This window comes from Lepisma saccharinum, chromosome 13 (assembly GCF_977018435.1).
Source record: "Lepisma saccharinum chromosome 13, izLepSacc3.1, whole genome shotgun sequence".
In the NCBI taxonomy this organism is placed as follows: Eukaryota; Metazoa; Arthropoda; class Insecta; order Zygentoma; family Lepismatidae; genus Lepisma; species Lepisma saccharinum.
In genome coordinates this window covers 64012157-64137232 of record NC_139241.1, presented here as the reverse complement: position 1 = coordinate 64137232, position 125076 = coordinate 64012157, and the positions used below count along the sequence as shown (strand labels likewise).

Below are 125076 nucleotides of genomic sequence, written 5' to 3'. Positions count from 1 at the left end.
TCACGATAAGACAAAGACCGAGTCTGCTGCCACGCGCATCTTTTTTGAGGTTCCAGCAGAAAAAGAACGTGGCAGCAGACATTGCCCGTCCTCTGATCCCGACTTCGGGAAGTGTCTTCCCGACTTTTCGGGATCCCGAGCAGTCAGGAAATACCTAATGGTTATTTTAAAAAGTCGTTAATTCTAGACGTTTTCTGCATTGTAAATATCTGGAACTTATCGGAAATTGTTAGTTTTTGTACCAGAAATGCAAAAACAATCACTTAAGGTGAAAATTACGTGTAGAATTCGAGATTTCCAGAGCTTCGGGAAATTTCGAACATTTCCCGTCCGAAAATTTCCGAGTTTGTCGGGAATTTGTGAATTTCTCCCTTCCCGAATGTCGGGATTTAAAAGAAATCTCTTCCCGATCTCGTCCCGACCCCAAAAATTCTGTCCCGCACACCCCTAGCGGTCACATTTGCGTGCTCGCACAAGCGTGTTTCACCTACCACCAAATAGAACCAAATCATTTAGTTCTTTTCGGTTGTATTCACCAAAAGTAGAAGTGTAGTGCCGTGCACTGGTTTATATTTTACTTCTTCCGTTCTTTAGGTGGAGAAAAATGGACATTTTAAAGTGTATTAATTTGGTTTACTAACGTATACATTGAGGGCCGGTTTTTCAATGTGAGATCAAAGTTCGGGTTAGGCAAATAACTAGAGGTTACTGTAATTTTGGGTTTTTCATCAGCGGTCAACTGCTCAAGTGGAGGTTAAGTGGCACTGAACTTGATCCGTGCTTCATCTGGTGGTCAGCGAGATGACTGCTAGTTTCCGAACAAACATGGCTGCCTCATTGGAAGGTAGATCTTCACCAGACAGTTTCTCAGGCACATTGAACGAGAAATAATTCAATAAATAGCTACATTGGTGTAAAAATAAATTTGTTGCGCTTGGTAAAGTTCAAATGAAGTGCGCAGTAACAGGAAAACTAAACAAATGGTCGCCAAACTTTGATTTGTACATCTCTGACGGTATGACATGGGAAAGTAAGGAAATCGGGAGGTGGCAAGTTGGTGAAGTGGATGAGGGTGGTAGCTTGGAGCGCTTGTTCTGTTTTATGTCGTGAGTTCAAGTCCTGCTGCTGACATTCTTTTTGTCATCCTTCATTTACCACGATTTTGACATTGATTCTATATTTTATTTTGCGCAATTCTAAAATATGAATTAAAAATTGTTATTATATCGTCGGGTAGAGCTACGGTGCAAAAGTTGTCTATAAAGTATGAATGTTCAATAAAATTATTTAATTTTTGGCACGTTACTTTTTCCGGGGATAAAAAATATTTACAAAGCGGGGTATTAACTTCTAGTCAAAAGATACGTTCAAAATCTCAACACATAGGTATTCCTAATTACGTGGGCTAGATAGTAATTATTTCCATCTTTCGTCCTGTATGAAAGAATACTTTATTTGTACTACATTTTACTATTTTGTGTTTTGTGAAGTCCATCTGTTTTAGGGCAATAGCCAAATGTGTAGTAATTGTTTTCCCCTTATACGTATTTTTTGTAGTAGTGCATGCACGTTAGGTTCTGTATTTGCAATGTAAACAATGAATTTCAACAACAGCAAGTGCCCTATTGTAGTTCTACCTTTTCACACCAGGCGAAATTTGATTTGAATTTAGAAATCTAGATGGCAGTTGGATCGAATTCCTCGCATCAGCATTACCAACATACAGTACAGTTGTTCCGTGCCCAACCTAAGGTCTCCGAACCTCTGGTTATTTTCGCATTGAAAAAAACCGGTGTTGGTTAAGAGTGGAGATGAACTCCAACTGGTGGTTGGCTAACCAGAAAGTTGACCAGACTTTGAAAAACCGGCCCTTAGAAACACACCGAGCAAGAACTGTCATAATTTTAAAATATGCACAAATAATACAAATATTTCAAAATCGCATTAACCCACCCCTATCACCATCTCCAATAAAAATGTCCAGTAAAAGGTTAAACGAACCTTATGTTTTTCACAATATAACATTTCGTCGGCCATTTCAGTTCATACTGCACATCATACTCCACCAGCCCACTGACGATTTTCGTGATGCAATGTGACGACCAAATCGCCAGAACGTCCGTCAGTCGAACTCGGAGGGCACAGGACACTACCGAAATTGGGTTCAGACTGATACGTGTAGACTTCGAAATCCTGAATCAACCTACATTGGCGCGCCCTGGGTTAGGGGTTGGTGCTACTGGTTATTGTGAAATTACTGTTTTTCATTGGTAGCAATGACTCATATAATATTTCGAGAACTACGTGGTAGGGGCAAGGATTATCTATTCTTGGTAGGGGTTTGCGGGACAGAATTTTTTTGTCGGGACGGGAATTTCTTCAACATCGCACCCCCAAAATGTCATACCCATAGATGATTAATCTTGGCGCCGTCGCTGACAGAAGAGGATTGTAAGTTTAGTATTAAATCGTTGTTTTTATAAATCCTTGTGATAACTATTGTATTATGAAGTACCTACGTGTGTGCATAAATTAACCTCTGGGTTCATACACGACAGATATATATATGGCGACGAGGAATTAGTTATAAATCGAGGATAAGTATGTATTACTTCTAAGCTTCGAGTTGCTAGTTTAAATGTATAATAATGGCTTTAGTAGCTGGTTTTGATAAATATGATCCCCAAGTTGGATCGAGAGTAGCATATTTGGAGCGCTTTGATAATTATTGTCAAACCCTAGCTATTCCAGAGGATAAAAAAGTTCCTAGATTAATATATGTCATTTGAAATAAGCAATATGAAGTTCTGCGTGAATTAATTGCACCTACATTGCCTCATGAAAAATCATATCAGGATATTGCACAAACATTACAATTTTATTATACTCCATCGAGTAACTATAGAGTGCAAAGGTTGAAACTTAGAAAATGTGCACAAGAGGAAGACGAACAAATAGAAGATTTAGTGAGGAGATTAAGAAAGATCGGAGCAATGTGGTTATGGTTAGTTTCTTTCCGTAGCTTTATTTGACTCATTAATTAGTGGAATCAGATCTAACACTATTATCAAGAAACTCGTTGCTGATAATGTAATGGAATTTCACAAAGCTTTTGAAGTAGCAAAGCTGGAAAACTAGAAGCAGATATGAAGGAAAATATGGGTAAATATGCGATATAGCCCGAACGGATTTCTTCAAATTTACAGGAGAAACTACTTACTGAAATCAGTTTCTGTAGCATTGTCGAAGTTCCTCGAGGTATTTTCTTTCACGGAAACTGAAAACTTCACCATAGAATGCTGCAGAACAAAAAACAATCACTTTTTATGTAAGGAACTTGCATTTTCTGTAACATTTTGCCGTTGTTTCCATTACGTACCTGCAGATGGCGCGAGCGTCGAAAGTCACGCAGTCTCGCCAGTGTTTCCAAACGTGCCTTTTTTTTTTACGAGATTTTTTTTATAACTATGCTTACCTAACCTAACCTATCCTTGCCGAAAATGGTTCGTGGGGCTATCGTGAATGGTTTTTGGGATATCATGAATGATTTTTGGGGCTATCGTGAATGGTTTTTGGGGCTATCCGTCAATGGTTTGTGGGGCTATCGTGAATGTTTTTTTGGGGCTATCCGTCAATGGTTTGTGATGACATAATGAACACGAAAGTAGGTATTTTTCTGTTAAGAAGGTTGAAACACTGCATACCCACTCCAAATGGACAAAACACATGCACGACGCGCGATGATCCATGACGAGTGCACGCCATATTGTCTGTTACCCAAGCAGAACAAGGAAGACAAATAATGACTCGTAATATGAAAAGTTGACACTATTTTATGGAAAAAGGCATAATTTCACCTCAAAGAATCTTCCGCAATGCAGAAAAGGTAGCTATCAATGCTAAAATGAACGAAATAAACGAGTGAGAGGTGTTCGGGCTATGACGCATAATTACCAAAATATGTACAAGTGCAATACGCGTTTCAGTTCCAGTGTCCATTCTAACCCGAAACAGGATAGATGGAAGTACCATAATAGTAACATTAGGCAAAGTGAATCCAATCTAAAGTTTAAACAAAGTCGATCAGATAATGAGGGAAGTAAAAATGATCGGGAAAGAAAGCAACAATATTTCAAGCAGTGCAGATATTGTAAGAAATTAGGTTATCATGTTTCCCAGTGTTTCAAGTTATAGCGCAATAAAGAAACTAATAGTACTAAACCTTATAGTAAGTGCAAGGCTAATGTTGTGCAGGATATTTAACCTGTTACCACAGATGATGTAAACAGTACGGTGTCAGGTGTAGAGGAATTAAGGATTGGAATGATCACTATGGAATTAAATGAAGAAAATAGTTCTGTGGAAGATGGATCGGTTGCATATAGTTTGTATCACTGTAATGAAAGTTCGACTTTGTTGTAACCGTGTCTTACTGTTTACATCTGACCAACCTTCATTGCCTATGCAAATAGCTCATTGTGATAAAGCTACTAGTAAGTTTGTATCTTCGTCCGAATATGTCATTGGTTTCAATATTAATGATTCTATGTTGAACTTTGAAATAGATACAGGTTCGCAAGTTTCAATTGCAAGCAAAGCATTTTGTGACAGTAAACTGCATGGTTTGCAATATCTGGAAGCTGACTGTGTTGACGATGTGCGAGCAGTATGACTTCGCCGTTAGTTGGGAAGGTTGCTGTGAGAGTTCGTTATGAACATACAGATAAAATACTGGATTTATATGTAGTCGCATGTGATTTAAAATATCCGTTGATGGGAAGAGAATGGATTATGCATGTATTGCCTGATTTTCACATTAATTTATCTCAACTGATGTCATCGTTGAATATGTACTCATATTACATCTGTACTAACATCTGACAAATTGATACCCGGGCAGGCATATAGTGGTTCGGATCCCACTTTGAGCTGTAGGTCCAGTCCCGATCAGGCTTGCTGTACATAAAGTGGACTTAAAACACCAAATCAATCAATCAATCTAACAAATTGAAATGTGTGCAAGGGCAAACTTTGCTTAGGTCGAAATACACAAGTAATATTTCGTCTGTGTTAACAGCTGACAAGTTGAAAATTGTGCAAGGGCAAACCTTGATTAAATCGCAGATGTGAAAATCTGATCACTTCGTGTGATGTGCAAGAATTAATTAAATTTATTAAGAACGAGCATAAAGAGTTGTTCGATGATTAAGCAAAATATTTTAGAAATGATTGATTCAAGTGATTGGGCGAGTCCTACGGTCGTTGTGTGTAAGAATGATGGTAATTTGAGGCTTTGCTGCGATTTCAAGAACACTGTGAATAAGTATGTTGAAAATGTAACTTAGCCATTACCCAGGATAGATGAGGCATTTCCAAAAGTTAACGGATGCGATGTGTTTGTAACCTTGGATCTCAGAACTGCCTACATTAAAATAAAACTCAATCAACAAGCTAACCAGTTGCTCGTAATGAATATCCCATGGGAATTGGTACAACATACTAGATTGCCATTTGGTGTACGGATCGCATCACAAATCTGTCGACGAACGATAGAAGGCATGCTGCAGGGACTAGATTTTGTTATTCCATACCAAGATGATTTACTTATTGCTAGTAATGGTTTAGAGCAAGCAGTTACCAGAACACTTGAAGTTTTAAACCATTTGAAAAAATACAATGTTAAGGTTAAGGTTAATTGGAGCAAGTGCCCATGTTTTTAAAAAAGAACGATTATTTAGGATATATGGACGGGTTAAAATTACAGTGGTGTAAGTCACTTTGTTAAAAAGAAAAGAAACAGTCTGACTCAGAGCACCTTGCAGATCAACACAACAGTAGGGTTACCAGATCGCTGTAAGGGAATTGTAGGACATGCTGTCCCAAAATGTAGGACATTAAGTCAAAATGTAGGACACAAAACATTCTCAATAAATAATACATATTTCTATAGAACACTTTAGAAAGTAGTTGAAAAGTGACACTTTTCAGTTTTAAAAAAGGCAAAATTTCAAAACTTGCAATCACACTAATCAATGCACCTCTTACTACATGATTTATGTGGTACTTCTCAGAGAAGACAATTTTTATCAAAATTTCAGGTTTAGTCAAACTATATTTATACAAACCACAGAGTGGACAGTCAATTTGAAATTATGGACCAGTACCAAACGAACATTTTACAGACTTTATGAAAAAATAATTCTCTCGTGAGTCTGTTGTGCTGGTGGTAATGAACGTACTCTCTCAACGTTTGAATTATGACCTGTAATGGCAAACAAATATTTATCAATTACCGTAATTTAAAATGGTTTGTGAAGTTTCATCTTGGGTAGTTTTTAGTTCAATAACAGGGTGTCTACCAAAATAACACATCCAGAATTCTTGAATTTTTCTGGACTCTTGTAGACCCTTTTTCCGTTTTTCTTAACGTTTATTTATTCGACCCCTACTTAGGTAAAGCTGGAAATTAGTAATTAAGAAAATAAATATTTTTTTTATTGAAAACCCCTACCAAAGGACCAGTTAAGATAAGAACTGAAGCTGAATTTAAGAAGAGAATTAGATCTCCTTTTATTATTAATGCATCCTGAACTGTGTTTGGCAGACAAGCGAGGCTTTGGCGTCTGGACTCACAGCCGGTATAATCTTACGTGGGGCTTGTGTCGGTTGTGCCTATATGTTTGTGACTGTCCCTTCGTCCATCTTATGTTACCACCATTCATCTTCATCTTCGCGATTAGCCAAAAGGACAGAAAAAAGTGAAGTAAAATAAACTGAATCAACCAATCAGTCATTATGATAGCAAAAATTCTTGACCACAAGAATAATTTATTGCGTTTTTATTAACTTCTTGACCTACTTGTTGATTTCTTTACTTTTTCTTGACTTCCATGGCGTTTTTGACTGGCAGACATCCTATACCCCTGCTTTACAATTAAATTATATTGAATATTGAATAAGAATGGGTAACACCTTGTTCCATCAGTATAAACCGTAAGGCAAGAAATTCTGCTCAGGCATTGAACAGTGACGTTATCAGAAAGTGGTCCCAAAACTTGGTTCATTAAGTGCTTCCGTTTTCGCCATTTGTTTAATAGCAAGACAAACTTTTTTCTTTTTGTTCAATGACTGAATCAAAATAAATTTCACTATTGAGTTTGGAAGCTCAGTCCATAGACTTGTAACTTGCATGATTTTCTTCTGTTACCTAATTTCATAATTAATATTATGTGACGCTCAGAATGTAGGACATTTATGAAATTTTTCAAATTCCTTCCGGACGCCGGACATAAGTCTAAAATGTAGGACATGTCCGGGAAAATCCGGACGTCTGGTAACCCTACACAACAGCTGTTTCCTTTATTACAAGACCTTAAACTGTCATCTGTTGACAGTTGAATGAATCTCTGATTTAGTTCACGTTCTCTGTTAACAGATTAACTTATCTCGATCTGGTTTCTGTGTCAAGTGTTTTTTTTTAAAAAAATAAAAAAAGTGGCTTACACCACTGTAACTTTAACCCGACCATATGTTAAGTAAAGAAGGAATCCATCCTTCTGAGAAGAAACAAGATACAATGTCTAAGTCCTTGCAACACCAAACATTTAAATACTTTTCTTGGAGATGTTAATTTTTACACAAGATGTTAGCCTAATCTGTCAGTTATCATGTCAGCTCTTTACAACTTATTGAAGAAAAATGTACGATGGCAATGGACAAATGATTGTCAGCGGCAATTTGAAGCAGCTAAACTGGTTTGCAAAAAAATACATACAAGGTAGATCTTTTGAAATATGGACGGATTCAATGCCGGCTAACCAATTGTTAGCTATGGAGAAGCCAATCCCTATTGTGGCGTCGCCACGCATTCAAAGGTAGTGTCAATTTTTCCTTCATGCACATATAAACTGATTTGTACTAAAAAGGTTGAATTTGCAGACATGTTATCAAGATTGCCACTTCCTGACATACATTATGACAATCCCAGGCAAGAGGAATTTGTGTACCAGGTTTCACTTACGCCGAATGCAAAGCAGCCCATTTTGACGTATTGTCAGCGAGATGATATTCTTAAGTTAACGAAATCTTATTGCCAGAATGGATGGCCACAAGAAGTGAAAGGGCTCAAAGGATATGAATTGAAGGAACTGTTGGCGTACAAGAGAAGACAGGCAGAATTGAGCATTACGGATGACTTACTGTTTTGGGGTCGGATACTGGTTGTTCCCAAAGGAGTGCGAAATTACATTATTCAGAGAGCCCATGAAGATCATTGCGGTATTGTAAAAATTAAAGTAATGCTCCGGGAAAGATATTGGTGGCGAGGAATGGATAAGGCTGTTGAAGAGTATGTAATTAAAGGTGAAGTTTATTCGGCTGTCAAGCCAAATACAAGCGCTAAGAAGTACACAGTGCATGGACTGAATGCAGACATCCGTGGGAAAAGATGCATATCGATTTTTTTGTGTACGGAAGCATCACTTACATTATAATAGTGGATGCCTATAGCAAATGGGTAGATTGTAGTAGAGTGTCATCTACTTGATTTAAAGAAGTAAAGCGTTTTCTAATCAAACTATCTTGCTATTTTCGGACTACCAAAGTGTATTGGGGCGGATAATGGTCCCCCATTCTCATCTACGGAATCCTAAACATTCTGTGATGAACGTCACGTCAATTTGTATCATTCTACAGTGTACCTTCCTGAAAGCAATGGTCAGGTCAAGCGCTACGTGTGGACTGTGAAAACAAAGCTAGACTGCGCGGTACGAGAGCAATTGAATAAGAATTCCCATGTCAAGGTTAAAGAATTATTATAGAGAATATTGGTGGCTATGAGAAGCGAATATAACGCATCAGGTGACAAAATGCCATAGCAAATGATCTTTTGCTACATCCCCAGGAATAAATTGGATGCCCAAATGGAAGAAATAATAAATCCAAAGAAATGTTCAACCAAAGAGGCGATTTTGTATGGGTTATGCTACCATTTAAGGACTAGAAGAATGCCATAAGGTATGTCAAGGGAAAAATTATATATTTATCAAAACCAGCTACTAAAGCCATTATTATACATTTAAACTATAACTCGAAGCTTAGGAGTAATACATACTTATCCTAGATTTCTAATTCCTCGTCGTCACATAAAACCATTATTCAGTGGCGTATAGTGGGTTAAGAACCTGGGCTATCGCACCATATCAGTGTTGGAATGGACAAAAATTTGCTAGTGGGGGTGTTTTTTTTTTTAACCCATTTGGGGTGGCGGGTTGAAGTGATGTGACTCTGTGATTAAAAATATATACCTCATAAATAAAACATGGAAATATACACTGTCAGTAAGGAAAGGATTTCAAGAATTTCATTCTTATTTGCATAAATGAGAGGCCCATATTGTGAAATATTAGTAGGCCTATATACGAGAATAAAAATAAAATTTCAACCTACCTATTTTCACGATTTTAAGTTCGGGTACTCCTTGTTGGCGCAGTAATAACGTCATTGTCTTGAAACTAAGGGGTTACGGGTTCGATGCATGGTGGTTTAGATACCACTTTAACTGTAGGTCCGATCCCCATTAGCTTATCTGTTCATAAAGTGGACATACAAGAAAAATCCACAACGATTTGGAGCTTATCGTCATTCGTAAGCCGAAAAGACAGCTTGTTAATTATGTCACTCATTTCAGTTCACTACACAACACACAGCACATATCATTCACAAAAATACAATCCACTCACTACTGTATTCACACGCTGCCTCTAAATAAATTCCACGCACCAAGACCACTCGACGCGATCTAGACTAGAACTGGTCCTTGAATTTCGGTAAACCATTCCCTCTCAGCCAACAATTTTCTACTCCCCACTGTATCTAGTTGTTTGAAGGTCAACGACCTCTTTTTCAACTCCTCTGCAAGAGTTCAATGATGTTCTTGTCCCTGCCACATGATTCTTTCCCCTTTGGTCGCGATAATTTGGCTTCAAAATTCCCCATTCCTGGGAAGTTTACATGCTGGGAAAAATTGGTTTGCAACATTGACCCAGACTGTTGAGGAAGTTCAGAGGGTTTTCCCCGCCATATGCAACCCTGTTCTCTCTCCTGTAACAGTTTGACTCCACAATTCCCAGATCCTGGGGAAATTACATGGTAGGAAAAATTGGTTTGCAACATCGATCGGAGCCCTGTCAAGCTTACCCGTCACCCCCGTGGAGTTGCCCGCCAGCTGGGCCTGCCGTCTCGCGAATTCAAAGAAAGAAGTCAATGTTTCCAACTTCTAAGAAATCAGGTTCATCTTCTTATTGAAATGAACAATTTTATGCACATTTTCTGATGGATATTTTTTTCTGTATTTTATTCCCCGAGTCTGGGCTTCGCAGATAGCCTAGATAGCCCCGAATATACGCCTCTGCCATTATTATACATTTAAAGTACAGCAAGCCCCTCCCCCTCCCAGAGTTGTACAACAAATTAACTCTTCCCCAGATACGATCTACACAACATTCCCCAAAATAATGGTGACATTTAACACATATACACTTTATACCCTGCTTCACTAAATAGGCCCTGGCCCTCATGGCAAGGGAATAATTGCCCCCTGGGCCTTACCTTCTGCTAACTTTATTGTCCCTTATACTTCTAGTAACCTTGCTTTGAAGTGTTTGACAATTAGAAGAAAAATCAACTACCTTGTCACAGTATAGTTAAAAATGGAAAATAGCTTGTAATATGTAACAGGCGAAAATTTGGGAAAATTGAATGTTTCGGACAATGAACAATCTCATTAATAACATTTCCAGTGAAACTCGCTACAAGTAAGATAAATAATGTTTTTTCCACTTTCACAAATCATTAGCTTGTGATGATGGTGTTTATTTCTGATGTAGATATATGTGGTAAGCTAGGTAAAGAAACAGATTTCTTGTTTTAATTACAAAACCAAGATCAAACTTGAAGATGAGACTAGGAATATCTATTTTTAAAATCGGAACTAACAGTTAATACTACACCCGTTCAAACAATATCAATAGCGATAGATTAACAATCTTCACTTGTGAGGTGGAGATTTATCTTTTTTTCTATTTTTCGCCTGGTACGTTCATTGAATGTCTTATTTAGAAAAAGATTCTAATTGTAACTTTCTATGTGATGACTTCATTGTGACTACCTTGTCCTTTGAAAAAGATGCTCTCTCGCGTATCTCTTTCCTCAGTTCTAAATTTATGGGAGAATATCAGTCTAAAACTTCGATGTGCAGCAGGCCCGTAGCCAGAATTTTATTTCGGGGCGGGAGCTCATCCCTTATGTACGTAACAATTATAAATAGCGGAAGGTTTATAAATCAACGAAACATTTATAGAATTTCTGTAGAACCGAGCTCTCCCTTGGCTACGTGACTGATATAATGTCTTCATCCTCTGCCAGTGACACTGTCTCACATTGCTCATACTTCAGTCCTAAGTTTCTACATGGCAGAATACCAGCCTGAATCTCAAATATCATTACGTTGATCTAATCTTCTGAGGAATTCAGCCTCCTATTACCTTTGCTTCAAATCATTAATTTAAAAATAAATATGACATCGAAACTTGTTTGCAACTGTTCCTGTGTTGTCTTTAATTCAATGATTATTTCAGAATGGTATGCCACACCTCAAGTTTCAGCATGGTTTTCATTGTTAGTGTAAACAATCATGTCGAATTACTTTTTAAAAAATACCATGGGTATCGTTAACACAGTAAATTAAGATACAATTGGGATGGCAGTCTTAATTAAAGGCCTGCACAAGACCTGGAGCAGACCCGTTCGCGAGACATCGCTCCTGAAATGCCATGCAACCTGCGCAACACCCTCGCTTGAGCAGCTTGTATGTCCACCTGCACAGATCGTTCCTGGCAGGCATTGTAGACCCGCCGGGTACCCGCAGTCTTACGATACCTAGTAGGTCTCAGTTCGTTCTTTCCATCAACTGCAGACCCCTCCCTCTACATGACGTAGTTGCTTCGAGTAGAAACTGCACCGGGCCCACACCGTTCTGCAGTGTTGCCAACTGCAATAGATTTTCACTACTTAAAAAAGGGAACTCGAAGCTTCGTAAGCCACATCACCAATGAAATGAGATTTACGAATGTTGCTACCCCCCCCCCACACACACACATTGAAATAGGTTTTCCGTGGCACAGGATCCATAAGTATATGTCGTAAACAACCAATATACGTATATATAGTGATATAGGACAGGACTGAAACATGTCACGTTCGACGCTGAGGTCGCGAGTCGAACAACACACTGTTCTACTGCGAACACCAGGGCCGTAGCCAGCCAGGGCCATTGCCGTTACCCTCGTTTGGGGGGTAGGGCCAAGTACTTGGATAAACGTGCCAACAAGAACAATCACAATAATAGTAATAAAGTAGCATGAAAGGCATTATAATCCTCATAAATCACGCAAAAAGGGGATGTCACGCGCATTTGTGTTGAAACAGAGGATTAGAAATATTTTTTTTCAACACGTCAATTTCACATTAGCTAATAATGGAAAACAAGCACACAAACTGTTTTTGAAAGAAAGTGCATGATAAATGCATTCCGAATGTACAGACATATGGCATGTAAAATTTCCATCTACAATATTTTCTTTTCACATGGAGCGACGTATTACATAATCAATTCATCCAACTCGTAACAAACCAACATTAATAGCAAATAATATCACGGGCCGCCATAGCATTCTCTGTTTTAAAACTTTTCTCACTTAGATCGTTCGGCGCTCAGGGCCGACTCCCGCTACCCCTTTGCTACGGCATTGAACTTGATGAGACTGGATAATATTTTATAATATATTTCTACTTTCATAAAATTTGAAATCAAGGGGTTGCAATTACCCCTCCATTCCCCCTCTGCAGGTGCCCTTGGCCGTCTGGAAGGAAAATGCAAGAAAAATATGAAAATGAATTCCATCTTGAGTACCCTTTAGCCCTGCTACTCTTAAATTCTGCTAGTCTGTTTTTTCTTGTACTTTAATGTTTGACCCCCACCCTGACCCTTCCGCTAGACTTAATTTCCGTCCAAGGTTGTGAGCAATGCACCCTACCCCCTCTGGTTGCGCCACTGCGTGCCTGGTTAAGGCACCATGCAATGAAAAGCAATTAGTTTTCAGTGAGGAGATTTTTGTTTGCTCGATCATTCATTTAAATAAATGAAGCTGTAATACTGCGTGCATTTCCTGGCAATAAGATAAAAACTGCTTAAGCTGAACTGAAATCGCTAAGTATATAAATTCTCCTTGGAGGAGAGAGCTCCTCCTAGGACCTCGTAGGATTTACGAGCTACGTAAGTAGGCAACACTGGCTGAAGCTGTCCACGTGGTGATGAAACACCTGGAGCGACACGCTGCCGGAGGGCTGTTTCCTTCCAGCAGGTTTTGCAGGCGCCCGGGTCTTGTTGAATGCCCAGTTACCTTGTAAGCGCAGAGCGCCTGGAAGACGAAGAACCCGGGTAAAGACGCAAGTCGACTCGTTGCCGTGGGCAGGCTAGCAGGTATACCTGTCCTCACGGGCAAGCGGGCAGTGGGTAGGTAAAATACAGACTATGCTGGCCTCTAGTCTTAATGATATCATTCAGAATTTTTCAACACTTGTTTATCGGTTAGTTTCAATTAATGATACTCTCATATCGTAAAACAAATACAATAAACATGGCGAAGATGTGGCCACATCGACGAGGAGTTTCATTGTATTCTACCTTTCCTTGCCTTAAATTATATTTTGAACTTTTCAATGTATCTCTGAATCCTTTACCTCCCTTATGAAGAAAGACGGCAGGTCTGAACTAAGATTAAGATATGTGTTATGACATGGTACGTACAACCCAATCTACAGTAATCACAACCCAATGCAGGCTCGTAGTGTTTAGCTGGTAACTAATGCATATACAGCCATGCTATTCCAACTATATGCTTTATCATATTACAGAAAATTTGCAAAATCGACCGAATAAACGACTGTTAGCCTTGTGCCTCAATAAAATCAAGATTTTTACTAGGTGAAAACTCCAATATCTCTCTATCCATTACATTTCATGTTTCAGGGGTTATATCTAAACCGAGAATTTCTTTGATGGAGTATTTACTACTATGACAAAATGGGAGACATTCTGAAGAGCTGGCTGGCTCAAACGACAGGCCTAAATGTTAGTCTAAAGCCAGAAATGCTGGGCGACCAAATCAGAGATGGGAGATTGATTAGTCAGATTCTCTTCAAGAAAGGAATCATTGCATCTCGGGAACTGGATTCGATCACTCCAAGCAAGAACTTCAAAGTTTGTCTTTCAAATATGAACAAGATTCGAGTATGGTTGAATTTAATTGGTATAGAATGTGCAACAGAATTTGTCAGGAAAGTTGTTGAAGGAAGTGGCACAGCTTGCCTTCAGCTTTTGTATGTACTGTTCCTATCCTTTGAAGGCCATGACAGAGTTAGACTTGTAACGAAGGAAAGTGGAAGGTTACGAGAGACAATGTTTCTTGAAGTTCCAGAACCTGCTATGAAGAGATCGAAAGTTCAAACTCACTCTGTCAACTGGTACTTAGAGAAGCGACAAATGTTTGCAAACAAATGCAGTGTTGCAAGACATAAGATAGAAACAAGACTAATGCTGGGTGATCCTAGAGCTCGCAGAGTATTTAAAGAGGCTGAGACGCTGGCAACACAGGCAGCGATAAAGGATTATGAAAAGAAACACAACATAAAGGCTGTCAGCACCGAAACTGCTTTAGCACAATTATTGGAAAAACAATTGAATATTCCTGATTTACCATATTGTGATAGCCACGAGGAAATTGACACGAAGATATTCATGAAAAACATTAAAAAGAGGGAGAAAGATAAGCTACTATGCAGCAAATTAAAGCAACATGTCGAGAAAATGTCTCTACAGGAAATGTGGGATAAAGTAATTGAGAAAAGGCAGCAAGAAATTGACTATTCTGCAGCGAAGAAGCTACTGCAGCAGTCACAATTTGAAAAACAGCTTGCACAGAAATTATTCAAAAACAGACAGCTCAAGCTTGACTTGATAGAGAAAAGAATATCTGAGCAACGGCTGCTAGACGAACAACGAAATGAGGATTTTGTAACAGAGCTGTTGCTCGAAGAGAAATATGGTGAATCGATTGAAGAGCTGAACGAGGAAGAAAGGAGGGAACAAAGACTACATGAATTGCTTCGAGAGAAGAGAAGAAAGCTTACGCACGAGGAGAATTATGCATTTTGCAGGGATGTAGCTTCTGAATTAATAGATTTTGCGGTTCATGTATCTCAATTCAAGGCGACAACGTCTGACAATAAAATTCCACCTGAGAAACGGGAGCAATGGGTGCGACTATTTCTACACGGAGAACCTGTCTATCACGAACTAGAACCAAAGAGAGTTGATTCTGCTGAAATGTTTTCTAGCCTACTAGAATCACTTAAGATGACTGATAAAGAACGAGATATAGCTGTGAAATATAGTATAGACGAATATCTTGCACATTTAGGTCCTTGGCAAATTCCAGGCAAGAATCACGTAAGTGAAAACACAGTTTTTGCTCACATAGTTTATCGTTTGCTAGACATAAAATATCCTCCTCCACCAGCACCAGTTTCAGCAGATATCCCTCAGGTTTCTCTGAAGGGATTCTTATTAGGTGTCGATGACGAAAGATCCATAAAGGCGTTACAAGAAATTTTACTAACAAAGAAAGTGCACTTGATCACTTTGTCAAAGTTTGTTGCCAAGAGTTTTCATGCATTCAAGTATGAATTCGGTAAGCATCTAGAAGTAGATAGTAAACCTTTCCAAGACAATAGGTTCCCAATTGATGACTTTGTAGAGAAGACTGGCAAAAAGGGAACAGGCACTCCTAACACTGCCAAAGCCCCAAAGACGGCCAACGAGAGTAAGAAAGACGGAAGGGCAAGAATGGATGACAAGATGGTACAAGTGCCATCCGATGCACTTCTGGTGGAATTAACCCCTTTAGCTAAACTTGGAAGGGCGGCTTTCAATAGATTGAGAACTGGAGAAATCTTGGATGACCAGTTTCTCGTGGATATTTTGATCGAATATCTCAAAACAATCCACCACGCAAAGGGTTGGGTATTGCTGAATTTTCCTCTCCATTGGAATCAAGCTAAGTTACTGGAAGAAGCATTTACAGGACAGATATTAGTTGCTCCGACCTTTCAGCAAGTGGTTAACGAAGATGATACAATTACCCGCTCATCTTCATATGCTGTTCCCATATTCATAAACGAAAGCGGAGATGAATTTGTTAATCCGACTGAATCACAAGCCAAGGCAGCTCTAGGAGAAACCAGCGAGCAAGAAGTGGATATCAAAGTTTCACGACTTTTACAAAATCCTCATCCGGTTCCTTCAGAAGAGCATTATGTAAGCTTCTTCACAAAGTGCATAGAGGTTACGAAAAATGAGACAGACCTGGAGAGGAGAAATAAGCGAAAAGTTTATAATATAATGGTCTCGGAAGAAACACCTGGAGTTCTAGAAAAGAGCACGGGCGACACAAAAAATTCTGAACACGTGATCAGAGAACATTCAGCAACCAAGTCTTTTCCATCTCACGAGATTCCATCCAAAGAAAGCATGACATCGCATGAGTTTCTTCAGGATTTTTATGATGAGCAGAATACATATCAACTTCTGTGCTACAACCCATACGATTTTCAATTTATTAAGAAACTTTTAAAAATCTTGCTTGTAGATGTGGTATCAGATGTAGCACATTTAGACAACATAGAAGATCCAACAGCACCAACCGCTAAGAAAGGTAAGGGCACAGCAGATAAAAAGGGAGCAGAGAAACCTACAAAAGAAACACGAGGAAAGGATATGGATATAGCGATGGCAACACTGCCAGTGTTTGCAGAACTGGAAGTGCAAAAATCTTATCCAGAAATTGAAGTTTCAGCTAAAAGAGTTCCCATGCCTGGAGATCCAAACTGGGAATATGTAGATTTCCCTTTGTCTTATGAGTTGGGAAGCATGCTTGCAACGTCATGGCAAATGGCAGAAAGTTTGTACCTTCAGGAACTAACTCAATTCTTCTCTAAGAAACAACCACAATTTCTTAAAGTTGAAACGTGGATCAGACACATCAGAATAAGATTTACTCAGTTCCTGCATCGTCCAGACAAAAACCAAAGTATACTGGAAAAATTTCAAGCAGAATTCAGAGATCATATTAGTGAATGCACCGCTCAGAAGGATTGCTTGTGGAAACGTGCTAACAACTTGCAAAATGTCCTTTGGGAAGAGTGTGATATGAAAAAGCTAGAATCAGAAGATAAAGTGAAGTCAATAATTAATGAAGGGTGGATCATAGATGAAATGGCAACTTTCACGAACATGCACATTCGTTTGATGCAAATGGAAATATATCTGTGCACAGAAATACTGCAAACATTGTATGACTATTATTCTCTAATGCTGGGAAAATTTCTTCATCCGCGGAAGCTCGAGAAGGTGATCATTCCAAAAATTGACTTCTGTGAAGATAAGCAACAAAATTTAGTGGACCCTTATTTAGATGAAGTGAAGAAAAGATGTAAGATAGTCGATTATGAAACAGAAATAGTTGAAAACATCGACGTTGACCATGTAAGAGCTGATATGAGGAAAATATTAACTGGCCAATATGACGTATCTGTGTCTTCGTGCCACAAGGCCATCTTGAAAGCATATGAGATCGCAATGGCAGCTAAGGAAAAACTGCAAAAGCAGTTTGATGATCTAATAGATGATGCTGAAAATGAAATAGTAGAAAATAAAAAGAAGAAGATAAAGATTAGGAGATGTTACTCGAACTTATTTAAAAGTGGTATACTTAAAGATCTTGATCAGCCACTGACAGAGGATACAATTAGAAAAAATTGTAGAGAGTGGAGAGTAAGTGGTGAAAATGAATTTTCTCGCATCACTTACACCCTGGAGGCTATACAGCATAGAGCGACTGAGGATCTGTCCACAATGATGCATCAAATACAATTCTTATTCCTCACCCTCTTTGACGACACAAACAAAATGTACCTTAAAGAAATTTCAAGCGTGGATTTGCTTTGTGATGTTGTCTTCAGCTTCATTGAACAAAAATGTCCTCTAGAGGGTGATCTAGTACTCGAGGGAGGTGACTTCTATATCCGCAGCAGTGATATTACGTATCCAACACTAGGGTTCCACCTAGGAACAGGAGATCGTAAACAGGGAACTGAATTTGGAGTAGAACAGATCTTGCTTCTCCACAACATGCTATTTCACATAGCTCCATTTGGTTATATTAGCTTCAAGGGTCTCCAGTACGTAATAGAAGATATTATCTTATTCTGGGATGATGAGGAACTCCAGCTACTGCCTGGAACTTGGAAAAACCTCAATCCCCGACAACTGACATCGGTCCTTACGGAAATATTTGGCTCCAGCGAGCACTTGTTCTGGAACGATTTACTCATATACGCCATCAATATTTCATACCCAACTCAGCGAGAACTGTTGAAAATGCTGAAAAGGTTTTGGATGATCGATGAAGAAAGAACAGGTTTGGTGAGTTGTGACGATTATAAGCAAGTACAATTTTGGTTTGAGAAAAATAAACTAAACGAGTGTGAGAATGTGGCTTGGGACATAATACGAAAGGAACTATTGTGCGAGATCTTCCAAGATCATGGTGGCAGAGTCAATTACATGAATCTGCTCCTGGCGTTTTGCAAAAGTCACGACCCAGTGCAAGGTTTCGCAAATGCTCTTGCTACTAAGTTAGGGCAATCTGTGGATCTGTATCCCTCTGGTAGTGAAGAGGATGGCATTGAAGTAACATCAGAAGTTCCTGTAACAACGGCTCTCTATCCTGTTGTGGAAGATAGTGACGAAGAGATATGTGATGAGGTGAAGCGAGAACGCCATGTAAGAGAATCCGTATCAATTCTGCTGGCTCCAAAATCTTCATTTAAAACAGATGAAACCGGAAACCTCACGCCACTGCCTGCAGAATCCCGAAGTTTCACCATCACATCTGGCGGGTTTGCTTCACAAATTATGGAACATCAAATTATCGAAGGACCTGCAAATGTTGAAGAATTGTTCGAAGCAAAAACCGAAGAAATACTTGTCAAGGATATCGCATTTGAGGAACTGGAAACAATGAGTGTGTTAAAACAAGAAAATGAGGCAGAGGAGGAGGAATATGGCGAAGAAGAAGAAGAGATCGGTGAAGAAGAGGAGGAGCTAGGTGAAGAAGAAGAAATTTTAGAAGCAGTGAAGAGCAGTAAGTCATGGCTTTTCAAAGCATCCGAAATACCAAAAGAAATTCTGATTGATTTACTACCTTCATGTTTCCCATGGATTGACAGAAACATCATCCAGCATGAATTACAGTTGGTGTATGACGAACAAGAGATTCTACCTGTCAATACAATTCTTGATTTCAGCTTCTTTAATGACCTCATCGCGAACACAAACAAGTTCAAGATACTCAATATTGAAGATGTATTAAATAAGGTGAAGAAGTCATCATGTTGTTATTGTAACTGTGAAAATTTGTAGTGCGTACCTTATGTGAGTCCTTATAACTGAAAAAAATATCACTTTAAAACACAATATTTAAATCAAATCTTATATTAGCTTGTGAACTCGAGATACTTTCTGAAGGAATCTACGTGTATATCGGTGTTTTAACTCATATATATTATGTTTCTACTGGACACAACTGAATAGTTTACTATTATTAATAATTACCATAACATAATTTCTTCTTGATTTAGAGTGGTGTCTTATCAGTGTATTGTAATCCTTCAGTAATTTTTGTATTGCCAAATACTGCAAGACAAATTGTAAAAAAAAAAAAAAAAATCTGTAAATTAGAGTTGCCAATATGTTTTGTGTTTAATAAATCACTTCCATAAATTATAAAGTGAATAATATTTGTATCTAATTACTTCACATGCTGTCATTGTGATGATCAGGAGCATAAAGGAATTAAGCCTGTTGGTGTGTGTATATATATTACTTAGGACCTTCCGGATGGCGCAGTGGTAGCGTCTTTGTCTTATAATCAAGGCGTCCCGAGTTCAATACCCGGTGGAGGCACATAGTGGTTCGGATCCCACTTTAAACTGTAGGTCCAGTTCCGATTAGTCTTACTGTACATAAAGTGGACTTAAAACATCAACTCAACCAACCAAGCTTACATCATTTATGTATTTTCTGTGCTGGAAAGTGACAAAAATCTGGAGTGTAAATACATTTGAATAAAACTTACAATGCCTTTCTTTAACAAATTATATTAACAAGATGTGACCATGGAACCTATACAAAAAAAACAACAAAAAAACAACAACAACCTTGTAAAGGGTTTAAAATCAAGATAATATCATAAATACTATAGTTGGTGTGGACGTCATATTTATGGATCACATATATACGAACCTATATGCCGGCTTGGTGGCAGAGTGCGTTAATGGGTCCCGCCCTGAGCATGAATGTTCTCATCTTTGCGATTAGTCAAAAGTTACAGAAATACGACATTAAAAAGCAAAACGCGTGCACACACACACACGCGCACATTTTTATTGCGAATAGAGAGACCAAGAACCTTTTTAGATATATTTCTTGGCTTCTTCCTCTTATCCCCGCCCTAAGCTATTCTTCTGTACTAGAATGTACATTTAAAGAACCCCTGTCTTGTAACTAACAGATATTTACATTTACACATTTGTCCATGGATGCCACATTGTTGCTCCAAACCCTTCAAATGTAGCTTTGAAAAAAATATGAAATTATAAGTCAACAAGTGAAGTTGGTTCGAGAAATTTCAGAGGGTAGACTCAATCCACATACGCCTCTTTAAAGGAAACTACTGTGAATTGAAAAGTGACTCCTCCAAAGGAATGCAATCATGTCAGGGATCCGCCCTGCTAGTTTTCTATGTAATCAGGGCGCACCTTGCCCCACAAATCGATAGTAAATATTAGTTTTTTATTTGTTTTATTTCATTTCTTGTGTGCCTATCTAAACAAGACCCAATGTAACATAATGACTTCTTTGTTGAACAAGATTATAATTATTTTATTGGTAGGGTATGGAGGCACTGTAGACGAACCTATGAGTTTGGAAGTTCTTCAGATAAGGTGAGCGTTTTTTGTACGACTGATTCAAATAGTTTTTCTTAAATATCATCTTTCTGGAGATTTATAATCAGCGAAATAATAATAAACAACTATGACATCATATTGCGTAACTTACTAGCTATTAGAATGATTTCGTCAAAATTGAATAAAAACTTTTTGATTAAATAGAATAGTCAGAAGTAACATCCACGATTCAGTCATTGAATTCTGTAGCCTATCCTTCCGATTTCATTACTACTGTAGTGTTGCTCTGTAAGAAAATATTCCCCATTTCTTTCAGTGTTGGTTGCATGAAAAACTGGTAAAGGTTTAGAAGAGTTTACGTGCATTACTGTACATATATGATTTACATTATGTGCTTACTATATGATAAGAACAAAAGGATTTATTGAATTGTGAGAACAAAATAGTTGGTTTTGGAAAATAATTCTTCGATCCCGGTAATAAATAACAGGTGAATGTATTGATTTAGTCATGTTTGACTGTCGTTGTTAATAGTATTTTATGCCACTCTGCTGCACTTTGTAAATCGCCCCGATACTGTGTATTTTACTATTCCTTTGTCCATTCTCCTCGTCAGTGACGTTACTGACAAACATACGACTTTGATTTCAGAAGTACGAAAAAGAATAAAGCCAGAGACCGTTGTTTACGTAGAAAAATCTCGACACCACATTAAACGATAGGTGCGTGAGGTGCTTCTGGAAAGTTCCACCCGGCAAACAACTGCTGGCTAATCGCCTTGATCTGTTCGCGTGCTTTTCTATGATTAGCCTCCAAGAGGCCTGCAATCAATGCTCCCCTTTACTTCGCAGGAGCTTAAAAAGCGAGCGATGACAAAGTTGATAGGGACGATACTCTAAGGTGGCGGAGGTCAAGGGACACCATTAACCTCCTGAACAAATAATAAAAAAAAATGTTTGACTCAGATTAATGTGTGAGATTTAATGTGCATATGTTTGCATAGGAACGAACTTATACACTTTATTCAGTTATTGGGCTATAATTGGACGACATAAGCCTTTTCATCTATTCAACCATTTTTAGCCTACATTTTGAATTTACAATTGTTAGGGAAGAAAGAGTATATAGATCTTGCTCAAGATAGGGAAAGATGGAGGGCCTGTGTTGCTGCAGCCATGAACCTTCGGGTTTAAGAAGGCTAGAGAGTTAGTTAATTAGGGAAGAGAGCGAAAAAGAGAGAGAGAGAATGAGGGAGAGTAAAAGAGAGACAGAGAGAGAGAAAGAAAGAGAAAAAGAGAAAAGAGAGAAAGAGACAGAGACAGGGAAAGAGAGAGACACAGAGAAAGAAAGAAAGAAAGAAAGAGAGAGACAAAGAGATAAAGAAAGAGAGAGAGACAGAGAGAAGGAAAGAAAGAGAGAAAAGAGAGACTGAGAGAAAGAAAAAGAAAGAAATAGAACAAGAGGGAGAGAGAGAGAGAGAGAGAGAGAGAGAGACAGAGACAGAGAGAAAGAAAGAAAGAGAGAAAAGAGAGACAGAGAAAGAAAGAAATAGAACAAGAGGGAGAGAGAGAAGGGAAAGAGCTATCAAGAGAGAGAGAGAGAGGGAAAGATAGACAAAGAGAGAAAGAAAGAAAGAGAGAGAGAAAGAGAGACAGAACGAAAGAAAATGAAAGAAAGAAAACTAGAGAGAGAGAGAGACAGGTAGAGAAAGAAAGAGAACAAGAGAGAGAATGAAAGGTAGAGAGAGAGGTGGGAAGACAGAAAGACAGGCCGAGAGAGACAGAGAGAAAGACAAAGAAAAATGTGTGTGTATGTGTGTATGAGAGAGAGAGAGAGAGAGAGAGAGAGAGAGAGAGAGAGAGAGAGAGAGAGAGAGCGCACGTGGGCCAAGAAAGTGTTTCACGCTCTCGTATAAACATTGCTGTTTCGAAGACATTTCAGGAAGGGGTGGTTGGTTCCAAAAACCCACTCTCGGTACGTCCCCAAGTAAATCGTAAATACGAAATACGCCACTGTGTCCTTCCTATTAAAACTATCGTTATAGTTGGGAAAGGGGGGAGGGGATGGGGATAATTACACAGAATGAAGTGCGTGGAGACAGGGAATGTATGGAGGAAACCAACGCTCTAGATCATTAGGACGTTGACAATGGACATGCACAAAAAGTCACATATGTAATTTCGTGCCAGGGCAACCCAGATTCATACAAACTTTTCTTCCTGCGCGAGATTCTCAAGTAGATTAAAAAAATATCAATATTCCAGGAGTCGTGTTGCTCATCCCACCTGAAGTATTGTTGCCGCTCTGGAATCAACACGTCGTTTGTTTTCAGGTGAGCGCGGCTTTATTTCACGCATTCTGTGCGTAATTCTCGTTTAGTGTTCCTTGGTAGCAGTAATACCTAGACGCAGAGACGTATCTAAGATATGTTTTGGGTGGACAAATTTCTGTAAATTATATATTGTTAGGCCAAATATTTACGGTGAATAAATGTCAAGGCTCTGGTACAAAAACTGGGCACATTTCGGGATCGACAGCGGTATATAAAATGGCATTTAGTTGTGAAAATGATGAATATAATCCTATATTTGATTTCAAAACTGTACTGTAATCACAAAATAATAGTACATATATGTAGTTGTCATAGTATTAGACGCCGGCCCTCGTGGCGGAATTGTTAGCACAAGGTTAGTACGACGCCAGGGGTCCTGGGTTCGAATCCTGGCCTGGGCATGGATGTTTGTGAGTGTCAATTCATCAATTTGATCATATCATCACTCATCCCGATCTTCGCAAATTTGCCAAAAGTGGCAGAAGAAGCGAAGTAATATCAATGAATCAATCATTGTATTATGTTTATTCCTGTATACACTTTACACTGTAGGTCCAGTCCCAATTAGCCAATTTGTGCATAAAGTGGACTTAACACCACACTTATGTTTTGAATTTCATTGTTACCAAGATACAGTAGTGCACCAATGGGAAAGACAGTGATTATTTCATGTGGACCGTCACCAGTGGCGTGCCCAAGGGGGAGTTGGTGGGGTTAGATCCCCCTTTTGACCCAGTATTCCTAGAAAAAAAGAACGTCAAACGTAGGAAAATATGGCGAAATGAGGGATGACTACCAGAAAAAGTGTACATAACCTCTCCCTTTCTAAAATCCTGGGTACGCCACTGACCGTCACAGCTGTGAAAATTGTAGCAGCACTCTTCACAAATTGTGTTTACAAAAGTCCCCCTTTTTTCTCTGTGATAAATTTAACTTTTCGCTACACAGAAACGACCTTACAGCTCCCCTGATGGAAAAGTTTTGATAAATTCCTGCCAGTCGGTACAGCTAAAAAAAAACGTGCTTCATTTCGACACAAATGAGCTAGCTATAAATTCACTCAAAGAGAAACTGGAGTTTCCGGCAAAAGGTTTATCTGCTTCTCTCCCTAGGTCTGTTCACATCCAACCCGAACATGGCTACACGGGCCTCCACCATCCTCTTGCTGTGCTGCGTGGCGATGAAGATCCACCTGACACTCTCAATGTCTCAGGAAGAAGCGATGGTCTATGAGTTCATGAGGAACGAACTGGCGGACTTCCTGATCACCATTCGGTACCAGTGGGTGAGCAAGAACTTCATCATTGCACACGAGCCGTCCATAGAAGGAAGTGAGTGATGCTACCAGCTCCTGTTCGTTAACCCTTGACTTAAAGTTTGTTTCCTTTTCACTGCCAGGTGAAGACTACCCTCTCCTGCTGCATACCCCCTGTGTATCTGTTGTCACCTTGTCCTCTGTAATGTCCACCGCTCAGTATTACCTGCTTCATTCCATAAACTGTCTGCAGAATTTTTTCTCAAGGGGGTAGAGTGATTTCATATATTATCCTTTAGTCTTAGAAATTTATATTTTACGTTAATTATTACTATTACATGAAAGAAATATGCTTCCTTTTCATAAACAACTATCTCTTTGTTGATGAACAGTTGCACATTTTTCGCCGACCCACACACTCCTAGTTACGACAGTGAACATGGTGGGAACATTCTCTCGTTATTTTGTTGGACATGGCAGTTAATTCCTGTAAGTTACAGCATGTAAATCACAGTAAACAATATTATTTGTGATAAAATATCGCTACAATTTCATTACATGGAACGAGATGTCCCCTCTACGGGCTTCGTTGACTGTCTGGTAGATTTTTTTTTTTGTAACTGAACAGTTGGTGGTGAAACCTGTAAGGTTAATTTCAAACACTTCAAACAGCACTTAACTGTGTTGTGATTGAGCATTATTATTATTATTCATGACCCTTACCGTAGGGTACATGGCAGTTTTGGTCAAAGATCTGGGATGCAGAACACTGGTGAGTAGAGGTACCATTGAATCGAAGTCATAGTAATAGTTGTGGTCGTAAAGATGTCGTAATATTACACTTCACTGTACTTTAACACTGATCAGAAGCTTGCACATACACACAAATTTCAAAATTGATGACCACTCTGTCGGGCAAAACTATATAATATCCACATGGTACGAGGGGAAGGAGACGATAATAGGGAGGGTATGGATACAGGAAATGGTACCTTGGCTCTTTGTAATCTGATAAAAGGAGCGTGTCTGTGTTTGCTCCTTAACGGGCAATGGAAGAAGAGATGAACTGGCGTTTGTTTGTTTTCTCCGCAATCACAAGCAGGGGAGGGATTTTGATGCAGTCTTGCTAGGTGTTCGTTTGTGCAAACGTGTCCAGTTCGTAGGCGAAGTGTGAAAGTTATCACTTCACAAGGAAGTATCAGTTTATGAAACCAGGGTCGACTGACTACTTTTTCTGCGTACCATTTATAAGTGGTCATATTTGCAATTTGATTAAGTGCCCGAGCTTCCCATTGGGAATTAAGTTTCATTTTAACTCGGGGTAGAAGATCAGTATAGGATAAACGAAGGGAGTAGGAAAAAGGGTGTTCTTCCCCTTTTTTGCATATTGGTTCACTAAATCCTGATATATATATTAAGATTGCTATGACCTTTTACGTACGTAAATTGCACTCGTTGATCATTTTGGCGGAGATTTAATGTAGTTTGTAAGATCAGGGACGGGAGAATGGGCATGCGGTATGCATCTTTCCCACAACGATCGAGTGTAAATAAAACACTCAATGCGTCAGTTAGAATTAGAGTTTTTAAAAATCCTGCTCCACGGGCATAGAGCAATGCCTGGTGTATGGTATAACATTCTGCCGAAAATGTGGACATGTCTTGCGGTAAGGGGAATTGTCTGACTATGTTTAGGCAGGGTGCGTAGAATGCGCAGCCGACATTCGTCATCTTTTGATCCGTCAGTGTATATGAAGTCATAGTCTGGTCAAATTTCTTTATAATATTCATGTTGACCGAAATCAACATAATTGACATTGACAGGTGACTTGGTAGGAATCCTCATAGTGTAAATCAAGGAATTTTGTATAGTGTAATTTAACTGATATGCTTCTCTATCTATGTTGTAACAATAAAAAAAGTAATATCTAGAACATGATCTATCCAAGGGTAAAGTTTCACCCAGTTGTCGTTGTATTGCAAAGCTTTATTGAAAGGATGGGTGCGTCTTTCCCATATTTTAAATAGAAATTTCGTAGTAGAATATTGGCGTCTAAATGAAAGGGCCTGTTCAACGCTCTCGCTGTAGACACTAATATTTGGACTAGATTTCATTAATCATAGACAAACAGGGAGTGCCTGTCTCTGTAAAATGTATATTTTATCGGCCCAAGTATCAATCGTCCCACCATAAACGGGTGCCGAATACTCGAATAAAGAGCGAAAGCAATTTTTGTAGAACAAAGTCATAATGGAGGGGTGTCCACCCCATTTCGTGTTCGCCAAGCCAAGAAGATTGATTATTTGTTTTCCTTTTGCTAGCAGTTTGTTAATATGGACTTTCCAATCTAATTTTCTATCAAAGGAAACCCCCAGGTAAGTACAGGAAGATACCACCGGAATCTGTAGTATATGTGTCAGATTGTTAGGGTGTCGGTTTGGTGTATAAGGGTTAAAGATTATAATTTTTGATTTCTCGGCAGAAAAAGATAAACCGCGAGATAATAATTGAACACGTAGAGTATGAATCAGGTTGCGCAATTCTAAAATTCCTTGTGTGGTGTCTGATGTACTTTGATAAAAACAAAAATCGTCAGCATATTGAATGATGTTGTGAGTGGCCCTTGATATTTGATGTAAATGTTAAAGAGGAGGGGACTCAGAGGGGAGCCCTGTGGTATTCCGCACCGAACCAGTCTCGGGCCTTTAACATCATTATAAAACCAGAAGACCATAATACGTTCATCATATAGATTCCAAGCTATTTTAGCCACAATCGGGTGAATGTTTATTGAATCAAGAAGATTGCATAATATTGAAATGTCAACGGATGCTTTTGGCGATGTTAACAAATAAGCTGTAGCAAAATTGTCTCAGGAGTTGGCTATTTTGGATAGCAACAGTGAGTGTAGCAATAGCACCCTGACTACCAAGACCGATGTGAAATCCTAATTGTGTGGATGGGAAAAATTGGCGTTTTTCTAGTGTCCAAACGATTCTATGTTGGAGGGTACGTTCGAATAGTTTAGCCATAACTGGTATCAAAACTATAGGTCGATATGAAGAGGCTTGCATGGTTGGTTTTAAAATTGGGATCACAATATGTTGGGTCCAGCCACGTGGTATTTTTCCTCTGCGATATACATAATTATAAATCGCAGCAAAAATTTCGAACCCTTGAACTGGTAAGTGCTTTAGAATTTCATAGGTAATACCATCGTAGCCAGGTGCCGTGCATTTGATTTTATGAAGGATATTATTTTGTTCTTTAACTAAAATAGCTGGGAAGTCATGAAATTCGGTATGTTCACGTTCATGAAAGGGAGAAGGCATAGGAACGGATAGGGGGGGGAGGGGGGGTGGGGGGTGAGAAGGTTCATAAAATCTGATTCCCAGGAAGTATCAATTGGACGTGGATGGGAGACATGGGGATGTCGGAGAAAATTGAATTGCCGCCAAATTATACTAATTGGCACGTTAAGGTCAAGGGTCTGACAATATGATTTCCATGCCTGACGTTTAGCTTTGATATGTTTTTTTCGCTATCGCCTGGGCATTCTTTAGTTCTCGCCAGGTATCCGGCATAGGATATCTGGCGTATAATTTTGCTACTATTTTCTTTCTTCTTTTAATTGCGGCACAGGTTGGGTTCCACCAATAGAGTTTTAGAAAACGGTCAAAAGAGTAAAATTTTTGTCTCGTTCCGCTGTCATCGAGTGCGATTGTTAGCATTTGCAAGAATTGGGTATATGTAATGGTCCGTACTGAAGCCGAATCATCACTATAATATAAACGGAGAAAAGAGGTGCGGAAATTTTCCCAGTTTATGGAGTCGCGTTTCCAGCGACGAACCGGAGGTACAGTTGTGCTTGTAGTCGATAAATTAGCCGGTAAAGAAAGGAAAATTGGGGTATGATCACTCCCTCGTAAATCTATGTCATTAAACCAATTGATGTTATTGAATATATGTGGTGATACTAAAGTGAGGTCTATACTCGTCGGGCTGGATCCGTTATGAGGATTATGTGTGGGGGAATCATCATTCAGAATAATAAGGTTATTTTCAGTGACCCAATTTTCTATTGTGGTTCCCAGCATATCCGTCCGAGAGTTAACCCCTTTTGTGATTATGTGAATTAAAATCTCCTGTTATCAAATATGGGCCCAGAATGATTGTAAAAAGTTCGTTCAAAGCTGAGAGTGGGATATTCTATGAAAGAGGGTGTGGTGGAAGGTACATAGATATAAGCGTATTAAATAATGAGCATATTTAATTCGGGTGGTAGCTATTTCACCATGGTAATTTTTTTTATTATTGGGAGGGAATGTGGAATGTTAATTACGGAATGGGGTATATTTTCATGGATATATACAGCAACTCCCCGTTTATTTTGGTCAAAGGGAGACCGTACATTATGTAGTGGGGTAACCGATAGTTCTCATGATGAGTACCTTTCACCTCCTGTACGTAACTTGTGGACGGTAATCCGCCAGCAGATCTTGAATTTTGCATTTACGTGCCGATAGACTGCGCATGTTCCATTGTAGAGTAACAGGCAAGGACATGTTTTTTAGGATAGGGGATGGGGGGTGATAGGGATAAATGTGAAAGACATCGGGGCGTATTAACGACCCGATATAATAGACAAGAGGTGGGACGTAAGTTCTTGTATTCTTCTAATTATTTTCTCCTGTTCGTGTATTTCTGATATATTAACTACAGAGTCCCATAGATCCGGGACAAGATTAAGTAGAGAACGATATATTAATCGCTGTTCGGGAGATAATGTGTCTCTGGCACCATATGTCCGCATAGTGGGTAAAGTGTTATCGGAACGAGTCTCTGTTAGAACTTGTGGACCTTGAACCTTCTCGTCCGTACGAATGGTGATACTTTCTGGGGTACTCTTGGGTGGCATTCTCCAAAGTGCACCAGCTTCTGTGCTACGAGGCGGAGGAAAGGCTCGGGATCCTATTAGGGGTGAGGGATGGAAAATATCATCATCTGAGGCACTGGTAGAAGAGTCCGAGGTGTCAGACGTTTTCTTATTGTTTTTCTTCTTACGTCTTCTTCCATGTGAAGGGCGCGCCAGAGGTGTACAGTCCTGGGTAGAGTTAGCTTTACTGTTTGTAGGAGGTTCTTGTCTCATGATGTTGCAATAAGTTTTTCTTCTTGTAGAGGCCGGTGGTCCCCCAAAAGAGGTACCTGCTGCCAGGGTAGATAAGGTTGGGTATGTATGTGGATCGTGTAGTGATCGTAATACCTCCGCCTTTGTGAGAAGGGCTACATACGCACCCCGTATTTTGTGGCTAGCCTCAAAGTAAGAAATATGTTCTACTGCCATACGAGTATGTATGACATTAGCTTCCCTCATAGCTGGACAATTCTTATCTAGAGCATTGTGTTGTTCTTTGCAATTTATGCATTGGGGTGGTTTGTTGCAAGATTCCCCATGCTTTGGAGATCCACATTGTGGGCAATTTGTTTTCGATTTGCACTGATTTGCACCATGAAACAGTCTGTAACAGCATTTGCACTGCAAGACAGGTCTAATACGAGGTTGTACTTCCTTGATTTCGTGATTTATTATAAACTTTTCTGGAAGTCTGTTTCCGCGAAAAGTGATACACACTACAGTTAAATCTCTGAGTGTGAAATTTGCATCAGAATTCCAAATTTTCTTTTGTTGTCGTATGGCACTTATTGCCTGTATGGGGCCAGCATCAATTCCTTCCAGAATATCTGTTTCTGTTAAGTCTAGGCCACGCCAAAAATCAAACCCTCTCTTTGAATTAGCGATTGGGGTGCGCGGGCCAGTACGGCCAGTTGTGTGTGTAGTGTTCGGTCTTAAACGAAAGTGTTGGCTGCTTTTGCACTAGCAAATGTGACTCTCACACGGTTTCGTCCACATTGGTCTACTAGATCGACTGGGATTTCGTTTTTACAAAAGAAATTGCCCAAACTTCCCCATTTAGTTTGCCAATATTCTTATCCACTCCTTCCAATAAAACAATATATGGACCCGAATGATCCCTAGAATTAGTAAAGTTAAGTATAGCAGATGTAGGTGATTTAACTACTTTTTCCTGGCCTACTTCATTATTTTCCTCTCTTTGCCTTTTAGGAACACGTTTGCTTTTGTGATACATCATCTCAACTTCTTCTCGAGCATTTTTATCTGGCCAGTCATTCTGGTTTTCCGCTACGTCAGCCAAAGCCAACATAGCATTTGCTGCGTTAATTTCATTACTACTTTCTTCCATGTTGGGACGATCTAATTGCTTCCAGGTATCGTTTTGAAACAACTAGAATTATGTCTGTCACAACACAATCGGAGCACTCGATAGTCACACTTTTTTTTACGCTTTTTCTCGTTCAGAACCTGTCACGTATGTATTTATCGAATCCTGAACCTTTCACTTCTAATAACAACTAACTTTCAAGTCCACAATTAATAAAAATCTTCACATTACTGATTGAGCATTATAGTATGTATATGAATATTCAGAACTGAACTTGTTTACATAGAGATTGTACATCTCTCATTCTACCAGAATGTGTACATTTGGTCGGAACAACCGTACGTAAGTACATAGGTTCTGTAGATTTCTTGGTCACAAGTTTGATGGACAGCATTCGGGGGCTGAACATTTACTTCGATACTTGGATCCATGACCGTGCCATTAGTAATTTACACAATGGCACTTAATATTCCTTTTAGTGAGTTTCACGAGGAAACTGAAGACGTTGACAGTTATGTCTTAAGGTTCGAGCAACTGTGCGCAGTTCAAAATGTTTCTGAAGAGAGGAGGGTTCCTGGTCTTCTTGCAGTTATGGGTAGAGAAGCTTTTGAAGTTTTACGTAATGTTACTGCGCCCGAAGATATTTTTCAGTTGTCGTACAAGACAATTAAAGATAAAATACTACGGCATTACAGGCCTAAAGTGAACAACTTCACAGAGAGGTTTAAATTCAGAAAATGCATTCAAGTACAAGGAGAATCGGTTTCTCAGTTCATAGTTAGGTAGAAACAGCAAGCTTCAAAATGCATGTATAATCAATACCTTGAGGAAGCCCTTGTAGAAACAGTTATCGTAGTATTGCAGTCTTATACGACGCGCAAAAGATTATTATTGGAAAGTGATTTAACTTTTGCGAAATGCCAGGAATTAGCTTTACAGCTTGAAATGCTAGAACGTCAGGTGAGATTATTCTCAAATGCAATAAAGCACAAGTAGCCGATATGTTGAGCTGATTACCTATGCAAGGTGAAACGTCGGTGTCACTAGATGAAGAATACCATTCCTTCTATGGCACAATCGCCGATTCTGCTACTCCAGTATCTGTGGATATGATATCTAAAAACACTAAACAAGATGCGTTAATATCTACTGTAATTGTGTTTGTTACTACTGGATGGTCAGAGAGATTGAACGCAGAACAGACGCAGAGTAGTCTGTCTCCTTATTTGGGAAGAGGAAACAAATCACATTTGAACAGGGATGTTTATTATGAATGGGCAGATTCATTATCCCATATGAGCTTCAGAATAAGGTACTCCATTGCCTACATGATTGTCATATAGGGATCAACCGGATGAAAGAATTGTGTGACTCTAGATTTTGGTGGCCGAAGATTTCAGCACATACAGGGTCTGTATTTTAAGTAATGAGAATATTTTTTTCTGGCGCGACTAGACGTCAGAGCATGCTTGGACCGGTTGGAGTCGGTAGTGGGGGGTATGACCTTGAAAGCGCTCCAAGCGACAGTTGCCTGCTGGCGTCCATTGTGGCATGATCACGCGTGGCGTGGACGTCTGCAAAGTAGTGTGTGCAAGACCAAAATGCATCAAAGCATGGAACAGCGGTACGCGATCAAATTTTGTGTGCAGCTTGGAAAATCTGGTGCAGCAATGATGGAAATGATTCGGCAAGCGTACGGCAGTGACAGTTTATCACAAGCGCAAGTGTTTCGGTGGCACAAAATGTTCAAAGAAGGCCGGGAGAGCGTGGAGGTCGAACCCCACGCAGGGCGCCCGTCAACCTCAAGAACCAGAGACAAAGAACAACGTGTGCGAAATTTGCTGAACGTGGACAGGCGTGTCAGGACTCGATAAAATGGTTGTTCACAAAATCATCACCGAGGATCTTGGGATGAGAAAAATTTGCGCCAAGCTCGTCCCGAAAGTTTTGACGAACGGCCAATTGCACAACCGCGCGGTCGTGTCGCAAGATCTTTTGGAACGCATTGAAGACAACCCGTAGTTTTTTGACAATGTCATTACCGGAGATGAAAGTTGGATCTTCGAGTACGATCCCGACACAAAACGGCAGAGCACCGCATGGCATACTCCGCAGTCTCCTCGACCAAGTCCAGAATCAAAGCATTGCTGATTGTGTTTTTTGACAAGAAAGGTGTGGTCCACGCGGAATTTGTGCCTGCAGGACAGACAGTCAATGGCTCCTTCTACGTAGGGGCGCTAAAAAGGTTGAAGAGACGGGTCAACCGAGTGCGACCAGAAATTGCCGCCGATTGGAAGCTCCATCATGACAATGTGCCATGTCACTCGTGCTTCGTGGTTAGAGAGTTCCTGATGAAATCTGGCATCACAACGATTCCTCAGCCTCCCTACAGCCCAGACCTTGCCCCTGCAGATTTTTCCTCTTTCCCAGAGTGAAAACAGCCCTCAAAGCACACCACCAGGGAACCCTGGATGCGGTCAAAGCAGCTTGCACGCGTGCTGTGAAGGCTGTCCCAGTTGCTGACTTTCAGGGAGCGTACGACGCGTGGAAAACTCGCCTGCAGAAGTGTGTTGACGCTCAAGGGGCATACTTTGAAGACTACTAATGGTTTGTAGCGATATCTGTAATAAATTTTGTTTTCTGGATTTATTCTCATTACTTAAAATACAGACCCTGTATTTCGGAATTCATTGCACGTTGTTCCACGTGCGGAGCAAATGCACCGAAGGTTCGAAGTGGACCGTCATCTACGTGGCCTCCTGCTTCTCCAGTCTCGAAAAGATGGCACTTTGATCATTTCTTTCTCGCAGGAGGCAAGTTCCTTATCGTTGTTGATACATACAGCAAGTGGACAGACGTGTGGTCAGTCCACACCCTAGATACAAAGGAGACTGTGCGTTGGATTTTACAGTCATGTGCGCACCTAGCCGTACCTAAAACTATAGTCTCCGATAACGATCCGACTTTCACGTCACTAGAATCCCAACAGTTCTGCCAGAAGTACGGCATTTCTCATGTCACATCTCCACCATACTATAGTCCCAGTAATGGTCTTGCAGAGAGATACGTGCGGACAGTGAAGACTAGTTTAAGTAAACTCCTACACGACAAACCAAACATGAGTGCTTTGGAATTAGATACAGGAATAGCCAACCTTCTTGCTATGCTGCACAACACGTGTCTTGGTGACACCCTCTGTCTCTGTGTTGCGGTACAGACCACGTTTCTGGTAAGAAGATGACACCTTAGCCAAGTCCCAAAGGGATGTAAACTCATATCCTTTCAAGAATCGTGAGAGACAACGAGAAGATAAACAATCCTTTTCAGAGAAGAGGTATCAAAAGAATGACGCAGTGTGGGTACAGTCACCAAGGCACGGAACTCCAAATCATGTTCCAGGTGTAATAATACGTCCGGTAGCAGGAAGTATCCTATTCAAGGTCCTATTAGAGGAAGGTACTACGAGGGTAGTACACCCTAGATGGCTTCGGCGGCGTATGGTACCAAGAACAGACACATTAGCCGACGGATAGATGACAACACCCCAGATGGAAGATGAAAGCGAGACTCAAGCCACCCGAACTAGTTCTCTTCCAGCCGGATCATCAAGGATTTCAACCCCTCAACCAAGGAGATCGACAAGAATTCGACATCCACCTGAAAGATATGGTTACAGGGTTACCTAATGATTCCTGGTTTAGGAGTATTTTGTATGTCTTTCTTGTTCAGGTCACTAATGTTATAGTGCCCTTAATTTTTCTTATTCAGGTCACGAATGTTATTCTCACCTTCATTGATCTTTTTTGAGCTGCTTGGAGGAATGTTGTGATTGAACATTATAGTATGCATAATCATGTAACTACGAAGAAGAAGAACAAATATGTTCGATAGTCTGTTGTTGATTATGATAGAATTTCAGGCCGCGTCCGAATCGGCAGCAGATGCCACCGAGAGCACCGTTCCATCCGGGGACTCAGCCAACCTCCGTTGTCCGAATTCGCGGCAGACGTGGAGTCGGAGGGGAGAGCAGGGAGGCGCGACAGATGCACGCTTGAACTCGCTGTGACTCTGCGCTTGGCAGCCATATTCTAACTTTCACTATGGACAGACAACATTTACTGATTAGAAGATGTAAAACTCAGTTATACTTTAACATTTTATCGATAATACTGAATGTAGAAAAATTGTAAATGATGAAATAGTGTGTTACATTTTTAAAATGAGTAGTATATAGGTGGAAATCATTGTCATCTTTGTTTGGCGTCTGCCTTCTGCTTCCGTGCGATGCGCCTGCGCCCCAGAGTGTGGTGGGTGAAGTTCGGGCTGACACCTGACGGGAAAAGTGACAACCGTACTACAAGGGGACATGTAGATTCGGACGACTTGGACGTGACTTCGACGGCACGTTAGAGCAACGGGAGAGAACGGGACGGAGCGCTTGCCAATCCGGACACGGCCTCAGTTTCCTCGGGCGCCATGTTGTACCAAGGTAACTTAATATATAAGGTAGCGCCATCCGAAAATTGCCGATCATGCACGAACGTGTGACGTCTTATGGGAGGATCGGTTATGCTCGGTGCCCCTTCGGTTATGTTCGTTCGGGGCTTGGTCGAAGCAAACGGCCGCTATAATTTCTATGCGAGGTTCAGAGAGGGAAAGTGTTTTATTACATATGTACTTTGAGGAGGGGGAATTATTAATTATCGAAACTTCTGGATAGTATTGAGGCATTCCTTTAAAGATTAGTAACATGACTGATTGATTGAGTTGGTGTTTCAACAAGTCCACTTTATGCACAGAAAGGCTAATCGGGACTGGATCTACAGTTTAAAGTGGGATCCGAACTACTATGTCCCTCCACTCGGTATGGAACCCGGGATTCCTTGATTACAAGGCAACGACGATACCATTGCGCCATCGGGGAGGCACTAGTAGTAACATAATTGAAAACTCGCAAACGTATTGTGAAAATCCATACTTTTCAAACTTTCTGATCGATGTGTTACAAAGATAGTTGCGCATGTTCTTATTTACCATGTCTTCATTCTGTAATCATAGTATACTATAATTTTAACATGCTAAAGAAGAATTCCATGAATGAAAGAGTTAAAAAGGAAATGATCGTTTCATAGATGTAGGGGAAGGTGGGGGACTTTGCAACACTTTTCAGTTTAATTTTTTTAATTCAAAAACTGTTATAGTTGGAACAAGTTACAAATATGCTATGAAATGGTACATCTTTTGGCTACTTAAGAAACAAATATGAAATTTTAATTTTGAACCTCAAGTGAGAAAAGTCTGTTAATTTAAAGCAGGTCCGAGTGTTGCTATGTGACCCATGCATGGGGTAAGTTGCAACAGTGTTTGGGGTACGTTGCAACAGGGATTATGCGTTGTCTGAATGACACTATTTGCAATCAATGCACACATAATAAGGATTTCTCTCAGCGCACAGCCAATGGGACCACATTTTGCATTGCTTGCACTGCACCCAGTCTTCTTCTTCTTTGTAGGATTCTCCACACACTAAACAGTGATATTCTTTGCAAGAACTTTGGAATAATGTTTTCTTGCACATAATTTTCTTCTTGCCCTTTTCCTTTGCACTACTCTTTTTTGCATCTTCCAAAGCCTTTTTTTCAGGTGTGTCTGTTAGAATGGCACTTCGTTTACGTTTACGATTCGTTGTTTTCCTGGGTTCAGCCTTTGGGTATGGACGAACATTTTCAGGAGAGAAGGAAACTTTAGGTCTACTCACTACTGAAGACATTTGTGTGCCACTTGGACCCGGCATTTCAATTTGCGAAAGCAAATGTTCATTTTGAACATCACCTGAAGATGATTTAGTTGGCAGTGCATCGCACCTGGCAGTTTGGACTATGTCATCACTATCAGATAAGGGAGGCCTACTATCTACCTGTCCTGCTGGATTTGGTCGATCTGAAACGAAACACGACGCAAAGTCGCTTTCTTGGAATACCTCAGAATCGAAGGGAAATATTCCTGTTTGAACAAAACCTGATGTTATGTTGGTAGGGGTTACTGTATTCAAAAATGATGTTTTAACTATCTATGGTATGTCGTAGATTGTAAGAGTTTTTCCTGGATGATTCTTATGCCAAGAAGCAATTGCTCGGGCACACACGTTCTTAAATGGACCAAAAACACTGACATCTAACGGTTGTAGTCGATGCGAACAGTGTGGAGGAAATGACAAAAGGGTAATATTATTATTTTTGCATTCATCTAAAGCTTCACAGCTGAGATGGGAAGAGTGATTATCGATGAAAAGAAGCACAGGGGAGTTTTCGTTAGGATTCACCTGAGAAATGAAGTGTCGAATGAATTGGACAAACGTTTCCTCAATCATCCAACCTGAACCAGTAGCTGCTCCAATGCAGTCTGTTGGGCCATCTCGAATGAAATGGTCCCGAAAGTTCTTACGTGGAAATATTAGCATTGGAGGTATAAAAGTCCCTTGAGCACTAACTGCCACTGCAACTGTCACAAGTTCACCTCTTTCTGCACTGCTCACTATGCCAACCTGTTTTGTTCCTTTTCGAGCTACAACCTTATTTGGTTTCATGACAGTTGTGACACCAGTTTCATCCATGTTCCAAATTCTTGAGGATGAATAAATGTTTCTGGACAGAACTTCGGAAACTTTGTCAAAAAACATGCGCACATTTTCTTTGTTGAAACTGGACATTCGTGCTAAAGAAGTTGATCCAGGAAAGCGCACCGAAAGATCTTTGTTTCTCTGTAGGAATCCCCTGAACCATTCAATACCAGCCATTCCGTTTACAAACCACGATGAAGGAGCACTTATATCAAACTTAACTGCACAGAGATGAGCCAATTTTCGCACTTCCTGTGGTGTTAGTCCAAACATAATCTCACTGGAACGCTGCAAGTACATTTTGAAGATATTCTCTTCTTCCTCTGAAAACACTTTCCACGGTTTCGCATAACCACAACTTATGTTCTGTCCCTCACGAGGACCACTTTCTTGTAATTTCTTCTTTTGTATGTATCTTGAGAGGGTTGAATAATGAATGTTGAACTCTGCAGCCACTTGTCTTAAGCTGACATTTTTGTCATCTTCGTGTTCCAGGAATAAATTTGCTGCTCTATCCATCACATCAGGCGGTGTAGTCCCCTTTTGGGTCTTCCTCTTGTAGTTCCTCATCTTGCAGGCTACCTGAAACAATATAAATAATAATAATAATAATACGGCAACAATTATACAGCAATTCGACAACAATAGTTTCGGCGGGAACATAAGAAGGAACAATCTTTTAAAAATAAATCTGCAAGACGAAAGATACCATATCAGAAAGCATAACAATATTAATGTTTCGTGCTGCTAGTAGAAATTACAGGCACATGATTATAAACAAAAATTCATTCACAATTTATCTAGCACTACTTAGTGAAATATAGTGTTTTCTTGCCGTACTGACGTGCGTGTAATTTTGTATAAGAATAAATAAGTGAAAATTGAAAATGTATGTTGGTTACTGAATATAGGACTAAATATATGCGATCACATTTTTCTTTTACTAGAAAAGATTGTAAAATTAGTAAACAATAAACCGTATTTCGATTTATCACATTCGGGACAGTGAACAATTACATTCAATATCTTATTCAAGCGCTGGTCTGTCATGGGGCAGTTTGCAACATTGTGGGGTTAGTTGCAACATCTGTTGCAACTTGCCTCACCGACATGTTTGATTACGAAAGCTATTCTTGCCTCCACAAAAATTGCATAACATAAAAAGCAATATCACTTTCCACACCTTCAATAAACATGCTTTCAATTGACAACATGTCGCATGCTGTGGTCATTTATAGGAATTGCGTATTAAAAATTGTAAGAGATTCTTAAAAATTACTCACCGTCCTCAAAATTCTTCTTTCTTCCTCCACTCTGACAACATCTGAAAAACTGGTGTAACGAACGGTTCATCACAGACAACTACCAACGTCTGTTGGAACGACAGTAAGCGCAACGCAGTAGAGCCATCCTACATAACAGAAAAAAGCACTGTTGCAACGTGCCCATGTTGCAAAGTGCCCCACTTTCCCTATTTTGTTTATTTGTTTCACTCCGCTCTTCTACCACTTTGGGCTAATCGCGAAGACAAGATAGTAAAATGTCACGTAATTGCCTTCTAACGACAGTAAAGGAAATTACACTTCTTGAATAAAATGTATATTCCGGTTTTATAACATTATGTACACAATATTGAGCATTGTATGAAATAAATATAATGCCCATTAATGAAGTTTTACTACTTCGTTCAATTTAATATTTCACAAATATAATATGGATGATTTTGTACCTTTCTACTCATTGTAAACAATGGATGTCATACTCTCCTTTCGTGGAAAATTTTCTTTAAAACAGTAAGCTCTTTGTGGTGTAGTTGACGAACTATATACTTGTGCCACGAGCTCGGCATATAGAATAGTTTTTCCTGGTTATAGACGACTAAAATGTATTTGGAAATGTAATAGGAAAATCCAAGACAAAGTCCAAAAATGAAATTTTACTATTTAACGATTCATACCCTTGTACAGTCCTTCATTGTGATTTCTTGTAACTTATTTGCTATATTTTCATTTATGCTTCAGATATATTATCTTAACCTGTTCTAAATGTCACATGTACAAGGGAGAAATATAATTATCAACATTATTAACCTAATGTCAGTGAACATCAAGTTAAATCTAATTAATGATTATCAATTAAATGGACAGAGTTAATAGAAAAACTATTCTCTGAAGAATTAATTATGTCCTTTGAATTTGTATTTTGGCCCAAGTTTAGATTGCAGGGTGATAACCTCTTCATTACACACAAAATCGCATGACAAGATTTCATTTCATGAAATGTCTACATCTCACGCCCTATCCTCAAAGGCATTATTACTGTTTGATTTTTACCATTACCTGGCTTGTCCACCGCAAAGGAATATAAATTATATGGAATTGAAAAAAAAAATGCAATAATAGTGGCAACATTCTGCTGACTATACGTGAGCTTACCGTGTTGTCCTTTGCATCTTGCTTTGGCTTTGCTTAATATTATCAATGAGCTAAATTTTCTGTGTGTTCGTAAATCCCTTCCTGTACGCTTGAATTAGTAGGTTAGGTGAATTAGGTTTGGTATTCTTAGCATCCAGTTTCGAGTAGGTTCGGCTAGTTAAGGGCGTTGCATTCGTATTTGTACACTTTCGCTCTTCGCTTGCACGTACACGTATTATAGCTTTTAATACGAAAAACGATTTCACACAACTGTAACTTATCAGCACGGTAACTTGTACAACCTCACTTCGATATCGAAAATTAACATTTTATGGAAATTACAAACTGGACTTGCGTTTTCAAGGTTTGGGGTTTTATTTACAACACAAATTTTGTAGCACGAAATGCCAATCTTCCACTCTACTTCCTCATCCTCCTGTACGTAAAATTTCCGAAAATATGGAACTCAGAGACCCGAACATTATTAGTGTAATGTGATTTATAATTAGAGAGGGTTCACACATATTTCATCACTTGCAAAACATCACCTAATATACCTGGCCGGCAACGAAATGAATTCGACACCCATCTTCTTAACGTAGAAAGTCCAGGTAAAGGTATACCAACTGTATTTCTCAAATAAACGTAACATTTTTTTGAAACGGCTCGAAGAGTCAACGCTTTGCTTATATCATCTTTTACCGTGTACTAAGTATTGTACTTGAGTGTCACTGAACACTTTCCCCAAGATATTCGTGAGTTTTCTTGTTACATTGTCGGTTAAGTTATGTTGAAGATTTTGAACTTGTTTAGTTTTTTGATTAAAGCAAGTTGCAAGAGCTTGTTCTTAATCTTTAACTTATTAATTTCTTTATGTAAACGTGTGTTGTTCTTCTGTAAGCGATGAATAGTGTTTTCCAACAACGAAACATTGCTGGCAGTTTCTGTACCTACGTCTATTTTTCTTTTTTTCGGCGACATAGTATTTAGCTTATTTAAGGAACGTTTCCTTATTTCACACCTTTCGTAGCGTACATCTCCACAGTCTTTATCAGCACATCCTAAAAATGATTCATGTTTTGAAGAGGAAGGTTCAGGAGAATTTGCTACACCACATTCTCTACTATTTTGCACTGAAGTAATATGGTGTAATTTTAGTGATGGCACTGCACTTGGCTTCAGTACTTTCTTTGTTGGCAAACACAGAAGTTCTGCTCTTAGATCTCGCACATAGTCTTCTTTACAAAAATGGGCACTGCACACTCTCGCATTTTTAATATTAATATTATGTTCTCGATCACAAGCACGAATCCACTGTTTACTTACACGATTATCAGCTGGAAATCTATGATATTTTATATCACTTCCTTTAGTTTTTTTGTTATAATTCTCACAGCTTGTTACTGCACAATTAGGCATGATTATAGGTGGAATGAACAAAACAATCTAATTTCAAGAGAAATAATACAATAAAAATATATCGAATGCGACAAAATCAATAACCTCCTTGTTCCGATTTTTGCGACGTGTTAGTAGCTAAATGTACCCCGCACCAAACTTACTGCACATAGCAACGAGCACCGTCAAACCCGATCCTCCCAGATGACGTAATGCACAGGGGGTGCTCGTTGCTATGTGAAGTACGTATGCATTACGTCATCTGGGAGGATCGGGTTTGACGGTGCTCGTTGCTATGTGCAGTAAGTTTGGTGCGGGGTACATTTAGCTACTAACACGTCGCAAAAATCGGAACAAGGAGGTTATTGATTTTGTCGCATTCGATATATTTTTATTGTATTATTTCTCTTGAAATTAGATTGTTTTGTTCATTCCACCTATAATCATGCCTAATTGTGCAGTAACAAGCTGTGAGAATTATAACAAAAAAACTAAAGGAAGTGATATAAAATATCATAGATTTCCAGCTGATAATCGTGTAAGTAAACAGTGGATTCGTGCTTGTGATCGAGAACATAATATTAATATTAAAAATGCGAGAGTGTGCAGTGCCCATTTTTGTAAAGAAGACTATGTGCGAGATCTAAGAGCAGAACTTCTGTGTTTGCCAACAAAGAAAGTACTGAAGCCAAGTGCAGTGCCATCACTAAAATTACACCATATTACTTCAGTGCAAAATAGTAGAGAATGTGGTGTAGCAAATTCTCCTGAACCTTCCTCTTCAAAACATGAATCATTTTTAGGATGTGCTGATAAAGACTGTGGAGATGTACGCTACGAAAGGTGTGAAATAAGGAAACGTTCCTTAAATAAGCTAAATACTATGTCGCCGAAAAAAAGAAAAATAGACGTAGGTACAGAAACTGCTAGCAATGTTTCGTTGTTGGAAAACACTATTCATTGCTTACAGAAGAACAACACACGTTTACATAAAGAAATTAATAAGTTAAAGATTAAAGGAACAAGCTCTTGCACTTGCTTGAAGCAAAAAAACTAAACAAGTTCAAAATCTTCAACATAACCTAACCGACAATGTAACAAGAAAACTCACGAATATCTTGGGGAAAGTGTTCAGTGACACTCAAATACAATACTTAGTACACGGTAAAATGAAATTTCTATGAACTAAAGATGATATAAGCAAAGCGTTGACTCTTCGAGCCTTTTCAAAAAAATGTTACGTTTATTTGAGAAATACAGTTGGTATACCTTTACCTGGACTTCTACGTTAAGAAATAGGTGTGAACTCTCTAATTGTAAATCACATTACACTAATAATGTGTTTAAAAGTTTGTTTTATTTAATTTCGTATTAATTATGTTCGGGTCTCTGAGATCCATATTTTCGGAAATTTTAGAGTGTAAGAACGGCATTTCGTGCTACAAAATTTGTGTTGTAAATAAAACCCCAAACCTTGAAAACGCAAGTCCAGTTTGTAATTTCCATAAAATGTTAATTTTCGATATCGAAGTGAGGTTGTACAAGTTACCGTGCTGATAAGTTACAGTTGTGTGAAATCGTTTTTCGTATTAAAAGCTATAATACGTGTACGTGCAAGCGAAGAGCGAAAGTGTACAAATACGAATGCAACACCCTTTACTAGCCGAACCTACTCGAAACTGGATGCTAAGAACACCAAACCTAATTCACCTAACCTACTAATTCAAGCGTACAGGAAGGATTTACGAATACACAGAAAATTTAGTTCATTGATAATATTAAGCAAAGCCAAAGCAAGATGCAAAGGACAACACGGTAAGCTCACGTATAGTCAGCAGAATGCTGCCACTATTACTGCATTTTTTTGTTTTCAATTCCATATAATTTATATTCCTTTGCGGTGGACAAGCCAGGTAATGGTAAAAATCAAACAGTAATAATGCCTTTGAGGATAGGGCGTGAGATGTAGACATTTCATGAAGTCCCTAACATGACAACGGCAATCTACGGTACTTCTGGCATACATACAGTCATATAGTACACATGTACCGAAATCTTGTCATGCGATTTTGTGTGTAATGAAGAGATTATCACCCTGCAATCTAAACTTGGGCCAAATTACAAATTCAAAGGACATAATTAATTCTTCAGAGAATAGTTTTTCTATTAACTCTGTCCATTTAATTGATAATCATTAATTAGATTTAACTTGATGTTTACTGACATTAGGTTAATAATGTTGATAATTATATTTCTCCCTTGTACATGTGACATTTAGAACAGGTTAAGATAATATATCTGAAGCATAAATGAAAATATAGCAAATAAGTTACAAGAAATCACAATGAAGGACTGTACAAGGGTATGAATCGTTAAATAGTAAAATTTCATTTTTGGTCTTTGTCTTGGATTTTCCTATTACATTTCCAAATACATTTTAGTCGTCTATAACCAGGAAAAACTATTCTATATGCCGAGCTCGTGGCACAAGTATATAGTTCGTCAACTACACCACAAAGAGCTTACTGTTTTGAAGAAAATTTTCCACGAAAGGAGAGTATGTTATCCATTGTTTACAATAAGTAGAAAGGTACAAAATCATCCACATTATATTTGTGAAATATTAAATTGAACGCAGTAGTAAAACTTCATTAATGGGCATTATATTTATTTCATACAATGCTCAATATCGTGTACATAATGTTATAAAACCGGAATATACATTTTATTCAAGAAGTGTAATTTCCTTTACTGTCGTTAGAAGGCAATTACGTGACATTTTACTATCTTGTCTTCGCGATTAGCCCAAAGTGGCAGAAAAGCGGAGTGAAACAAATAAAGAAAATAAATGCTTTTTAACTCTTTCATTCATGGAATTCTTCTTTAGCATGTTAAAATTATAGTATACTATGATTATATAATAAAGACATGGTAAATGAGAACATGCGCAAATATCTTTGTAACACTTTGCAACGGTCAGTCAAGTGTACAACAACAAAACCCGACCCACCGACATGGACGCCATAATAACTGGTAACCAACAAACAGTTATGTTAGCACACGTTATGGATATTCACTGGCTGCGCAGAGTCGTTTACATCACTCTAACACTTTCACAAAGTGGGCGGTATTGCAAAGTTTACCCATGATTACTAGCTTAATCAGCCGGAGAACACAAGATTCTAAAATAACGCAGGGCTTGCGGTATGTGTGTATAGGACCAACTAGGTGACCAGGATGAGGGTGACCCGTTACAAAGTGAGAAAAGGAAATTATAAGAGATAAGAGATATTTATTACTTATTTAACACAAATTCTTCGAAATTTAACAAAATAATACAAAAGGGATTTTCTACCTTTCAGTGATATCCGGGCTCTTCACTAACCCGGTGACAACAATATACATCTTTCTATAACAATTTTTAATGGGTTAGATCCTAAATAAACCTTTTTATCTCAGTTAGCCACCTAGATGAGCCAATCTCATATTAAATTTTAACATATTTATTTCAGTTAGGTTTCCAGACTTGCTTGAAACGTTTGCCGGTTAATAGAATGTCAAAACTTCCTTCTCTCTTTCATGTGCATATGCTTAAAAGCTAAAAAGGGAAAGGAAAGAAACCGACCGGGGACTTCCCGGGGTTTGAACCTGGGAGTCGGTTCCTGAACTAATAAATAAAACTAGGTTAAATTAAAAATGAACCTTTTCCCCCTCTCTTACCTTCCGAACATATGCTTATTTAAGGAAAGGAAAAACGGAGGGGAAAGGAAACCGACCAGGGGACTTCCCGGGGATTGAACCTGGGAGTCGGTTCCATCACAAAATACAAAGCAAAAAGAGGGGAGGAAAGAAAAGAACCGGCCGGGGACTACCCTGGTATTGAACCTGGGAACCGGAACTTTACTGGGCCACATCTATTACAGGTCTCTGGTCGGGGACCACCCGGGGTTTGAACCTGGGCAGGCACGTATCCAGAGGGGGGGCTCAGGAGGCTCGAGCCCCCCCCCCGAAAGCTTTAGGTTTACACTAGATAAAATGAGGTTTTTGGTTTGTTGTGGTATGAAATAAAATAATGTGACAATAATTTAAGGAAATAAATAATTATCGAGGCAAGACCGAGAATGTTCCGTAACCATGTTATTTATAATAGCACGTATCCAAGATGGGGCACAGGGGGCTCGACCCTCTCCCCAGGAAATTTTTCAGTTTACGTTAGATAAAATTAGGTTTTTGGCTTCTTGAATAATGTGAAAATAATGTAAGGAGAGAAATAATTATCGAGGCAAGACGAAGCATGTTTATACCCCTGTTATAGTTAATAGCACGTATCCAAGGTGGGGATGAAGTGGCTCGAGCCCCCTCTCAGGAATTTTTTTCAATTTACACTAGATAAAATTAGATTTTTGGCGTCTTGAATAATGTAAAGATAATAAATTTATAAAACTGAGAGAAATAATTATCGAGACAAGACGGAGAGTGTTCTATAACCTTATTATTGTCAATAGCACGTATCCAAGGTGGGAATCAGGAGGCTCGAGCCCCCTTCAGGATTTTTTTCTGTTTACACTAGATAAAATTAGGTTTTTGGCTTTTTTAATAATGTGACGATGATTTAAGGAGATAGAAAATTATCGAGGCAAGACGGAGAATGTTCTATAACCCTGTTGTTGAATATTGCACGTAAACTTTTCTTACGCTTTCGGTGTTGTCTCAGCGCACTTGAGCACTATGCAGAGACTTGTCAGCATTTAGAAGCTGCACAACAAAGGTAGCGCCACACGTAGGGCGATTCGTTGTAATTTCTAATCTCTGGAAGGCGTGAGAGGGTACGTTCTTGAATGAGAGAAAGAATCAACTACTGGCAATATTAACGAATCGTTTTATCTGTGGAACGTTCTAGAATATAACAAGGATATAAATACGCGGATTCAATTTTTCGGTTGATCTGTACAAAGAATCGGTTAATGAGATTTCAGAGGTAAGACAATTCATACAATCGACTGGTGATCAGATCAGTCAGCGTCCTCTGGTTGCTTTATAAGATATATAGTGATTCGAAAATGAAGACATTGACGACAGCAGAACTTCCGGGGCCTCAGAGTAGTGCTAGCTCGGTTCGAGGGCCGAAGAGATCAAGGCCTCTCTCTCTCTAAAGTGAATATTTCAGCAGTACCGGATATTGGAGTGCTTTATTAAAACAGAAATAAGCTGCATAGATCAACTGAAAATCAAAGTTTTGAGTGATGATTTAGTTTTGCCAGAACTAAATTTCGTATATGCAGTCCGAGAATTTCATGGTAAAAAAAAAACAACTTTTGTTTAAGACTACTGGGTTCGAAACACATTCAAACACTTAACTACCATAAAGAGACAGCCGAAAATTTTATGAATGTCGAGAAGAGAAAGGAAGGTGTTGCATATGTAGACATTTTAGGCGGAAATTGCAGGCTCTACCAGGACTGAGCCACCTAGCAATCCTTGACTTCAACCGATTTTTCGTTAAAATGTCTACATAGTACATGTCCTGTGTATATCAAATCGTAAGGTGTTGCCTGTATAGTGAACAAGCACAGACAATATAGGAGAGAGAAGAAAACTGAGGAGCATTCCCACCAGTTGAGGAGAATTTTTTTCTGTGGTCAACAAGAGCTACTACTTCGAGATGACAATGACAGTGGCCTAATAAGGGAGATTTCACACCGTGTCGCCTGAGGATTCCACAAGTCGAAATTAGGTTTATAAGGCCTTTTGTGTCGCTACGGTGTGAAACGTTGCTGTTGATTGGCCCATTCCAATTGACATGTATTGCGTGTCCCTTCAGTCTGAAACCTTCCTAAGTCTTGAAAATCCAAGTCACAAGAATGGAAAATTAGGGCCTTGTTAAGGTTAGGCGTGAAGGCAGGCAGACGACAGCACCCTAAAGGATCATATCCAAACCTGCAGGAAGAACGCATCTTACTTCAATCTCCAATACGGATTGATAAAAACTTCTGGTGAGTTGTGTCCGAGATAAAGAGAGGCGTGCCCAGGATTTTCGGAAAGGAGAGGGGTTACGCATACTAATTTTGGTGGTCAGTCCTGATTTTGCCATTTTTTTCCTATCTTTGACGTTCCTCTTTTTTTTTTTTTTTTTAAAAAAAGGAATACTGGGTCAAATGGGGTTATGACCTCAACAACCCTCCCTTGGGCACGTCACTGGAGATAAATGAGTAAGCATTTGATCATACTGGGAGACGAAACATTAGATGTGTTGGGAACGGAAGGGTTTTCACTGTGCATTAATTGTCTCGTGATCCACCTGTATTCGAGTAGACTTCCTTTGTTTCGTGCCGATATATGACAAGACAGCGGAAGCTGTGACAGGCATTTTTGAACACTTGTGAGTGCTAAGGCCTGAATCTGAACAATTTGGTGGATTTTGGCTTTTATACGAGCTGCAAACATAGGAGGACAAGACAAGTTAGTGGTGTTCAGGCTCGAATCAGAGAGAAATACTCGAGAACTGTCTGCGTCCAGTTCGCAACCCACAGTTTGAATCTCGCGTTGTCGAGTGTATTGTCCATCCCGTGCATGTGTAACAACTTCGTAAAATCTCTCAAAGACACCATAGATGTTTTTATGCCAGATGAGAAGAAATGGACAAACACACATACCGAGATGGTTCCGGCACATAATGTTAATGCATGGAAACAGAGGAGTCGAGTGGTAAAAAATGTTCCGATTTCACGTTCTGATTAAAATTACAGCATTAGAGTGGCGACGATTTAAGGGATAGTTGCTCCCCATATTTTATTTTCTTGCCTCAACATTATGGCCTCTTAATGTTAAGCCTTGTCTGCCAAGAGAAAGTAAACTTTCCTTGCACCGCCCTCCGCACCCCCCGCCCTTTTGGAACCCAATTGCCACCACTGGTCTTGAACATACAATTGTGAGGTTCTTACTATACCCCTTAAAAAATGATGTTGAGCCCCCCCGAAAGGAATTCCTGGATACGTGCCTGAACCTGGGAACCAGAAACCTTGGGGGACCCAGCCGGGGGCTTCCCGAGGATTGCTCCTGGGAACCGGGTCATTAAGGGCTTCATCTTTTGAGGAGGGACCTGGCCGGGGGCTTCCCGGGTTTTGAACCTGGGAACCAAGTCCTCCGTTGCTGCTACTGGGCTTCTCTGGCAAGTAGGCCGTTTCCTGGATGTCTGCCAGTTGACATCAGGGAGCCATAAAGAGACTGATTTTTCGGCCCGTGTGAGCTACTTATATAGGTAAAGCAAGTGGCGCTGATGTACCTAACTACGTCACAAATTTACACGTAGCAAACCTCATATATTTACATATTGCAAAAAAAAAAAAGGTAAAGTGTTCCCCTGTGCATAGCACCACGCCATGAAGGCGTATAGGGGGTGTGGCGGTAACACCCCACACTTTCTTGATCCGGTCGTGAGTGGGGGTGATGTGATCAGCATCACGCCCCTGACCGCCTTTACCCCCCAGGGTTTCCCCCAGGTACCCATGTTATTCGACGCTGGGTAGGCGCCGGGGCCGCTTCCACCGTTAGAAAAGTTCCCGGATTTGAACCGGCCGGGGATCGAACCCGGGACCTTGAGCATGGTAGTCAGACGCGTTACCGACTGAGCCACCGCGGCCAACCATTTACATATTGCATACTGTGATAAACTAGATTACCCAAATCCTTACTGTTAAAAACCCTAAATGCCAGAAAATATACATGTCAAAGAACACAGCTGATATAAAGCATTTACTAAGCTTTTTAGACAACAATGAGCCTCGGCGGAGCGCAGAGCAGATAAGATAACACGACAATGAACGATTATGCAGCATTTCAACAATCAGAAAAAAAGGAGTTATCAAATTTTCGCTGACAAAACCAAAACAGTGCGTTTAATGAAAAACATATTGTAACTGCGGGCACGTTACAACATCGATCAGAAAGTTTGAAAAGTATGGATTTTCACAATACGTTTGCAAGTTTTCAATTATGTTACTACTAGTGCCTCCCCGATAGCGATAGCAATGGTAGCGTCGTTGCCTTGTAATCAAGGAATCCCGGGTTCCATACCGAGTGGAGGGACATAGTAGTTCGGATCCCACTTTAAACTGTAGATCCAGTCCCGATTAGTCTTTCTGTGCATAAAGTGGACTTGTTGAAACACCAACTCAATCAATCAGTCATGTTACTAATCATTAAAGGAATGCCTCAATACTATCCAGAAGTTTCGATAATTAATAATTCCCCCTCCTCAAAGTACATATGTAATAAAACACTTTCCCTCTCTGAACCTCGCATAGAAATTATAGCGGCCGTTTGCTTCGACCAAGCCCCGAACGAACATAACCGAAGGGGCACCGAGCATAACCGATCCTCCCATAAGACGTCACACGTTCGTGCATGATCGGCAATTTTCGGATGGCGCTACCTTATATATTAAGTTACCTTGGTAATGCATACGTACTTCACATAGCAACGAGCACCCCCTGATATTGTACGCATGCTGAAAGTTATTAAACCTCGTTTGTGTTTTTATGTACAGGATGTATTTTATTTCGTCTATCCGTGTTTTCACATGTACCTAAGCATTCTACAATCACTCGGGAACGTTGCGCCTGCTTCATAGGCTGCAAAATACCGTCATCAGGATAATTTTGTTCCAAACAGTTTATATGTATAATACACATTACACATCCAAATTGTCAAGTCTTGGCGCATACTCTAGAAGGAGAGAACAGGAAATGGGTATCGCCAGAAATCTTTGTTGTGGTTCAATAAAATTGAATAGTACAGGTTATAATAATCCTTGGAGAAACGCCACTACTCGATATACCAGACGAGTCATATCCGATACATTATGTTTAATTTTCATTTTTAATACCGTTAATATACCGAAATGTGTAGTTTTACATTTACAAAACTTGTTTTACAACATAATTTTCACTCTGTAATAATATTATAGTAATTGTGGTTTTAGATGTTACTCTGTGTAATCAGTACATTAACAATTTATATTTCTAAGTATACTCATATGTCTATCATTTTTCTATATTTTAACTTTTCTACTATGAAACTGATTTTCAGAAAGTGTTGTGTAAAATATCAATTGTAGTACGTATTTGACAAGGATTTGTTGTAAGAGCGGCCCGTGAGGCCAAAGTACGTTTACTCAATAAAGGCGATTCTATTCTATTCTCAAGAAAAATAAAGTCTACATTGTGTAATCTCTCTCTCAGTCTGAATTATAAGAACTCATTATTACTTGCGTTACATTGTCACATACAAGAAATTCTGACATGGTTCTTGCATTCTAAACTGAATTTTTTGCTAACTTATTTGCTACTTATTTATTATTCTCAGTTACTAATGAATTGAACTATATTTCATTTACTGACTATCAAAATATTTTTTTTGGGGGGTGGTTGAGATAAACAAGACCACTTTTGTGAGCTACGTCACCCTAACGGCTGGCTTGGGGGATTGAAACCCAAGCTGACCCTCACCACAGACAAGGTATAATAATACCTTGTCTGTGCCCTTACACCTTCCAGAGGGGAGATCGACTACTCCTCTCGACTTTCCTCTCGGAGCCCATGACTTCTGGGTGCCACGCTAACATTCCCTTTTGTCCGCAGGTTGGGAGTACCCGAAGATCCTGAAGCAGCTGGAGGCGAAGACGAGTTCCCACGATGTGCAGATGTGGTACATCTCCTCCATGAAGGTCTCCGTCGGAACTTTCATCAAGCGGATGGTCTTCCGCTACAAGATGTTCATCGTCTGCTTCCCCTGGGACAAGAACGCCAACAGCTTCATCAAGAAGGTAAGACATGCAGGAAGAAGCGCATTATGAATGCTCGGCAATGACTGATCCGACACATCTCTCACAACTGAGTTGGGTGTTAGGTAGGGCAGTGGCGTACGCAAGGGGGGGGTTACCGGGTTTAACCCCCCCCCCTTGAGCTCTTGAAATATTATGGAAAATGCTGTAGAAAAAATTAAAAATGGCTAATTTATCACAGTCAAAGATCTGCGACAGTAATAATAATAATAATAATAATAATAATAATAATAATAATAATAATAATAATAATAATAATAATAATAATAATAATTTGGATTATTATTCCCATGCAGCATGAAGAAAAACACAACATTCCAAACACAATCTAAGCGGCCGCAAAGTTCAATTTTGCAATTTCCTTTTGCAAAAAGTCGCGCAGTGACTCTTGCGAGAATTGTGAAAATTCCTTGCTTCGTCCTTATTGCAAACGTTCTTCCCGGTACTGATTTCACATCCCCTTGTGAACTCTCAAGTGATGCTGAGTCTACATCCACATCATTAAATAATGTCGAAGAAGTCTTTTGTGAATCACCTAGAAGGGATAAATGTGTTGGAATGTCTATAAACTTACTTTACAACGAAAACATAGACTCAGTGGAATTTAGCAACATGTATTCTCGCGCTTCATCATCACCCTGGGTGAGTTCCATAGGTAAAGGTAATGTAAATTCCCCCGTGTATATAGCACCGTGCCATGAAGTCACACATAGTGGTGTGGTGGGCCCCAAAGATTCTTGATCTCGAACTATTTTGCAGGTGATGTGATCAGCACCATGCTCCGGCAGCCTTCATCCCCCAAGGTTGCTCTCAGATACCCATAGGCTGGGTGCGGAGACAAGGCTGGATAAATTCCAACCAATTCCGGGAATCGAACCCGGATATCCCACGAAGTTGTCAGACTAGACCAGCGCGGCTCCTTGAATGAGTTTCATATTTCGATTATTTCAATAAATTTAATATATTTGCTTGTTTTTATGGATTTTCTTCACACTTAAAATGTCTCACTTATCATATACAAATAACCGTTGACTAGACAATTATTTTGAAACAAAAGAATTGTAATTTTGTTCTATTTCTTTCATAAATAGCAGCTGCATTAGTAGTAATTAAACTAATTAATTAATTATAAGAATTATTAATTAATTTATTATTATTATTAATTAATTAAAGTATAATAAAACAATGGTAATGTGAATTTGTAGAAAGTTTTCGAGATAACACCCCCCTTGATGAAATCCTGCGTACGCTACTGAGGTAGGGAATCTTCTCACACTCTGTCCGAAAGGTGCAAAATGCCGGCTTGAAGCACGGTCTAGTGGGAAGTGACGTCACCTAGTGCAGTTCAAAAGCGCCAAGTAAATGATCATTCGAGTTCGCACACGCAGGAATCGACAAATGAAGTCTTCTTTACTAGACTTCTGCATTCGTTGTTCACTTGTTTGAAATCGTGGAAGTCGAAAGTCAGTCTGATGTTTGCTGAAGTTATTCTAATGTGTGAAATTGTAAGTATAAGAACTTTTTAAAACGCTGTGATTTCTATGGTGAAAAAGCGAGTGTTTAAAACGCAGGAAAAACAACGTGCTCTTAATTTTATCTACTGATTGTATTTGTCACTGCAACTTTCGGACACAGCTACTGAGTCGCGTTGGATGAAGAGTTGGGTAGTGGCATATTCGTCTGCTGTAGGGACTGAAACATTTAAATGGAGGGTCGCCAAGCGAAGTGTTGCCAATCTGAATTTTTTATTGCCACATTGACATAGACGTGGATTTTCTGGTGGTGGAGAGGTCTGTGTTTGCAATCCCAAATGACCTGCCGCCACGTTTGCTTGCTTGCGATGAAATCGGTGCAGACGATAAAGAAGTTTTTGGATTTTATACTGTTATTTGTCGATGGTTATATAGACGATGAAATGAATAATACACATTACACATACCTTCTCCCACACGACGATGAATTTCATCTTTGGCGTGAACTTTATATGTTAATCCAGTTCAATAGTCGAAGACATATGCAGTTGAGACTGCCTCATACGTAACTCACTTCTGCGTAATTCCTTCATATACGTAATAGGTCCAGCAAAATATAATTTTAAAACCTCTAAATTATAAACCTTAATTGTACATAATGAATTTTTACGCAATTCTGTGTTATACGTACTAATTTTCATAAAATATACGAGTAGTTGATTTATACGTAACCAAGTTACAGTTTTCAGTTGATACTGGTCGGCCATGGAGAACAGAAAGAGGGAAAGTTAAACGCTGGACCAGAAAGTAAAATTTGTACGGGAAGTGATCGCTAATCCACATGAAACTAAAATTGAAATACCTGCAGATTTAGTCATCGCTTATACCACACTTTGCATTGTCATTAGTAAAAGAAATGTTATTTTAGACGATTTTTTTTTTAAATTGGATACTAAAACTATAAGACTGTAGTGTCTACTGTAGTATTTCAGTAGCAAGGTGTTCACTAATAATGTGGAGAATGTAATGCATTTAAGAATCAAACCTTTAGGTTCGTTAATTTACTACTCTATGACAGAAACAACTTGTATCACGCATATTTTGTTCCTCTAAATAGATACAATTTGTATTTTAATAATGATATGACATGGTATCTAAATCTGTCATGTTGAAACAACAAAGTTGTGGAAAAGTAGCGCAGGGAAAATTCGTTGGGTCGCACGTGCATCCAAAATGGAAGCGTCCCAACATTAAAGCTACTATTGTGCCGATTAGATACAGCCCGGCACGACACGGCACGACACGGCACGGCACGACACGGCACGGCTCGGCACGGCTCGGCACCAGACCAGTTAACAGTTGCAATAGAGTTGAGGCTGAATCACATGGAGCTGGATTTCCTACTGGAGTGCTCTTGTTGGCGCTGGACCGACTACCAGGCTAGAAATGACGGCTTCCAGACTGATTTTTGGCGACCAAACCGTGTTTTAATTGCAACTTGCTTCTCTGTCCGATGTTGTAGTAACAACTAATCAGAGCACACGTTTGGTCATGTGATGATAACCTGTGACTTTGACAAGGTTTTTCTGTGTTTTTTCTTTTAGTGTTGGCTGGCTTTCCTTCATCATTTTCTCACACAACAACACACTGTCCACAGAACAGAAAACAGTTGCACCAGCGTAATCTAGGTGGTGCTGACCGTTCGGGTCGAACGCTTAGGACCGGTTTCAATTCTCGGGGAGGCATTCCGACGATGCGTAGTATACCGAACCGAACTGCGCGCTCACAATGTGATACTTCTCAATTGATTTCTTTAAACAATTTTGTTGCTGATGCAATTTTTTGTCGGTGTGTGCTGTGCGGCGTCAAGTTGTCTTGACCATTCATGTCTGTCTGTATGTAATATGTGTGGGTGGATGTACTGCTTATATGCTAAAAACTAGTTTTCTTTTGGCATTTCAGGCGACAGCGCTGCCGTACAAGGACTCTAGCATTTTGATAATAGCTCCGTGGGCCACGGACGTCCCGAAAGATGTTACCGCCTACACGAGCAGGATGGTGGCCGACAGGGACGCCTACATCATCCTAAAGGGGAACGGGGGGCTCGTCATGGAGGAGTTGTACGTGTGGAACAGAAAGGGGGCGCTGCACAGGCACCAGGTGGGGAGGAAGCCGGAGGGGCAAGGGTGGGAGCTCACCAGGGAGAACATCTGGGACAGGAGGGCGGACATGAACGGGACGCTGATGAGGGTAGCCACGCCAGCCGTAAGTTACTTCCTTTTTGTCTATTTCTGCTTTTTAGGTTGATTTTGTACCTCTTGGACTAACCGCGGAGATAAGAACGAATGACGAAATGCGTTATTGGATAAATGTAATGATACATCCACGGCTTAACCAGGGTTCGAATGTTGGACTTCTACTTGGTATTGCGTCATGCTGACAGGTACGCCAGGAGGAACGGTGTAAACAATTTCCACTTTGATGCAAATATGTATACTAGTATATACTGGTGTTCAAATATACTGCATCATCTAGGCATTTTACTATTTTAACCCGTTTGGGTTCATTCAACTTAAGATATAATCATATCCTAGTTGTAAATGAAGGGTGTTTATAAATTCCAAGTCCATTTTTGTGAAACAGTAGAACGAAACCTTTACCACCCTATCGTATGTTTTTTCGGAATGGTTTATATCACTTCGATGCACTGACATGCCAATAGAGGAGCGGAGGTTCAATCTCCACTGAAATAGTAGTAATAAAAGTAAAGCACAATACACGGAATTTAGCTTTCGTCGTCCACCTCTTTTATAACGCAATATTTAAATCGGAAGCTGACTTTACATTGAGCAATCTAAAACTTCATTAAATTTTAAGCAACGATGTTCACCACCTATCCTAGTAGATAAGAAGCGAGACCTGATTCCGATTTTCCTCGGCAAAACACGATGGATGTGCGGATCCTGGAATTTCTCGGAGGGGATACTGCTCCGACCCCTATTTCGGTCAATTTCGGAGTCTGAGCTGTAAAAAGGGTGTTTCTATGGAAAGTATTTCATTCTCGAAGTTTATAACACTATAAGTGCTGGAAATTTATTGGAAATGTGTAATTTTCATGTCAGAAATTCGATGAATTACTTAAGGGAGAAATAGTGTGTGAAGTTCGAGATATTTTTATAAATGCGCGCGTAGTTCTGCACTGAAATACTGTACCGAAATAATATAATAATAAACCCTCGTATATATCGCCTACGAAAATTGTGTCTGACAAAAACCCTTCCAAAATCCTTTTCTTGGCAGGTGTCAGCTCTGGTAAACGTGAGGCTCATAGTCGTTACGAAGTTCTACAAATCCATCTAACACCCAAGGGTTCTTTCGCTTAGGGGTTTATTACATCCAAGGTACACGCAACAAAGTTAATAACGTTCAGAACCTTAAGAAACTCGTTATGGATGTTGTTGCAATGATTACTCCAGAAACAAAATACTGGGAGCTGTGTGGGGTGGTCACTTGATGAGAATATTCAACAGGATGGTAAAGTTTTCGTTCTATTGTTGAAAAAAACAATAAACACATGGTATTTTTGGTATTTTGAGAAATGAGTTTTTTCACCACATGTGATAATTTATAGATTTGTAATGGTTTTCAAGCTATGGCAGATATATATCAGTATGCTAGGAATTTACAAACTAAACTCGACTGTTAACTATTGACTGTATCTCTGAAGAGATACTACGTTGGGGAACAAAAATTTCTATTGATGAAAAATATAATGGTTTCATCACTATTACATTGTGTTAACACGTGTAAGTAGTGTGAATTAGTTGTTTCAAAATAATACTTGGTACGAGCCCTTTTTTAGCCTCTTTTTTTATCAATTGAATATCAGTTTTTGACATATTTTGACAATTTTTTGTCGATGTTTTAGCGTTTAGCGATGTTTTAGTAAAATTTCCCTTTTTTCCCACTCATACTTGGTACGAATGCCACGATCTTACGTGATATAACTCAACCTATCCTTTTTTTCTTACGATTTTTTTACGATCTTCAGTGATATAACTTAACCTATCATTTTTTTTTATTAGCGCACCGAACTAACTTACTCCGTTTGTTTTAATATTTCAGTATTTTAAAGTTTTCACATATTTTATATAACCTTGTTGATTTTTTTTTTAGTATGTGGCAATTATTTTTTTTACGAATTATTTTTTAAAACTGCTCCGTGACCCTCTCGTTCTTCACGTCGTGGACGAAGGACTTCTCTGCGACCAGGATGACGCTGCATAGAGTATCCTCGGGCAACGGACTGTTGAACTCGCAGACGACCTTGATGTTGGTGCGATCATTGACCACGACCTGCTTTCTCTTAGATGTGTTGATGACGGTCATGGGCCTGCGTGCTTTGAATTCGCTGGGCGCGTAGTACATGTCCACGTTTCCCTCGGTCACGCGTTTGTAAGCCGTGTAAGCTTCGTAAAGTTTGAGGTAATCGTCTTTGGTCATGTCGAGGTTGTAATTCTCGCGCGGGAACACTTCGTTGCGTCCATTCTTGAGATAAACGTTCTTGATCTTGCAGTCGTCGAATTTGCTGGAATCTTTTTCCTGATTGTTATCGCGTCCGGTCTGAAAAAGTACAATGACGAAATCTGGCATGTCGAACTGTATGTTGTTGAACTGCGTCGTCACGTCGAATTCCATGTGACTTCCCGACGCTAACTTCTGCACGCACTGGTAACCGTGAAAGTGAATGGGCACCTGCGGACTTTTTCAAGATCTCATTTTGGATTTTCGAACATAGGTTCTATTCACATTTTACTCACGTATAGGCGTACGTGATGAATCCGCAAACAGATTTTTCCTAAGTATTACCGTTTCCAAGATAATCCCACTTCCGGTCGCCATTTTGGATTTCCGAACATGGGTTCTATTCACATTTTACTCACGTATAGGCGTACGTGATGAATCCGCAAACAGATTTTTCCTAAGTCTTACCGTTTCCAAGATAACCCCACTTCCGGCCGCCATTTTGGATTCCGAACATGGGTTCTATTCACATTTTACTCATGTATAGGCGTACGTGATGAATCCGCAAACAGATTTTTCCTAAGTCTTACCGTTTCCAAGATAACCCCACTTCCGGCCGCCATTTTGGATTTCCGAACATAGGTTCTATTCACATTTTACTCACGTATAGGCGTACGTGATGAATCCGCAAACAGATTTTTCCTAAGTCTTACCGTTTCCAAGATAACCCCACTTCCGGCCGCCATTTTGGATTTCCGAACATAGGTTCTATTCATATTTTACTTACATATAGGCGTACGTGATGAATCCGCAAACAGATTTCTCCTAAGTCCTACCGTTTCCAAGATAACCCCACTTCCGGTCGCCATTTTGGATTTCCGAGCATAGGTTCTATTCATACTTTTTCTCACGTATAGGCGTACGTGATGAATCCGCAAACAGATTTCTCCTAAGTCTTACCGTTTCCAAGATAACTCCACTTCGGGTCGCCATTTTGGATTTCCGAGCATAGGTTCTATTCATATTTTACTTACATATAGGCGTACGTGATGAATCCGCAAACAGATTTCTCCTAAGTCTTACCGTTTCCAAGATAACCCCACTTCCGGTCGCCATTTTGGATTTCCGAGCATAGGTTCTATTCATACTTTTTCTCACGTATAGGCGTACGTGACGAATCCGCAAACAGATTTTTCCTAAGTCTTACCGTTTCCAAGATAACCCCACTTCCGGTCGCCATTTTGGATTTCCGAGCATAGCTTCTATTCATACTTTTACTCACGTATAGGTGTACATGATGAATCACCAAACAGATTTTTCCTAAGTCATGAATTGGAGGATTCTATGACAACCAATATTAATTCTCGTAAGAGAACAGAAAACACACACACACACACACACACACACACAAAAAAACAATACTGTGGTCACTACAACAAATAGTCTTCTTCAACCCCAATCCAACAAACCAAAAAAAATCATCATCCTAACTAGAACCATGTAACTATCTGCCATCTGTTAGAGGTTTTGTGAACTAAGTGGTGCTTTGTTTGTGTGTACAATGCTTTTTGCACTTGGTTATCATCACCTAACATGTTATTAATTGTTTTTTAAAATTAATTACAACTGAAAACTAATAATTAATATTATCTAAAGTTACTAATTAATAGTATACAAGTAATTGATATATTTTTTTTGTTCTTGTTGCTAGTGTTGGGTAATTATAGTTGTTGCAAAAATATAGCTCTCGCGTATGACAGTTTCTGAGTTTTGTTGGGTATATATAGACGAATCGAAATTTTACTTGTTATGTTAAATTGTATGTTAGGGTACATTGTAGGGGAAATCATTGTATATTAGAGCGCTCTTTTGATGATTTGCCTATAACTGCATACAGGCAGCCGTAAATTTAGCATAAAATATCCTGATCCTGTTTCTTCTAGCATGTGCGACGTTTGTTGTGGTGGGCTCATTGGAGGAAATGTGATTCTCCCATGATGTCATCTGACTTACTAGCATATGCGATACGAAGAACAGGTGTGTATGTGGCTTACTAGGATTAGGCTCATGGTAATGAGGTCCTAGTAGCTGAAACGTTGTCGGGGTATTTTGCAAAAATTTTCCTTAAACAGTTAACAAATATAATATATATATATATTTCATTCAGACAGATGGATTTTACGAATATATTTAAAAAAAATAGGTTAGGTAATTGTGTCTTCTACAGCTCGCCAAGCAGGGTGCTCTTGCATAAGCTCTTATCAGTCTGTAAGTCAGCAACAAGCAACCTGCGCTAGAGGTAGATGCTCTTGACATTGTGTGTTCATGAAAAATAAAAGCTTGAGTAAATTTAGCTAGTTTTCGAGTATTTTTTTTTTGTGTTTTCTGATTAGTTAAAAAATACGTAATGTGATGACTCATATCTTCTGATTGCGCGACAAGTTATTACGTAATATTGTGATGACTCATATCTAATGCCCTTCGTTGTATTAACTATAAGGGAGTAAACTATTACAAACAGTGGCGGAGCGTGACCTTTCCAACAGTGTAAGCCTATCATGATGAAGGTTATTTCCCGTTGTGCTTATTTTTGGACTGACATGGTTAATGATTTATCCACACACATCGACCCCCCACCCCCCATTTTTTCAGAACACTTCCCTAGAATTTTTCACCAAATTAAAAATTCTGGATAAATCTCTGGGATTGGTGTTTTCTTTGCTAGGCTGTGTATCTCCTACATTTCAACTGATAAATAAGTCAGTCTTTTTCCTATCACAATGAGTAACGTAACGATAAAAAATATGCAAAGTTAGATAAAATGAACAATAATAATAATAATAATAATAATAATAAAGAAACGGAAACAGAAAAGTGCAGAATACTTTTTACAACCGCATAACCAAGTATCAGCTTCGTACCCTGAATCACAAAATCGGCGCACTTTATTTTTCGTTTCTGTTACTATGCCTGCTAGAGAAGGAAGGGGTGGGCCTACCTACATCCACAAGTTTCTTCTTGGCAGCAAAATCCTTGCTGGATAACGGCGTCTGCACCAAGTTCTCCACCCCACCGCACAATCACACTCGTTTTAATCCATAATGCACTTCACTAACACACAACAGCACAGGACCGACAGTCCACTTTGAATAGATGGAATTCGCAAAAGCAATACCTCGACAACAAGAACGCGGAAACAAAAAGAAACCAGATCCAAAATTGGTCATTGCTCAAAGCAGTGATCTTTCGGACTGTGAGGGGAATATCCCTTTCGGATATAAATAAATTCCCTCCCTTGCCTTAAAATTCCCTATATTTAGTAAAAAAAACAAAAAAAAAACAATATTAATTGTAAAAGAAATGCTCACTAATTGTAGGGACATATTCAGAAATTTCTATCAAAGGACATGTAAGTGCTTTCTTAGGATAATGTAAAAGCAAATCTAGCACCTAAAAGAACATAAACAGGCTTTTCGAACGCTGTTCGAAGAGTGTTTGAAGCACGGACTACGTAATTAATAATATTTGATTCACATTTGACATGAGATTTGTAAAATTGGTTCAATCTTCAGCTTTCATTAACATTTATTTATTTATTTATTAATTTTTGCACTTTTTAGCTCAATTATTACCAGCTGAGTTCATACATAAACGGAAAACAGAGATCTTAATACTTCTGATGTGTATGCTCTCCTACAAGCTAAAAACAGAAACAAGAATTAGGACATCAATGTGTATCTAGTTTTCCCGTATCCCGCTCATTTTTAGGTTTCTCCTTTTTTCCCTTCCTGTTAGATTTTTGCTTCAGAATTCCCTGTTCCTGGAAAAAAACCTCCTTGAAGCACCACCGGCTCAAATTTCCTTTGCCGTCAACCATTCATACCCGACAACGCTGGAGCCCCTCCTCTTGCAGGACCTGTCTCTCGCTGACGCGTATTCAGTGAAGCCAACCTAAGCATAATGGTGCTAAATCTCGCACAAGTTTAAAAAGTCGTTTGTAAGTTTGGGATATAAATAAAACAAGAGGGCCAATTTTCGTTCTGGTTGAATTTTCTCAAACTTTTCACATAGAACGCCGAACCTGGTCGAACCCATGCCGTTGCTTGAACCATTCGAATTTGTATTTATGTTTTTGTTATAAATTAATATTAATAATATGAAAATCACAGAACAATTTAGTAGTATGTAGCACAATTTCGGAGTTTAAAAGACACCATCGATGTCCAGAAGGGACAAGGCAAGGAGACTTCCTGAAAAATGAATGTCAACCATTTTCACACATACAATTTCATTTCAGTCACATCAAATTGTTAATTATTGTAAGGGCGTTGCAGAAAAATGTTAACTTCAAATTGAATTAGTATATTTTAATATACCTAGTTTACCCCAACCCCTAAAAAAAAAAAAAAACTGCTTAATCCTCCCTGGTGGAAATACTGCGGACGTCCATGAACAACACTTTTTCTAAACATGAGGTTTGCAACGCTGCTGTAAGCCTGTGGCCGTAGGTTTACAAACGTAGGGTTTGGCCCGCTCTTCTCCCTATATTCCTTTACTCCTCTTCATCCAGATACGGTAGGCACCGCTCCTTCGCGGTCAGAAATTTGTAAGGCAACGTTCAGAGGGCTTACAGCTTTCCACAAGCAGAAGGCGGGAGATCCCATGTGCCGCCTGGTGCTGAAGTGTTGCAATCTAACAAACAGGATCTCGAAGACTGGTATCGGACCGAGTTGAACTTTGAAGTTTTTACTAATTTTGCCATATAATTTCATACATTTTACTAGAACTAATAAAGTGTAAGCCCGGCTTACACGGCTTACATGGACGCTCCGCGCCTGATTACACAACATGTTGCAACAAGTTATGACGTAATGTGATGAGTCATATCTAACGTGACGTCTTCTGATTGGTTAATTATTACAGGTGTTTTCAATACGGTCCGCGCTTTTATTATAAAAGACGGCATGCACGGCAGATCAGTCAGTCTCGTGAGAGCAGCCGAAGAGTACGGACGTCCTGTCGCAGCGCTCCTCGTTTTTGTAAAAAAATAGGTATTTAACTTTCTTTGAAGCTACATACCATCTATTATTTCAAGTTCAAAGGTGTTTCACGTGGTTTTTCATAGTAATTTCGACCAGATTGAATTTTGACGTGATCCTGCGTTTTCTATTTCACCCCGTAAAATTCTATATACATAAAACATAGCTCAAAATTCTATCGTAATTACAACTATTGTCCTTTAACATATTTTTAAGCTATATTCTATCAATTATCTTAAGTTTGAAAGTATTTTAAGTACTTTTCCTAGAAAATAGAATCTCATTGAATTTTGGGTTGATCGTGCGTTTTTGCATTCCATCCCTCTATAAGAAACATACCTTAAAAAATTTCCATCGTTATATTTATTTTACTTTTTTTTTTGGTTTGTGTGATCTGAGAAAGCATAATGGAATCCACCAGTTTGATCGAATGTGTTACTTGCGAAAAATTAATATCTAAAACTAATATTAGCAAGCACAGGGCAAGATGTAGCGAAACAGGTTCGAGAATTAATCGTTCGTTACCTTCTAAGTCTTGTGCTCGATGCGGAAAAATGATCAGCATTGCAAATTTAAGTAAACACCTCAAAATTTGCAAACCATCGACCGGACAAGCATCGAAAAGGAAAATCGATAATTCAGAAACGGAAGCTTCCACCTCCAAGCAAATTAAATTATCTGCATTTTCTGCATTCAACGACCAACTCCAGGATTTTTCAATTAAGTCAGAACCAGGTCGTGACATCCTTAGTTTCTTGGATGAAACGAAAACATCTGTACTAAATATTTTAAAAGATAAACTTGAAAACAACTCTATAAAAGTATACGTTGTTCTGTTTTCCGAATACGAAAAAGTCGGTGGCACAACGAGTATTTTTTATCATCGTACAAAAAACCAGACTCTTTATTTTGCTGACGTCGAAAATTTGGACAACTTCTATTATAAAGTTACCAACGAGCTGGTTAAGAAACATGACGATTTCGAGGCTAAAGGGTCGGGATGGTCTCTGTGTGGAAGTCCTCACACGTTAACCGTTTACGTGAACCAATTCTCGCCTCTTCGCGCTTCCAGCTACGTTCCTCTTCCACCGAACATTCAACACAAGAGGGCTGTGTTAAATATACAGAACAGCGATAACAAGTGTTTCCTTTGGTGTATATTGGCAGCACTGCATCCTGTTTATTGCAAAAATAATCCACAGTGGGTTGGACATTACAAACAATACGAGTCCGAGTTTGAAAGTGTAATGTCTGGCATCGAATTCCCGGTGACATTGTCGGATATAACAAAGTTTGAAAATCGTGCAGGAAAACTCATCGCTATTAATGTATATTCCTTCACGTCAGATAAATATCTCGTGCATCCCGCCAGGATAAGCGATGTCGACGATGATGATGCTCGTGTGATTAATCTTCTTCTAATTTCAAACGACAGTGTTCACCATTACTGTCTGATTCGTTCACTATCACGTTTGGTCAGAAGTCAAACTACCAAGCATGCAAACCACATCGAAGTTTGCCCAAGGTGTTTGACCACGTTCGACGATCAAAAACAACCCAATTATCGAAAATACACCGGACGTCAGATTGCTATCGAGAAACTTGCCGAACATAAAATTTATTGCGGTGACAACAGACCGACTCGCATGTTGATGCCGAAATCAAAAGAGGTCGAAGAATTTAGGATTCATAAGGCATTGTTGGAACATCCCGCAATCATCATTGCTGATTTTGAGTCTTTTCTCAAACCGTTGTCGTACTGCGAACCAGACCCCGAACTTTCTTCCACAACACCGTATCAGTTGCACGAAGCCTCGAGTTTCGGATATGTTGTCGTGCGACAGGATAGGATAGATGAACCGTATGTTTAAAGAGGACCAGACGCAATCAAACATTTCTTTGAAAAGATGGTTGAAGAGGTTGAGACCATTGGCAGCCTCTTACGCGAATCGAAACCAATGCTTCCATTATCCAGGGATGAACTTCAATCTCACAATAACATTGAAACGTGTCCGGTGTGCGACCAACGTTTCACCGACGAGAACCGGAAAGTATTTCACCATAATCACTTCACCGGAAACTACATCGGTGGAATCTGTAACACGTGTAATCTAAAGATCCAAAAACCTACCTTTGTCCCCATATACCTTCATAATGGCAGCGGTTACGACTTCCATCTCTTAATTCGGAATCTTGGATATGATAGACAAAAAATAAATATTCTAGCAGAGAATGAAGAAAGGTACATCAGTGTCAGCAAGCGAGTATTGATTCCGGGAACAAACGAAACTGTGGAGATGAGATTTTTAGATTCTTACATATTTTTATCTGCGAGCTTGGACGCTCTTGCCAGCAAACTTTCGGCTGAACAATTTAGAATAACGAGAGCTAATTTTCCCACCGTAGACATAGAAATGATTAGACGTAAAGGTATTTATCCTTACGAATATGTTAGTGATAATTCTAAATTTAACGACGACACTCTTCCACCTCAAAAAGAATTTTACAGTCGACTCAGAGAGAAAGGAATCACGGACGATGAATACGAACACGCGCAACGGATGTGGGACAAATTAGGATGTAGGACACTCGGCGATTATCACGATGCCTACTTAAAACTGGACGTGACGATACTCGCGGATGTTTTTCAAGCATTCAGGAAAACGTCGGCGAATATTTACAAATTAGATCCTGCATATTTTTACGGTCTCTCGGGCTTAGCGTGGTCTGCCATGTTATTACAGACAAAAATAAAACTCGAATTGATACCGGACGTGGACATGTTATATTTTATCGAGAGGGGGATACGAGGTGGAATGGTGCAATGCGTACAGAGACATGCAAAAGCAAATAACGTTCACATGACAGAAGAATACGATCCTAACGAACAATCGAAATACATATTTTATGTGGATGCAAATAATTTATACGGACATGCTATGATACAAAAACTTCCTTACGGCGGGTTCGAATGGGTGGATACCACTTCCATTAACATTAATAATTTCAACGACTGTGAATTTGGCTTGTTTATAGAGGTGGACCTCGAATTCCCCGACCATCTACACGATTACTTCAAAGATCTACCTCCTGCACCCGAACTAAAATGTTCGCCTGATTCAAATCAACGTAAGCTTCTGTTAACATTGGATAGGAAAGAGAGATACGTTCTCCATTACAAAAATCTTCAATTCTTAATTGAGAAGGGAGTTCAAGTAATAAATGTGAGAAGAATAATGAAATTCAAACATTCCGAGTGGTTAAAACCTTACATTGAAAAAAATACGTATCATAGAACACGCGCCACGTCAGATTTAGATAAAGATTTTTTTAAACTCATGAATAATGCTGTCTACGGAAAAACAATGGAGAATGTCAGGAAGCACGTGGACGTGAGATTAGTTCCCGATTCAAATAAATGTAGAAAATTGATAGCATCGCCGACATTCAAATCACGAAATATATATGATGAAAACCTGGCCCTGTTTGTGATGGATAAAAAAATAATCAAGTTCAACAAACCAATCTACGTGGGGGCGACGGTTTTGGATTTATCTAAACTGCATATGTTTGAATTTCATTATAATGTCATGAATCCCTTCTATAATGAAAATATAACACTTTTGTACACGGACACGGACAGTTTTATTTATTCCGTACAGACATCTGACCTCTACAACAATTTGAAACAACCGAAAATGATTGATCATTTCGACACATCTTCCTTCCCTCAACCAAACAGATTTGATCTCCCTTCTCGCAATAAAAAAGTGCTTGGTAAAATGAAGGATGAATGCAACGGAGAAATCATTCTGGAGTTCGCCGGCTTACGTTCCAAAATGTATGTGGTGAAAACAGAAACCAGCATCACCAAAAAAGCCAAAGGTGTTGGTAAAAATACCGTGAAAAACAAGCTTGTGTTCGAGGATTACATCAATTGCCTCTATTCACAGTCGAGGATTCTACGTTTGGAGACAAGGATACAAAGCGTAGACCACGTGCTTACCACAAACAAAGTTAGGAAAGTAGCATTAGATCCGCATGACGATAAAAGATGTATTTTGTCTTGTGGAATCCACACGTTGCCTTGGGGACACTATCGTTTAGAAATTAGTAAAAATTGTAGGCAATGCAAATGAAAAAAAATAAACTTAAATAACTATAACTTAAATAAAAAAACAACTTTAACTGTCTCACATACACAATAAATAACTAGCAAGGACAATGAATCTCTTTGGTTTCCGAAAGCAAATAATGGAAACTGTACACCGCACGACAGATCATGAATTTCTACCTTCCGTGTTAACTAAACTCAACGGTCTGTTGATCATTCACCTCAACAGCATTTGGACAAAATTGGATGAGGACGTGGGTAAAACCTTTTACGTCTTCAATAACAATTTACATTTTTACGAAATTCCGATCGACGGGAAACTTCGGATCACCGTGAATCCGGAGAACGCAGGGCGAAAAATCAAAATTTCTACCGGCAAGAACATTTTTCGAATGAAGCACGACAAAATTCTTTCTAACATGGCGTACGATGTTTCTGCAGGCGATTATCTTTACGTTCAACTCCTCGGAGATTACGACAAACTCATTCCTCTCTTCGTAGAATTACGAATCACCTATCCTATTATAAATAACCGTTAACAAAAAAAAAATGCCTAACGACATTTTCGGCCACACCAAGCGTGTAGACCACGCAGAAGAGATTCTCATGTTGGACGTTCGAATTAAAAAGTTGAGGAGCGATTTGATCGCTTTGCAGGACACCTTAAACAAAAGTTTAGAGTCGGAGATCGCTACGCTCCAAACGCAATGTCTCGACCCCATTCTGAAAATCGATTCCGAACTGAAGACGCTCATAAAAAATTATGTTGACGTACCTTCTTACGACAACGTTCAAAATATACAGTTGAGCGTTGATTCGCTTCAAAATGATTTGCTAAAATTGCAGCAATTTCAATCGAAAAATGAAGATTTGGAAAAATTGAAACTCGAAATCGAAGAACGAACTTCCGCAATCGAAAAGAATTTCTCTGAACTTCAAACCGTCGTGAACAATATCGACGTGGAACGCTTGCTTGTCGTCGTTTCCAAATTACAAGAAGAATTCACCGGCACGTTGGAAGAAATTAAATCCAAGTTACAGACTTTGGAAGATACAATGACGAACCTACCATCGTCGGACGAACTGCAGGTCATCGGCAAGAGCGTCGCGAACATAAAAATTCAATTGGAGGCCTATCAAGATTTCGAACACATTCAAACCACCATCGCTACGCTTCAGGCGTCTCTGGAGTTGATCAACGAAGAAATTAAAAATATTCACGCTGAAGCGAGCGCGTTGACGAGCATTCAAGACACGTTGAGCACGGTTCGGCAGAAGATTGAATATTTGGAAAATTTGAACGTCGAATCCAATCTTGCTCATTTTCATCACGTGCTGGACAACATACAGGGTGACCTGGAATCGTTACGGACGAGCGTGCCTTCGAGCGAAGATTTGGAAAAATTGAAAACGGCGGTGACGGCACTATCCGAATCGAGCGACGTCAAAAGTTCGTTGAGCGATCTCGAGAGTAGGGTGGCCAATCTCCCCACCTCAAAAGAATTGCACGCTTTGAAAAGGAACATATCACGTATGCTGAAACGACTAGAAACGGAAACGGCAAACGTGGAACAGATTCGAGACGAAATCAGTTCGCTGGTGTCGACGCTGCCCACTTCGCAGAGCGTCGCCGACCTTCACACGCAGTTTACCGAGATGCGAAGCATCGTGAACGATCTTACCGAGAAGAGCTCGAAATTGAATCAAGTCGAGAACCTTCAGAACATTGTCGTCAACATCAGAGATCAAGTTGGAGTGCTGGAATCCACGCAGGAATCGACGCTGGCCTCTTTCGGTGCCAAGTTGCAAGAACTGAACGAAAACTACAAGCAGTTGAACGTGGAAGTGAAAATCAAACCGTCGTTTTCTGCCGTAACGGATACCATAGTCGAGCATTTGCTGCCCATCGAAAATAAACTCGGACACGTTCACAGTAATCTGCTCGGCGTCGACACTAAATTCGCCAAATTGTTCACCTTGCAAGCCATCGAAATCAACAGCGTACCCAATCAACGGAGAATCTCCACGTTCGTCGAAGGTAACAAACTGTACATGTTACATCCTTATCATCCGTACTACAAGTTTCTCCTCGATGGCACGATTCAGATAAACGAATTTTCGTACTGGTCTCACGGCAGAAAAGCTAGCGTCCCCACCATGACCTTAATATCGAATCGTGGTGTCCAGAAAGCAGGAAACATTCCTCTGGCACGTTGGAACGAAACGCACAACATATATGAAATACACGAAGACGAAGATCTTACCGTTTTCGACGTGAGTGCCGGCGATAAGCTGATCATTCAAAACACAGGTGAGGTGCCACCCTCTTTGAATCCCATCACGCTGGTGCTTCTCTTCAAACGTAATCTCTAAAAAAAATGTCTAGGCAAGCCATCGTCGAAGAATTGCATAAACCTGCACGCCGCAACTACGAACGTTTGGCGGTGGTAACCAAGGGCATCGACGATCTTTGGCAAAGTGACCTCGTGGAGATGAGCAGCGGCAACTTAAAAAATGTACATATATCGAACAAGGGCAACAAGTACCTCCTCACCGTCATAGACACATTTTCGAAATTCGCATGGGCTCTACCTTTGAAAGCCAAAACGGGAACGTGCGTCACGGAAGCATTCAAATTAATTTTTCGCGAAAGCGGCAGACGACCTCGGTTTTTGCAAACGGACAACGGTAAAGAATTTTACAACGCCGTATTCCAAAAGTTTATTCAAAAACATGACATTCGACATTATTCGACCTTCAGTCACATCAAAGCCAGCATCGTGGAAAGATTTAATCGAACCTTGAAAACACACATGTGGAAACGATTCACGCTTAGGGGAAATTACAAGTGGGTCGACATCCTGCCGGAATTCATCGACACCTATAATGATACGGTACACAGAACGATAGGCATGAAGCCAGCTGACGTTACGAAATCTGACGAGCAGCGTTTAATTTCTACCGTTTACTGTCCAAAGTACACTCCCACGACTACCAAGAAATCAAAATTCAAAATTGGAGACCAGGTGAGGATCAGCAAATTCAAACGCACCTTCGAGAAGGGATTCACAAAAAATTGGAGCACGGAAATTTTTACGGTGGTTCGAGTTTTACCCGGAAACCGACACACGTATATAATAAAAGATAGTAGCGGCGAGATTTTGAAAGGAAGATTTTACGAAGAGGAACTCTCTAAAACGAAACACCCCGACACGTACCTCATCGAAAAGGTTTTGCGTAGGAAAGGTGACAAATTGTTTGTCAAATGGCTGGGACTTCCGGAAAAGAGTTGGATCGACGCGAACGAGGTGATTTTGTGAGTACGTGGAACGTGGTGAAGCGTCTACCGGATTCGGAAAGTCAAACGAAAAAAAAGAACGGCGAGTTGCTTCCCGACAGCATCCGCTGTCTAATCGTAGGTCCTTCAGGGTGTGGGAAAACGACACTGCTCGTGGACAATTTTCTCCTCGCACCGAATTGGTTAGATTGGAAGAACAGGTACCTGTACGTGTTCTCGAAAAGTTTGGAGCAATCCAAATACCAGCAACTGACGAAACTGTACGATGGTCTGGACATTGCAAAGTTCGCATCTGAAATCATTCCACTGGACGATTGTCTCGAGAATTCAGTCGTTGTGTTCGACGACATGATCCTGGAAAATCAAAATGAAATTCGCAACTTTTTCACGCAAGGTCGTCACAAAGGAATGGATTGCTTTTACCTAGCTCAAACGTTTTCCAAAATTCCAAAACAGTTACTACGCGACAACGCTAATTTCATATGTTTGTTTCGTCAAGATCACACCAACCTCAAGCACGCGTACGATGACTACGTAGGCGGAGACATGAACTACAATCAATTTTCGGAACGCTGCTCTTCTTGCTGGAACAGTGACGATTTCGGATTCGCGACGATCCACATGACGAGGAAACCCAACGACGGAAAATACAGAAACAAAATCAACGACTTTCTAAACGTTTAAACGTTGTGAGAAACGACGTGTATAAATAACGTTATGACGAAACGAAAAATCGAAGACGAAAATCTTAAGCTTCGCGATTACCTCGCGAAACGCTTCAAAGGTTGGAAAAACGGGTCGCCGCACTGGGCACCACCATCGCCATGAACACGAAACAAAAACTTGGGTGGGGTATATAAATAACATAGAGTAAAAAAAAAATAACAACATGTCTCGTATAACTTATTTGCCGCCCGAGCTACTATGTAAAATATTTAAACACGCAGTAAACGGAGATTGTGAGGATGTACATAAACTTGTAATCATAGCAAGAACGACGCCGGAATTTCACATCCCATGTGAAATGGTTCTCAAGGACCATCTTCGGGAGATCAGCGGCCTGAGGTGCGATGATCTCGACACTCTTCTTTCGGCCGCAGGGAAAAAATTAAACGATAGGATGGACACGGATGATTGGTGCAAATCTGAACAGAAGGCGGCAGATATTATAACGCACATCATCTCGTTTTCCGAAGCACAAGCTTTCTTCCTCTTACACACACTGTAAAAAAATAATAATATACGTGTCAAAAAAAATATACGTGTCAAATAAAATATGAGACAAAAAAATATACGTCAAAAAAATGTACATGTCCAAAAAAAAATTGCCATGGAAAAAATTTTTATCGTCAAAAAAAATTTGTCTCGTCAAAAAAAAAAAGTTGACGTGGACATCGTCAGAAAAAAAAGTTGCCTTATCGTAAAAATTTTTTATCGTCAAAAAAATGTCTCTTCAAAAAAAGTTGACGTGGAAAAATTATTACCGTCAGAAAAAAAGTTGCCTTATCATAAAAATTTTTTATCGTAAAAAAAAATTTGTCTCGTCAAAAAAAGTTGACGTGGAAAAATTATTACCGTCAGAAAAAAAGTTGCCTTATCGTAAAAATTTTTTATCGTCAAAAAAAATTTGTCTCGTCAAAAAAAAAAGTTGACGTGGAAAAATTATTACCGTCAGAAAAAAAAAGTTGTCAAAAAAAATGTACAAGTAAAAAAAAACTTGATATATAAATAACACACATCGTGAAAAAAAATCTACGAGATCAAAAAAAATAAATTCTTCGGTATATATAAATAACACACATTGTGAAAAATTAAAATTCTGTAACACACACACACCCTGAAATTTCTCTTCGATATGACCACTGAAAAAATGAGTGATCTCCAAGCATTAAAACAAATGCTAAATTTGTCAGTCGAGTATGTAAAAATTCAGGAATTGGAAGTCGACAAACCTTACACGATAACTTCCGGTTCAATTGTTTCTACCCAGTACGGTCCCAAGGTGCGTCTGTTGCTCAACGCACAATACAGTCTATTTTTACCAGATCGATACGCTAACATGTTATCCAACGAGAAGCTATCTATTTTAATTGAGAACAAAACTCGAATCGTGTACAAGGGAACAAAGGAACTTCTTGGTAAGAAAACAAAGCACGTAATAGAATTTGTTTAATCACAGACACCCCAACCCCCGGAATATATATATATAAATAACATACCATGAAAAATATGACAACTTGTCTAACTCAACTTCCTCCCGAAGTGTTGCACAAAATATTTACGTTCACGTTCGACGGGGATGTAACTAAACTCATAGACTTGTGTAAAGTAACGCCAGAATTTCGTTCACCGTGCAATATGATTTTAATGGATCACCTCCGAGAAATAAGCGGAATGAAAAAAATGTTCCGATCCCCAGAGACTCTCTTTCGAGCCGCAAACAAAAAAATTGACGATAGGTTAGACGAGCTGCACGAGTGGAGGCAGGGGGAGAAGAAAATTTACCGAAGACTTGTAGGCGTCGAACATTGAAACTGTCGATCTTGTAAACCACATGATAGCATTAGGCGAAGCAAAAACTTTTTTTCTTTCCCAGAATACATATATATAAATAACACATCGCCACCTATTCTGAGTGAGACGATATAAATAACACACATCGTAAACCTAACGGAAAGTTGTTCTCTTTCCCAGATAACATATAGCATCAAAAAAAAATGAAGCCCAAGGGTGTCGTGTACCAGATACCATATTCGAATCTGAAAAATCTAGGTGCCCTCGATGGGTTACTCACCAAGAAACAACGCGAGAAGAAACGTTCTTGCTTGACGAAAGGACACGGAATGAAATTGCTGCTCAGCACACCTCAATTGAGACGCTTGCAGCGTTCGCGGAAACAGCAAAAGATCGGAGGTTTCATATTCAGCATCCCGGCCATCCTGGCAGCATTGGGGGCCGTTGGAAGTTTGGCCGGGGGTAGCGCCGCCATCGCGAAAACCGTCATCGACTCGAAGAAGAACAAGGCCGAGTTGGAAGAACAGAAACGTCACAATCTGGCCATGGAGAAGAAAGGGGGGAAGGGCGTGATGAAAAAGTTTAAAAAAAGAAACAGCAGCACTCACCAACCGAGACATTGAATCTCTGATCGAACCGTTACAAATCAAAAACTTCAGAGGCGTTTTCATGTCCGACTCGTTACCTTCAACCGTTAAGAATAGAGAATGCGGAGTAGTCAACTTGGACAGTCAAGAAAATCCAGGCACGCATTGGATATGTTACCACAAAACGACAATAACAAAGCATTCGTTTTCGATTCTTTCGGAGGTGTTCCACCTACAAATTTAGTTCATTATCTGAAAACAAACAAAACCTCTATATACTACAACGACGAACGCATTCAAGATTTCGGAGACGTGAACTGCGGTCATCTCTGCCTCTCCATGCTCGCGTTTCTCTCTAAAATAAATAAGCCACAGGTGGAAGATTTCCAGAAAGCATTGTGGAACCTGAAACAGCATCACGATGGGCGTGTTCCATCTCACGAGCGAATCTTCGATCTTGAAACTCACGCTGCACGACGACATCGTCTATCCTAAATCCGTAGCTCTGCGTGCATTCTACAGCATGTACCTCATACCTAACGTCACGCAGCACAACAACAAAATTAGCGTCGGAAGCGAACACATCGTCGTCACGCCAGGCCAATACAATCTTTCTACTTTGCAAGCTCAATTACCCAAAGGCACGTACCTTTCTCAAAATTCGGTCACGCACAGAGTGGAAATCGTGTCGGCGACGGAGACCGTGGACCTGGGCACCATGGGAGAACTTTTAGGTTTCGAGAACGACACAAAACTCGAAGCTGGCATCAAGCACACGGCAGCAAACATTCCTAAATTCTTAGCCATCGAGACTCTGAACGTACACTGCAACGTGGCGGAAGGCATGATCACGAAATCCTCGGACGGGGGGTTGCAGGGAAGTCACAAGCAGACGGGAATCATAGTCACGTTCAAACCCAGTTCCGAATTCATGGAACCGATCATCTAAACACCCTCTTCGCCGATCTATTTTCCAGTATGTCGCAACCGCATAGACGACATAGAGTTGGTGGTGACGAACGAGAAAGGAGAGGTGGTGGATTTCGCAGGTGCCACGACCACTGCCATCGTGGAGATCAACGTATAATAAATAACACACATAGTGAAAAAATAATGGAGCAAATCGAAAGTTACGAATTGCAATCTTTCCCTCCGAACCGTCGCACGTTCGCCAATTTGAACGAAGCGAACCGGGAGATCGAATACGACGTGGACGTAGGCGACGGGTTCGTTCATCCTCACAGAGCGGACCTCTACCTTCAATTCGACGTGGTGAAGAAGGAAAGCGGAGAAGCCTTTCCGCCCAATGCCAATTTGAAACTCGTGGACAACTTCGTGCCTCACCTGTTCTCGCAGGTGGAGGTGAGGAAACACAACACCGTCATCGACAGAATAGATTATCCAGGCATCACGTCGATGGCAGTGGGAACATTGAAATTATCCAAAACGGACGCGGCGTACTATCAAGCGGGAGGATTCGAAGCGGGGACCAAAATATCGACGAGAAGTCACTCTTTCCCATGCGTCTGCTGCCCAGTTTCTTCTCGGACTACAAGGAGATCATGTGGAAGGGAGGATTGCGCGTCACCTTTCGAAGAGCGGCCAACGACAACGACGCACTGATGCGATACACCAACTTGAACGCAGACGGCACGCCGATAGCCAACACTTTACCCGAAGCGGCGAAATGCGTCATCCGGAGCATGGAGTTGAGAATGCCGATCGTGGAATACGAAACCAACTACGCCCTCAAGTACAAAGCGGAGATCTTGAAAAGTCCGCAGGTGCCCATTCACTTTCACGGTTACCAGTGCGTGCAGAAGTTAGCGTCGGGAAGTCACATGGAATTCGACGTGACGACGCAGTTCAACAACATACAGTTCGACATGCCAGGTTTCGTCATTGTACTTTTTCAGACCGGACGCGATAACAATCAGGAAAAAGATTCCAGCAAATTCGACGACTGCAAGATCAAGAACGTTTATCTCAAGAATGGACGCAACGAAGTGTTCCCGCGCGAGAATTACAACCTCGACATGACCAAAGACGATTACCTCAAACTTTACGAAGCTTACACGGCTTACAAACGCGTGACCGAGGGAAACGTGGACATGTACTACGCGCCCAGCGAATTCAAAGCACGCAGGCCCATGACCGTCATCAACACATCTAAGAGAAAGCAGGTCGTGGTCAATGATCGCACCAACATCAAGGTCGTCTGCGAGTTCAACAGTCCGTTGCCCGAGGATACTCTATGCAGCGTCATCCTGGTCGCAGAGAAGTCCTTCGTCCACGACGTGAAGAACGAGAGGGTCACGGAGCAGTTTTAAAAAATAATTCGTAAAAAAAATAATTGCCACATACTAAAAAAAAAATCAACAAGGTTATATAAAATATGTGAAAACTTTAAAATACTGAAATATTAAAACAAACGGAGTAAGTTAGTTCGGTGCGCTAATAAAAAAAAATGATAGGTTAAGTTATATCACTGAAGATCGTAAAAAAATCGTAAGAAAAAAAGGATAGGTTGAGTTATATCACGTAAGATCGTGGCATTCGTACCAAGTATGAGTGGGAAAAAAGGGAAATTTTACTAAAACATCGCTAAACGCTAAAACATCGACAAAAAATTGTCAAAATATGTCAAAAACTGATATTCAATTGATAAAAAAAGAGGCTAAAAAAGGGCTCGTACCAAGTATTATTTTGAAACAACTAATTCACACTACTCGTGTACTTCAATTTCCAGTGGGAGAATGGCGTGTCGGACATAGGGGTCGACCTAAGCACGGGTGTCTGGAAGGTCATAGAAGAAAGTATAAACGTCAAGTAAGCATTTTCTCACTTTACTCTTTCCTAACCCAATAATGTCTTTAGAGGCTAGATTTCAAACCATGATTGTTATATTTTGATCTAACTCTTATTCACATCAATCTATTAATAGTATAAACTTTTAAACCCAAATTTACGTTTATAATAGAACATGAAATTACCAGGTTATGATTTAGACTCTGCATTTTACACTCTACTTCTCGAGCTACACATTTCTTTGGCTCTGTCCGAAAGGTACAAAGTGCAGACTTGAAGTATCGTCTTGGCGGAAGTGACGTCACCTAGTGCAGTTCGAAAGCACCAAGAACAGAAGTACGCAAGTACACACCCTGCAGTACAGATGCTTGGTGACTATGTCACGTGGTTTCCGCACTCGTTGTTCATTTGTTTAAAATCACGGAGGTAGAAAGCCAGCAGCACAGGTAGATAGATATACGTTATGGGCCAGCAAGTTATTGGTTATAGTTCTTCTAATGTGTGGAATTGTATGTGTACGAGCATTTGAAAATGCTATGTGATTTCTATGGTGAAAAACAATGTTTAAATGGCGAGGAAAACAACGTGTCCTTAGTTTTATCTACTGATCGTATTTGGCGCTGCAGTCGAAGTGCAATTCCAAGGACTTTCACTTCTAGTTCACGACATGAAGACCGCACTCCAAGACCATACTCGGAGGATGCTCGCTTCAAGCACGGTCTTGGCTCGGCACGGCACGACACTACACCGGACAAGCCAACAGTTGCAATCTAATCCGTGGTTGCAATGAAGAGTTCATCAGAAGAGTAGTTTGCAGAGGATAAGAGCAAAAGCAAGTCGAAAACAGAAACATGGATACTGGATGGAGAGTGCACAGTATTTGTGAACAGAAAAGAATGTGGTGAACTCGGATCGGGAGCGTCATGCAGGAATGAGAACTCTCTCATGGTAACTATAAAAACTTCCTGTTTCTAATTTTCTCACACAACACACGAATGTGCATAGTACACAAAACAGTCTAGTTGGAACTGGCCGTTCGGGACGAAAGCCCAAGAATGGTTTTAATTCTCGGGCAGGCTTTCCGATTTTTCCGCTCATATGCGTGCTGAAGCGAAGTGTACTGAATATTTGATGCAATCAGGAAAGCCAATATGCGAGTTGGATTTTTTTAAAAAATAAATTTACCTACTCAGAAACCATAGTTTTGGGACATCTTCTTTCAGCGAAAGGGATGAAGTCCTCATAAAAAAATAATCGAGAATTTTCCAGCGTCTAATAAGAGAAACATGTTGAAGGTTTCTTAGCTCTATGTCCATACATCCGAAAATATGTTCCAGGATTCTCCGTTTTAGCAGACAATATATGTAAACTTTTGACAAAGTATGTTCCGTTCACGTGGACTGAACAGCACTAGAAAGAGTTCGATGAAGTCAAGAAAAAAATCTCTAGTTTTAAAACGGTAGTCCCAAAATAAGAGGACCAGTCTCATCACGGAGGGACATGCAGTCAGCAATTTGTAGGATTGCTAAAGGAAGGAGTAAGTCCACGCCACTCTGTTGTCTTCAAGAGCCGCTGCCGCTGGTTAAAGGACACGGAGCAAAGAATTTTTAAAAAATTAGAATTTCTAGCAGTAGTGTATGGAAAAGAAGCTTCGAAATACAATTTGCTTAATAAGCATTTTGCGTGTTTAACCATTAAGTATTCCATATCATATTTAATGCAAGCACATGACCGTTCAAGCGCTCGTCTTGAACTTCAACCATTTTCCTACGATATGAAACACTTAAGAATTACAGACTAATTACACGAAATATGAAACAAAACTCTTCTTAAAAACATCTAATGATGTTGGTCTAACTGAACCAGGGTGTCTACTAAAATAACAAATCCAAAATTGTTGACTTTTTCTTGGCCTTCCTTTCCTTTTCCCCCTTTCTCTTAACATTTATTAGATAGGTATAGTGGGAAACTAAGAAAATATATATATTTTTTGAATGAAAAACCCTTACCACAAGGCCGGCTAAGAAAACTGAAGCTGTACTTTAACAAGAGATTTAGACTTGCTGTAATTACACAAGTATGCATTTTGAAACTTTTTATCTGCTTCACTGCAAGTAAGAACTGATTTACATAAACTTATGTGTGCTGAATTCAGATCTGCTTTCAGTTTTCTTCTATCACGTCATTTTCTTTTGTAATATCGTTTTAAAATTAATGTACATTAATCAAGTTTGGAGTATTTTCAATGAAACTGAAGTATTACAACAAGTCATAGGAATTAATATTTTATACAAGTTTTGTCACTGATGTCAGTGCACCATCATAAAGAGAAGTCCATAGAGTGTGAGTGAACCCTAACAGATCAAACAGAAGATATTTTGTGCCATTTCACTGAGCTTCTACTGTAATTGACAAAAGTATCTCTCTTGAGGCACCAGCAGTAATCAGCCATCATGGCCTCATTCCACCGCCCTTGATATCTTGTTTCCATGGTTCTGATATCTTTGTGGAATCTTATACCTTGCTCATCACTCTTTGCACCAAGATTCTCAGGGAAGTAATCAATATGGCTATTCAAGAAATGCAACTTAACACTCATTCTGCACCCTAACAATTTCAAGTTTTGTAGCATTTCGTCAACAATCTGTTCGTAGTTTTCTGATTTCTTGTTGCCCAGAAAGTTTTCACATACACTTTTGAATGACATCCATGCTGATTTTTCCACTTCATTCATGCAGTTAGGGAAATGTTGGTCTTTCATAAGAATGCGTATCTGTGGGCCATCAAATACACCTGCCTGAATTTTGGCTTCAGATTTATTTTGATACTTTGACCTCAGATATTGAATGACATTGCTTTCCTGGCTTAGACTTGTTACGAATTGCTTCATGAGGCCTAACTTAATATGGAGTGGAGGAAGGACAGCTTGATCTCTAGGAATCAAAGATTCACACACAACATTTTTCTGTCCTGGTATAATAACAGTTCGTTTTGGCCAGTGTCTTCCTGTCCAGTGTTCATTTCGTGCTCTGCTATCCCAGAAACACATAAAGCAGGGATACTTAGTAAAACCAGTTTGTTGACCAAGAACAATTGTTAAGAGTTTTAAATCAGAGCAAACAATCCAGTTATGCTCGTTGTACTTTATCTTTTCCAACATGAACCTCAGGTTTATGTACGTTTCCTTCAAAACTTCTGAATATGCTAGAGGTATTGAGGGCAGCAAGTTGCCGTTATGAAGCAGTACTGCGTTCATGCTCCTCACCGAACTGTCAACAAATAACCTCCAATCAGCAGCATTATACTCGACTCCAGGGGCTTCAATCAAACCTACCACGTTATTGCAGTACACCAGTTTATCCACCTTTGAAAAAAAAACGTACAAGTTCATTTTCTCTATGTCTGTACCAAGCAAACATAGTTCCCGGAGCAAGTAAATTCTTTTCTTTGAGTCGCGATCCAAGAAGTTCAGCACTAATTTTGGGTAAATACAGGTCTCTAACTCAATCGTTTAACTCACCTTGTGTGAACAGACGAGGAGAAGAAGGTCCACTTGTTTGAAATGAAGGACCGTGTTCGTGTTCAGAGGTCTCTTCTGATTCACCACTGTTATCCTCCAGCTGCGTAGGTGCAGTGATTGGCAGTTCATCACTGTGTGGAAGGGGGGGGGGGGGGGATGGCAGATTAAGATTGGGATATTTCACGGATTTCTTGTTCTTCTTGTTTATGCCTTGCACGTTACATAAACAGAAGTAACAATCACTTGTGTGATCTAGGGGTTCCAACCACACTATTGGACAACCAAACTGCAAACCAAAGCACGTTTTCCTTTCACCCACTGATTCATGTTCACTGATCACGTACTACATATGTAATGAGGTGCCCAGGTTCACCTAGACGAACACCAAAATATGCCAAGTAGGTCTTTTTGTAGAAAGAAGTAATATTTCTCCACTGTGTTGGCAACATATAACTTCCACAAGTGTAACAGAAACTATCGGGATGATTTCTACACGCCCGGTGAGACATTTTTCAGCACCACTTCACACTACAATCTCAAAACTAGGTTTCCTCGATAAGCTCACACACAAACACATATAGACCACCTGAAAGCAGTTTCTCAAATGAATCTAACAAACGCCAATGAAGAAATGAGTATTTTCTTCGCGTGCATTTTGAAACAATAGGTAGACATTGTTGTATCAGCAATACTCGGGCATTGTTGGAAGCCAATATCAGGGCATTATTGAAAGTCAATATCAGGCCATTGTTGGATGCCAAGTTTCTTAAAACAAAATTGAAATTAACTGCAAATTACTTAAGTAGATATATCCTAACTAATTGTCTTATACTAGCAAAAAGGCTGCTTCGTTAGAAATTGAAAAAGCGTAAAAAAAAATTCCTGACGTGATGAGAAGGAACGAAATGTCATTTCTGTCATCACTGATGGTAAGCTTTCTGAAAATGTAATTACTTTCGCTGAAGCAAATTGGTTGCATACTTGTGTTATTAATGCATGTAACAATTAATGCTTCAGACTTAATCCTGGATGGAGAATGGCCATATTACTTTAATATTTTTACAAAACCTCATGAATACAAAATGTAATTCTTAAGAAGCAAAGTGAAAAATCTTAACCACAACCCAATACAATTTTAGATTTTCAAATATTCAATGTAATCAAATCCCAGTATAGGTGACAATGTAAATTCAGTATACTGTAAAAAAAAAAAAAAAATTGTGACCATAAGCAGAAGTTTTTGACTTTTTTGACATTCTTTACTGGTAGACATCCTGCACACCTTGGGCAAAACTGTTGTATACATTTTATTGTATAAAATTTATAAGTATGTTTAAACAATTACTTTCTTTTCACATGACATATCTCCGAAGTCTAAAGTGCAAATTGCAAAATTGCACTATTGTTTACAAATACCATCTATTTTTTACCATTTACGGTACTGAATTTGCACAGGTTGCCCTGAGGACTGGGACTTCGAGCCTTGGGGGACCCACTATGTTTCATTGCGCTCACTCTTTCATCCATATAATCGGGATTAGGTTGTAGAGAACCGACGTTAAGCTAAAATATAAACAGAAAAACTTCATTTTCTCGAACAGGACTGAGGTACTGGACATGGGTTACACCAAGCTGGCAGATCCGGTAAATAAGATCGTCAACCACGTCACAGAGTCGAAAGTCGACATCGCTCTCTTCCTGGTGTCGGAGAGCTACGGCCTCTGGATGGTACTCGCGACTTACCCCGTGACCAAGACTACGTAAGTATTTCTCTATTTTTGTGTTAGTATTTTTGTGTTATTGCTATCACCCTCGAAAACTATACTTTAATGAGCACAATACATATACTATTAAAAGATCCACTCGTCTCCTTGGTTTTCTGTACAGGTTCACTATCTTCTTCTGTTTCTCTCTATCTTTCTTTCTTTTCCTATTATTCTCTATGGCTTTCTTTGTTTATTTCTTTCTTCCTATTCTCCAAATTTTCTTTCATCTTCCCCACTTTCTCGATATTTCTTGTTCTCTCCCTTTTTTTTATACTTCTTTCTTTATCCTGCTTCCACTCTCTTTTCATGTCTTCCTTTCTTCCCCTAGTATTCTCTATTTCTTTCTGTCTTTGTTTATTTCTCTCTTCCCATGCTCCTCTATCTTTCAACTTCTTTTCCCCTCTCTATTTATCTCCCCCGTTTCTATTTCTTATTTTCACTTCTATTTATCTGTATCCTATTTCCGCACTCTGCTTCTTCTTCTCTACCTCTCTCCTCCTATTTATGTCTTGTTCTTTCCTCTGTCTATCCATCTAATTCTTCTTCTTTCTGTATCTTTATCCCTTTCTCCTATTCTTGTGCCATTCTTGCTCTACTATTCTGAAGATATCTCATGTAGTCTCTTTGAGTGGACAGGAGGGCAGATCAAGACTTCTTCTCTCTGGCCTAGAGCTCACCTCCTCGCCCTTGTTTTGTATGAGGTAATCATTGTTTATTGAGTGAATCCTTGTTGCAGCTACAAGATCTTCATCAAGAGGCCGGACTTCTCGTACTCTTACGAGGCGTACTTCAGTGGGCTCGGCAACAACCTGTGGGCCGCCATCATCGCCACCTTCATCATCATGCCCATCTGCTCCTTCCTCATCCACAACGGCTGCCACAAGGTCGGCATCGAGAAAGAGGCGATGGACATCAGCGAGTCCTACCTGCTCATGATCGGGAAGGTGTGTAACCAGGGTGAGTGGCTCTCGTAAATACTCTTTGGGATTGCACTGTTAAACTGATTTATGGTCACCACTGTGTTATTTACGTGAAAAGCAGAACATCATCCTCATATCCTCTACGCCCGACCCTGTGGCCGAGTGGTTAGCACATCGCGCTGCGACGCTAAGGGTCCCGGGTTCGAATCCCGGTCGGGCTTGGTTGTTTGTGAATGTCCATTCATCAATTTCATCATTTCATCACTCATCCCCATCTTCGCAAATTAGCCAAGAGGCACAAAACGCGAAATAAAATAAACTAAATCAATCAATCAATCAATCAATCAATCATATCCTCTACGCTCCGTGAAGATTTGTTTTCAGGTTAAAACCACTCCGAACCGTCTTCTGAGGTTCTTTTAGAGGTTGTGATATCTCATGATTGAAAAGTGTATTGATTGAAACGCATCTTCTGTAGAGGAATGCAAGGATGTATTTTTCTTGAAGGTGACCAAATAACTTCTCATCCACGTAGTACACCCCGGATTGCACAGACTAACGAGGCTCTGTCGTATGGAATCACAGCCAGCGTAATCCTTTGTGTGACTTATGTGCTGTCCGTATATGTTCGTGATAATCCCTTATTAGCAGGGCTTGTTTTTCTTGTTATTAGCGATAAACGCGAAATGTAACGGAGAGATGCAGCAAGTAGTATATGCAGGATTTATCACAAATGTGACTGATTTACGGCTGTAATTTTGTCGCGAATTTGGACCGGTTCTGCGATCATTTTACGATAAAAACGAAAAAATTGCATTTTTTTTCACAAATTTCCAATAAATTTCCAGCACTTATAGTGTTAAATTGCTTTCCAAGGTAGGGGTGAATGCTTTTGATAGACTTATTAAACCAATGTTCAGTAAATTACCAGAGTTTTCAAATATTGGTGAACAATGTGATTTCCTTTTAGGTTATGTAGAATTATGCAAATTAGCGAAGTGTGTATTCAATGATAAATCTGAGCTCAATGTAACTGACATACTGGAAGCATTAAAAGCAACAGATGATGCGTTTAAATAATTTGTTGATAAATGTATGAAGTAATTGTGGGTACCTCTTTCAAACGCAGATAGTGAACTGTTTTTTTCACAGTACAATCTTGTAGTGTCAGATATGAGAAGAAGTATGAAGGAGCGAAATGTTGTCATTTGTTGTATGTTGATGTTTCATGAATGAAGATAAATGAGAGACAGATTGTTTTGTACACTCCATTTTTTCTAAAATATAAATATAACTGACTAAGGCTGATTTTCAGAAGGTGAAATTTATTATTTACTCTTTTTAAGCTTATTTTCCCATAAATGTTGTAAATATTATGCCTTGTACAAAATCATTCATTGATTTAGTAACATTATGTATACACAGTAAGTGCATGGCATTAAAAATTACCACGAAATTTTCACGAAATTACTGCCATATTTTTATCTATAAACACGATATTTTATATATTTTTGACGAAATTTTTGAAAAATTAACACCAAAAAAAACCCGGCCCTGCTTATTAGCGAAAGATGGCAGAAAAACGAAGTAAAATAAACTAGGGATGGCCAGAAAATCCGGATATCAAATTATCCGCTATCCGTTTCAGATGTAACGGATAATCCGGGATCCGAATTTCCGGATAGTACGGATATCCGGATAGCAGAGATTTGATGAAGGATTTGTAGAAAATATGTACAGTGAAATACGAATATGACGAACAAAAGAATATGCGGATATCCCTTAAAATGGAATAACAATAAAACTTACCGAATAATGCGCCGCAACCGAATTGCGCACACTTTAGATCCAGAATTGCGCACAAATCTCACTTACCTGTTTTGCGCACAGATTTTGATCCACTTTGATAGCTTTAAAGTCTGTGCGCAAAACTGTTTTCTTCTTTAGACAAGAAGAGAGAGAGAGAAATTAGAAATAAAATAGTAAATATCTTAAGGATTAAATAAAAAAAAAAATCATTTGACCAGTAAATGTAGGAAGTCAAGATACAATTTTCATCCCAATTTACATAATACAGTAAGTCACTATTGACACCATCAAGCTTTTCACGTTTCCTTGGTTAGGTTAGGTTAGATTAGGTTGTAATGATGCGATCATTACTGGATCCTTTTTTATGTTATAAATTGTGTATATGGATAAAAAAGGATCCAGTAATGATCCAAGTACAAATGTAACAAGGTACAAAACTGGACGATATATATACACAAACAGAGTCTGAAGAAGACCTTGCTAGAAGGTTGAAACGTTACGTTTACTTTGTTTTATAATAAAATAAATTTCTGTCTTCGTCAGCATATTGAGTTTTTCATATCATGGAAACGAGGTATTTCGAAGTATTCTCCTTTATGGTCAATACACTTTTGCATTCGTTCGAACCATTTGTGAAAGCAGTTTTTCCAATCTTCTTGAGACACCTCCATAATATGGTTTTTGAACGCATCAACGGCGTCTTCCGCCGACGAAAATCGTTGTCCACGCAATTTATTCTTGACATTCGGGAACAAGAAGAAGTCATTGGGTGCCAAATCAGGACTGTGCGGCGGATGACCCATCAATTCGATTTTTTGACTGTTCATAAAGTCGGTTGTTAGACGAGATGTGTGACAGCTGGCATTGTCTTGATGAAGAATGATCCGACGGCGTTTGTTTGTTTTCCGTATTTGACCGAAGACCTCCGGCAAACAAATTGTTGTGTACCATTCAGAGTTGACCGTTCTACGTTCCTCTAAAGGCACAGTTGCCACATGACCAGTTTTCCCGAAAAAAACAGGCGACCATTTGTTTCGATGTGCTTCGAGCGCGAACAACTTTTGTTGGATTGGGTTCATCTTGAAACACCCATACAGTCGACTGCTGTTTACGTTCCGGCTCATATGCATATATCCGTGATTCGTCACCTGCTACAATCTTATATACGAGTCATTCCATGCCAAATCAACACAGATATGTGCAATTTCCAACCTGACCATCTCCGATTTTCATGAAATTTTGGGAGTTGAAACTATGAATGGAACTTAGTAACTATGAAAATTTTTAGTTTCGTGCGTCTTGTAATTGTTAAATTATTCAAGGTCAAAGTTAGCATAAATTGCCCTTTTTGAGCCCGCGTAGCTACACTAAATCTGCTGTAACTCCGCTCCTATTTCGTCTAGGAAGCTCAAATAAAGCTTATTGTACAGGGATTTGAACAAGCTTTCCAGTGATATATAACAAGCCTATCTTTGGATAAAAATATAATTTTGTCACGTGACTTTTACTTTTGACCTTGAATATCTCAAAACATGTCATCACCAAAAATCGTGAAAAAAATATATTTTGTCCCTCATACCATAGTCTAAAACATATCAAAAAATCATTTTGGGACTGCAATGGGATCAGAAGATACAAAATAATATGTGTAACTATGTGACTGATAAAAGCCCCATTATATGAACTATGACGAGTCAAATGTCCCTTAACACCCCCTACAAAATGTAATGGAGTTATCCTAGGTATAATTGGTCATGAAAGAAATAAGTTAGACATAGGGAGATCCCTAGCCGTGTGTGTCAAGCGCAGGTCCGGCATATTGTTGACCGCCATATTGAATTGAACGCAAAAATTTCAAAGGAAAGGGGGTGATGTGCCATATCAAATCAGGCTAGAATTTCACGAGAAATGAAGTGACGAAGATTTTTCCAACGTACCTTTAGCCAGCAAAAAGGTTATACGCATGTCTTTCACTTACGATATATGCACATCATAATGTTGTCAATGTTCCTGTGAGCTCACTCGTTGACGTCTCTCACACTCACATAGAACATTTGGCAATGTAGCAAGTGCAACAACATCGCAAGCAGCAACTATGCCTTCTCTCAGATGGTCAATATCACGGACTTTTAGTGCATGCACCATTCTCTTCAAATGTTTCTTAATGTAAAAGTCCTCCTAAGATGTTAGATCTGGGGAATGTGCAGGCCTTTTAATAGATCCCTGTCTACCCATCAATCTACCTAGAACTTTACCATGAAGAAATTGCCACAATGTCCACATAGTGTGGTCACACTCTGTCCTGTTTCAAAACTATGGAAAAGTGCCATATCCCGTAAGCAAGGATGAAAAACCTGTTCACTTAACAAATCCAAGAAGCCCTCACCATTTAAGGTTCCGTTGTTGAATATGGACCAACCATTCCAGTTCTCCATACACTATAGCACATCTTTAGCTTACCAGCAACAAACATTCGGCTGGGCAAATCACAGGTATTGCATATTCTTTTTATTAACTTCACCGTGAACATAAAAATTAGCCTCGTCACTAAAGAATTTTTCATTCCAAAGGAAGTCTCACGTAATTCTTTGAGATGCTTTTCCCAATATTCTTCACTATTCAACTATTTGGTGAATGTCGCTGATTAAAATCATATGCAATGGTGCGTATTTCTCTCCCAGGATGTCAGCGTGATCTCGATGAGTTCCTAACACGTTAGGAGCATTCCAATGCTTTGTTTTTAACACCTCGAAAGGAGAAAATGTTTACAAGCATGCAGTAATAACTTTTTGCTGGCTAAAGATACGTTGGAAAAACCTTCGTCACTTCATTTCTCGTGAAATTCTAGCCTGATTTGATATGGCACATCACCCCCTTTCCTTTGAAATTTTTGCGTTCAATTCAATATGGCGGTCAACAATATGCCGGATCTGTGCTTGACACACACGGCTAGGGATCTCCCTGTGCCTAACCTATTTCTTTCATGACCAATTATACCTAGGATAACGCCTTCAAATTTTGTAGGGAGTGTTAAGGGACATTTGACTCTTCATAGTTCATGTAATGGGGTTTTTATCAGTCACATAGTTACACATATCATTTTGTATCTTTTGATCCCATTGCAGTCCCAGAATGATTTTTTGGTATGTTTTAGAGTATGGCATGAGGGACCAAATATATTTTTTTCACGATTTTTGGTGATGACATGTTTTGAGATATTCAAGGTCAAAAGTAAAAGTCACGTGACAAAATTATATTTTTATCCAAAGGTAGGCTTGTTATATATTACTGGAAAGCTTGTTCAATTCCCTGTGCAATATGCTTTATTTGAGCTTCTTAGACGAAACAGGGGCGGAGTTACAGCAGATTTAGTGTAGCTAAGCGGGCTCAAGAAGGGCAATTTATGCTAACTTTGACCTTGAATAATTTAACAATTACAAGACGCACGAAACTAAAAATTTTCATAGTTACTAAGTTCCATTCATAGTTTCAACTCCTCAAATTTCATGAAAATCGGAGATGGTCAGGTTGTGGGCTGTGTTGATTTCGTATGGAATGACTCATACGTCTTTTGAAGCACCACGATTGTATTTATTGAGCATTTGTTTGCACCAATTGACGCGAGCGTCTTTTTGAGTTTTTGTCAAATTGTGTGGGATCCAACGAGAACATACCTTTCTCGCAGCTAAGTGATCATGTAATATTTTATATATGCTGGTGGAACTAATGCCTATGGTTGCCTCAATCTCACAGTATGTCACATGACGATCTTGCAGTATTAGGTTTTGCACAGCATCAATGTTTTCTTGAACAACAACTGATTTTGGACGACCTTCGCGAATCTCGTCGGTGAGCGAATGGCGGCCACGATTAAATTCGTTATACCAGCGTTTCACAGTGGCAAAGGATGGGGCTTCATCGCCAAATGTGGAAGTAAGTTGATCGATGCACTCTTGTCTTGATAATTCACGTCGAAAATCGTAAAAAAATCATCGCACGAAAATGTTCACGAGTTAATTCCATTTTATTGTTGTCGCGCAATCTCCAAGGCAACATAAACAACACAAATCAAGCTATTGACAAAACATTTGAAGTACGTTATGGTCAATAATGCCAGACGATTCCGTGCAAACGTCAAATCGCGCCTAACTTCAATCAGTGTTGCCAAGGCTTAAAATATAAATAGTGACCCTCGTATATATTATATATTCCTTCCAGGTTGCGCCGTGGTCCCTACTTCGATGCCTGCCCGCATCATGCTGTTCTTCTCGGTGCTGTTCGGGTTCATGATGTACCTGTCCTACACGTCCGTCCTCATGTCCAACATCACGGCCAGGAAGTGGAAGCTGCCTTTCGAAAGTCTAGCTGAAATGTTCGATGCGCAAAAGGGTAAAGACGACAAGTACCTCATACAGGTTGTCTTCGGAAGCACCCCGGACGACCTGGCAGATGTAAGCTCATCAAATCTATCTTTTTTGTTGTGAACAGGGATATGTATGTATGTGTGTGTGTATGTGTTTTGTACTCGTATGTCAGTCTGTGAAAATTTACATTTAAAAGTAACTGACTTGCAGTTACTCATTTTGAAGAGGAACCATCGTTACTTTGAGAGTAATTATTTTATCATTACCTTATTCTAGATAAGAAATATCTCATACAGCATATTACACCAATGCCTATCTAAAACCGGCATGAATTTTCATTTCCATTTAATCTCATGCATTTACTAAGTATATATGTGCCATTACATGTGAAAGTGGACAAACAAGATTAATTTTATTTTTATTGAAAGTATCACTTATGGAATGAAATGAAATGAAATGCAGAATTTAGATTTATTTAACAACAGTTTCAAGGCTTTTAAATAACATATTGTTTCAAACCTATTACTTTTCTACTCACTTGAAGTAAGATTTTATGTGTGGGGCTTCAATCTAATTTCGTTTCATTATGATATTGTAATATACCATAAGAAAACTAAATTAATTTTAATTTCATTCTAATTGTCTCATTTATTGTTTCTATATCTTAAACCCTCAAGTATCCAACTTCATTACTGAAATAAACCTTAGTTTGAAGAATCTATTTATGTTCATTTCATAGTCTCTGTATTGTTGCAGTAGTAATGCACCGGCGTTCGGGTCGATAAATCAATTGATTGGAAAAGATCGATCAAAGATCAATTGATGATGTAGTTGTGTGGGCAAGCAAGGGGTATTGTTCTTCGCGATGACGTCATAAAATGGGCGTGGCTTAATTGTGAGGATGATTCTGATTGGTGGACTGTTTTAAAATGGGCGGGGCTTAATTTTGTGAGGAGCGTTTTGATTGGTTGTTGGGGAGGAGGAAAAGTATTCGGGTTTTTCCCGTTTTGCCGACGTCTGAAAACAGATGGCGTTGATGATTCTGAAATTCTGGGAATGTGGGTTGGGGAGGAGGAAAAGTATCGACGATTATCCGGTGACGGTTGGTTTTCTCGGAATTTCCGGCGTCTGAAAACAGATGGCGTTGATGAGGCTTTTAAGGCGTGCGGTGAAGGTTAAGTGCCTGTTCTTGGAAAATGTGGTTTGTTGAGTGTTGGTTCGAGGAAATGTTGTGAGAATTAATGGATGTGGTTTGTGTAATGGGTCTGGAATGGTAATTGCTTTTGCAGTTTTGAGTCAAGTGTTTTAAGGTCTGTTTTTCAAGGAATTTTGTCGGGAGATTATTTCAGGGTCTGGTGAATGTTCGAGCAGATGGTGTTGAAGTGTTGAGTGTTCGAGTTCTAGGAATTGTGTGGGATGAGAGTAGGGTTTCGAGGAATGAGTAATGTTTGATGTCTGGTGTTAATTGGCTTGGTGTTGCGAGAAAGATTATCGTTAAGTGGTTCCAGGAATTGGTGAGCGATATGTGTGTGTGTGTGGACGGTTGAGAGTGATATGCATGGACCGGATGAGTGATGTGCGGAATGGTTGAATGCTGTGCTGGAAGGAGGGCTCTCTGCAAAGCATGTGGGATAGCACGTGATGGAGAAAGAGCATAAGGAGAAAAAAGTGGCGGAGAAGACGGATGTAGATAAAATTTACAGAGTAAAAAAAGTACGATTCTCGGAAGAGTTGAGTGTGTACAGTGTACCAGGACAGGAAGAAGATAGGAGAGGCACGTGGGTGTTGGATGCTCTGCGCGAGAGATTACGTATCGAATATGACTGTGTTGATCGTCGGGAGGAAGGTATATAAAATGGAACGAACCAGATATGCATCATAAGAGGTACAACTGTCCGCCGGATAACTGTCCACAGCTCAGCCAGCACAATCGCCTGTCAGGTTGCAGATACTATAGTGAGAAAAGTGATCAGTTTCAACGGATCAATCCTACCTGGTATATATATATATATATAGTGGGTTATCTTGAGGTAAGTAGAAGTGTAAAATGGGTATAGGGGGCTGGATATTGCAATTTGTCGGCAGTGTAATGGGGATGAAACCTGCTGCTCCAGATTTGTTGCCAGCGACGACGACATCACGAAGTAGTCGTCTACTGCCGTCTCCTCCACGGACACCACGGTCGTCGGTACAGCCTGAAATGTTTAAGGATGACAGCCCGTACGTGAGCGTTCCTAAGTATTTTACGGAACAGCAATTTCGTAGATCGTGGGAAGCAAAGAATGCTGCACAACACAAATATGAGAAGTTGAGACGCTGTGGAAAGAAAAGTAGTGGTGGTAGGGGTGAAACGTTGAGGAAAAGAAAACATGATGCTGATAAAAATATGCAGTATAATCCTTTGTACGGTTACATAGAGCGTTCGTTCTCCGAGGAAGGCAATGTGTTTTGCATACCCTGTAACAGTCTCCGATTCGAAAAGACTGCATGGTGTTAAATCGAAAATATTTGAGAGTAATAGTCCCAAAGTGTTGGTTTTTGATAGTCCGGTAAGGTACAGGGAATCTCTTTTAATAACATTTTACAATAGAGATCTAGTGAATGAGAATTTTATGGAACTTGAAAGTAATGGTTTTCCGATCAGCATGCAGTACATCAAGAGTCGTAGAACAGGATTATGTGAGACACATTACCTTTTCGAGAGAGCACCTGTATACGGTCATTTGCCGTACCATGTGTGGACCAATCGTGTAGCCGGTGAGATAGCATCTCACGGATATAATGCAGGACCTTTTACTGTAGTATCGGGAATTTCCTCAAAAGATTGCATCTGTATGGAGACAGAATCGGAACTAAATTCGGAACATGTAGATATATCCGATCTGCATGTTCCTCCACGTTGTCTGGTTACAAAATATATTATGATGACGGATGAGAGTTTAAATTGTGGGCGTGCCGCTGTCGAATTGACACGGTACGAAAATTTGGAACATTTACTGAATGAGGAGATTCCCCTGCTGTACCGAGTGGGGTGTCACAAAAAATACATGATAGTGGATTATAGTGATGTTGCAACTCTGATGCAGATATTTAGAAAACAATATCGGGAGTCTATGTTATCACTGGGTGAAATATTTCAGTGGTTTAACAGTAGTGTACCCCTACAGGAGTCGGTAAGCGATACATTAGGAGTAAAAGGTACTGCATTAGATTTAGAAGAGTTAGCCGACTATTGTTACAACCCGTTACGGCGTAACGATCTAAGATCAAAATATGCTTTTATTTCCAGTGTCCATAAAGTTGAAGAGCAGTTTTCAAGAGGTACAGGCCCACATCGTGAGTTCCCCGAAATAATAGAGGAGACTGACACGTCGGAAGCAGAAAACGATACAGCTTGAAAGGTGAGAAAATAAAAATCATTACCTGTGGCAGCAGAGGTTTATTTTGGAGATGTACATACAGCCTATGGTGGGGGGGTTGGCTGTTCCCGGTCCTCTGGTGGAGGTAATGGAGGCGTACGATGTCCGTCCTCCTCCTCCCGCTGCACCAAATCAATGAGGGGTGGATCTTCCTCCTCTTCCGGAGCAGGAGAAGGAGGACGAACGTAGCCTCTGAGGACCGCAGGAGGTATCAGTTGAAGCAGGTTATCGGCTCTACGAGCATTGCGTCGACCCATTCTGAAAAACAATATATAATAATTAAAGAAATATATTCGGTTCCATGTAGATATTGGCTATAAAAGAAAAAGTGGTATGTGACATATATAATCGGAAAATGGTGAACATGCATGTGAAACCAGGCCGCAACTGAGGACATTTTGAAACGTGAGGTCTGGGAGAAACAGGACCGTGACTGAGGGTCTTTATTTCAATTTTGTTCAAAAACGTTTTAAACTTGTTTAAAACATTTTAAACTTTTACGATTTTAAATTTTCGATTTTATTTTTCAGATTTAAATTTCCGTCTGTCCATAATTGAGCTACAAGGATAGTCGATAGGTTGTCGGACCATGTCAAAATATACAATGTTATAAGAAATAAATTAAAATAATTACCTTTGACGATAATAACGGAAAGTGTCGGCCATTCTTTCCCGATTGAGTCGACGCCGAAGTGCGGTTACGGCCAACGTCTGCTCGTATACCCGTTCGATGTCAGCCTGCTCCTCCAAGCACCTCCTAACATCCCTGGTGAGCTCTGCGAAGTGCTCTTGTTCTTCTATGCCTATTTGATATTGATCAAAAGCATTCCGCAGAGCCTCCCCCTGCTGCATGTTACGTTCCTGAAAATATGTGTGAATTAATATATAACAGTGATTACAGTTTGTGTAAAAAAATATATATATTGATTGATTGATTAGTTGTTTGAAGTCCACTTTATGCACAGTAAGGCTAATTGGGACTAGACCTACAGTTTAAAGTGGGATCCGAACCACTTGTGCCTCCACCGGGTATCGAACCCGGGACCCCTTGATTACAAGGCGACGACGCTACCACTGCGCCATCGGGAGGCCGAAATATATATATATATATATATATAATATATATATATATAACTAATATATTTTCTGTCTATTTCAGATGACTACACTTCCGCTAGGGTTCAGTCTGTTGTATGGAGACGTAAAAGAGGAGACGGGGACTACAACAGAAGAGAGAAGAAATTTGTGGAGCAAAGTTCACGCACGGCAAATAGAAAAGCATGTAGGCAGCTACGTCAATTTCTGCGAAGAAAACGGGTTGGCCGAAGATTTATTGCGCCGACTAGAAGAAACGTGTAAAGATTTTGAAGTGAGGGTGGACACATTGGTGAAAATATTCAGTTTCATTATTGAAAAAAAAAGAAACGCGCCAGTGTTTGGTGATTTTGTAGAAAACATACAGCGAGTCCAATATGTACCCTCGCATTTATCGTTAAGAATCTGTTTCGAGTTAATGGAACTATTTAAAAGTGTAAGGAATGAAAGAGCAGAAAATAAGAAAACAGGGGGAACGGGGAAAGAGCTAGAGGAACGGATGGTGGAGATGTTAAAAAAGAGAAAACTGAACGAATAAACATTACTAATCTTACTAATACACTAACACGTTTCGTTCAGTTGTGGGATAATTAAACGATCTATCTGATGTTAAATTTATGCACAGAACCATAGGTTTCCATCGGGAATCGAACCCGAGATTGTACATATAACGTCTACATTGAGAGGTATTTCATTTAATGGGTATAATAACATATGTATAACAGTTTCTTGTAATAAAAATATATGGTGTATACAGAAAATATGTTATTTTTAATATGAATATGAAATAGGTACTTACGAAATTTCCATCAGCCATCGCACGTTCTTGACCCAACACGAAGTAACAGAATGAGTGGAGGAAAATCTGTTTCAGAAGTTCTGCAGACTTCCTTACATGCTTAAGTCATTAGCAAGTGTGTTACGCGGAAATCTGTAGAAGAGATTAAATTGCGGTGACTGGAGTTCTTTATCACATCATGACAGATTTACAAGGAGGAAATTGCGGGACTGAGGCCTGCAGTTCTGAGATGAGTTTCACAGCAGTTCCTTGTTGCATCCGGTCGACTCTGATAACGTTATGTACATAGTACTTCCTTGTTTCATCCAGACAGATAAAAAAGTATGGAGATATAATTACAAAACCAACTTCCTTGTTACGTCCTCGCAGAACGTCTGAGAAAGAACATCGTGAAATAGATGATGTTGAAAATGTAGCGTTATTGTAATTGTGTGTGTTTCTTAAATAAACAGAATCAGAGTCGACCTACACATATGGAAAATTCGTTTTTACAGGGTTTGAGTGGACTCGTTGCAAAATACAAAATTAAAGCAATCAGTTTGTTTTTTGTTTTTAGAACACACAGGGGGGAGTCGAACCCCCTTGAAAATGCAAAGTTATTTCTATTATTTCTTCCCGGGGCCAAACCGAGTCGGAATCGCCCTTTGAAAATGCACAGATATGGCAAATCAATTTTAAGTTAAATCACACAGGGCCGGACAATAGGGTCCCCCATGTTGACGGCAATGTAGGGTTTCTGTATTTCAGATCGTAGACCCCTTCCATATACTTTTGACATACAGATTCCGAATCTACAATTGCCTTCACTCTAGTCCAGTTAGGGGCCTGCTGAACGGCCCTTCGAAATTTTCCGGACATGTTTTTCGAGTTTTTCAATTTACCTACAACAGATAGGTGCCAGTAAACATCGCCGACGGTTACTACGTAATATTATACAATTAATTGTCATCTCAGCTCGTCATGACAATGGGGGCCGCCATCTTGGCCGCCATCTTGGTTTTTGTTATTTTGACCGTAGACCCCCGTTCATATACTCTATTTAAAGGTGTTGACGTACAGATTCCGAATCTACAATTGCTATCACTCTAGTCCAATTAGGGACGGCTGGACGGCCCTTCGAAACTTTCCGGACATGTTTTTCGAGTTTTTCAATTTACCTACAACAGATAGGTGCCAGTAAACATCACCGACGGTTACTACGTAATATTATACAATTGTCATCTCAGCTCGTCATGACAATGGGGGCCGCCATCTTGGCCGCTATCTTGGTTTTTGTTATTTTGACCGTAGACCTCCGTCCATATACTCTATTTAAAGGTGTTGACGTACAGATTCCGAATCTACAATTGCTTTCACTCTAGACCAATTAGGGACGACTGGACGGCCCTTCGAAATTTTCCGGACATGTTTTTCGAGATTTTCAATTTACCTACAACAGATAGGTGCCAGTAAACATCACCGACGGTTACTACGTAATATTATACAATTAATTGTCATCTCAGCTCGTCATGACAATGGGGGCCGCCATCTTGGCCGCCATCTTGGTTTTTGTTATTTTTGACCGTAGACCTCCGTCCATATACTCTATTTAAAGGTGTTGACGTACAGATTCCGAATCTACAATTGCCTTCACTCTAGTCCAATTAGGGCCGACTGGACGGCCCTTCGAAACTTTCCGGACATGTTTTTCGAGTTTTTCAATTTACCTACAACAGATAGGTGCCAGTAAACATCACCGACGGTTACTACGTAATATTATACAATTAATTGTCATCTCAGCTCGTCATGACAATGGGGGCCGCCATCTTGGCCGCCATCTTGGTTTTTGTTATTTTGACCGTAGACCCCATCCATATACTCTATTTAAAGGTGTTGACGTACAGATTCCGAATCTACAATTGCCTTCACTCTAGTCTAATTAGGCTCGGTTGGAAAAGAGTGTTAAGTAGTTCCGAGAATTTTAGATGGTTTCATAGCAGTCAGGAAAACATCTGGTGAGGATAGTTAGCTATTTCCGGGAATTTTACATGGGTTTGACATCAGCCAGGAAAACATCTGGTGAAGACAGTTAGCTTTTCCGAGAATTTTACATGAACATTCATATCAGCCAGAAAGGGCGAAGACGGTTAGCAGAGGACTGTTACAGATTTCCGGAGAGTTTGCAGATCAGACAGCAAAACCGTTAGGAACGGAAATAACTGGTTTGGTATGCTTACGTATATAAAGTACGGTGTTCTCTCCACATGGCAGTCTTCGTGACACAGACATCGTACGATCATGGACGTACAGTTATCCGCTGACGATCTGTTATTGCTATATCGTGATGGATATTACACAACACCTAGACAGTTACGGGAAGTGTTGGTGCAAATTGCGCAAAAAATCATCGCAGGAGAAAGAATCTCCTTGCTCGAGGAGTATGACCGCTTACTACGGACAGTGACAACATCCGTACCCGATCTTTATGGAGCAGGTATTTCCGAAGAATCACCAGGCCCTTCATCAACACCCGATCCTGTATCCCTAGGTACCGAGGAAAAGCAGACAACTGCATTTGACCCTGTTACATCACCAGGACCTTCAAGGAACGTCGCACCTGGATCAGGCTTGGAACCTGCGCCAGGACCGTCATGGAGACCGGATCCTTTACCGCCAGCAGAACCGTCATCCCAGAGTGTTTCAGTATCAGATAGAAGAGGTAAGAAAAGAAAACGTGATACAGTGCCTCGTGAACAAATAGGGAACATAATATTACATAACATTCAAGAACGTGAATATCCGAAATTCCGTTCCAAAGGACGTCGTGTAGAATTCAGTTTCTCGCACCCTCCAGAAAATGTCGATCCTCACACATGGATCCGTGAAGGTGTTGAAAATCTTCTCACCTATGTTAAGAAAGACACCAAGGATGAAGACAAGATAGGTTTAACTCTCTCTAACATATCTGACCCAACGGTGAAAGATATTTATGTCGGGTGGCACAGAAGCGACCAGTTACACAGTGATATGGTGTGGAACATCATGTATAAAATATTGCAGAGTGCGAAAACATTCACGGCTACAGATCGGTTAATTTTGCGAGCCGACCATGTCAATATACCTGTCGGAGGTGGTGGAGGTAAACGAACATATTGTTTACCTAATTACATGTTAAGCACGCAAAAAAGGAGTATCGTCGGTGTGCCGAATAGGAAAAAACCACTCTGTTTAGCTGAAGCTTTGGTAATAGGAAAAGCCTATGCTGATAATGATCCGTCCTATTCACAGTATCGAAGAAATAGAAATCTTCTTAAACCTGTTTTCGAACTTATGCGGAAAGCAGATGTAGATCTGACAGACAATGCGTGTGCCGGAAGTGGAATTCCTGAACTGAGAAAATTTCAGCAAGTTCTCACAGATCATAAAATTATTGTATACAACAATCTTCGTGATGCTAAAGATGTTCTGTTTGAAGGGCAGGTTGAACATGTTTCAAAATTTATATACCTTCTGTATGATAATGTCAGACAACATTATGATGTGATAGTGAACCGTGTTGGAGCATTTGCAGCAAACAAAGAATGTCATGGGTGTAACCAGCTCATATTTGGTAAACCTCATAGTCACATGTGTAAGCAATTATGTTGTATGTGCCGTGCAACTCCACCATGTGTACCTGAACCGGGTGTCCGTAGAACATGTCAGACATGTCACCGAAATTTCAGAAATGAACAGTGTTTCACAAATCATGTTTCTACACCGTTCCGAAACGGTACTGTCTGTAGCGAAATCCAACAGTGTCCCCGATGTTTCAGAATTATTCTCACAAACAATAGATATGAAAAAGTACATAGATGCAACATGAAATATTGTACTGTGTGTAATTGTGTGAAACCTGTAAATCATTTCTGCTACATGCCTATACCGAAACCTAAACAGTACTCAAAATTTCTATTTGTGTTTTACGATTTCGAATGCTTCACTGATATTCCTTATTCTGACAAAGAAAAAACTTTTCTTCATGTTCCGAATCTTATCGTGGTGCAGACAGCCTGTCACGCATGTCACAAAAGAGAGGATTTAACAGCTTCGTGTTCTGTTTGTGGAACAAGACAGTTTATATTCTGGGATGACCCTGTAGATACATTTCTGTCGTATCTCGAATTGCAACATAAGTTTACCAATATAACCATATGTGCACACAATGCACGAGGTTACGATTGTACATTTCTATTACGGAGAATGCTGGAAAGAGAAATGAAACCTCGTGTTATCTTAGATGGTACCAAAATTGTCAGCATGACATACCAAAATCTCCATTTTGTGGACAGTCTCAACTATGTTCAGTCAAATCTTGCAGGATTTTCAAAACTGTTTGGTTTACCTGTGCAGAAAGGATATTATCCGCATTTGTGGAACACTTACAAGAATAGAAATTACATAGGACCGCCACCTCCTCCTTCTGCATATGGATATGAATATATGAAAACAGTTGAAGATCAACAGCGTTTTATGTCCTGGTACAACAATGAATGTGAAAATAATATACCTTTTAACAACAAAAACGAACTTCTCCAATATTGCATCAAGGATGTGACCCTGTTGAGACAAGGATGTCTAAAGTTGAGACAGAATTTTCTAGACATATGCAAAATAGACATTTTCAGGGACTGCATCACAATAGCATCTGTCTGTTCACTAATTTACAGGCAGAAATTTATGCCGGCTAACACTATAGGAATAATACCTAAAGGAGGTTACCATCATGCAGATCAGATGTCCAAGTTCGCATTGAAATGGTTAACCTACGTGGAAGAACAAAATGATGTAATACTTCTTCACGGTGGACGTACTCGTGAAAAATATGTCATAGGAGGGCGTTACAGAGTGGACGGTTATCACGAGGAGACGCAGACGGTGTACGAGGCGCTGGGGTGCTACTGGCATGGTTGTCAACGCTGCATATCAATTAACAGGGATATGTATCCGAAAGGTGACGAAGAAGATGAAACCGATCAGGATAGTAACAGTGATAAACATAGTGACTTGTTGAACACTGCAGCCTTCAGATACGAGACAACGTGTCGTAAACTTGCGGCTCTACGTTCTGAAGGATACCATGTTGTCACAATGTGGGAATGCGATTTCAAAAAAATATTGCGAGCAGATCCTGAACTCGATAGACATCTATCGACACATCCTATCGTTTGCTGCATTCCTTTAAATCCACGAGACGCCTTATATGGAGGAAGAGTTGAAACAGTCAGGACGTATTACAAAATCAAGGAAAATGAAAAATTACAGTACTATGATTTTACAAGTTTGTACCCTTATGTAAACAAATACTGTGCCTATCCTGTCGGACATCCTACCATATTTCTAGGAACTTCTATTCCTTCGGTAAATGAGGTTTTGAACATGGAGGGGCTCATAAAATGTACTGTTCTGCCACCAAAACCCTTTTACATCCTGTTCTACCTACAAAAATGCATGGAAAACTGATGTTTGTCTTGTGTAACGAATGTGCTATCAGATTAAAATGTGAAGGTACATGCAGCCATTCCGATGAACAACGCGCACTTTCGGGGACTTGGGTCATCGCCGAGGTGCGTAAAGCTTACAGTTTAGGCTACAGAGTACTGTCAGTGTCGGAAGTGTGGAAGTATGAAACATCGATGTACAACCCTGTCACAAAAACTGGAGGACTCTTTGCTGGTTATGTCAACACCTTCTTGAAAATAAAACAGGAAGCGAGCGGTTGGCCTTCATGGTGTCAGAACGACGAGGATAAGAAGAAGTACATACAGAAATATTTCGATAAGGAGGGTATTCTATTGGAAGAAAACAGTATCGAAGTCAATCCTGGTAAACGTACTCTGGCTAAACTTTGCCTTAATTCTTTATGGGGCAAGTTCTGTCAACGGGACAACCTTTCCCAGACGTCCATCATCAAGGAATCGAAAGATTTTCTCGATAAAATGACTGATCCAAATATAATGATTGGAGGAGTCGTATTCATCAATCAGGACACCGTTTTAGTGAACTGGAAATATGTTGAAGAGGCTGTCAGTCTGAACAGGAAAGTAAATGTTCCTATCGGAGCCTTCACAACATGCCATGCTCGTCTGAAACTGTACGAACTCCTCGAAAAGTTGGGTGACAGGATATGTTACTGTGATACAGATTCTGTAATTTACGTAGATAGTTCTGAAATGGAATATCATCCCCAGACAGGTGACGCACTAGGAGAACTCACGGATGAATTGACAGATTTCGGGCCCGGTGCAGTTTGTGAACAGTTTGTTTCAACGGGACCGAAAAGTTACAGCATGAAAATAACAAAACCGTTCTCCGAACCGCAGTATATCTGTAAAGTGAAAGGAATCACATTGAATACCTCCACATCGGAATTGGTCAATTTTGATACCATGTGCGACATGATAAACAGTGAGCAGCCTGAAGTTATGGTCGAAAATATTTTCAGGATCAGAAGAACAAAACAGTTCCAAGTAATCAGTACATATGAAAAAAAGCTGTTTCAGCCGGTACTGTTGAAACGGCGTTTCGACGATAAACATTTATCGTATCCCTTCGGATACTGTGCAGACTAAAATATGTCTGTAGCGGTCCAGAGTTTGAACCCTTCTTCGGCCAGTCAGTGTATAAAATGTATTTACAATGTGCCAGATCTTCATTTTTCTTCAAATCTCCAGTATAAAACATGTTTCCTAAACTTTCCCATCCTTTCACCATGATGGTCTGCGGAGCATCAGGAAGTGGAAAAACTACTTTTGTGACAAATATGGTTGACTCCATCGTTCATCTTGTCGAAGGACCCGTCAAGAAAATTGTATGGTGTTACGATCAGGAAAACAGTATTCCGCAAAATCTTCGAGATGTGCAACATCATAAAGGGATCGTCGATTGGCAGTCGTGGAACGGAAAAACCCCTACTCTCATAATCCTGGATGATCTTATGATGGTTGCTCAAGGAGAAAAAGTCGCCGACCTTTTCACAAAAGGCAGTCATCACAAAAACATTTCGGTGGTGTTCATAACACAGAATCTTTTTCATCAAGGGAAAAATTGCAGAGACATTTCGCTGAACGTAAAACATTTTGTTATTTTTAAAAATCCTCGAGATATGAACCAATTTACTGTGTTTGCACGACAACTTCATCCTCACCGCATGAAGGAACTCGAAAAAGTATATATAGATGCTACTACTCAATCTTTCAGTTATTTGTATATTGATCTTTCACAGTCAACACCGGATCCTTTACGTTATCAGACAGACATTTTTAACCAGAATTACTCAACTGCATATCTTCCTCAGGAATGTTTAAAACATCGAGATGAGGAGAACGAGGAAGACACGTACCAAATCACGTTCTAACAGGAATAGACATTCGTCGTCTTTCAAGAAACATTCACCTTTTTTGCACGTGTTGAAAAATTCACCGACCAAAATCCGTAAATCATTATTGAAAAGTGCTCCGAAAAAGACAATTCGTTTCATCAGCGAATGCTGCCTGAACGTTTTAAAAGGATACGTGAAAATTAAACCGTCCACAAAACGTCGTCTGACACCTTACAAGTCGGTCTTACGCAATCTCGTGAAACCGAGAGTGAACATCGAAAAACGAAGAAAACTTCTTGTGCAAAAAGGTGGATTTCTACCCTTACTTCTAGGTTCTTTGTTATCGGGTCTTCTCGGTACTCTCATTCCTCATTGAGAAATGACATCTTCCTACAAAAAGATGATCGTCCTTTCACCGGAACAGCTAGCACGTATTCGTGTTTCCGACTCGTCTGTAACTCAGAAATTATCCGTTCTGGAAAAAAAATGAATGATATTCTGAAAATGAAAAATATATCAGACGATCAGAAATGGCGTCTTTACAGAAAGGAACTGGACGAGTATTTATGGTTGAGTCGTAAATCCAAAGAACCATTACAAATTCCTATTGTTCAAGATAACGACGGTTCTTCTACTATTTCGCCAGGATCGACGTATTTTCCTACGAACCTAGCAGAGACGTTACCCCGTAATACACGTCATCAGTTACAAAATATCATCGACGAGTACCAATCTACGGCTCAACATTTGATAGACGAACGTCAGGAAAAAACACTTCCTGATCCGAAGACGTTGAACTTCTCAGCGTCGTCAACGGAAAGCCCTGGACCGTCTCATCGACAGAAACAGAAAAAGAAGAAGAAAGCGGCTGTCCGTGTTTCCAGAAAAACTACACCGTTTCTGAGAACACCTGACGCATACAAGCTGGTTCCTCTGAGAAAAAGCCGTAGACAGAGAGATCAGTCATGGGAGTCCCTAAGTTAAAACACGATAAAATCCTCACCAAAATATATTACGATCCCCGACACCGTGCTTCATTCTCATCTGTAGATCGTTTATGGAACGCGGTACGGGATAAAAATATATCCCGCAATACGGTGAAAAAATGGTTGATACACCAGGAAACGTACACTCTCCACAAACCTGCAAGGAAAAGGTTCCCCCGAAATCATTACAATGTGTGGAACATAGACATGCTTTGGGAAGCTGATCTCAACGACATGACATCGATACAAAAACATAACGATGGATACAGATATCTTCTGACAGTGATCGATGTATTCTCAAAATATGCCTTTGCATTACCACTAAGAAATAAAACAAGCAATTCGGTAACCGAAGCTTTCAAAAATATTTTCGAACAAAGCAGACGAAAACCTGTCACACTACAGACCGACCAAGGAACGGAGTTCACAAATTCTACATTCCAGAAGTTTTTAAAAAATGAAAATGTAAATTTTTCGATCGCTTCAAATTATCCTGTGAAAGCAAGTGTAGTGGAACGTTTCAACAGAACATTGAAAGAACGAATGTGGAAATATTTCACATCGAAACAAACAAGACGTTACGTAGACATTTTACCGCAACTTCTCGAAGGTTACAATACAACTATCCACAGTTCCATAGGAATGGCACCTCGAGATGTGAACGAGTCTAACGTTTACATCGTGTGGAAACGTCTCAACAAACCTGACAGACATATTTCACAACCGTCTTCAGATCTGAATGTTGGTGATTTCGTACGAATCTCTGTCGTGAAAGGACATTTTGAGAAGGGATACGAACAATCGTGGTCACGAGAACTTTTCAAAATCCACTCCCTTGTTCAGCGATCACCTGTACCTGTATACATATTAGACGATTTAAATGAAGAACCTGTAAAAGGCACATTTTACAAACATGAACTGCAAAAAGTTTATTCGGATCCTGACGAAGAGTATAAAATTGATAAGATTTTGAACAGCAGGGGAAAAGGTAAAAATTTGGAATACCTGGTTCGCTGGCTCGGATATCCACCTAGTTTCGATTCGTGGATCAAGGCATCTTCCGTAAAACAGTTATCAGAAAAATAATTTCCAAAACATATTTATATCAAAATATATCGTCACCACGATCCAGTGAGTTCTTTGTGTTCGGCGAGAATGGACGATAATTTCTATGTTTACCTTCCGTCATCTGCATCGGAGAAGTATTTTCCGAACAACACGCTGACCCATTTCAACGTAAAACTTGCAAAACGGATATATCTGTCTCCAGAATTGTGGGAAGTCGGATTAGCAGAACTGCATTATTCAACTCTATATGACAATGTTTTGGAAACAGATTACGGAACGGTAACCTTTCCTGTTCGGACGTATGCAAGTGCTGAGGACCTGATCTCTACCATCGAAGAATCCCTCCCCAACGACCTGGAAATACGGAGAAACGTTCTTAAGCAATTCTGGCATTTTCTGTTGGAAGCGCAATGGGACGCGTCGGGATCTTCTGTTTCTACGGATAATACACTCTATATTAACGAGCAGCCATTTTATTTTCCTGCAGCAACATATACAGTAGAGGAGTTCATTCAGTTCCTGAAAACAAACCCTGCTAATGCCGTTGTTCCTACTCATCTCAGATTTTTCTTTAAAGAGGCTGTGAACAAACATCTGTCCGTGATAGGGGTTCCCGATCCTGAATCGGAAGGTGATCCAACAAATACTGTCACACCCATAGACGAAACTGATGACTACGCTAAATTTCGATATGACGTATTGAAATCTATTTATTCTACGCACGCAGTGTCCAATAACGTCGTGGATAAAAACCCCTACATATTCATTTATTCCGATCTCGTGAAACAACAATTGGTCGGAGGAGAAATGCTACGTCTTTTACGTCTTGCCCGAAAACAGTATTCGGAAACAGAATCATCTTGCACAGTACCCGTAGCCCATCATACATTTAATCCGATTCATTACGTTTCTCTGGATAAAGGTTCTTTCGAAACAATAGAAATTGCGATGTATGATAGACAAGGATATTTCCTGCCTTTGAGAAACGGCTCCGTACCTACAATAGCTGTTTTACATTTTCGTAGGAAAGCAAAGTCCTTTTAAAAAACAGTAAGGAATCATTTTGCTCAGTCTATGTCGAAAAGCTGATGAATCACCATGAATTCGCAGACCGAATATTACAGTAATCAGATCCGTGGGGGAATTGGACCCATCTATCGTTCAACTAGAATTCAAAAAGGGAGAGGATTGGGGTCTCTCTTTGCAGGACTCTTTAGAATGGTGAAACCTCTACTCTGGAGTGGTGCAAAAGCGATCGGAAAAGAAGCTTTGAAAACAGGCGCTAACATTATCACCGACATTGCAACAAGTCAGCAGACTCCGAGAACTATCGTTCGTCAACGTGTACGTGAAGCGGGTCAAAATCTTCAGAGTAAAGCACAACGGAAAATCGACTCTCTGGTAGGTTCCGGTATAAGAACAAAACCTGCAACAAAAATTGCTCAGTCGATGTTAAAACGTTCAGCCACCCGTATTAGAACATCTCCGATCCGTAGAAAAAGCGCATCCAAAAAGCGGAGAAAAACATCCACAAAATCTAGGACGACACGCAAAAGGAAAATTAAACAGAAGGCGGCAGGAAAAGATATTTTTGGATAATAATGGAGAATAACACTTGCATGATCTCGCAGTTCGATCTTTTCAGTAAAAAACCTATTCAGCAAAATGTCGAAAAAACTTACACGGTCGCCTACATGCCTATCGCTTCCATCGATAATCAGAACATACTTCAGTTTGCCGTTCCGCCGGCAGGAACAGATTTTCTAGATCTTTCATCTGCCTATCTTCGTCTGCTAACGCAGATGGTCAATCAAGATGGGTCTCCCATGAGTGCTTCCGAACCTTCCAACGCCCTCACAAAAAACTGCGGGGTCGTAAATTATCCTCTCCATTCACTTTTTTCACAAGTTACAGTGGCTCTCAACGGTATCGCTGTAACAGTTGCCGATAACAATTACGCATATAAATCAATCTTCGAAGCAGAAATCAATTACGGCAGCGATGCTGCGAACACGCATCTCACAAATGCCTTGTGGTACTTGGACACACCTGGACATCAAGATCAAATCACCGCCGACAACAAAGGTTTTACCGCCAGAAAAGACTTTTTCCAGCACGTTCCGACAACCGGAGATCCTACGGAAGTGTCTGCCGTAGTCGAACTTATGGGAAAACTGCACATAGATTTTTTCCACCAGCCTAAATACCTGGTCAACGGCGTTGAAGTACGTATCGATCTAGCCAGGTCACGTGATGCTTTTTACATCTGGGGAGATCAGACTTCACCAACCACCAGAATAAAAATTTTAAAGGCTGTTCTCGAAATAAATCACATCATTCCTACTCCTACCACCAGTTTGGCCATAGACAGAGCACTCTCTTACGCTCCAGCCCATTATCCGTTCACCAGAAGCGTCATCAAAGCTTATTCTTACGTTGCCGGAACGCAGCAGATTTCGATCGATAATGCTTTTCAAGGTGCTTTTCCGAATGTTGTTCTTTTTGCTATGGTATCCACCGCCAGCTTTCTCGGAGACTCTAAGAAAAATCCGTTCGACTTTAGAAGTTTCAATCTATCTTCTTTCCATCTTGTGAAAAATGGAGAACTTGTACCTTACGAACCCTTGCGGGTCACCACAGGAGGGAACGGCGGATTGATAACACGTGCCTATCAAACTCTATTTTCCGGTACAGGCATTCACCACGTGAATTATGGACACCAGATCACAAGAAAAATGTTCGAGAACGGATCCTTTTTCCTGATTTTCGACATAACGCCTGACTCTTCAGGAAACGACACGCACACCAGTCTCCAGGAACAAGGTATCATCGGTGTCGAGATGCAATTTTCTCCCCAGCTGTCGGAAAATATAACATGCCTTCTGTATGCTGAATTCGAATGTGCTGTAGATATAACAAAAGACAGGAGTGTTATCCTCCATCAGTGAGACCGACTTGTCTATAAATATGTGTGCTCGTGTTTCTGGCTCACAGTGTTATCGAGACAGTTCTGATGTAGACATTATACTACCTGTGATGGAAAAACCTACCAAAGTGATAACCCGTACTATTAAGAATAGCAGTGTTTCTTCGAAAGTGACAACTTCAAAACCTGTGAACATACAATCGTTTCCCGAACTACTTGACAACAGCCCTGGGAGCATAGAAATAACCAAAGACAGAAATATTATTATAAACATATGAAAACATATGTAACGTGAGATGGGAAAACTCATCGAACTGATAACCTGTGATGATATTTATAATAGTGATTCTTTGGAAGTACTGTCTGCCAAACCTGTTGACATGCAACCGTCCCCCAAATATTAGATGAATATCATCTTGAGAGTATAGACATAACAGAACGCTGTACTCTCATTTTCCGTTTTCGAAAACATAGGCAGCATGAACACGTCGCAGATCAAGGAGATTCTATCTCGAAACTGTTCCACCAAGAACATTTTCTACGGTGTTTACTCGAGAGATCTTTTACCTCGGACGTTTCCTACCCCTGCCTTGATAATCGCAAACACCGATACTTCCAACTTCCAGGGTACACACTGGGTGGCCTTCTATTTTGGCAAAAACAATATTGCTGAATATTTCGATTCATACGGATTTCATCCTTTCTATCCAGAATTCGTAACTTTCCTGAACCGTCATTCCTCGGTCTGGACTTACAACAACATTCCCTTACAGGGGGTGTTGGCCACGACGTGCGGACATTACTGTTGCGTGTATGCTTATTACAAAGCACGCCATGTTACGACCAAGGATTTCATTCAAGCATTTCCGTCCGGTGTCAGTAAAGATGGATATATCCTACACCGTTTTCGTCAGATATTCAAATGTTTACCCCATTGCAAGTGTCCGAGAGGGGATCAATCGTGTTGCTCTATCCACGCGATCCGGTGTCGTGTTATGCAAAAAGCTATATAAATGTGTGCTGCTGCATCTTTCTCTCAGTGCCGTCGAGACAGCTCCAGTGAAAACATCATGGAGGCTGTTAGGGATTCTACAATGGAAAAACAAGACAAACTAGTGAAACGTATGACCCGTCAGGATGATGCTTCCAAACGTAAAACTCGCAAACGTGTGCAACCCCTCAAAATCGAAACTGTCCCTATCAAGAACGAACCGATGGACGAGGGAATAGATGTGACTACAGACTGTGATTTCATAAAACGGCGTAGGGAGATCGGCTTTTCTCCAGATACAATCGAATGTCCTGGACTACACAACGTAGAGGCATGTTTAGATCTCTATCTTGCTAACACATATTTTCTGAACAAGGAAAAAAACAAGTTCGTAGCAATAGGATTCGAAAAGCGATCCCCTTTCAATTTGGTGTGGGAGTTTTCGCAACAGGGGAGATCACCCGTACGCATCGATTCTAAGCAGATTAGAGAACTGTGGGCTTTGAAATCTGACTTACTGAATTACGTCGAAACAGGTCGTCGATTCAATTACTTGGTTACGGGAAATATCACCGTCAGTGGTGTAAATTTTTTCGGGAAACGTTGTATCTCGATGTATCAGCATCATTCATCCGATGCTTTTATTTTCACAGCCTCTGAACTACACTTATTTTTGTGTAACCTTTTTTGGCCTCTGCAGAAATTAAAGAACGAACGTTATCATAAATTGCAACCCGAAATGGAGGCTTTTGTATATTGTATCAAGAACAATATGGTTTCAGAAAAAAAAGAAGTGCCCAATTTAGTGAACTATTTTTATATTCTTTGGTACAACGAACTGATGATTGAAATATATCTTGAGAACAATCATGGACAGACATTGACATTGTAAATAAGTTCTGTTACTTTCATGTATCTGATGTTGTAAATGAACCATTGTTCTTTCTCTGTATTGTTATTTTATGTATTGTAATATAACCCTTCAGGTATTGTAAACCTTTCATATTCAATTGTAAATACAACATTTGTGTTATTCTATGTATTGTAAACCTATATCCATATTATCGATTGTAAATAAAACATTTGTATATTTTAAAAAACCTCTTTTATTTCTTGTACTTATTACAATAGAAACTGTACATCTTCCAGACATTTTCAACTGCACAGGTTTTTTTTACATTTTTACATTTGCTATGTTCTTTGCATCTTCCTGAAGTGTTTTTCACACTATTCAATTTTGGACATTCAAGTTCTTCGATGTTACGTACGGATATTTTACCCATACCTTTTTCTCCAAGTAATTTTTCAAACCATTTCACTTTCTCCGTACCTTTGACGTACACTGTTTGATTCACAAGCACAACATATAACAAATCTCCTAATTTCTCATACGGTAGCCATCCATCTCCCCAGTTGAGGCCGTGTTTGTTGGTACGGAGCCAGTAATTCACTCGGCGATACTTTTCACTCAAAAAGCGTAAACCATATGGAGATTTCACTAAACAGTCAAATGCATTGTCAAAAGGAAATTTTAAAATTCCGACTTCTTTCCACACAAATTCTCCTCCTGCTCCTCGAAGACCTTGAACGTCCAAAAAACAGACATCCATTTTGGGCATCAGGTGAAAACTGTCAACGTATCTTCAATGCTACCCCGGCATACGGCGCACTTGTCCAATTGGGAAGTACAGGATCCGCAGGAAACAAAATGTCGACACGGGAGAATTACAACACTGCTAGGATTCTGAAAACATATTTTGCACACAGAATCCACACTAGGTTTATCGGACGTTTTCTCAGGAGTCTCTATACTGTCGCAATACTTGCAGCTCTTGGAGTTACGGTGTAACGCCGCAACACTCTGTATAAAAGGACACTGGGGTACCAACATGTAATGTCCTAGAATCGGGCAATCTTTGGATGTCCAATCGCAAAGTCCGTACGAACAATGAAAACATAATACTCTGTCGCTAAAGCCTGAATAGTAAAATCCTGCAGTCACTAATTCTTCCGGAGTCTGACGTAATCCTATAGGCCACTTTCTGTATGTTCTGTATCTCGAATTCACAGATACGTAATTGATAACATACGCTCGGCGTGAGTCCAGCAGACGTGGTGAGTAAACACTCTCATACGTCATAAAAGGTAAAGTAATCGGATACTGTAGGTGACGGCGTCCCAGGTATCGGCGATAAAGGAACAACCTGAAGATCGTCGGGGAACAGACGTCTGCGGACGCCGAAACCTTCTGCAGGAACCACAGGGAAACAGGGATGTCCTTCTAATTTACGTAACAAAGGACGATCACAGCCAGAACACCACAAGGAATTTCTGTCTGCCAGGAATGAAAGCCACTCTTTCACTCTCTGCTTCAAAGCTTCACCGATCTTGTCCTCTTCCTTCCTGCGACGTAGTTCGCACATACACCTGTGACCTGGAAATCCTGTTCTCTCGTCCGCTCTTCTTTTCCTCTCTTCTATCTCCTTCAACGTCTCGCAGTGATGATGGACTCCTTTTCCTAATCCGTCGAACAGGTAACATCCACACCAGGGAGATTCAGTTATCGCTACATACATAAACGGGAAATAACTCAGCACCCGATGCAGGGCCGTTGGATCGTTGTCCAGGTCGCCGCAAGATCGAACAAGCTCCCAGAACTCCTCGTAGCTAACCTCGTAGAAATTCACACCATTATCAGACAGTCTTGTACCGCACACATCCATCCTCACATGATACTATTATCCTGTATCCCTTCTATTTATACCTTCTTTTTTCTACGTCACGATTTCAGTTAAACATACTTCAAACAGTCACCCTGGAAGGTTAAACCTAAAACATGCCAGGACATGTTTTTCAGACCACACCCAATTCCAGGAATTTCAAACTCATCAACGGCCGCCCGAGAAAAACACCACCTTCCCCGGAATGACTCATCAACGCCATCTCTCTTCAAACAACAAAAACACGTACCCAATTTCCCAGAATTTCAGAATCATCAACGCCATCTGTCTTCAGACAACAAAAACACGTACCCAAATTCTCAGAATTTCAGGAATGCAAAAGCAATTACCATTCCAAACTCATTACCCAAACCACATCCATTAATTCTCACAACATTTCCTCGAAACAACACTCGACAAACCCCATTTCCAAGAAAAGGCACTTAACATTCACCGCACCACTTAAAAGCCTCATCAACGCCATCTGTTTTCAGACACCGGAAATTCCAAGAATCTCCCCAACCCAAATTCCCAGAATTTCAGAATCATCAACGCCATCTGTTTTCAGACGCCGCGGGAAAAACCCGAATACTTTTCCAACCAATCAAAACGCTCCTCGCAAAATTAAGCCACGCCCATTTTATGACGTCATCGCGAACAACAATACCCCTTGCTTGCCCACACAACTACATCATCAATTGATCTTTGATCGATCTTTTCCAATCAATTGATTTATCGACCCGAACGCCGGTGCATTACTACTGTTGCATAATCATACAAAGTAAATAATGTGCATCGTGTCATACCCGTCACAGGCAAAAAATGTTTATAAAAAAAGTATGTAGTAATATTTTTAGAAACTTAAACATCTAAGTGTCGAGTAGTGTTTGCTTTGTGAAAATTAAATAAAATTGTTTCAGTAAACCCATATATTTCACAGAAGTGTCACGCCCGGTACAATTATGTATTTTCTTTAGCTGAAAATTGAGATGGGGAGGAATATTCTGAAATTAATTAACTTTCATTAAGGAAAATCAAATTACATGAATTGATAGAGTTACATGTTTGAAGGTGCTAAGAAATAACTAAAAATGAATGTAAATTTGTCTAAATGTCACAACCGTCTCAATGAAATTATCCATGTAAATCGCATATGATCATAACAAGTGTATAAATATGAACATTACTTTCATATCAAAACATTATGTTCCTCATTACAAGAAGCAATGGTACGAACAAGGGGTGACCCTTCCCGGAGACGCCCAAATGTTAACCTCCCTTCCACGTAGTACACTTAGGACTGAATTTTGCAGACTAATGAGGCTCTGGCGTCTGGACTCACAGCCAGAATAATCCTCTGTGGGGCTCGTGTTGTGTTGTCTATGAGTAACACTCGGTCGTTTCGATAACCCTGTTTAAATTGTTAACAACTTTTAGAAAGAAGCTCATTGTTGTCAGAATTTTAATATAAACTATTAAGATGGTTATTTCTAGGTTTTTGAATCGAAGCAAAAAGAATGAAAACTAACTGTGAATTTCATTACTCCTTACTTGAGAAAATTAACCGAGCTGCATTTATTCACTTTGAAAGTAACTAGCTACTGTTACTTGAAAATAATACTAGTAACAACAGTTGATGAGTGTTCCCCTTATTAAAACCGGCTGTTCATTTTCTTTGCAGTACTTCTCGACTACAAACGATCTATTCAAAATATTGTTCACCGAAATGCAGTCACGGTTGAACGAAAGCTACATAGGCGTCACCGCGAATGCCACGTACAGAGCACTGGAAAGGGTTTGCAACGAAAAGGCCGTTCTGTTCATCAGCGAGGACTTGACCCCGTTCAACCCCAGGGAAATAGAATGCAACCTGGCTGCGCTGACCGAGACCTACTTTGAAGAGAGGTTGATTTACATGATGCAGACTAGCTTCAAATTTATCAACATCATAAATAGAAGGTGAGGGACGATCGCACGTGTATGGACTTTCGAAGCTTTAATAATAACATCAACGCCAGTACAAAGGATATCAAAATTACATCAGTTCATCTACTCGTGCATTCCCGTTTCGCTTATTCCCATTTCGCCTAATGTCTTTACAGTACACGATTGTGATTTATGGCCTAACCGACATTTTAGGCGAAACGGTAATTCCTGTGAGAAACGTGTAATGCATTCCATTAGAAACATGTTATAATTCCCTAAATTTTAGTTATAGTGTTTTTTTATTAGCATGCAATGTTAATTGGACATTATCCATCGTCTGGTGTTTCTACTACTTATATCTATTCTAATACTATGTTTGGAGACAGCACATATTCTCTTGTCTTTAGGTGAACAATTTCTAATAGCCGGCGGTTGGGGGTCGAACCTACGAAAGACCTGTGATTTACTACACATCCTGTTGAGCGACCATAAGGAAAATAACTTTTGGCGAAAAGTCTCCGCGCACATTCCCCTTCATCCGATCAACTCGGGCCATAAGGAAGCATGCTCCACTGTGCCCCTCCCCTCCACGTGGAGTGCGATGCACAGGAGTCGCGGGTCTGCGTAGGATCTTTTGTCTGTGGTTCCACTATAATCGAAAGTGTACTTGGAAGTATACACTGCTAAAACCAAAGAAGCAGTCTTCATAACAATGACCCAAAACCCTATAAGGGTGACCCTTTTCAATGCCAACCTCACTTCCACGTAGTGTACACTCTAGACTGCATTTTGCAGACTAACGAGACTCTGGCGTCTGGACCCATGGCCTGTATAATCCTCTATGGAACTTGTTGCTTGGCGCTGTCCATATATGTTCGTGATTGTCCTTTCATCTATTTCATCTTATCACCACTCATCCTCATCTTCGTAATTAGCCAAAAGTGGCAGAAACGCAAAGTAAAATAACCAAATCAATCAACCAGGGAGTTTATTGTGAGGGAGCAGGTTTTCCAATTAACCAACCGATTTTTACAATCTTTTTCTCATATATATATATATATATATATATATATATATATATATATATATGGAATTGGGAAATAGTACATATATATGTATACATACATATATATATATATATATATATATATACTCGTTCCCCACACTATATATATATAATTATTAATATACGTATATTATATTATTATTTATATAGCTATTTATTAGCTATGCATTTCTAACAAACCGCGACAAATAAATTAACCCACCATTCGATGCTCTGTTCATTTATATTTAATGTCATTAATTGAGCTAAACGAGAGAGATAAATATGATAAATAAATCTCTCGTTTCGCGGGTACTATAACTGTGTCAAACAAGTTTCCATGTTGATCATACCTTTTCATCTGCAAGGGGAGGGGTAGGCTGTAGAGGAAGAAATTACACCCGCCCCGAAGACATCTTACTTTTGTCGTCATGCCGACCTCCGTGGCGTAGTGGTTATCGCAGCGAGCTACGAAGCCACGGGTCCCGGGTTTGAATCCTGGCCTGAAACTGAGGGACTCAACGAATCTGGATCTGTAGAGTAGATTTTGATCGCAACGAACAGTTACGTTAGTATCACTGTGGTGTCTTTTCACACATGGAAATGTAGAGCATATAAAGCTTTTAATACTCTACGCGTAAATTGATGAAAATACATGCACTCAAGAATCCGTCGTCGTCGTGAAGGTGACATGATAACGATCTAAAAAATGAAATTAATCATTATCAAACTCCGCATATTTTAAACTATGCAGAACTTTTCTATAGTATGCATTATACCCAGTCACATTTCGCTTTCACAGAGCATATAGTTACAGCCCTTCCAAAATTTATCCACACAAAAAAATATTGAATATTAGCAATATTTTAGCTATGAAACACGTTGCTTAGTGTGAAAAATAAATTGCACCAAGAAGTGGTGGTTTCCACCCCTCTCAACTTCACATGTCTCGACAGATCAATAACTCTTCGGTTCCAGATTAGAGAGAATTTTTTCATGAAAATCATATGGAGGCGAAGGGAGCGATTGCCCTCCGTACCCCCCTCCCAGATATTAAAAATGAAATCATGCCTCCTCGACATCTAAAACTAAATATCACCCCTCACGAAGTAAAAATAAATGACCCGTGAACATAAGAATAAATGACAATTTTTTTTTTTGACGTCTAAAACTAAGTGATCAGTCAGCCACATTTAGACACGAAGTCTAAAACTAACAATAGAGCTTAAACGAACCTATCAGGCAAGAACTTTAATAAAAAAAGGACCGTCCGCTCTTTCCTTCCCATGAGAGAAGGTGGTTTGTCCGCCACAAGTGCTTGAAATGTTGTCTGATGTAAATAAACTGAACGGCAAGATTTTTTATATCCGGATTATCTATTTCTCATTTGCTATTATGTTGGAATTTAAACCACAAAATAGGAACTTCAAAGTTTTCAGGAATAAAAACCGACAGTTTCAACACAGAAAACATAAATTAGACAATAAAACGCAAGGAGAGAAGTACAGCTTACCAGTGTATTGCTTCTATATCAGGCGACTGACCTCAGTAAAGCGATCTTCCAACGTGACTTTCCTATATTTCGACTATTCAAAATGCTGCTATTGTACTCGTAGTCTGGACAATAAGTGTACCACCTGACCAAAAGGCATGGGGAGAAGGAACTGGAATTTCCAAGAATATGCTGTGAGGCGGGGTCTTTTTTGCACGACCTTTTTGACTACGGTGGTTCCTAACGAGAGATTATTTCCACAAAGATCGAAGCAGCGGTCAGGATTTGCAAATGAATCTTGAACCGAAACCGCTCTGTTCCTGAATAGGAACTACGAACATACTACTCGTTGGCTACTGTGTTGGCAAAGTGAATGCGGCTTCCTGAGCTACGTCGTCTCTTGCCTCAGCTTTCAATGCTGACTTATGTCAAAAAAACCTAGACTAGAAATTCAAAAAAGATCTATCTTTTACAGACTTGCCACACAAAACAATGATCTCTCATCAAGAATCGATATATTTTCCTCCCAGTTTGCCTTTCGGTCTTCTATTAGAAGAAATGTTTGTAAATAATATCAAATAGTGCCATCTTTTACTTATTTTTTTGTTAATTTGCTATTCACTTTTGTGTTATTTTGTTACTTTCATTACTATTTTTTTTGCTTATTATTATTATCATTGCATTGAATTGCAGTGCAAAATGGCCACCTGTTCTGTATCTGGAATTTTCTCAATAAGTAAATAAATAGAAACTGAACACGATATCCATTTTGTCATTCATACATGTTTCAAAATGCACTAACCCCTTCCCTCTGAAACCCTTGAGGATGAGCCGTGAGCGTCTTCCGTCGAGAGCCTTGTTTTATCTTTCTCATATTTTGAAAAATAATTTTCACAGAAAAAAATGCCAACTTCCCGGAGCCGCGGTGGTATAGTCGGTCTAGTCTGACTGCCACGCGGGAGTCCCGGGTTCGATTCCCAGGGTGGTTGATCTAAGATCGGAATCCTCAATGCATCTGGAGTAGAGTTGGCCAGGGGAACCAGGAAAGTTATTGCCAAAATTGCTACAAGAGCGGATTGGGGCAGGGTGAGGTTCTTGTGTGTGTATATGTTCGGGTGGATCTTATACCGAGGGGGTTTATTCAAGTGTCTCCGATTTGCACAGCTAGATCGAATAATAACAAATACTGTGACACCTATGTTATCGAGACGGTACTTGCCAGTCTCTCGGCTTGTCTCCAAGGAGAGGTTTACCTCCTTCTCGGTTTTGTCTCCAGCTGTAAATCCCTACGTTGTACTGGGCCTTCTCTTCATGTGTAAACACATTTTTCTGTTCTCTTCTCTGTCTCGATATTCGAGATCTGTCTCGTTCTTGGTCTCGTTTCGACAAGTCTTGGAGGATCTAGCCTCGAGTTATCGCTTTTGTTAAAAGGTCGCCTCGCATTCATCTCGAGTTTCATCCACCTTGAACTGCCCCCTCCTCCCTTCCCACAAGGTTAGACTTGGTTTATTGTTTCACACCGACATCATCTGTATGTGCAATTACTTAATTTCACGTTACACTTGATTTGCGGAGACACGGCTGCGATTATAATCTGCACGTGAATCTTTGTGTCACGTACTTCTTGCTGGTAGTGACAACTTCAGTATACGTTCATCTAACTAACGCAAAAATATTGTTCCAATGTTTTTCAAAACGAAAGATAAGTTTAAAAAAATATAGTCTCATTTTTAGCCCGCGACCGGGGGGCAAAAATACTATCTTGCGCCCCCCATTGGTGAGTGTGGGGGGGCAAGTCCCCCTGCCCCCCCCGGTTCCGACCATTAATTCAAAACGTTATAAGCAATGCCAGTGTAGAAATCAAGCATATAGTCCCTTCTTCCTAGAAAATATAAATGGTTCAGAATTCCGAGGATGCTATGGAGTGGTTGGTTACCTCATCTGATTTGTAGCAAATCGCAGGTCCGTCATAGGTTCGAACCCCAACACCGGCTAAAGAAAATGTTTACCTGGAGATCAGAGAAGAGGTGCTCTCTCGTAACGTAGTGTAAGGATAGGTAAGATAAAAGTAGTAGAAACACTAAACAATGGATAAATTCCAATAAACATGGTGTAGTAAAGTTTCAACGTATTTATTAAGTCGGACGGAATCGTTGCGTATCATATATCCAGCAGGGGCCTCCCCCATGGCGCAGTGGTAGCGTCATTGCCTTGTAATCAACGGGTCCCGGGTTCGATACCCGGTGGAGTACAAGTGGTTCGGATCCCATTTTAAACTGTAGGTCCAGTCCCGATTAGCCTTACTGTGCATAAAGTGGACTTAAAACAGCAACTCAAACCAAACCAATCATATATCCAGCAGAATAATTTTTCGGATATAAAATTTCATAAAGACTAAATATTAGAAAACGTTATGCAAAATTTTGATACTATCTGAGAAATATTCGTTTATCATGTTGCTTCTTCAACCTACTAGTCCCCAGTGGCGCAACCACAAGGGGGTGCATTGCCCCCACCCCCAAACCTCGGACGAAAATGAGTTCTAGGGGAACAAACATTACCTGCAGGTGGCAATTGCAGCCCCCAGTTTTAAAAAAATATGGAAATACTTTTCGCAAAATTTTCTTGCTTGCTTCACTCGCAACTCCTCCTTTTCTTATTCTTATCAAGTTCAGAACTGTAGCTGGGGGGCGGCGGGAGTCCGCCTTGTGCGCCGAACGACATAAATGAAAAAGTTGTAATACTGATTGATTCATTTGATTGTGGTTTTAAATGCACTTTAAGCAGAAAGGCTAATCGGGACTGGACCTACAGTTTAAAGTGGGATCCGAACCACTGTGCCATGTGTCTCCACCGGATATCGAACCCGGAACCCCTTGATCACAAGTCGAAGACGTCACCACTACACCATCAGGGTGACCCAAACGTTGTAAAAGAGAGAATGCATTGGCGACCCGTGAAATCATTTGCGCCCTATTAAATCAATATTGATTTCAGTCTGCAAAATAATTCGACCTAAAAATTTTCTTGTTCGCTTCGCACGCAGTGTGTGGTTGTTTTTTGTAATGCATTGTAAATTACCAAAGAGAGAAGTGAGACTTGTCTTCATTGATTTTGTTTTAAATGCATGAACAATTGTTTTGAGGAAAAAGAGCATGCATATTTGAGAGACATTTTATGTAATTTTTGCTGTTGGTTTATTGCGAGATGGATTAATTGATTGTGTAATGTATTTAAATAATATAGTATGTTGTATATAATATGTATTAAAGAAACTTTGAATACGTACACATTTTAGTGTCCACGTCGCTCCCTGTTGCATGTGTGTTAAACATAATATATCGTGCATGAAAGTTATACATGTTAATGTAAAAAGGAATTATATTCGGAATGTATTTATGAAACATTTTCTGCCTTTCAAAAATAGTTTGTGAGCTTGTTTTCCATTATTAATGAGAAATTCAACGGGTTGAAAAATAATTCAAATCGTTCGTTCGAACACAAATGCTTTAGCATCAACTTCTACCCCTTTTGCGTAATTTACGAGGATAATAACGTCTTTGATACTACTACTACCACTAATAATAATAGTTATAATGTTATATTATTATTATTGGTACGTTAATCCTGTTACTTGCCCCGCCAGACAAAAATTCGTGGTTGCGCCTCTGCTAGTCCCTGGTATCGACCCTGGCATCTTCACACTTTACATTATTACATCACGACCATATTTAATCTTCAAAACGGTATGTAGATTGCCAATCAATATATAACTATCTGTCGAAATTATCTAGATCAGCTAATCATAGGACTTTTAGGGGACCAACATAACTTTCGTACTTGAGGTGCAAGGATACAGTATTCAAGAAAGGTTTCTTCTGTTTCAGAATAAGGAAACTGGAAGAAGGGGGCATCCTGAATTACATCAAGTTAAAATGGCGGCCGGTCGACATTCCTGACGAGACGGAGGATCTGGAGCCCATCCAACTGGCCCAGGTGTGGCCCATATTCTTTCTGTACATCGTGGCTGTAGGGTTCTCCATCGTCCTCCTCGTGGTGGAACTATGCATCAGGTTATGCAAGACCTGCTGCATCGGCGTGAACCAGGAGGCGCCCAGGAATTCGAAAGCACAGGAGCCGATTGTGTCGGAGATCTTAAAGGTCCACAAGGTTCCTTCAAAGGACGCCCTCTACCTACCCTTCTACCGATAGAAGAACGTGAATAGGATTGCACAGTGTATGTTCCTTACATTGGAATCTGTCCGCTGTCGTGTGTCCGGGACTTGGAAAATCCCTCAGAGAAAGGAAATAGGCTAGAGTTAGGTTTCTAGAAAGGAACAATCTCCTAACTTGTGATTTCGTCAACCATATTCTTCTCGTACGATATAGTTTCACTGTAGTTATCTCCATAGCAGTGAATGACATGAAAAACTCTGTATGAATCTTTTTTTCCCTTTTTCAATTCTGAACAAAAGTTAAGTTCGATTTCCTTTGTTAGTGCCTGAAGCGGCAGCCATCTTGGATTTATGACATTACACAGGCCATACGCCATAATTGCAGGCAAAACACTTGGTAGTACATGATTATGTACCACCCCAGCAACGTATCACCGGTAGTCATTTCTTGCCTTCATTAAAAAACCCAAGACCTAAGAAGTATAGACAACTTGATTGATTTAGTGATTGATTTGCTTTATTTTACTTCGGCTTTCGTGCCACTTTTCGCTAATTTACGAAGATGGGGATGAGTGATGACATGATGAATGGACACTTACGAACATCCATTCCCAGGCCTGGATTCGAACCCGGGACCCCTGATGTCGTAGCGCTATGAGCTAACCACTCCGCCACTGGGGCCGGTGAAATATCGACAACTATGCGAGGAAATGCATAAATGATGCATCGAGTGTACGATTCTTGATCTCCCCTCTAAAGTTTCCTTGCTCAAAACGAAGTCAAGACATGGCTGTTAATCTGTATTATCACTTCATTCATTTTTCTAATTTTAAGTCATGCCGAGTGTCACGTTTAGCCTAAAGAGGCATTCGGCGTTCCACTATATACCAAAGTCAGCTCAAAGAGAGAAATGGATCTCAGCAATCATCTCTTTGCACGCCACGGCACAAATGTCTGCATGTTTCTTATTGTACATATTAGAGATATTGACAAATGTATAGACCAAAAGTATATAAATACAAAACTAGTTTTTAATCAAATTTATTTGTAGATTTATTGAAACAGAAATGTATATGGCACACATTATCAAAAATTTGGTAACTTGTCGGTGTAACTCAATGTGAGCACAATTTTCAACACTGCTCAAATCAAACGGAATCCATCTCAGACTAAACTCGGATGAACAGGATGTACAATATCGCCTAAATCCTTTGGTCCAAATTGTAACCGGTACTCATACAATTTAGCAAACTCACGATGCTGCCGTTCAAAGAATCTAATTGTTAGTACCTACACGAAAAAGTTTATATTTTGTCTACATTACCTCCCAATCCAAAGAATCGAAACCACAGAGAACCTATTACACTGCATTGTGGTACTACTACCTACCTCATCTAACCTGTGCTCTTTAGAAAAAACTTTACAAGCAAGTTTTAAAATGAGTACGAAAGGATGGAATGGAGTTTGTGCACACGTTTCTAAAACCTGTTAAAAAAAATGAGCCGAAGAGAAAGTGGTCGAATGGTTACTATAAACACGCGTCCTACGTGCTCAATTCCAAAGCTTCAAACAACGTTGGCGGGAGAAAACTGCTCGTTTCTTCCGGTTTCTGTGCCACACTTGGCAGAGGCAGTGTTACTACACGAAGGGAAGTCTCCTTTGGTGCAGGTAAATCCAGGTTCAATTTTCGGAGGCCAGGGAAATTTATGAAAATATAGAAATTGCCGAAAAAGTTGGTTCTTGGACTCGTTTTACTTGTATGTCTGCATTGTTGTTACATGTAATTTATCTAGGGGGTGTATTCAGGATACGCCTTTCCCGGAGACTTTTATTCATAGTGTTTTTTTTCTTCTTTTGGCCAAGGGGATTTTGTATCCATAGAATAGCTAGTAGTGTACATAGTGACAAGAACTCTTTATTTGGTTTCTTGCCAGCAAGGATATTGGAATAATTAACATCCCTTTCCTACAGTGACTGGTCCGAGAAGTAACGGAGGGAAGAAGAGACAAATTTTTAATTTCCTAGCAATTCGCCCTGTGTATCTCATGCTCTGGAAAAAAATCATCTCTTCTGTGTCGCTCTGCCCATCACAAAATGTGTGGTTGTGTTAAAGTTGATGTTTGGACCTCTCAAAACAAAACACAATAAAAGTTTCTCGGATGAGCATGGATATAATCAGTGTGTGTATGTAAGAGGGAGCACCAGTGACGTGCACTGAGGAGTAGCTAGTCTAGCAGAGATAGATCAATCAATCTCACATCTCGAATTATATTCAAATCACAATATGTATTGTCTTGTTAAAGCCACAGTTCATATGCAACACTTTCTTTTCCACGCGCTTCTCGTCCATCGGTGTTCTCTGCGGGCAAAGCTGGCTGGATACCCTAGCTCGCTCTTCTTCCGCCTGACCAGTTTCCAGGTAGAAACGGCCGGCCGAAGGAAAAGGAAGATTTCTACCTCTACATCCCTTGCCCCCTCTCCCCGCTCAAATGGTTGAAAGCCCGTGCTTTCAGGTCCTCCAGTCTATCTCCTATAGGACAGATAGGGGATTGGATTCCCTTCGCTTCCTTTGTAAATCCTCTAAAGAACTCGAGGTAAAATTTTCTGCAGTACTTATTGTTCTCTGTATTTACACAACCTTTTACACGTTGAACAATATGTATGTATAATATGGGATGTAGTTTTATTATTTATGAAATGGGAACGTGTTATGTGCAGACAATAATGTTATGCTGTCTTTCTTTTTTTTCAAATATGGAACATATAATGATTAAATTACAAATGTGTGCTCAGGCTCTCTCTCAATCTCGTTTTAGTAGTTTTTTATTTAAATATACTAGTCTTGGCCTCTAACAGTTATATATACGGATGTATTTATTTGGGCAAGAGAACGCGCTTTCATATTGTTGTTGATTTGGTTTATTTTACTTCGCTTTTCTGCCACATTTGGTTATCGCGAAAATGAGGATGAGTGATGATATGATGAAATTGATGAAGGGACCTCATATGAACAATCCAGGCCAGGATTCGAACCCGTGATGAATGCGCATTCTTGTCCTATGTGTTGCAGTGAATAATGAAATAATTTGGAATGAAAAATGTATCTCAGAACTCAAAAAGTCAAATGAATATCATTGAAGAAACTACCTATTTTACCTATTGTCACCTATTTTGTTTCTGTGCACAAAGTGCACTTAAAACACCAAATCAACCAACCGTGGGGGAGTGGTTATCACAGCGCGCTCCGACACCAGGAGTTCCGGGTTCGAACCCAGACCTGGGCATTAATTTTATCGTATCATCTTCGCAATTAAGCAAATGTGACAAAAAAAGCGACGCCAAGGAACAAAAATGAAATCAAATTATTGATTGATTGCATGATTTGGTTTATTTTATTTTGCTTTTCCGCCACTTTTGGTACGATAAAATTGATAAAGGAACACACACAAAGAATATCCATGGCCAACCCGAGATTCGAACCCAGGATCTCTGGCTTAGAGTAAAATCAAATCGTTTTTTATTTTCGAATGTGGGTGGGGGTTACGTGCACTTTTTTTGGTACTCATTCATCATTTTGCAATCTTTTCCTGTTATTGACATTCTTCTTTTTTTAGGAATACTGGGTCCTAAAGGGGAAAGGGGTGTGACCCACACCAACACCACCACCTTGAGCACGCCACTGACTGCTACCCCAAGTGTCGACGTCACTGCACGTCACTGGGGAGCACTGATGCCAACTTACATCTTTTGGAGCCACATATGGTTCCTTTGGAATCATAGTTATGGAGCGACCAGCAGAATTTGACTGTGGATAACATTAATAGATTGTTAACGTATTCAGGGTGGCCAATCTAGGACTGATAAAATTCAAATATAATTCCCCGTTTTCAAGGCGAAGGTACAAGCAGGTGTTTTCTCTATTTCAACCTTACGTATTACCACAGATAAACGTATTATAGTACGTTTATGAACGTAATATCCAATATATATATAGCCCCAATCCCACCACTGACTCACTGACTCACTGACATAAATGTTCTCCATGAAGGAAGCCCCGGAGGCGAAAAACGTCCGATTACAACCCCCCATGAAATCGTCCCAAAAGTCCGAGAAATTCAAAAATCACTCAATCGGCCCTTCCTTAAGGGTGAAAATGCCCTTTTCTCACGTCCTTAGCAACCGTTGCCACGGGCATTTCTTTTGCAGACATTGTTTCCTTCCATTCTTAATTGTCGAGATACATTATATTTCTCACAGATCAATATCACACAGATGAATGAACTCCTGGCTTTGAAAAGGTGCCTGAAACAAGGGTGACATCTACATAATAAGGAGTTTCAGTCCAGATACAATTACGTTATACTCAATGCGTAAATATCTACATCGTGCTTGTTTTAACTAAATGTTTAGGGGGTATAATGACATGCAATTCCTTAGAGCTTGCCGTGCCTGTTGTTGTCCATGGAAACGGACGTTGCTAGGGAACTTAAAGAAAGTTTCTTTTCACCCCGGAAGCTACTGTAAGGGAATTATGCTAGACTTTTCGATTTCCAAAATGCGAGCATCAACATTTATTACAGAGGCAAGGTAGGGATTTGAGGGGAATGACGGAAAACAATTATTATCCAATTACGTTCAAAAATGTGAAAATAACAAAATATGTAAATATTGAATTTTCAATTTAGTCGCTATTCAATTCGTTTATGCAAAACATCCAACTACTTATCTTGAAACGGTTATTACTTACTCAGTTCATTATTAAGAAAATATACAATAATATTTTGAATATTTGTACCTTATTAGAGCCCATACACACATAAAGTTACTTTCTAAACTTTACAAATTAGTGAACTTGTACACATGTTCCCCATCATCCAATACAACATGCAGACATTTTCAAAGTCATTAAGGTCATTGAGGAACCCCATCTATAACGTGATTGCGCCCAAAACGTGGCCGAAGGTCACGCATGCGAGCGTACAAGACGTGGCCAAAGCCCACGTCGAAAGTGCGCGAGTCCAATATATATAAAGCCCCAATCCAACCACTGACTGACTCACTGACATAAATGTTCTCCATGAAGGAAGCCCCGGAGGCGAAAAATGCCCGATTACGACCCCCCATGAAATTGTCCCAAAAGGCCGAGAAAATTAAAAAATCGCTCATTTGGCCTTTCCTTAAGGGTGAAAATGCCCTTTTCTCACGTCCTTAGCAACCGTTGCCAAGGACATTTTTTGCAGCACACATTATTTCCTTCAATTCTCAATTGTCGAGATACGTTATATTTCTCACAGATCAATAGCACACAGATGAATGAACTCATGGTTTTGAAAAGGTGCCGGAAACAAGGGTGACATCTACATAATAAGGAGTTTCAGCCCAGATACAATTACGTATATATTGTTATATTCAATGCGAAAATATTATCTACATCGTTCTTGTTTTACCTAAATGTTTTCGGGGTATAATGCCATGCAATTCCTTAGTGTTTTTGCCGTGCCTGTTGTTGTCCATGGAAACGGACGTTGCTAGGGAACTTAAAGAACGTTTATTTTTACCCCGGAAACTACTGTAAGGGAATCATGCTAGACTTTTCGAATTTCAAAATACGAGCATCAGAATTTACTAGAGAGGCAAGGTAGGAATTTGAGGGGAATGACGGAAAACAGTTATTATCCAATTACGTTCAAAAATGTGAAAATAACAAAATACGTAAATATTGCATTTTCAATTTAATGTCGCTCTTGAATTCGTTTATACAAGAAATCTAACTAACTATCTTGAAACTGTTATTGCTTACTCACTTTATTATTAAGAAAATAGACAATTTTGAATATTTTGTATATTTGTACCATATTAGAGTCCGTACACACTCACAGTCACGTTCAAAACTTTCCAAATAAGCGAACCGTATATATTGGTAAACTCAATGCCCATATATTTACATCGTGGTAGTTTTAATTAAATGTTTAGAGGTATAATAACGAACAATTATTTAGAGAGTTTGCGGTGCTTGTTCTTCACCATGGAAACGGACGATGCTAGGGAACTTAAAGAACGTTTATTTTCACCCCGAAAACAAGGCAAGGTAGGGATTTGAGAAATGACAGAAAACAATTATTATCCAATTACGTTTAAAAATTTGAAAATGACAAAAGACGTAAAATATTACATTTCCAATTTAGTGTCACTATTGAATTCGTTTATGCAAAACATCAAACTAATTATCTTAAAACTGTTATTACTTACTCAGTGTATTATTAGCAAAATAAGCAATAATATTTTGAATATTTGTACCTTATTAGAGCCCATACAGACATAAAGCTGCTTTCGAAACTCTTCAAATTAGCGAACTTAGAGACTTGTTTGGGTTCATCCAATAAAACATGCAAACATTTTACCCCATCTATAACATGATTACACCCACAACGTGGCCGAAGGTCACGCATGCGAGCGTACAAGACGTGGCCAAAGGCCACGTCGAAAGTACGCGAGTTATATGTATATTATCGGTGGTATTACCACATCTCACCACCCACCCACACACAAAATATATTAACAATATATAGGGTCTGTGTGATTCCAATGTATCAAAAAATTATAATTCAAGTCAATTAAACGATATATATAATGTGCGGCGTTTACATTAAATGTAAAATGACAAATTTTGTCATTTCAGATACTCAGACTCGAAATACATCTATAAACACAAGTCACAAATGTTAAGGGATATCCTAATCTAGAAAAAGAAAAATATTAATTGTAAAAGGGTTTCAAACTCAAATTTACCTAATTAACTTCAAGATATCTTATCTTGCAATAATCTTCCATCTGTCTAAGGATAATAACGAAGTAAACGTATTAAGAGATATTGTTTTATTTTCCACCCAGTTTTTTCCCTTTTCTTTCCTCCCTAAAAATAAAAGCTAAGCTGCGAAAAACTTACCCAGGAACTCAAGGAATTCTCGGTTAGTAGCCATCCTGGTATTGTACAGCAAATTATACATACATAATTCATTTTTCAAATCAACAAGTGCCTTTTTCTAACAGCACAAGTATAGTACTACAATAAATAGTGAACAATTTTGAAAATGATTCATACAAATGAAAA

General features: G+C 39.7%; 2 protein-coding genes across 2 annotated transcripts; both read left to right on the top strand.

Moving 5' to 3' along the window:
- Positions 1-2319: 2319 nt before the first annotated feature.
- LOC145997377 (sperm flagellar protein 2-like) lies at positions 2320-19913 on the top strand. The gene is made up of 2 exons (XM_083134350.1): positions 2320-2451; positions 14090-19913. Exon 2 carries the CDS (start codon positions 14144-14146, stop codon positions 19598-19600), a length of 5457 nt encoding a protein of 1818 aa, XP_082990476.1. The 5' UTR covers positions 2320-2451; positions 14090-14143; the 3' UTR covers positions 19601-19913.
- An 18731-nt stretch (positions 19914-38644) lies between these two features.
- LOC145996798 (glutamate receptor 2-like) lies at positions 38645-118002 on the top strand. Its single transcript, XM_083133329.1, has 9 exons — positions 38645-38669; positions 51047-51231; positions 54684-54986; positions 75547-75626; positions 80727-80885; positions 81628-81848; positions 87839-88071; positions 111009-111286; positions 117678-118002. Exons 1-9 carry the CDS (start codon positions 38645-38647, stop codon positions 118000-118002), a joined length of 1809 nt encoding a protein of 602 aa, XP_082989455.1.
- The last annotated feature ends 7074 nt before the right edge of the window (positions 118003-125076 follow it).

Excerpts from the sequence above, each read along its gene's own strand:
- LOC145997377 (XM_083134350.1), top strand. The coding sequence starts at position 14,144 with ATGGGAGACATTCTGAAGAGCTGGCTGGCTCAAACGACAGGCCTAAAT.
- LOC145996798 (XM_083133329.1), top strand. The coding sequence starts at position 38,645 with ATGGGGCAGTTTGCAACATTGTGGG. Across the intron at positions 54,987-75,546 it reads TGAGGGTAGCCACGCCAGCC|TGGGAGAATGGCGTGTCGGA; the intron begins GTAAGTTACTTC and ends TTCAATTTCCAG. Across the intron at positions 81,849-87,838 it reads CGGGAAGGTGTGTAACCAGG|GTTGCGCCGTGGTCCCTACT; the intron begins GTGAGTGGCTCT and ends TATTCCTTCCAG.